Source organism: Rhinoraja longicauda, chromosome 28 (assembly GCF_053455715.1).
Source record: "Rhinoraja longicauda isolate Sanriku21f chromosome 28, sRhiLon1.1, whole genome shotgun sequence".
NCBI lineage: Eukaryota > Metazoa > Chordata > Chondrichthyes > Rajiformes > Arhynchobatidae > Rhinoraja > Rhinoraja longicauda.
This window is the reverse complement of record NC_135980.1, coordinates 9769905-9914083: the sequence shown is the minus strand read 5'-3', so window position 1 is coordinate 9914083 and position 144179 is coordinate 9769905. Positions and strand designations below refer to the sequence as shown.

The 144179-nt window shown below is 46.0% G+C and overlaps 1 protein-coding gene and 1 long non-coding RNA gene across 4 annotated transcripts; one reads left to right on the top strand and one right to left on the bottom strand.

Annotated features, from left to right (window-relative positions):
* Nucleotides 1-62086: 62086 nt before the first annotated feature.
* On the top strand, nucleotides 62087-95059 carry midn (midnolin). 2 transcript variants are annotated; one of them, XM_078424316.1, is made up of 8 exons: nucleotides 62087-62416; nucleotides 64564-65527; nucleotides 65809-65896; nucleotides 66022-66084; nucleotides 78188-78622; nucleotides 80963-81080; nucleotides 81863-82147; nucleotides 91760-95059. In XM_078424316.1, the coding sequence occupies exons 2-8, from the start codon at nucleotides 65316-65318 to the stop codon at nucleotides 92020-92022; spliced, it is 1464 nt and encodes a 487-aa protein (XP_078280442.1). In that variant the 5' UTR covers nucleotides 62087-62416; nucleotides 64564-65315; the 3' UTR covers nucleotides 92023-95059. The 2 variants fall into 2 exon arrangements, with proteins under 2 accessions (XP_078280442.1, XP_078280443.1); XM_078424317.1 differs by lacking the exon at nucleotides 62087-62416 and adding an exon at nucleotides 64206-64221.
* On the bottom strand, nucleotides 89257-137252 carry LOC144607453 (uncharacterized). 2 transcript variants are annotated; one of them, XR_013549102.1, is made up of 4 exons: nucleotides 136965-137252; nucleotides 113107-113193; nucleotides 93162-93228; nucleotides 89257-89391 (listed from the first exon to the last, which is right to left on the bottom strand). It is a non-coding gene; the product is annotated as an uncharacterized LOC144607453 (long non-coding RNA). The 2 variants fall into 2 exon arrangements; XR_013549101.1 differs by lacking the exon at nucleotides 89257-89391 and adding an exon at nucleotides 91976-92218.
* Nucleotides 137253-144179: the final 6927 nt, after the last annotated feature.

The window sequence follows — 144179 nt, the reverse complement described above, 5'->3', positions numbered from 1 at the left end:
AGAAAATAACTGCAGATGCTGGTACAAATCGATTTATTCACAAAATGCTGGAGTAACTCAGCAGGTCAGGCAGCATCTCGGGAGAGAAGGAATGGGTGACGTTTCGGGTCGAGACCCTTCTTCTCTCCCAAGTCTTCAGACTGAAGAAGGGTCTTGACCTGAAACGTCACCCATTCCTTCTCTCCCGAGATGCTGCCTGACCTGCTGAGTTACTCCAGCATTTTGTGAATAAATAAACTAAAAAGTTGCTGTCTTACAGCGCCAAAACTCTGGGCTTGATCCTAACTATGGGTGCTGTCTGTATGGAGTTTGTACATTCTCCTTGTGACCATGTGGGTTTTCTCTGGGTACTCTGGCTTCCTCCCACATTCCAAAAGACGTCAGGTTTGTAAGTTAATTAGCTTCTGTAAATTGTCCTTAGTGTGTAGGATAGAACTACTGTACGGATGATTGCTGGTCGATGTGGACTCGTTGGGCTGAATGGTCTATTTCCATGCTATATTACTAAACTAAACTGATCTAAACTAAACTGACTCAGTGGGTCAAGCAGCATATCTGGAGGGAAAGGACAAGTACATTTGGGGTGAGGACCCTTCTTCAGACTGATGGAGTAAGGAGGTGAAAGTTTAAAAAGTGAGGTGGGGGTTGGGCAAAGTTGGTTAAGATAATAGTTAGTGTTGTGCCGTGTTCAAGACCCTGCTGGTTGCTGGGAAGACGCTATTCTTGAAGGATAACGAACGAAGAAGATAATATTCAACAACAAAAAAGAATAAGACAAAGAAAGACCTTCCTCGCTCTGCAGGGTTGCTAATTGCTTTCTGTGTTACATTTAGTTTCTACTTCCTCCTGGTGCTATTAGTTTTATGGAACTGACCTTTTTTGGAGTTCCTTTGCCAGGGCAGGGAAGTGTTAAATTAATCTCCACCCACTTTCATTGTGAAATAAATAAAGATCAAGAGAAAGGGTCAGGGTGGGGAAGTTGAGCAAACATCGACCCCAACATCCTGACCTCTCTTCAATTAAACGGAATATGAGTTTCCTGTAGTAAGTTGCTCGTGCAATTAACTTCAATTTAAAAAGGTAATGCAGTTACTCGAAGGGCTCCATCGCTGTAAACATCATGTAAAATAACAAGTATTTGTAGGAAGGAACTGCAGATGCTGGTTTAAACCGAAGATATTCACAAAAAGCTGGAGTAACTCAGCGGGTCAGACAGCATCTCTGGAGAAAAAGAATAGGTGACGTTTCAGGTCGAGACACTTCTTCAGAGCGAAGAGGACCTGAAGAAGGGTCTCGACCCGAAGCGTCACCTGTTCCTTTTCTCCAGAGATGCTGTCTGACCCGCTGAGTTATTTCAGCTTTTTGTGTCTTTCTTTGTAAAATAACAATATATTTACTTATTGGTTTCAACCTTTTTTCTGTCATTCTGTTTCTAAAAAGAATTTTTTTTTAAATCGTGTTTTCAGATTGAAGTCAGGGAGTGAATGGTTTTATTGTCTGAAATATTGAACTCATTGTTAGTGATAGAGTATCAATTTAAGGTGCGTTTATTTTCTGAATGGCTTTATCTTTTATTCCCAACACATCCTGACTGCACTGACTTGGAATAGATAAGATGGATGCTCACAGTCTTTTTCCCAGGGGAGAGGATACTAAAACTAGAGAGCAAAGGCTTATGGTCCAATCTCTCCTTATAGCGATCACTTTTGAATGTCTCAGATTTATTGTTGCAAGCCTAGGGACTCTGTGTTAACAGGGCCATCCCGTTTGTTATCTTGGTCAGATTCACCTCATTCATAATTTGGACTCAAGAATGGATTCTTCACCAACAAATGTCTTAATACCAGGCAGCATTTCATTCACAATTGCTACGTTATATGAGTGCATATATATTTCTCATTGCGACTTACAAATTAATATTGCAACTCTGCATCCAAACAGGTTAAGTGGATATGAATTTGCTCCCAATTTTTTTTGCCAGTGGGATTAGTTATTCCAAATCATCCATGTATTATCGTATGTATCTATTGTGTATAAAATCGTGAGAGGTATAGATCGGGTAGATGCACAGAGTCTCTTGCCCAGAGTCTCTTGCCCAGAGTCTCTTGCCCAGAGTAGGTGAATCGAGGACCAGAGGAAATAGGTTTAAGCTGAAGGGGAAAAGATTTAATAGGAATCTGAGGGGTAACTTTTGCACACAAAGGCTGGTGGGTGTATGGAACAAGCTGCCAGAGGAGGTAGTTGAGGCAGGGACTATCCCAAAATGTAAGAAACAGTTAGACAGGTACATGGATAGGACAGGTTTGGAGGGATATAGACCAAACGCATGCAGGTGGGACTAGTGTAGCTGGGACATGTTATCATATCATATCATATCATATATATACAGCCGGAAACACTATCCTACACCCACTAGGGACAATTTTTACATTTACCCAGCCAATTAACCTACATACCTGTACGTCTTTGGAGTGTGGGAGGAAACCGAAGATCTCGGAGAAAACCCACGCAGGTCACGGGGAGAACGTACAAACTCCTTACAGTGCAGCACCCGTAGTCAGGATCGAACCTGAGTCTCCGGCGCTGCATTCGCTGTAAAGCAGCAACTCTACCGCTGCGCTACCGTGCCGCATGGTCAAGTTGGGCCGAAGGGCCTGTTTCCACACTGTATCACTCTATGACTCTATGACTATCTCTGAACTGAAATATTAATTCAAGGCCCACTTATTAATATAAATCGCAGTCTCAGGTCCATCTGCAGTATTTGTGTCAGTGGAAATATGCATACAAAGTACTGTTCTGCTACAAGCTCAATATTAGTTAATTCATACCTGTCCATTACGATGATAATTTTTGGGGTTGTAGGAAATCTATTTGAGCACAAGGCAAAGAAATGGTTTTAGGTCGCATGCGCTGGGAAGGTTAAATATCCTCCTCGAGTATCAACGTTGCATCATAACGCAGTGGATGTGTGCCATACCTGCGCAGTTGCAAAGTTGGATCTCCCATGGTCCTGCTAACCAGTGGAGCAGGCTTGAATGACCTCATCTCATTCCTATTTCTCATTGCATTACGGTCAGAGTACTGCATTGATAGGAGTACTGAGGTGAAAAGTTGCCTTCTCTTTTATGCTTTAAATGCACACTGCAATAATGTATATTGAACCATGTTCCTGGAATTGTGTAGGCAGCATCTCTGGAGAGAAGGAATGGGTGACGTTTCGGGTCGAGACCCTTCTTCAGACTAGACAGGGGAAAGGGAAACGAGAGATTAGTTTAGTTTAGTTTAGTTTAGTTTAGTTTAGTTTAGTTTAGTTTAGTTTAGAGATACAGCGTGGAAACATGCCCTTCGGCTCACCGGGTCCGCACCGACCAGCGATCCCGTGACCATTGGAGTTTCTCCCAGTCGCTCTGGTTTCCTCCCATACACCAAAATAAGTGCAGGTTTGTAGGTTAATAGGCCTCTGCAAATTGTTCCTCATGTGTAGGGAGTGGATGCGAAAGTGGGATAACGTGGAACTAGTTGGAATGGGTGATTGATGGTTGGCGTCCACACGATGGATCAAAAGGCCTGATTCCAAGCTGTACCTTTCAATCTGTCCCTTCATCTTGCTTTGCGAGATTGGAGCTGATTTCTCCACCTCAGTGTCATTTTCCAATGCTCCCCCAGATCCTTTGATTTCATGCTTGCCCAGTCTCTGTGCTTTGGGAATGAACACGATCATTGAGGTTTCGCAATTCTCCATAATAAAGAATTTTAAAGATTCGCCATTCTCTGCATGAGCAAATCTCTCCTCATTCACGATAATATGGCCCACCTCTTATTCTCAAACTGTGCTCCCTGGTCCTCGACTGCCCCATCAGGAAAAACATCCTCCTTTCATCTTGCCTGTCAAACCGTCAAGAATTTAGTGGGAGCCCCCCCCCCCCCCCCCCGCACAATCCGCCATCTTGTAATACATGATCAAGTGCCACGAATGTTTCATTGTCATATGGATCGACTCGATTGTAATCATGTCTTGTCTTTCCGCTGTCTGGTTAGCACGCAACAAAAGCTTTTCACTGTACCACGGTACACGTGACAATAGACTAAACTGACAGAACAATGAAATTCTTACTTGCAGCAGCTTAACAAGCCTGTAATTGCAATAACACAGAGATAAATACGTAATGTTCAAGAAAACTATTGATGAATAAACCTAATACCAGGTAATCATAATAGTGCAAAAACAGAAGCCCATAGTACTCCCAAAGACAGAGTCCATAGTAGTTCATAGTTGCTGAGGGTGGTGATGTGCAGTGTTCAAGAGCCTGATGGTTAATGGGAAGAAGTTGTTCTTGAACCTTGTGGTCACAGTTTTCAGTTGCCAACTGTCCTGTATTAGCCGGGACATCCTGTATTTTGGGCTAAATTGGTTGGTCCCGCCGCCCTTGTCCTGTATTAGGCTCGGACGGCGCTGTAGGCCCGGAGGCCCGGGCACCGCCTAACGGAGGTTGCGTAGTAACCCGCCGCCCGGACACGAAATGTCACCCATTCCTTCTCTCCGGAGAAGCTGCCTGTCCCGCTGAGTTACTCCAGCTTTTTGTGTCTACCTTCAATTTAAACCGGCATCTGCAGTTTTTTTCCTGCACAGCCCGCCTCCCAGCCCGCACGGCCACCATTGGTGGAGCGGGAACACCAATGGTGTGGCTAGCTGGGTGAGGTCACATGGGGCGCGGGGCGGTGATGTCACCTTTTGTCCCTTTTGTCCCTTATTTGCGAGTGAGAAAGTTGGCAACCCTAGTTTTCAGGCTTCTGGACCTTCTTCCTAATAGTAGTAGTGAAATGAGAGTGAGGTCAGGGTAGTGTGGGTCTTTAATGATACTGGCTGCCTTTTTGCAGTAGCACCACCTGTTGATCCCTGTACACAAATGCCAGCCAGTTAAGCATATAAACAACAACTTGCATTTATTATCAGGTTTGATGTGCTCAAGTTTTCCAAGGTGCTTCACAGGAACATGACAAAAAGAAACTTGACCTCGAAGTAGATGAGGATTTATTAGGAAGATGACCAACTTTGGGTTGAAGAGATCTTAAAGTAGAGGAGGGAGGTCGAGAGGATTCAAGATGGCAGCTGAAGGCATGGCTGCCATTCATGGACCAAGAAAGGGCATCATTTAGCTTAGTTTAGTTTAGTTTAGTTTTATTGTCACGTGCACCAAGGTACAGTAAAAAGCTTATTTGTTGCGTGCTATCCAGTCAGCGGAAAGACTATACATTATTACAATCAAGCCATCCACAGTGAACAGACACAGGATAAAGGGAATAACATTTAGTGCAAGATAAAGTCTAGTAAAGTCCGGTTAAAGATAATCTGAGGGTCTCCAATGAGGTAGATGGTGGGTCAGGACCGTTCTCCAATTGGTGATAGGATACGTTCAAAAGTTCTATGAGCAGAATTAGGCCATTCGGCCCATGAAGTCCACTCTGCCATTCAGTCATGGCTGATCTATCTTTCCCTCTTGACCCTACTCTCCTGCCTTCTCCCCATAAACCCCTGACACCCTTCAGATTGTCAGGGGTCCAGTTGCCCGATATGTGCATCATGTTCATCACTGTGCTGCAGCTGACTTTCACTTTGCGAGTGTCAGTGATCGGGAGGGCAAATCCATATCATTCCCATCCCTTCCCTGTCCTGGCAGCGCCGAGAACAATTACAGAACCACCTTATCGTTAGTCACCGAGTGAACCATCGGGAAATATAATGAGAGATCTATGAATGCGTCAGTTGTTAAATATTTGACACAAGCCATTGTGTGTGTCTGGTTGCTAAGCGGATAAGGGAAGCTATTGGTCACTTCATACAGGATCCCTAAATCCCTTGATGAGTCACTAAATGGTTGTCAAATTGAAAGGCTATAATTAAGTGCACATAATCGGCCGGCAGATTCCTGCCCGAATGTAAGCAGGTATTTAATGTTGAAACGGAATGACAGGAGCCCATTCCTGGATTAAGTTTTTGGAAAAGTCAACACCAAATAAACCACTTGCAGACAGACTCCTTAGTCTGCATCTCCACCCTTTGTTTATACTGCTATAAACAAAAAACTGTGGGTCCAAGTCATAAATTGTACACTTGGTAGGTAAGGGCTGAATGCTTTGTAGTATCTGCCACTCCTTGTTGACTTGGCAGCAGGCAGGTTGGGCCTCACACACACACACTCAAGAACCACCCATCCCTCCTGATAACAGGGTCCGTTCCCAGTAACACATTCCAGATGCGGTGGCTGTCTCCATATCTGCTGCGTCTCCTGTTTCTCCCACTGCCTAATAACATCGTGAGACCTGATCCTGCAGCTAAGATAATAGAACGGAGCAAGATGGACCACTCCTGCGAAATCACGTACACTGAAGTGTAGTGCTCAAAGGAGCGGAACGGCCGCCATTTTAGGAAGCAAAACCCGCCGTCCGTTATGCCTCTCGCAGGGTAATCAGTGTTGTGGGGGAACAGTATGTGTGATGATACCATAAACATGCAGAATATATCTCATCTATCCATTCACAGATCTTTGTTATTCTTCTTTTTTCCCCCTTGCTTAATCTCTCTGATTTTATTCTTTCTTACTGTTTCTGCCCACTCCCCTCCCATCCTTCCTCCCCAGACCCCTCTTTTATGCAGTTTCCCTTCTATTGTTCTAACACAAACTATGCACAAATTATTATATATATATATATATATACTAAAACTCTTGTTTGTTTGTTCCTGAACTACAGTCAAAACGGTACACGATAGCGCAACAATTTTAGGCCCACCTTACTGACCATCGTCCCTTTGGTGCTAATGGAAGAAATTTCATTGAAATTGGTGTTATATTTTTTAAGTTATTCACATTTTAAAGTTTTAATCTATCTCCTAGGGAGGGAGGGAGAGGGGAGGGAGGGGGGAGGGAGGGGGGGAGGGAGGAGGGGGGGAGGGAGGGGGGAGGGGGGGAGGGAGGGAGGGAGGGAGGGAGGAGGGGAGGGAGGGAGGTAGGGGGGAAGGGGGGGAGGAGGGGGCAGGAGGGGATAAGGGGGGTTGAGGGGGATGGAGTGGGGGAGGAAGGGGGCGAGGGGAAGGGGAGGGGAAAGGAGGGGAGGGGGGAAGGGAGGGGGTGGAGGGGGGATAAGGGGGGTTGAGGAGGATGGAGTGTGGGGAGGGGGAGGGGGAGCGGGGAGGGAGGGGAGGGGAAGAGGGAGGGGGGTGGATGGAGGGGGTGGAGGGAGGGGGAGGGGGAGCGGGGAGGGGAGGGGGAAGGGAGGAGGGAGCAGGAGAGGAGGGAGGGGGAGGGAAGGAGGGGAGAGGGGAGGGGGAGAGGGGAATGGGGAGTGGGGGAGGAGAGGGTGCTGCACCAATACAGGAGAGGTTTGGGCCCAATGGGTCCACTTGGTGTAGTATATATATAAACGTGTGTGTGTGTGTGCCTGTGTGTGAAAGGCAAGATAGAGATAAATAGATCTCAAAGTTCGTTCTCATGGGCCTACCCATACACATTTGCATCCAGTGACATCAAACCTATTTCCAGAAACCTTAATATTGTGAATAAAATAACTATGAACACATGCCATGATATTTTTTCATTCTTTTCATTCTATATTATTGTGATAATATGTGATGCATACAGAAGTACTAGCTTTAGACATGAATAATGTACATTGCTACCATAATTTAGTTTTGAGTTTAAGATATAATTGAGGGGGTCGGTGCGATATAGTGCTAACTCTCACTTTTGTGAAAAATGCGTTACATGCATTAACACGATCCTTACCCTCTACCCTACAACCTGTAAAAATGTCATATTTAAATTCAACCGATAAGTTGGTCAAATAACATAGGCACCTTCTTGTTTATTTTTGTGATTTATGAATTTTTCAAATGTGAATATCTCATAACGACACATTTGTGGGCTAGCAGTATATTGCACCAACCCACTTCAATTTTAAATCATTCAAAATTGAACTTCATGAACAAGGATAACACTTTTTATTCCTGTCATTCATGGTAAGATTTACATCATTTTGTGTGTGAGATATATAGGGTCACACTGTTTTGCATTTCAGCTAACCAATGAAAAGATCAGGTCCTGATTTATACCAGCTCTTCACCTCCCCCCCCCCCCCTTGTCTGAAGAAGGGTCCCAACCCGAAACATCACCCATCCTTTTTCTCCAGAGATGCTGCCTGTCCCGGTGATTTACTCCACCACTGTGTCTATTTGAATTGGATTCATGCTTCTGTACCATGTCACGCAGCATTGGTCATTTTAGTGGCTGTCAAGGGTTTTTAATTAATCAATTCACCATTTCAAATTTTCTTGGCTCTAAGTATAAAGTTAAATGTCTTTTCAATTATATTGTGGATACAGTAGAGTTCCATTGTTTGCAAATGCCTAATCTCTGCTTCCATGACTTTTTGAAATGTAGGACAAACAAAAATGGATACAGCTCGTGGAGGTGAAATTAAAATTAACAGAGAAAGCAAAGAAGAACAAACAGTTCATTAAATATGATCAATTGGCCTGATACAGACAGAGTGGATCTCTCGTGCAAATATTCAATCAGTAACATCCAAAGTTTAAAGATCACGAAGCAGCAATTTTCAAGAAATAGTTGTTAATGTCAACTGTCTACTTATCCAAGACGTTGAACAAAAATAATTGTTTGCAAACATTTTAAATGCGAAGAAATTGCAGAGTTGTGAACACTGCCCAGTCAGAATCTGCTTACCAAAATGGCGCTGAGATTTACCCATGACCTACTAGTGGTTTATCTTGCTCTGCTCTATTATCTTTGTCTTGCAGATTGACAACGCGCGCATGGGGTCTCCCATTTTTCCACTCTTACGACTGCCCCCTGGCACTTTTGCAGGGACACAGCCGAGAGCATCGGGCCAAGGGGTCGGTAGCTTCCTGCAAGCCCAACGCTGTTCTCTGCAGATCGGTGGAGTGTACAGGATGCGGTTGGCTGGGTGTGGGCAGTCAGTATTACATAAGGAGTTTCACAACATCCTGTGCAGGTGAATGGTGACTCCTAGCTTGCCTGCACTGATCTAACACAACAAATGCCAGGCCTCCCTCCGTGTGATCGGAAACCCTTGCAGTTAAAAGCCCAGCCCCAGAGGTTTTACCTCACCCTTCCCCCACCAGCTTCCAAAACACCTGACAAGATGTAATCTTTAATTAAAACGATACAATTGCAGCAAACAGCTTCTTATAGTGGAGTCCCAAAAGACTGCACATGCTGCATGCAACCTTGAACAAAAAGCAAATGGTTGGAGGAACTCAATGGGTGATGCAAACAGGACTGGTATTTCACTATCTGCCCTTTTCGCTCCACAGATGCTGCCTGACCCACTGAGTTCCTCCAGCACTTTGCTCTTTTGCTCGTCATTCCAGCATCTGCACGTTCAGAGACAGTTTCTTCCCAGCTGTTATCAGGCAACTGAACCTCATCAACTAGAGAGGGGTCCTGACCTGCTTTCTGCCTCACTGGAGACCCTTGGACTATCTTTAATCAGACTTTACTGGACTTTATCTCGCATTAAACGTTATTCCCTTTATTCTGTATCTGTACAATGTGGACAGCTTGATTGTAATCATGTGTAATCTTTCTGTTAACTGGGGAGCACGCAACAGAAAATGGGTTTTGCTGTACTTCGGTGCACGTGACAATATCTAAACTAAACTAAACTAAGCTAAATTAAACTAAGCTAAACTATATAAACCAAACTAAACTAAACCAAAGTAAACCAAACTCTTATGATTCCATTTTACTGCAAAATCTCCCCAAAGAAGATCCCCTCCTAGACTGAAGAAAGGTGTAACTTAAAACACCGTCTGTCCATTTCTTTCCTCAGGTGCTGCCTAAGCTGTTGAGTTCCTCCTGCAGTTAGCTGCTTTTATTCATAAGATCATAAGTGACAGGAGCAGAATTAGCTCATTCGGCCCATCAAGTCTACTCCGCCATTCAATCATGGCTGATCTATCTCTCTCTCCTAACCCCATTCTCCTGCCTTCTCCACATAACCTCTGACGCCCAAACTAATCAAGAATCTATCTATCTCTGCCTTAAATATACCCACTGACCTGGCCTCCACAGCCTTGTGTGGCAGAGAATTCCACAGATTCACCACCCTCTGACTAAAGAAATTCCTCCTCATCTCCTTCCTAAAAGAAGATCCTCTAATTCTGAGGCTATGACCTCAAGTCCTGGACCCCCCCCCCCCCCCACCCGCCAGTGGAATCATCCTCTCCACAATCACTCTATCCAAGTCTTTCACTATTCTGTATGTTATTAATCAGCTTACTGGTACATCTGTGACACATTCGATGAGCCATGGATTGAAATATAATAATAATAATAATAATGCATTACATTTATATAGCGCTTTTCAAACACTCAAAGACGCTTTACAGGGATTACTAGAACATAGAGAAGCTAATCCATTTGGCATAGAGAAATATGCCAGTCATAGCCCCTCTGGGCATCCATGCATACCTACTGGAGCCAAAAAACCTTCCTTAGAAATCTCTGATCTAACAATAATCTCAGGGGCTGATCCTGTGCCTAGGCACGCCCAGAGAGGAGTCACCCTTCAGGGCGGGATAGTTCATGGACCTTAGGCCTCACAGTCTGTGATTTACCACCCATTCATTTCAAAAGTCTGAAATCAAGGAGTTAGTTACAAGCCCTTGGCTTCAGAAGCACCATTCATTACTGGGTGGACCAGTCACTGAATCCGTCCCAGCTTGTACATCTTAAACCAACCCATCTGATTCCAAAATTAACCCACACAACAAAGGGAAAGAATTGCAGCATTTGCACCTGGGTCTGATGAAAAGAATATAACCATCAATTAAAAGTGCTTATTTATCAAGGTGTACATGTCAATCTTATAAACAGACCATGTATGCACACGGTAAAGATATCTTTGCGTACTTCTCTTTCATTATAAATGGTTGCAAACAAAATATCAACATCCACCGAAGATAGAAACACAATGCTGGAGTAACTCAGTGGGTCAGGCAGCAGCTCCGGAAAAAAAGGAAGAGGTGACATTTCGGGTCAGAACCCTTCTACGGACTCCTTCATCACCACAAATCTTCTAACCCCCCTCTCTAACTCCAGGTCCCTCAGATCGGCCGACTTGGGGCTATTCACTATCCCGCGGTCTAGGCTTAAACTCAGGGGTGACCGCGCTTTTGCGGTTGCAGCTCTTAGACTGTGGAACAGCATCCCTCTCCCCATCAGAACTGCCCCCTCCATCGACTCCTTTAAGTCCAGGCTCAAAACCTATTTCTACTCCCTAGCGTTTGAGGCTCATTGAGGAGGCGCTGTGAACTGTTTGCGTGCTACTGTATGTTTTCATTTTTTTTCTATTGGAACCTAATCAAATGTACAGCACTTTGGTCAACGTGGGTTGTTTTTAAATGTGCTATACAAATAAAATTGACTTGACTTGACTTGACACAGAGTCATACAGCACAGACACAGGCCCAACATTACTGCCAACAAAGATGTCCATCCAAGCTGAGTCTGAAGAAGGGTCTCGGCCCGAGACGTCACCCATTCCTTCTCTCCTGAGATGCTGCCTGACCTGCTGAGTTACTCCAGCATTTTGTGAAATAAATACCTTCGATTTGTACCAGCATCTGCAGTTATTTTCTTACACTGTCCATCCAAGCTAATCCATTTGGCCCATATCGCTGTCCTATCCATTTACCTGCCCAATTTTATTTTTAATGTTGTTGTACCTACCTCAACCTCTTTCCTGGCTGCTTGTTCCATACACCCACCACCCTTTGTGCGAAAATGTTGCCCCTCAGGTTCCTATTAAATCTTTCCCCTCTTTCCTTAAACCTATGCCCTCCAGCTCTTGATTCCCCTACCCTGGGAAAGCTATGTGCATTCACCCTGTAGGACTAAGTTCCAAAGTTTGAGTTATCTTTGCCATTTTGCAGTAGCTGATTATGTTGAACTGGAAACAGAAACCAGACAACAATTTCAATGATTCAATGTTTCAATGATACTTCCAGAGGAACAGTGACGTTAAGGCAGGGAGGAATCTCAGGGGTGCAATAATAATAATAATAACATTGGCACGCAATTGCAGAAGGGGAGATTGTGACAGTTTGAAAACACGGTCAAAAAGGGTACACTTTAAAGGGAACTTTAAAGGTGGCTGGACAGATGGTGACAGTGACGGGTTTAGAGAGGCAACTGTAGCCCGATAGACCAAGGTGAACGCAAGGTCACAGAAAGTGGAAGTGGATGATGTTTATTACAAAGACCCCGTGGAATTGGAGGCTTATGTCAGGTTCAGCTGACAGAGACTCTTGTTCATTCTGAAACACTCATCGAGGAACCGGAGCAAAGTTGGTGGCCGGCACAATATCGATCGGCAAAGAACTTGTTTTCAAAAACTGTGAAAGGCTTTTAACCAGCAGAAGGGGTGTGCAGTGGGCTCCAACTCTCCCTCTGCTCTCTCGGTGTTTCTTGCTTCATGAACATTCAATGTACCAATTTTCACTACAACTCGGTTGGCTTTGGGGTATGCTTTTGATTGACAAAGCCATCTTCCATTACAATAACCGTTCCCCTCTCTGCACATACGAGTGTTTTGCACCAGAATTCCAATGATATTGTTTGGCCAACTTTTTCGACTTACAATGTTTTGCCAAACAAGAGGTCTTCCAGGAACTAATTTGCTTCTGAATCCAAGGTTGTCCGTGCTTGCATGTGCCCTCAGGAACCTGGGCTGTATCCCGCCCTGAGATGCGTCAACCTTGGGTCTACGTGTCTGTACCTGAATGCATTCCCACGTCTGTGCACAAGAAATTGGGTCAGTGTATGTGTACCACCTCAACCCAGGTGTTTTGCTGTACAGGTGATCTCAGCTGCACATGCCAACTCTGGCCTGCACAAAGGCACCTGAATGAGGTTTCGCATTTGCATCTGACTCCATGGATCCTGTGGCGTGGTTCCCAGAGCAGACTGCCTAGCTTGTCTGGCAAAATGCCTCATCGCCATGACTCACCAACAAGCACCAAGACCTGGCTTGGCTGGCGGTGAGGGGAGCCCTCCCAGTCAGATCCTTTCTGCACCGCCGGAACCTCACTACCAGCGCATGCTGCCCTCGGGACGGCTGCTATGGAGAGGAGACGGTGGCCCACCCCTTCACAGAGTGTGGATTTGCCAAGAGAGTCTGGAGAGGTTTGCAGGGGTCCCTGTCATGATTTATTCCGAGCAGCTCCGTCACAAAGGACTCTGTGATCTACGGACTGTTCCCAGGGACGCATTCGGAGACTGACATCGAGTGCTGCTGGAAGGTCATCAACTCGGTGAAAGACGCTCTTTGGTCTGCCCGATCCTTGTTGACGTCCCAGAAGAGCGAACTGTCCGTCGGGGAATGTTGCTGACTGGCCCGCTGCAGACTGCAGGAGTACGTGCTGAGGGACGCACTGAAGCTCGGTGCAGCCAACACCAAGGCCCTGTGGGGGAGGACCACAGTCTAGGGTCCTTCCGCTGCTGGACATGGGGGGGGGGGGGGCAGGGTGTGGTGGAGACGGCCCTCCAAATAAGGGATACTGTGTAAATTTCAATGTAAATTTGGAAATGAATACCTGTATTGAACGTGTAACCTCCGGAAATGTCGGATGGGGTTGTCAAAAAGAAAATGTTTTGTAAATATTGAATAAAGTATTTTTTGATATAAAAAATCTGAACCTAGGACCTGGCCTGTGTATGTGCACCTGAGCCCAGGCCTATGTTCTGGGCAGCATTTGGGTCAACATGTGCAAACCTGAGCTTGGAGTTACATGTTCACAAGGGCCATTTAGTGCCCAATGTCGGGGTCTGAAAGAATGTGAATTGCATCAGACTGGAATGTCCCAGGACAGATATACCTGAATCATTACTCAGAGGGCCAGGCAGCATCTCTGGAGAACATGGATAGGTGACGTTTCGGGTTGGGAACTTTCTTCAGCCAGGGGAAGTGTCCCGACCTGAAACGTCACCTATCCATGTTGTCCAGAGATCCTACCTGACCTGCTGAGTTGCACCAGTATTTTGTGTATTTCCTTGGTAAATCAGCATCTGCAGTTCCTTGTTTCTATATATATATCTGAATCGTTCCCAGGCTTTGAACTGTGATCATGCAATATTTGATAGAACACAGAACGGTACCACACAGAAACAGGCCCTTCGGCCCACAATGTCTGTGCACAACATGATGCCAAATTAAACTAATCTCCTCTGCCTACAGATGATCCATATCCCTCTATTCCCTGCATATCCATGTGCCTGTACGAAAGCTTCTTAAGTTCACTATCTTATCAGCTTTCACCACCACCCCTGGCAGCCCGCTCCAGGTGCCTAACGCGTTGTGCAAAAAAAAATTGCTTTGCACATCTCCTTCAAACTTTCTCCCTCTCATCTTAAAGCTATGCCCTCTAACCTTTAACATTTCAACTGTGGGAATAAAAGGTTCTGCCTCTACCCTATCTATGCCTTTCCTAACATTATAAGCTCCTCTCGGGTCTCTGCTCAGCCTCCGATGTTCCAGAGAAAACACTCCGCATTTGTCCACATTCCCCCTGTTGTTAGTACCCTCTCATCTAGGCAGATAGAGCTCTTAAGGATAGCGGAGTCAGGGGGTATGGGGAGAAGGCAGGAACGGGGTACTGATTGAGAATGATCAGCCATGATCACATTGAATGGCGGTGCTGGCTCGAAGGGCTGAATGGCCTCCTCCTGCACCTATTGTCTATTGTCTATTCTAGTAACCCCTTCTGCACCCCAGCCAAGCCTCCACGTCGTTGCTGAAATGGGGAAAATAGAACTTCACACAATACTCCACATGCAGACTAACCAAAGTTTTATTAAAATATGACTTCCTGCCTCTTATACTCAGGGCCCCAACCAACAAAGGCAAGCATACTGTATGCCTACTTTACCACTCTATCCACTTGTGCTGCCGCTTTCAGAGAGCAAAAGACTTGGTCCCCAAGATCCCTCTGAACCTCAGTGCTGTTAAGGATATTTGTGGTATCCCTGCAAAAGACCTGGGCACCTTACATAATCTGTGGATATCCAAAAGCAACATGTCAACGGATTACTTTGGAAAGACTTACCCTGTTCCCTTGGCAAAATGCAGCAGTAAATTTGAGTGCTTCACGTTCCCACTAAGAACTGAGGTGGATGATGAGTTATTTTTGTAAGTGGCTTTAATTGAGTGATGAATGTGGGCAAGAATCCTAAGATAATTGCACCTCTTTAAATTGTACCATGGGACTGATGGGATCTCAGTACAATGGCACATCTTTAAAAAAAAAAGAATGCCCTTGCCAATGCAATGATCTTGCAGTTTAGTTTTAATGCATGTACTCTTAACTCATAGGTTAACTTGCTGAGTCAAGGCAACACAAACTTAACGGTGACTAATTGAAGGCATGCAGCTTCACACTGAGTCCAGGTTCAGAACCCTTCCTGAGTCAGCGGAATTTGAGTTGTTTGTGATGACACGGTCAACTTTAAAATTTAAGAGTGAGTAATTGTTAAAATGGACCAGGAAAGGAAGAAATAAAGTTCTTACTTCCTATAGCGTTACATAATGAAACAACAAATAAATAAACAATAATCAATAATATACTATCAGCAGTAATACTTGGTAATCAGACCATAATAAGCAGAGGAGTACCTTCAGCAACAGACTTGGCCAAGGCTCACGTTGTCGACCTCCCCATGGTGAGCCCTGTCAACTGACCTCAGTCAGGCGAACGACAACAAACAGAGACAGCAGAAGCAGAAGCAGCTTCATAACTTCTGCTGCCTCAAACGCAAGAAGAAGAAGAAGTAGCAACAGATTGGTTCCACCAAGATGCAGGACAGAATGCCACAGGAGATCCTTCTTCCCTGTGGCTATCAGACTGTGCAAGTCCTCCCCCTTCTGTCGTGAGGTAGGCTGATCCCCCCCCCCCCCCCCCCCCCTTCCCCAATCTTTGCACATCCCCAATCCTTTCCACTCGTCACTTTAATTTCATGTTTCATGTATTTTGTGTTGGCAGATCAATTTCCCTGCTGGGATAAAAAAGTTCTATCGTATTGTATCGTATCGTATTGTAATAGTGAATCATAATGATGCACAATTGGTGTTATAGATCCATTTTTTGCAATATGTCCTCTCGTTCCTTTTTAGTTTGGTTTCGAGATACAGCATGGAAACAGTCCGTGCCGCCCAGCGATCCCCCGTGTACCTCATTCTCTCTCGCGCAGTAGGGACAATTTACAGAAGCATCCTCATCAAAGGATCTCTTGGAAGCCCTGCCTGAAAAAGGCAGCCTGTATCATCAATGACCCACACCACCCTGGCCAGACTCTTATTTCACTCCCACAGGACATACAGGATGAAGGTACAAGAGTCTGAAAACCATGACCATCGGGTTCAAGGATAGTTTCTTCCCAACAACTCAGACTGCACAATACTTCCTCAGCCATGAACTATGGTCTGTCTTTAGTTGCACTCAGGATTTCAGGTCTTTTCGCATTCATATCGGGGTTATTAATTCATTGATTTTTGGAATGTTGGCTTCAGGATAATGTTAGTGTGCTGGTCAACACGGACTTGGTGTGCTGAAGGGCCCGCATCTCTAAACTAAACTATGCATTATCTGTGTGCATTATGTTAACAGGCCTTTTACACCCCTGCAAGTTAGAATTTCATTGTTCTCATTGTCGTCACACATGGCAAATAAACTCCTGACCCTCTCTTGAAGCATCATTCACTCTCCGCCATTCCAGCAAATGACTGTCACACTTGGAATAATGCAGAAACATCACAAAAAACTGGGGTAAAACAGTGCAGTGATACCTGGTTTAGATATATGGGCTAAATATCACTTTGATTCAATCTGATGGAAGTCTCCTATTTGAGGTAGCCATACTGTTAGATGTGGCTGGATCTATTTCTGCATATTAAATTCATCTGCCTGAAAAATGATTTAATAATGAGTGTAATAGTATTTATCAGGAAATATTTTGACTCGGAGAATCTGGAGCAACTAAAATGTAAAATCAAAGTACATTATGTAATAAGTAATTGATGCAGATATGAACTGTCTTGTTGAATTATAATAATCCCAAATGATCAAAGTTTTTAACTGCCGTAAGTCGAATTATAACTAAAGTACATTTACATTTAGGCAGACAGTCTTTCATTCATTTGAAAAGCTTCATTTTTCTCTATGCAGTTTATCAATGGAAAACATTAGGACTTTTAAGGATATTCTTGCTCTTGAGGGCGTGCAGCGTAGGTTTACTAGGTTAATTCCCGGAATGGCTGGACTTTCATATGTTGAAAGACTGGAGCGACTAGGCTTGTATACACTGCAATTTAGAAGGATGAGAGGAGATCTTATCGAAACGTATAAGATTGTTAAGGGGTTGGACACGTTAGAGGCAGGAAACATGTTCCCAATGTTGGGGGAGTCCAGAACAAGGGGCCACAGTTTAAGAATAAGGGGTAGGCCATTTAGAACAGAGATGAGGAAAAACTTTTTCAGTCAGAGAGTTGTGAATCTGTGGAATTCTCTGCCTCAGAAGGCAGTGGAGGCCAATTCTCTGAATGCATTCAAGAGAGAGCTGGATAGAGCTCTTAAGGATAGCGGAGTCAGGGGGTATGGGGAGAAGGCAGGAACGGGGTACTGATTGAGAATGATCAGCCATGACCACATTGAATGGCGGTGCTGGCTCGAAGGGCCGAATGGCCTCCTCCTACACCTATTGCCTATTGTCTATGTAACCCAGACTTATTTGTTTATTCCAGCCATTGTGAGCGTGTGTATGTGCATGGGTGTGTGTTTGTGCACGTGTGCGTGCATGTGTGTTTGTATGTGTGTGCATGTGTGTGTGTGTGTGTGTGTGCATGTGAATGTGTGTGCCCATGTGTGTGCATATGTGTGTGTGTGCGTGTGTCTATGTTTGTGTGCATGTATATACATGTGACCGGCATGTGAATATTGCAGTAGATGCCCATGTACATTCATTCACATGTGTGCATTGTGCCTGTAGATGTGTATACATGAGATCAATAATGCTTGTGCAAATGCACACATTTATGGTTATGTGCACATCAGCACACTTATGCATGTGGTGTCAGTGTCTGCATGAATGTGGATTATGTCTATCACGGCAAAATAGCCCTAATTTTTTGTAGGGTTTGCACAGAAATAAAAAGAGAATACAATGTAATTAATATCACATTCTGAGACGAGAAACAGTCACAATGCAAGACTTCAAAATCCGAAGTTTCCAAACAAATGATGTAAGGTATTAGCAAACAAAGGTCAACACACTAATCCGATACTCTGCTGTTCAGCGGTTGAATCATTGCATTAATTGTTCAAAAAAGAACTAACCTGCACATATGGTTAGATCATTTTTAATGTTTATTCATTGCTGTAACCTTAAGGCCCAAGGGTTGTACGTGCAACAGCACATGGTTTTGGTACTAATGGATTAGGACGTGTTCATGGGTCCATCTGTGATCTTTGAGGCTTTAAGCCAAGGCATTGTTGCTATCCCTGTGTGCTGAGGTAGGGTGAGAATAGAGCAGGTTCCATCTGGACTCAAGAGTGGTGCAATTGCAAGACTGAACTATTGTTCCTTCATCATCTGGGTGAAAAACTGTGCATGACTTTGTGGGAGTAAAGCAACAGAACACACAGAGCGGGCGACACAGTGGCTCAGCTGATGGAGCCGCTGCCTCACAGCACCGGGGACACAGGTTCGATTCCGACCTCGGTATGCTGTCTGGATGGAGTTTGCACATTTTCCCTGTGACCGCATGGGTTTCCTCCGGGTGCACCGGTTTCCTCCCACATTCCAAAGGTTGTAGGTTAATTGGCCTCTGTAGATTGCTGCCTGGTGCGTAGGGAGTGGACAAGAAAGTTGGATAACATGAGGACTATCATATGTTGAAAGACTGGAGCGACTAGGCTTGTATACACTGGAATTTAGAAGGATGAGAGGAGATCTTATCGAAACGTATAAGATTATTAAGGGGTTGGACACGTTAGAGGCAGGAAACATGTTCCCAATGTTGGGGGAGTCCAGAACAAGGGGCCACAGTTTACGAATAAGGGGTCGGCCATTTAAAACTGAGATGAGGAAAAACTTTTTCAGTCAGAGAGTTGTGAATCTGTGGAATTCTCTGCCTCAGAAGGCAGTGGAGGCCAATTCTCTGAATGCATTCAAGAGAGAGCTAGATCGAGCTCTTAAGGATAGCGGAGTCAGGGGGTATGGAGAGAAGGCAGGAACGGGGTACTGATTGAGAATGATCAGCCATGATCACATTGAATGGCGGTGCTGGCTCGAAGGGCCGAATGGCCTCCTCCTGCACCTATTGTCTATTGTCTATAACATGGAACTAATGTGAATGGGTGATCGATGGTCGGCGTAGATTAGTGAGCCGAAGGACCCGTTACCATGCTGTGCCTCTGAACTGAAACCATCTGAATTCTCAAACTAATTTTAGCCGTGATCAGCTGCTTTTGCTCCAGAACTTGAATAAGGCAGCACCACTTGAATTGTACGAGCATGACAGGAAGATTCTCGTTGAGTTTAAATCATGGCCGCAGTTGTTGAGCAGATGTTGGGCGGTCCTCTGCATTTTGGTGGGGTTCCAGACCGCGCTCTGGTAGGTGGGGAACAGGAACGTTAATTATGGCAATGGCTTCACACAGTTCTGCAGGCAAGTAAATTCTGAGACTGGGCGGAAGCCAAAACACCCAAATTGCAAACACAGACTTGGTGTTTTCCATTATTAGATGTACTTAGAAGCTCTTTGGCTGGGAGGAAAATTGAATGAAGAAAGGTTTCACGAGTGGTAAATATAGAATCCAAAAGCAGGGCGGTCCTTGACAGCTTAGACACTTGGCCTAATTTTCATTCTCGTCTGGTGTTCCGGCTGACGCGAGAGGGTGATATTTTAGTTCAGCACAAAAGCGTTTGCTTTTGGCTGTTGTCCGGACTTTCCAGGGCTGGTTCATACCAAAATAACACTGGCAACAGCAAAACGCTCTTTAAAGATCACCTTTTATTTCCTGGCTCCTCGGCACCACAGCGACTCACTGTTTGGGCTGCACCGACAGTCCCGTGACTGAAGCCAGACGCAACTCTGCTGTGCACAGCGGGTCCGCAAGGTTTGGCCAGAGTCCATGGCTGAGGATGGTGATGTAGCAATGCTTGGAAAGTCTGCTTAACAGGAAGTAATCAAAGGCCGTTGCCATAGAAATAAGTTCCCATGTAAAAGCCAGCTCATGCATGACAGTCTCTGAGACGTGCCATTAACAGGAAATCTCTCCACTCCTCCCATTTGGACAGACTTGAATGTCCAGGAGGGTTTGATTTATTCGTTGCTTCACACGTGCAATAGTCTTTGCATCATAGCGTCTGACAGCGCAGAAATGGGCCATTCAGCCCACATTGCCTGTGCTGGCTCTTCGAAAGAGGCTTCACCACTATACATTGCATGGAGTCAGAGAGCTGGACAGCATGCAAACAGGCCGTTCGGCCCTTCTTGTCCGTGCTAATCAAGTTGGCATATTGGGCTAGTCCCACTTGGTTACATTTGGCCGGCAGCCTTCCAACCCGTCCCTGGTCATATATCAGTCCAAATGCCTCTTAAAAGCCGTAGTTGCAACTGATTCTACAGCTTCCTCTGGCAGCTCATTCCCCTCTGTAAACCAGTTGCCACTGAGATCCCTATTACATCTCTCCCCTCTCACCTTAAACCTGTGCCCTTTAAGTTTACAATCCTCTACCCTGGGGGAAGAAAAAAAAATCTGTTCAAAATCACGAGAGGACTAGATCCTGCTGAGCCGGATGGTCACATCGCACAGTGAACTGGCACAGATCTACTTGCACTTTATTCTGTTTTAAAACTGTTCCAATTTGTTTCATTGGGTTGTTTAAATTAATACTGACTAGCTAATTAATTTATTGCATCGTATGGGAGGCGCATTCCCAATCTCGTTGTACCCCTGTACAATGACAATAAAGATATATTGTATTGTATTGTATTGTAGATGCACAGAGTCTCTTGCCCAGAGTAGGGGAATTGAGAACCCGAGGACATAGCTTTAAGGTGAGCGGAGGAATGATTTAATAGGAACCTGAGGGGTACGTTTTTCACAAAGAGGGTGGCAGGTGTATGGAACGAGCTGCCGCAGTTGAGACAGATGGCATTGCAATGTTTAAGAAACATTTGGACGGGTACATGGATAGGACATGTTTAGAGGGATATGGGCCAAACGCAGGCAGGTGGGACTAGTGTAGATAGGGCATGTTGGTCGGTGTGGGCAAGTTGGGCCCAAGGGCCTGTTTCCACACTGTATGACTCTATGGCGCAATGACTCAGTAATGTCCCAGTCTATCCAACCTCTCCCTATAAATCAAGCCCGCAGGTTCAGGTAACAGGCAACACCCTGGTGATTCTGTTCTGCATCCTTTTCAACTCAAACAATGCTCTTTAATTACATGTCCCATTGTCTTTTGGAAATTGCAATGGTTTTTGCTTCCTCCTCCATTAAAGGTAGAGTAGACTAAATCACAACAAAATTAATCTGAGCATTATCCTTCAGGTTCTTTTCACCAATTATTTCAAGCCCGTGACCTCTGGCTCCCAAACCACCTGCTGAGGGGTTCATTTTTGCCAAAACTTCCATGACAAAACGTATCATTTTGAACAACAAAAAAAACCAAGTGCTGGAGGAACTCAACGGGTCAAGCAGCATCTGTGGAAGGGAACGAACAGTCGATGTATTTGGTGGGGCCTCTTCATGCGGACTTTAAAGGTAGAGGGGAGATAGCCGGTATGAAGAGGTGAGGGGAAGGGGTAGGGGAAGACGTGGCGACCTTCCCCCCCCCCCTTGACAAACTGTACACTGCAAGGGCCAGGAAGTGAGCGGGCAAGATCATCTCTGACCCCTCTCACCCTGGCCACAAACTCTTTGAAGCACTTCCCTCTGGAATTCTCTGCCTCAGAGGGCAGTGGAGGCCAATTCTCTGAATGCATTCAAGAGAGAGCTGGATAGAGCTCTTAATGATAGCGGAGTCAGGGGGTATGGGGAGAAGGCAGGAACGGGGTACTGATTGAGAATGATCAGCCATGATCACATTGAATGGCGGTGCTGACTCAAAGGGCCGAATGGCCCCCTCCTGCACCTATTGTCTATTGTCTATTGTGACTCCGGACTGTCAAAGCAGCCACAGCCAGACATAAAGCAGCTTTTTTTCCGCGAGTAGTTGCTCTACTCAATAACCAAAAGTCTGTAGTCTCTTTTTGCTCCGGTTTATTTCACTCACATGTTTAGACCGTAATGTTGCATTCTTAATGTTTTAATGTTTTATGCTTTATTCTTAATTGTTTACTGTATGTTCCTGTTGTTACTTGCGAGCGGAGCACCAAGGCACATTCCTTGTATGTGTACGTACTTGGCCAATAAACTTATTCATTCATCTTCATTCATCATAGGTGGATCCTGGTGAGGAGGTGTTCATTGGCAGATGGAGTCAGTGGGGGGGGGGGGGGGGGTGGGGGGGGGGGGTGGGGGGGGGGGGAGGGTGGAGATTGACAGAGGCTGGGAGGGGTTTAGTGGAGCTAATAAAGGGCTGCAGGTGACAGAATCTGATAGGAAAGTGTAACATAGAACTAAATATGGGAAAGTAGGCAGCGTGATGGCACAGCGGTAGAGTTGCTGCCCTACAGCGCCAGATGCCCACGTTTGATCCTGACTATGGGTGCAGTCTGCATGGAGTTTGTACGTTTTCCTTGTGACTACGTAGGTTTTCTCCGGGTGCTCCGGTTTCCTCCCACACTCCAAAGATGTACAGGTTTGTATGTTAATTGGCTTCTGTAAAAATTATCCCTAGTGTGTAGGATAGAACTAGTATCTGGGTGATCGTTGGTCAGCACCTACTCCGTGGGCCGAAGGATCTGTTTCCATGCTGCACCTCTAAGCCAACCTAACCTAACCTAACCTAACCTAACCTAACCTAACCTAACCTAACCTAACCTAACCTAACCTAACCTAACCTAACCTAACCTAACCTAAACTAAACTAAACTAAACGGGGTGGGCATATGGTATGAGTGGACGGGAGGGGATTCAGTGGGTGGTGGATGGTTAGAGTGGGTAGGAGATAACAAAACTGGATGACAGGGGACATTGCAGAAGGGGGGGGGGGGTCTAGAGGTTATTTTATTCTCTATGTCCTGAACTCCAAAGGCAAGCATACCATATGCATTTCTCACCACCCTATCTACCTACGGTGCTATTTCCTGGGAACTCTTTGTTAAAGTTTATGAAGTAAATTGTTTTAAAAAAGTAACAAAAGTTGGTGTAGTCGGTTGGCGGGGGAATGGTGAGTAGGGTGGGCCTAAAATGGTCGCGCTATCGTGTACCGTTCTTTTCTGGATGAAAGCCGCCCAGAAAATACGGGACAAACATACGGGAGATGGGGGACAAACAAGATGAGAGTTTTAGAGAGTTTGAGAGAGAGTTTGAGAGAGAGTTTGAGAGAGAGAGAGAGAGAGTTTGAGAGAGAGTTTGAGAGAGAGTTTGAGAGAGAGTTTGAGAGAGAGAGTTTGAGAGAGAGTTTGAGAGAGAGTTTGAGAGAGAGAGTTTGAGAGAGAGTTTGAGAGAGTTTGAGAGAGAGTTTGAGAGAGAGTTTGAGAGATTTTGAGAGAGAGAGAGAGAGAGAGTTTGAGAGAGTTTGAGAGAGAGAGTTTGAGAGAGAGAGAGAGAGAGTTTGAGAGAGAGAGTTTGAGAGAGAGAGAGAGAGAGAGAGAGACAGAGAGAGAGAGAGAGAGAGAGAGAGAGAGAGAGAGAGAGAGAGAGAGAGAGAGAGAGAGAGAGAGAGAGAGAGAGAGAGAGAGAGGTCGTGTTTTTCTCTGCTCCGGCGACTGAGAAGTTTTGAAGCAACCTTTCAAGGTTCTTGTCGAAGGAGGAGGAACAGTTGCAGTGAGATTTCATAGTTCGACCGAACGTCGGACTGTGGAAACTTTCCTTTGTTTAAGGATTTCTCCATTTCGTGTGGAATTCCTGAGTTCCTCTGCACCGCGGTGGGAGCAGCCGTGGCTGGCGGATTGCCAAGAGTGCCTGGAGATCGTGGGTAGGAATGATTTCGGTGTCTTTGACATTTATAGCACCGACTCTCTGCCCCAATACCGTTTTGCACAGTGCTGTTGCCTGGGCTTAACGTGAAGAGGGTATCTTTTGCTTCTGTCAGGGCTTTGAAGAGCCTTCCAAAAGCTGCTCTGGACTGTGGAGGTGAGCTTGGGGACTTTCCTTTCTTTGGCTGGAGGAAACTGCTTCTGCTGCTTATTCAGACTGTGACTGTCTCTGAGGATCGCTTTTGAGCTGAGGTGCTGCTGTCCCTGGAGCTGAGGTGTGCCACTGTCATGAAGGCGGGGGCTCGGCCTAAGGTTCAGAGCTACGCAGTGGCGGCTTCGACGGCGGCCTCGAGGCCACTCGTGGATGAGCCTCATGTTGACTTGGACTGGGATATTTACGGGATCTCGGTTCAAACCGGGTTCACGTGGAGCAGGGCTGCAATTGCAAAGGGCTTGCATGATCATTGCCTCTTCCGAGAGTGCAGGAGGGAAGGTTCAGTTGATACTGAAGTCCCGGAAGGATGTGGCCCAAGTGTTGGAGAAGGGGCTCACGGTGGAGGGGGTCCATCTACAGGTGGAACCGTGGGTGTCCAATGTAAAATCGGTTCTCCTACGGAATTGTCCCAAGTTTCTCCGGGATGCAAAAATCCTTCCACACTTGATGAAGATTGGGGAGGTGCGGTCTAAGCTTACTAGGCTCATGCACCCCGGGAATGACCCGTATGAGAAAGGGGTGCTGAGCTTCAAGAGGCGCGTGTTTATGAAGGTGGAAGTGGGGTTGGGTGCCGAGGGGAGCTTCGCTGTGGAGCATAAGGGTCTCTCCAATCGCGTGTATTGGAGCTGGGGAGAGGCACAGTGTCATGCGTGCAAGGAGTTTGGACATCTCCGTAGAGAGTGTCCCAGGAGCCGGGCCACTGCGAGAAATTCTAACGCAGGAGCCCAGGAATGCAGTGCTGGCCCAACCGGGGCGGCCCTCCATGCCTCGGTGGCCCGGGGTGGAACTGCTGACTCGGCTGGGGCTGCTGGCTCCGTCTCGGTAACCCGGGACGGCACTGCCAACCCATCAGAGGCTGCAAGTACTACCTTGGTGACCCGGAGCAGTGAGGGCCCCCCCCCCCCCCCATGCCCTGAACCTGTGGAGGTGGTAGATGGCAAGGCGCAGGGGAAGGGTGAAGGGGGGGAGGGAGGTTGGGAGACACAGAAGGGGAAGATTAAGAATAAGGATAAGAAGAAGAATAAGCCCCTCCAAGGGAATCAATCAACAGCAGATGGGCTCCTGCCCAGTGGGCCCAGTGAAGTCCAGGGCGCACCTGGTTTGGCTCAGCAAGGAGCTGAGGTGAACCGGAAGGGGGCAGGTGGGAGCAAACATGGGAGTAGAAAGGGGGCAGCGGGTGGTGCGGAGGCGGAGGACCCTTCCTCTATGGAGGTCACCGCACCTCCCATAGTCACCGGGACAAAAAGAAGGCTGTCGGAAAGCGAGGAAGAGCATGAGCGTGGGCCCAAATTAAGGGGGACGGATATTTCGAGACCTTCCACCCCTGTCGAGAGCGGTGACCACGGACTGGTGACTTGTGGGCCGGAGGATGAGCCTCTGGTTCAGGGACCTTCTGCAGGTGTTACCAGATCAGTTACTGGGATCGCCTCCCCTGAAACCGTGTCCTCTGGGTTGGTGGCGGCCCCCTCGTCTCTGGGGCCTTCCGAGGAAGTCATCTCATCGGGTAGCGGGGTTGATGCACCTGGGAGTGTGTCCCCTGGGTCGGAGGAGGTCCCCTCGTTTCAGGGGCCTTCTGAGGGTGATGGCACGCCGGTTGATGGGTTTGACTCCCCTGGAAATGTGCCCCCTGGGATGGGGGATGAGCAGAGTCAGCCTGAGCGGGGAGGAGCGGGAGATCAAACGTTCCACTCTGTGCTCTGTATTAGAACCAGTGGAGGTGATGAGGGGTGTGATGCCTCATCGGTTGAGGTAGTAAGGGAGACTCCAAGAACACCTGGGACCCCGGGGGTGCCTGCTGTTTTTTCTTCCCCAGACCCAGATGTGGGGTGTGATGGGAGAGTGCAGGAGCCTAGCCTTTTACCGGACAGCTTGTTGCTGTCAGAGGCATCGGGACCCTCCCTCGGCATTGATCCTGGGGGTGGTGTCATGCCGGAGGAGGGGGAGAGCGATGGGCTCGGCCTGTGCAGTGGGGTGTGTGAGCTTTCAGCAAGCTGTAGTCCCACGGACTCTGACACTGGCCTTGAGCGATGTGCAGAGGAGGCTGCTGCTCCAGGTGTGAGTGGGTTGGCGGAGCGCCCAGACTTCAGGGCCGTGTTTAACGCAACCCTTATCCGTGAGATTCAGGACTTTCTCAAAACATCTAAAAGTCACAAGACTAAAGTTGAAGCAGCGCGGAGGCGGTGGGGAGAGCTGCCAGGATTTATTGAGGATCTTGAAAGCATCCTTGGCAGCAAGGATAGTGATATTTCTGCGTCTGTGAGGCATCAGCTTGGGGATTTCTCAAGGTTCCTCAAGGAGGATGGTTCTGTGACCAAGAGCAATGTGAGGAAATAATTCCAACGTGTTTGCAAATTCACAGTAGTTACATTGAATTTAAATGGCAGTAGAGCGAGCTTTCGCAGATTTCAGCATTTACAAGTCCTGAGAGAGGGGAAATACGCGGTGTGTTTTCTGCAAGAGACGCACACTGTTGTCGGTGACGAACCCACCTGGCGACTGGAGTGGGAAGGGGGGGTTTACATGAGCCACCTCAGCACAAACTCGAGCGGGGTGGCTTTTCTGTTGGCCCCGACTTTTCAGCCAGAGATCCTGAAGGTGCAGGAAGTGGTGCCAGGTCGTTTGCTCTATCTGGCTGTGAGTCTGGATGGCATGCCGTTGCATTTTATTAACGTGTATGCCCCCAGCAGTGGCACGATGCAGGCCTGCCTACTTCAGGAGGTGACTGCTCTGTTGAGCACTATTGAAAGAGGAGAGTGTGTCTTTCTGGGGGGAGATTTCAACTGCACACTTGAGGTGCGAGATCGTTCTGGTACTCAGTGTGCCCCTGCTGTAGCAAAGAAACTGAGAGGCTTGCTTGATTCCTTTGAGCTAGTGGATGCATGGCGGAACCTCCACCCTGACTCAAACGCATTCTCGCGGAGGTCTGAGGGGGGCGGTTCCCGCATTGATCGAATGTATATCTCCGGTGCGTTTGTCTCCCGTGTCTCAGCGGCCTCAATGCGGCTGGTGCCGTGCTCGGACCACTGTCTGGTGCGCGTGGACTTCAATCCGGGGCGCACGCGGGCTGGGTCTGCTTACTGGCATTTCAATAACAAGCTGCTGGAGGATCGGTGTTTCCGGGAGTCATTCAGACGGAGTTGGGTGAAGTGGAGAGAGAGGCAGGGGAGCTTTTCTTCACTTAGGCAGTGGTGGGATGTGGGGAAAGCTCACATCCGCCTCTTTTGTAAGGAATATACGTGGGGGTCGACCGGAAGGCGGGACTCAGCGGTTGAGAGGCTCGAGAGGGAGCTATCGGGGGCAGAGTCTCGCCTGGGTCGGATTGGTGAGGACTCCTGTGAATGGGGAGAGTTTCAGGGGAAGAAGGAAGCCTTGAGGAACCTGCTGCTTGAGCGGTCCCGAGGAGCTTACGTGAGGTCGCGGGTCCAAATGCTGCACGATTTGGACCGAGCGTAACCTTTCTTTTTCTCTCTGGAGAAGGGGCGGGGAGCCCGCAAACAGCTCGTAGAGCTGCTCGCGGATGATGGCTCCTCTGTCACAGATCCAGAGAGGATCAGTGCTTTAGTCCGGTCCTTTTATGGGACCCTGTTCTCCGCAGATGGTTGCAGCGGGGAGGCTCAGCGGGTCCTGTGGGAGGGTCTACCGACTGTAGATAGGGAAGTGTCCGATCTTCTGGATGACTCCTTATCACTGGAGGAGTTGACACGTGCCCTGCACCAGCTCAGGAGGGGCAAGTCCCCTGGGCTGGATGGGTTGACGGTAGAATTTGTTAGAGCTTTCTGGGATGTCCTGGGGGATGATTATATGAAGGTTCTGGGGGAGAGCCTGGCGACCGGGGAGATGCCCCTCTCGTGGCGCAGAGCAGTCGTTGTCCTGCTGCCCAAGAAGGGTGAACTCCGCCTGTTGAAGAACTGGCGCCCGGTCTCTCTCCTCTGTACAGAGTACAAAATCTTTGCACGGGCGATGGCAAATCGCCTAGGCTCTGTGCTGTCTCAACTGATTCACCCTGACCAGTCCTATACAGTCCCTGGTCGGTCCATTCAGGATAACATCCACCTGGTTAGGGACCTGATTTATCTATCTCAGGGCACTGGTCAGTCAGTAGCCTTCCTGTCTCTTGATCAGGAGAAGGCTTTTGACAGGGTAGACCACGACTACCTACTCGGGACGCTGCAAGCGTTCGGATTTGGACCGCATTTTGTAGCCAGGGTCCGGCTCTTGTACGCTGCAGCGGAGTGTCTTGTGAAGGTTAATGGGGTGTTGTTGGCTCCCATTCATTTTGGGAGGGGGGTTCGTCAGGGGTGCCCCATGTCCGGTCAGTTGTACTCGGTCTGTGTAGAGCCATTCCTGTGTCTTCTTCGGAGGAAGCTGACAGGCCTGGCTCTACCAGGTCCGGGGGTGGAAGTGGTTCTTTCAGCCTATGCCGATGATGTGCTCCTTACGTTCACTGACCCTGGTGACCTGCGGAGGATGCGTGACTGCCAGAGGACTTTCTCGGCTGCATCATCCGCCAGGATTAATTGGAGTAAATGCTCTGGACTATTAGTGGGTCAGTGGCAGGTAGACTCCCTGCCGGAGGAGATGGCGATGTATGCGTGGAGCACCACGCACCTCCTCTATCTGGGGGTGTACCTGAGTCCCACTGAGGATGCCTGGCCGGCGAACTGGCAGGAGCTGGAGATGAAAATCGTCGCCCGGCTGGGACGCTGGTCAGGCCTGCTTGGAGTCCTTTCCTTTCAGGGGAGGGTGCTGGTCATAAACCAGCTGGTGGCCTCCATGTTGTGGTACCGGCTGGCTACTCTTGTCCCGCCCTCCATCTTTGCAACTACTTTACAGAAGAAGCTGGTGGACTTCTTCTGGGGAAATAGGAAGCATTGGGTTACCGCAGCAGTCCTGAGTCTCCCGTTGGAGGAGGGCGGCCAGTCCTTGGTATGCGTGCGTACCCAGGTGGCGGCTCTCCGTCTCAAGACTCTGCGGAGGTATATGTACACGGAGAACCCCCCCCAGGTGGCACGCTCTGGCCACGTATTTTTTTCGTCGGGGTTGTTGCCTACGGGGGGTTTCGCGGCTGCCGGTGGCGGGCATCAGTCGACCCGCCTTACGGGGTCTGCCTAGTTTCTATCGGGACGTGCTTAGAGTGAGGAATTTGGTTGTTTTCAGCCGACGTGTTGCTCCACAAAGGGAGGGGGACGTCGTGGCTGCGGGAGCAGCTGGTCCTCACCCTGTCATGGCGGGTGTCGAGGAGAGGCGTGTGCCTAGAGTAGTTCTGACTGAGCTTACCCCCGCTCCGTCAGATTTGCTCATCGGGCCTAGGCTCCGGGATCTCTCCCGGGCGCCGGCTCCGCACAACTTGAGCCGCCTTTCCGAGATGCCCAGCGTGCTGTTTCGTGATGCGAAGAGACGCACACTGTACAGAATGCTCCTGCACATTCTACACCTCCTTGTTTTCGTACACCGCCCTGATACATCTTGGCGGTCTGTGTTACCACCTGAAGACGGGGACGCTCCTCAGTGGGGGGCTCTCTATAAGGGAGTTGTTCCCCTTTACATCGGGGACCTGGGGTGGAGAGTGCTGCACAGAGCGGTGTTGTGTAATAAACTGTTGAGCCGGTTCACGGGCTCGTCGACCGCCTGTATTTTCTGTGGTGACGAAGAGACCGTGTTCCACGTCTATATGGAGCGTGAGAGGTTACTGCCCCTGTACCAATATCTGAAGGGGTTGTTCCTCAAGTTCTGGTTACACTTTAGTCCTGCGATTCTAGTGTTTGGACACAAGGCAGGGGGAGGGGAGGGTCTTTCGGGGGGGTGGGACCTCCCTGTCGGTTTGCTCTTGGGCCTGGCCAAGTTGGCCATTCGCGGGTCCAGGCAGCGGGCGGTCGATGGTCTTGCCAGAGTCGGCTGCCTTCCCCTCTTCCGGGCCTACGTCCGTGCGCGCGTGACCCTAGAGAGGGAACACGCGGAGACCACAGGGACTCTGGAGGCCTTCCGTGGGCGCTGGTCACCGCGGGGGGTTGAGAGCATTGTAAATAATGAAGGCAACATTGTATTATAATGATTATTTGATGACTTGTAACCCCTGAATGTGGTTTTGATGTGATGTATCATGTGAATGTGCTGAATAAAGTCTTTGAAAATGAAAAAAAAAAAGAAGAAAAAAAAAAAGAGAGAGAGATTAATTAAGATTAATTATTTTTTTATCTTGTTGCATTTAATGTGCCAGTAAAGATACAGCAAACAAAATTTTCATTGTTCCGTTCTCGGTGCATTTGACAATTCAACACTCTTGACTTTTGCTGGAGGAACAGCACAGTGGCGGCATAATGTTGCTGGAGACATGGCTAGACTGTCTCAAGGCGCTAGAGACATAGGTTCGATCCCGACCCCGTGCTGTCTGTGCGGAGTTTGTATGTTCTCCTTGTGACTGCATCGGTCTTCTCGGGATCCTCTGGTGTCCTCCCACATTCCAAATACGTTTCGAAGGTCAATTGGCTTCTTTTCATTACACCTAGTGTGTAGGATGCAAAAGCGGAATAACATAGAACTAATGTACGGGCGATCGATGGTTGATGTGGACTCAGTGGGACGAAGTGCCTGTTTCCATGCTGTATCCCTAAACTCTAAACCAAACCAGTATAGTGTATGGGTGATCGATGGTCAGCATGGACTTGGTGGGCCAAAGGGTCTGTTTACACATTGTATCTATATATCTGTACCATGAATAATGCCGATGGGACAGAACACCCCAGTGATAAATCAGTGCCGTTTAGTCTTTTAGATTGTAGAGATACAGTGCGTAAACAGGGCCTTTGGCCCACTAAGTCCACGCCGACTAGCGATCAGCCCGTATATTAACACTATCCTGCATACTGGGGACAATTTTACAACTTGCCGAAGCCAATTAACCTACAAACCTGCTGTTCTTCAAAACAGTGCCTTGGGACTTTTACACAGAGCAGAGAAGCCATGGGTTAACATCTCATCTGAATGACCATCTCCCCTCACTCCAGGAGTAAGCCGTGTGCGATAGCAAGTTGTTGTTAGTCGTGAGCACGTGTCCCACCCACTGCTTCCCCTCTCACATCCCCTTCCCCTCACTCACATCAACCAGGGTGGCAGCACAATTTTTTATTTTTAGATTTTAGAGATACAGCGCAGAAACAAGTCCTTCGGCCCACCGGGTCCACGCCGCCCAGCGATCGCCGCACATTAACACTATCCTACACCCACTAGGGACAATCTTTTATTTTTTTTACATTTGCCCAGCCAACCTGTACGTATTTGGAGTGTGGGAGGAAACCGAAGATCTCGGAGAAAACCCACGCAGGTCACTGGGAGAACGTACAAACTCCGTACAGTACAGCACCCGTAGTCAGGATCGAACCTGAGTCTCCGGCGCTGCATTCGCTGTAAGGCAGCAACTCTACCGCTGCGTCACCGTGCCACAATGAGTGGTTTGCCTTTTAAACATAGCTTTGGCAGTGGCTCCAGGATATTTGTTATGTGAGCAAATGCTTATTAAATACCTTCGGTGGGAATTTTCATCAGATGCTCTACATTGCTCTGGGTTTACCTTTGCTCCACTTCTCTCTACGTTTCCTCCTTTTATATAACCACTCTTTTTCTCAGGGTGGAAGATACACCTGAGGCAAAGGTGAGGCAACTTTCTCACTCAGAGTTGGTCCATATCTGATATGAGCAACTAGAGGGGTGGATACCATTACCACTTTTAAAAGACATTTGGTCAGAAACATGGATAGGGAGTGTTTGGAGGGCTATGGGCCAAATGCAGGCAAATAGGACTAGACCTGTTTGGTCGGCATGGGCAAGCTGGACCAAATGTTTCCGCACTCTACAGATCCATGACTCTATGATTCATTGAAATTAATTCCACAGAAGGATATTTGGCCCATCTTGTCAATGCCGTCCATAAATAGATTCAAGGCTTGTCAAAGTGGTGAACCAGATATTTTTAAAGTGTCGTGTGAGTTCCTACTTACACCACCCTTTATGTAAGAACATAATAAATAGACGCGGGTCACCACACATCGGCGAAACCAAGCGCAGGCTCGGCGATCGCTTCACTGAACACCTGCGCTCGATCAATCAAACTGATTGATCAACCGCATTAATCAAACTGATCTCCCGGTGGCTGAGCACTTCAACTCCCCCTTCCATTCCCAGTCTGACCTTTCTGTCATGGGCCTCCTCCAGTGCCATAGTGAGGCCCACCGGAAATTGGAGGAACAGCACCTTATATTTCGCCTGGGCAGCTTGCAGCCCAGTGGTATGAACATCGACTTCTCCAACTTCAGATAGCTCCTCTGTCCCTCCCGTCCCCTCCTCCTTCCCAGATCTCCCTCTATCTTCCTGTCTCTGCCTATATCCTTCCTTTGTCCCGCCCCCCTGACATCAGTCTGAAGAAGGGTCTCACCCATTCCTTCTCTCCCGAGATGCTGCCCGACCTGCTGAGTTACTCCAGCATTTTGTGAATAAAAACCACACTATAGAAAGGATATGGTTACGACGGAGAGAATGCGGAGGGGATTCAACAGGATGTGGCCTGGATTGGTGGGATTTGGGAATGGGGAGGCCTTTGCTTTTTCTGGAGTGAAGGAGGCTGAGAGGGGTGACCTGATAGAGTTGAACGTTTTCCTTTTCCCGTGACAGGGATATCAAATACAGAGGAGCATTTGGGTCAATGCGAGAGGGTGCTGTGTGTATGAAGTTTGCACATTTTCCCTGTGACCGCACGGGTTTGCTCCGGATGTTCCGGTTTCCTCCCAATCCCAACCACGTGCGGGTTTGTAGGTCAATTGGCCTCCGTAAAATTGCCCCTCGTGTGCAGGGAGGGAATGGGAAAGTGGGATAGCATGGAACCTGTACGAACGGGTAATCAATGGTCGGCGTGGACTCAGTGGGCCGAAGGGCCAGTTTCCGTGCTGTTCCTCTCAATCAATGAACGTATCAATCTCCCTCAACAGTGTACCCTGTTGGCCTATTGTGCCCTCGGGCATTGCAGGTAGTTCGATACCAAAATAGCTTTCAAATAATCTCCTTCACCTGATATATGCACTAACAGAACCATTGCCTTACAAGGTCAGGAGAAGAGGGGGAATATTCAGCCCTGATACTCGTTACCTGTGTGTCAAATCAAATATTGGTACTTTATTCTTCCACTTTCAACCCTGGTGACTCAGGCTGATAGGGGAACTTCTGTAGTCTAAATCTGTTGAATTAACTGTAGGAAGCCTGTCTGCTTCCTAAAATTAGCCTTGAAAGGACGTAAGAAGATTATCCCTCCAAAGAACAGATTGCTGATTACAAAATCACAAGTTAGTCACTGTGCTTGTGGAATGTAACTTGCCCCCAATCCAATCTGGGCAGAATGACCCTAAATTCCCCCTTCGGAGTCCACACTTTTCTCTGCTGTGGTCTTGTTCAAAACCCCGAGGAGCCAGAAGTCACAGGCTAAAACTTTCCCCACTCGCCGTTGAAGATATATTTGGTTCTATGATGCAATTCAGGAGTGGAGGATAAATCCATGATGTGATGACGTGGAGTGGGGGGGGGGGGGGGGGGGGGGACCAGGCAAGTCCCAGGTTCAATCATGGCCTGGGGTTTAAAAAAAGAACTGCTGACAACACAAGTCCTCATTGAGACAAATCTGCCGTAAACTCATTCATTTTCATACAATGAGTGTCGTACAAAACGTGGTCATTCCCTGCATTGTGCCTCAAGTCCGTTCATTCTCATTTGTTTGTAACGGTGAAAATGAGTAAAATATCAACATTTCTGAGCTAAATTGTGCACTCATAAGTTGTAGGAGCAGAATTGGGCCATTCGGCCCATCAAGTCTATCCCGCCATTCAATCATGGCTGATCTATCTCTCCCTCAAAACCCCATTCTCCTGCCTTCTCCCCATAACCCCTGGCACCCGTACTAATCAAGAACCTGTCAAACTCCACCTTAAAAAATCTATTGACGGCCGGCCGTCATTATGATCTGTTCCCAAGGGAGACATTTGTATGAAGAAATCAGCGTCTCAAACCATGGTCAAAGTAAAACTATTTACGTTGAATGAAACAGTTTTTTCCAATAAATTGGTAAAACCTAAAACTCAGGGTTGGCCATATTTTTACATTTTTACTTTGTAGGCATTTGTCTTCAGGGGGAGATCAATTGTGCAATTCTTTCCTGGAAAGATAGAACAATGAATGCTCCATTGAACTCTTGCAGATGAAATGTGTAGGAAGGAACTGCAGATGCCACAAAGATAGACACAAAATGCTGGAGTAACTCAGCGGCGACAGGCAGCATCTCTGGAGAGAAGGAATGGGTGACGTTTCGGGTCGAGACCCTTCTTCGTCCATTCCTTCTCTCCAGGGATGCTGCCTGTCCCACTGAGTTACTCCAGCATTTTGGGTCGAACATCTGCAGATTTAGTTTAGTTTCCTTTATTGTCAAGTGTGAAAAGCTTTTTGTTGCATGTGGAAAGACCATACATGATTCTAATTGAGCTGTCCACAGTGTACAGATACATGATAAAGGGAATAGTAAAAAATGCTGCTGTTGGAGTGGAGGTTTAAAAGAGTGGAGCGATTGTAATGAGTGACTGCAGATCCACTTCTGGGACCAGCACGCGGAGAGCTTACTGACGTTTGCTTCTCCATCTGGTTCGACAGCTCATATGAAGGAGGCTGCAGAACATGGTAGACATTGCCCAGCCCATTACAGGCACTGAACTCCCTGCCATGGAAGGGTTTTTTGGAGACCCTGCCTCAAAAAGGCAGCCAACATCACTAAAGACTCACCAACACCACCCTGGCCACACTCTCACTGTGCTGTTACGGTGGCGCAGCGGTAGAGTTGCTGCCTTACAGCGAATGCAGCGCCGGAGACTCGGGTTCGATCCTGGCTACGGGTGCCGTCGGTACGGAGTTTGTACGTTCTCCCCGTGACCTGCGTGGGTTTTCTCCGAGATCTTCGGTTTCCTCCCACACTCCAAAGGCGTTCAGGTATGTAGGTTAATTGACTGGGTAAATGTAAAAAATGTCCCTAGTGTGTGTAGGATAGTGTTAGTGTGCGGGGATCGCTGGGCGGCGCGGACTCGGTGGGCCGAAGGGCCTGTTTCCGCGCTGTATCCCAAAATCTAAATCTAAATATCTGAAATCCGTGACTACCAAGTTCAAGAACAGCTTCTTTCCAGCTCTTGAACACTACATGACATTAACCTCAGTAAACATGAACGTCTATAGACTATATCATTGGATGTGCCAGGGATTTTGGTTTTGCACTATTATGGTCGCCTAGTATTACAGTTATTAATTCACTGTATTTTTTACTTTTATGTATTATTTGCATGCTATTGGCAAATGGGGCTGGCCAGGATGGGACATCTTAATCGGCAATTAAATTTGGGCCGATGAACCTGGTTACATGCTGTACGACTCATAACTCTATGAAAATCAGAGGAGTGTACATTTTTGTCATCGAGGTAGGTTTTTTTTTATGGCATCTTGGAGCAAGGGGAGAGCAATCCGGAAAAATAATTCAAGTGTTTCGACTTGGGGCAGGCGGCTTGTTCGATCTGCTTCTGTTGATAATGCCCATATGTGGTACTGTGAATCAAGAATCTATCCTCTGATGAGGCAGTTGGATGTAAACAAAACGCTTGTTTCACATCAACGGATGCAGAAAATCCAAATAAGGTCAACCGGCTATTGAAAGATTTGACTATTGCTTGACTATTGGTAGCAAGATCTAACTTGCCACGATTTGGAATCCATCCATACTACCGGTGAAAATGGGACTCAAGTTAATTGCAGGGGAATTTTGCAGCATAATTGGTGCAAGCAGAGATTATTTTCAACATCTATAAAAAAACTATTGAGGATGAGTCAGGATATGTGTAGGAAGGAACTGCAGATGCTGGTTTAAACCGAAGATGGACACAAAAGCTGCAGTAACTCAGCAGGACGGGCAGCATCTCTGAGAGAGAGTGAGAAGGAATGGGTGACATTTCGGGTCGAGACCCTTCTGCAGACCCGAACATCTTCAGATCTGAAGAAGGGTCTCGACCCGAAACATCACCCATTCCTTCTCTCTCTCTCTCTCTCTCAGAGATGCTGCCCGTCCTGCTGAGTTACTGCAGCTTTCCTCTCCCTCTCCCCATCACCATCCCTCTCCCCATCAGAACTGCCCCCTCCATCGACTCCTTTAAGTCCAGGCTCAAAACCTATTTCCACTCCCTAGCGTTTGAGGCCCATTGAGGAGGCGCTGTGAACTGTTTTGTATGTGCTGATATGTTTGTGTGCTACTGTATGTTTCATTTTTTCCTTAGTAACTAAACAGATGTACAGCACTTTGGTCAACGTGGGTTGTTTTTAAATGTGCAATACAAATAAAATTGACTTGACTTGACTTGACTTCTGTGTGTATCATGAGTCAGGGTTTTCTTCGAAATCATTTGATTTTAGAACATTTGTAGAACATTGAACAGTGAGGTCACACGCACACTGGAGAAGCAGCTCCTCATATACCGTTTGGCTAGCTTACCACCAAATGGTATGAACATTGAATTTTCCCATTTCATAGTAATAACAACCCCCCCCCCTCACTTCCCCTGGCCACTCAAATGCACATCCATCCCATCACTCCCCCATCTTCCACCATCCCAATCACCTTGCTCCTTTTCCCTCCCCAATAACTCCTCTCCTATCCCCGAGTCCCAAATGTATTTTTTTACCCTCCTTCCCCAACGCCCTCCCTACTGCCCCTACTGCCCTTATCCCTCCCTCTGGCTTTACATTTCACTCCTCCTCTTCGTTCCTTCTCTGGCACCCTTCTGTCTCCTGTTCACCTCTCACCTTTGTCACTGGGGCAGCACGGTGGCGCAGCGGTAGAGTCGCTGCCTTACATTGCTTGCAGCGCCGGAGACCCGGGTTCGATCCCGACTACGGGTGCTGTCTGTACGGAATTTGTACAATCCCCCCGTGACCATGTGGGGTTTTCTCCGAGATCTTCGGTTTCCTCCCACATTCCAAAGTCGTACAGGTTTGTAGGTTAATTGGCTTGATATAAAATGTAAATTGTCCCTAGTGTGTATTGGGTAGCGTTAATGTGCGGGGATCATTGGTCGGTGCGGACTCGATGGGCGAAAGGGCCTGTTTCTGTACTGTATCTCTAAACTAAACTAAACTATCTCGACCCATCTGCTGATCACCCCCCTCCACCCTTTCTGATCACCTGTAACCTGCCTATCACTTGGCCCAAACCGCACCTTTCCTTTACCCCCTTACTAAAGTAGGGTCCTGATCCATCACCTGTCATTTCCCTCCACAATGCTGTCTGACCTTCTGAGTTCCTCCAGCACTTTGCTTTCTTTTTGCTCAGGATTCCAATGTCTACACTTGTCTGAGCAAGGTATGGTCTCGACCTGAAACGTCACCCATTCCTTCTCTCCAGAGATGCTGCCTGTCCCACTGAGTTACTCCAGCTTTTTGTGTCTATCTTTGGTTTAAACCAGCATCTGCAGTTCCTTCTAACACAAGGTATGTTGCATGTCAGTGTAGGAAGGAACTGCAGATCTGAAGAAGGGTTCCGTCCCGAAACGTCTCCTATTGCTTTTCTCCAGAGATGCTGTCTGACCCGCTGAGTTAGTCCAGCACTTTGTGTCTATGTCCAATGTTGATGTTATACTTTCCAAAGGTTTTAGACACAAGTCAGCTTATTAGTTCTGAAGTTAATTGAAGGCAGTGTGACTTAACACCCGTGGAGCATTCATTCAGCGATGCTGAGGCTAGTCAAAACAAAGTTTACTAGTTTAATTCCCGGAATGGCAGGACTGTCATATGTTGAAAGACTGGAGCGACTAGGCTTGTATACACTGGAATTTAGAAGGATGAGAGGAGATCTTATCGAAACGTATAAGATTATTAAGGGGTTGGACACGTTCGAGGCAGGAAAAATGTTCCCAATGTTGGGGGAGTCCAGAACAAGGGGCCACAGTTTAAGAATAAGGGGTAGGCCATTTGGAACTGAGATGAGGAAAAACTTTTTCAGTCAGAGAGTTGTGAATCTGTGGAATTCTCTGCCTCAGAAGGTAGTGGAGGCCAATTCTCTGAATGCATTCAAGAGAGAGCTGGATAGAGCTCTTAAGGATAGCGGAGTCAGGGGGTATGGGGAGAAGGCAGGAACGGGGTGCTGATTGAGAATGATCAGCCATGATCACATTGAATGGCGGTGCTGGCTCGATGGGCCAAATGGCCTCCTCCTGCACCTATTGTCTATTGTCTGTCTAAGGAACTTTTTCACCCAGAGAGTTGTGAATTTGTGGAATTCTCTGCCACAGAGGGCAGTGGAGGCCAGTTCAATGGATGAATTTAAAAGACAGTTAGATAGAGCTCTAGGGGCTAGTGGAATCAAGGAATATGGGGAGAAGGCAGGCACGGCTTACTGATTGTAGATGATCAGCCATGATCACAATGAATGGCGGTGCTGGCTTGAAAGGCCAAATGGCCTCCTCCTGCACCTATTTTCTATGTTTCTATGCAGACACAAGGTACTAGAGTAACTCAGGGGGTCAGGCAGCATCCCTGGAGTACATGTATAAGTGACCTATTGGGTCAAGATTCTTCTGTGGCGAGTAATTGTTTGGTGTTAATGCTTGGTTTGGGCTCAGTTTAAATGTGTCATTCCTACAAGAGCTATTTTTAAATGTATTGATGTATTATATATGGCATCTTAAAGCACTTTTGAAATGTGACCGCAACGCTGTGCAAAAAAACGTTCAAATCATGTCACATATTTTGCTAAATATACAGTCTGAAGGAGGGTCTTGACCCGAAACGTCACCTGTCCATGTTCTCCAGAGATGCTGCCTGACCCGTTGAGTTACTCCAGTACTTTGTGTCCATATTTGTGGACATATTTTTGCTCCATTTATAACTAATCGTATTGTTCTTTCATTGAAAGCATCGCCCCCCCCAGATACTAGCCTGACCCATTAACAGAAATCCTTCTGGCAAAAACAGGAATTTGTGATTAGCTGATCATTCTCTGCAGAGTATAGCCCCAATCTCCAGCACGCTATCATGCAGTTTGCCTGTAATTAATCACCTAAACCTCCAAACAAAACCCTCCGTGTGGTGTTAATTGGTGAACCTGAAAAGGTGAGATTAAGGCGTGCCAAGTGTAGAAGTGGACAGATGGTTTCAGAGTTTCACAATGTGATGTCTGCGAGCTATCAAATTAAATTGGCTTTGTTTATATCTGTTAAATAGATTCGGCCATATTTCTTGGCATTCCTTGGAGCTGAATTATAAGCCATCTGCATCATCCTTATACATAATTGCCCCTAACAATGGTGTATCACCCAGACGTAAACAGCAACACAAGCTGGGGTCACAGTTACTCCTGCACTGCTGAAGTTGGGTGTCGGTTTGCGACGGTTGGCAGCGTCGTTATAACGTTGAGAGTGTCCAGAGGGAGATGGGTTATGGGCTACAGTTTATGTAGGAAGGAACTGCAGATGTTGGTTTACCCAGAAGATAGGCACAGAGGTTAGTGGACCTAGGTTCACCAGGTTAATTCCCGGAATGGCGGGACTGTCGTATGTTGAAAGACTGGAGCGACTGGGCTTGTATACACTGGAATTTAGAAGGATGAGAGGGGATCTTACTAAAACATATAAGATTATTAAGGGATTGGACACGCTAGATGCAGGAAACATGTTCCCAACGTTGGGGGGGGGGGGGGGGGGGGTCCAGAACAAGGGGTCACAGTTTAAGAATAAGGGTTAGGCCATTTAGAACGGAGATGAGGAAAAACGTTTTCACTCAGAGAGTTGTAAATCTGTGGAATTCTCTGCCTCAGTGGAGGCCAATTCTCTGGATGCTTTCAAGAGAGAGTTAGATAGAGCTCTTAATGATAGTGGAGTCAGTGGGTATGGGGAGAAGGCAGGAACGGGGTACTGATTATGAATGATCAGCCATGATCACATTGAATGGCGGTTCTGGTTCGAAGGGCCAAATGGCCTATTCCTGCATCTATTGTCTATTGTCTAAAATGCTGCAATAACTCAGTGGGCCAGGCAGCATATCATATCATATCATATCATATATATACAGCCGGAAACAGGCCTTTTCGGCCCACCAAGTCCGTGCCGCCCAGTGATCCCCGCACATTAACACTATCCTACACCCACTAGGGACAATTTTTACATTTACCCAGCCAATTAACCTACATACCTGCACGTCTTTGGAGTGTGGGCATCTTTAGTTTAGTTTTGTCATGCGTGCGGGGTACAGTGAAAAGCTTTTTGTTGTGTGCTACCCAGTCGGCTTTCTGCTTTCTTTTGGACAATGCGTATATGACACCCTCAATGTTGAGAGCAAAGAACCATTGGGAGAAAGAAAAACAACTACCACAGCGATGGCAATTAGTTTAGTTTAGTTTATTATTGTCACTTGTACCAAGGTACGATGAAAGCTTTTGTTGTTGCATGTTATCCAATCAGCGAAAACATTATACATGATTACAATGAAGCTGTCCACAGTATACAAATACAGGATGAAGGGTGTAATGTTCAGAGCAAGGTAAACGTCTGTTTAATTATAATTCAAAAGTCTCCATTGAGGTAGATGGGAGATAGACACAAAATGCTCGAGTAACTCAATGGAACAGGCAGCATCTCTGGAGAGAAGGAATGAGTGACGTTTCGGGTTGAAACCCTTCTTCAGACTGATTAAGTTTTTTCTTTGTTTATATTAGACGGGAGGTCAGGACTGCTCTCTAGCCGGTGAGAGGTCGGTCCAGTTGCCTGGTAACAGCTGGAGCAGCGTGGGCAACACGGTGGCACAGTGGTAGAATTGCTGCCTCACAGCGCCAGAGACTCGGGTTTGATCCTGACTGCGGGTGCCGTCTGTACGGAGTTTGTACGTTTTCCCCTGACTTGTGTGGGCTTTCTCCGGGATCTTTGGTTTCCTCCCACACTCCAAAGACGTACAGGTTTGTAGGTTAATTGGCTTGGTTTCATTGTAAATTGTCCCTAGTGTGTGTAGGGTAGTGTCAGTGTGCGGGGATCGCTGGCTGGTGTGAACTCGGTGGGCCGAAGGGCCTGTTTCCGTGCTGTATCTCTAAACTAAACTAAACTAAGAAACTGTCCCCGACAAAAGGAAGATAGCCCTTCATGACAAAGTGCGTTACGACCAGTGAAGCCATGTGATACAGGCCTGTCGGCTCATTGAATCTCCATCCAACATCTGAAACGTTCGCTGTTTAGTTTAGTTTGTTTATTGTCTTTTGATTCAGTAAAAAGCTCGTTCTGCATGTTATTCAGTCAAATCATGAGTGCAATACATCCTCTTCTGGAATAGCACGCGGAGAGACGCCACTTTCCAGTGCCACCTTGCAACTGACAGGCCTCTGAAAGTTATGGCCTTTCACCGAAAGACATACACAATTTCTTATTTTGGCACTTGAAGGCTCGGTGTCCTGGAGACACAGTTGTGAAGAATGGGGTAACAGGTTTTTAAATTGCAAGATCCTGCAAACAGCAACTAAATCAATGGCCAGATCATCTGTTTTTAAGTATCTGTTGATGTTTAAATGATGGACCAGCAATGACTCACGACAATGCAATAGGTGACTTATAAAGACACAAAGTGCTGGAGTGGCTCAGTAGGTCAATAGACAATAGGTGCAAGAGGAGGCCATTCGGCCCTTCGAGCCAGCACCGCCATTCAATGTGATCATGGCTGATCATTCTCAATCAGTACCCCGTTCCTGCCTTCTCCCCATACCCCCTGACTCCACTATCCTTAAGAGCTCTATCCAGCTCTCTCTTGAATGCATTCAGAGAATTGGCCTCCACTGCCTTCTGAGGCAGAGAATTCCACAGATTCACAACTCTCCGACTGAAAACATTTTTCCTCATCTCAGTTTTAAATGGCCTACCCCTTATTCTTAAACTGTGGCCCCTTGTTCTGGACTCCCCCAACATTGGGAACATGTTTCCTGCCTCTAACGTGTCCAACCCCTTAATAATCTTATACGTTTCGATAAGATCTCTTCTCATCCTTCTAAATTCCAGTGTATACAAGCCTAGTCGCTCCAGTCTTTCAACATATGACAGTCCCGCCATTCCGGGAATTAACCTAGTAAACCTACGCTGCACGCCCTCAATAGCAAGAATATCCTTCCTCAAATTTGGAGACCAAAACTGCACACAGTACTCCAGGTGCGGTCTCACTAGGGCCCTGCACAACTGCAGAAGGTCAGGCAACATCCGTGGGGAAAGTGGATAGGTGAGGTTTCGGGTCGGGACCCTTCGTCCCGACGTGAAACGCCACCTACCCATGTTCTCCAAGGATGTTTCCCGACACGCTGAGTTACTCTAGCACTTTTTTTTGTAAACCAGCATCTGTAGTTCCTTGTTTCTACAATAAGTTAGTTATGTTCACCTCAGCATGAAGATGATGTAAACAACCTGTTTCGGGTCTTATGATTAATATACCAGGTTACCATTCAGTCTGGTGTAAACAATGGTTGCTTTATTCTTTAGCGCCACACCCTAGATAGGAAGCAGGCTCAGAACCGGACTGAAAGGGCGAATATATTCAGTGTCATTAAAAGTGAAATGTAGCAACACGGCATAGCAATAGCATCACAACACCGAAAGAGGTGAATCTGCAACTAACTGAGAAGCTGAGGAAATGATGGAGGCACGAGGAAATGCAGAAGTGCCCCCACTCTCTCCAGAGATGCTGCCTGACGTGTTGAGTTACTCCAGCTCTTTGCGTTTTATCCACTGCTGATTACACAATGTTCAAAACCATTCACCACAAATGAAGCAGCCCATGTCCACATTCAGTAAGGCCTGAACAATATTCAGGCTTGGGCGATGAATGACAAGTTCCATTTGTATAGAAACAGGTGTGTGCCTTTCCAAATCATGTCCAATCAATTTAATTTACCACTGGTGGACTCCAATCAAGTTGTAGAAACATCTCAAGGATAATCAATGGAAACAGGATGAACATAAGCTCAATTTTGAGTGTCATAGAAAAGGGTCTGAATACTGATGTAAATGTGATATTTCAGTTATTTCTTTTTAATTACTTTGCAAAAATTTCTAAACACCTGTTTTTCGCGTCTTCAATCTGGGGTATTGTTTGTTGAGTGATGATAAAAAAATGAATTTAATCCATTTTAAAATGCTGTCACATAGCAAAATGTGGAAAAGTGAAGGGGTCTGAATACTTTCTGAATGCACTGCAATCCAATTTATTCTCTCCAAATTCCCATCAACTCTCCACCCCCCCCCCAGATCCTACTGTTCATCTACACATCAGGGGCAATTTACAGTGCCAATTAACTTACTTTCTGCATATTTGGGGGGCAAGAGGGGAAACTGGGCCACTCTTGGGAAACCCATCACTCCACATTGTATGCAAACTCCGTACAGACAGCATGGCGAGTAGGATGCGATCTGGGTCATTGAGCGGAGGCAGCTGATTTATTAGCCATGGCCAGCAACTGGAAACTCAAGGACACCTTTGCACACAGACCGGAGGAGCTCGGCACCCAATCTCTTCAATGTAGAGAATGCTGGAGCACTGGACTGTTTCACTTGGAAGGGCTATTTTGGATTACTGGATGGTGGGAAAGGCAAGGTCAAAGCATCATACCTTCTGCAGCTTCACGGGAACGTGCTCTCAGAAAAGGTGGGCTTGCAGTGAAGATGGAGGAGAGAACAAGGGAACCGTGGAGGATGCTGAGACAGCAGGGGTGGCTTCTTGCTGAAGGTGTCACAGATTGCTATTGAGGGCGTGCAGCGTAGGTTAATTCCCGGAATGGCGGGACTATCATATGTTGAAAGACTGGAGCGACTAGGCTTGTATACACTGGAATTTAGAAGGATGAGAGGAGATCTTATCGAAACGTATAAGATTATTAAGGGGTTGGACACGTTAGAGGCAGGAAACATGTTCCCAATGTTGGGGGAGTCCAGAACAGGGGGCCACAGTTTAAGAATAAGGGGTAGGCCATTTAGAACTGAGATGAGGAAAATCTTTTTCAGTCAGAGAGTTGTGAATCTGTGGAATTCTCTGCCTCAGAAGGCAGTGGAGGCCAATTCTCTGAATGCATTCAAGAGAGAGCTGGATAGAGCTCTTAAGGATAGCGGAGTCAGGGGGTATCGGGAGAAGGCAGGAATGGGGTACTGATTGAGAATGATCAGCCACGATCACATTGAATGGCGGTGCTGGCTCGAAGAGCCGAATGGCCTCCTCCTGCACCTATTGTCTATTGTCTATTGTCTATTGACCAACGATGATTCGATAAACGTGGAAGCAAGTGGGATGGAAAGAGAAGGAAATCCTATCCTTGCTCTGGGCACGAACAGAGTGGGTGAGACCGGAAGAGTGGAAGATGGAGCAAATATGTCTGAAGACCCTGTCAGTCACAGAGGAGCAGAAACCATCCCAGAAGCACTGCTTGTGAATTTTTCATTTTCTGAGAATGCAGCTCAAGTGTAATAAAGCACACATAAATATCTAAATAATCAAAAATACAGCCGATTAATAACTTTCATACTCGCTGATTGCTCAAAGTCCATAGTGTATTCAAAGTCACGGTTCATAGAAGGTCGCAGTTGCTAAGGTTAGTGTTGTGCAATGTTCAAGTGCCTGATGGTTGCCGGACGGAACAAGGCTGTTAATGAACCTAGTGGTCATGGTTTTCAGGCTCCTGTACCTTCATGAATGAATGCATTGATGCTCAGCTAATTGGCTGATAATTATGATATCCGGGTTAATGAATTGCCAATGGGAAACCTTGTGTTTCCTGGTGGATGTGATTGTGGAGATTATAAAACAACATCACAACAATGCCAGCAAAAGAGGAACTTCCTTCAACTCACTTCCACATCGAAACTCTGAATACACTTTCACATACATGAAGAAGGCACTTTGGCTGAGATATTGGGCCAATACTATTATTGATAGAGCTGAACTTCAATCTCTGCTTTGGTTAAAATGTTATGTTAGAGAAGGAACCAAAACTGTTGCTATGGGATACTCAACGGCCGTCACATCATATTTTGCAAACCATTTACGTAGTCTGATGCCACTTTATTAATGATGGGATTATGAGAATAAATTATTGAACTGTGCATAATAACTTTTATTTATTCTCTTTTAAAAAAATCATAGAACATTGAACAGTACAACACGGGAATAGGCTTTTTGACCCATTGTGTCCATGCCGAACATATAAAACCAACCGTGTGTAGGAAGGAACTGCAGATGCTGGTTTACACCGAAGATAGACACAAAATGCTGGAGTAACTCAGCGGGTCAGGCAGCATCTCCGGAGAAAAGGAATAGGTGACGTTTCGGGTCGAGACCCTTCTTCAGACCCCTCTGCCAAAATTCTTTCAAAGTTTAGTTCGTTTTAGTTAATTAATTGGGTTTTCATAAAACAAATGTATCCCTCCATTCTCTACATATCCATGTGCCTTTTAAAAGTTTCTGTATCTTCCTCCATCACCTCCTCTGGCAGCTGTTCCAGCCACCCACCACGCTCTGTGTAACAAACTAGGTTAGCACGCCTCTTGTTTAAAAAAGTGCTGGAGTACCTTAGGCAGCCCCCCCCCCCCCCCCCCGGGGAACATGGATTGGTGGTTTTTGGATCGGAACCTTTCCTCTGACTGATTGTAGTGGGGGGAGAAGGGGGGGAAGCTGGAAGAGAAATGGAGGCAGGGCAAAGCCTGGCAGGTGATAGTAAATACAGGTGATGGTGGGTTGGCCAGATGGTTGGACAAACCAGAGGTGAAAAGACAAAAAATGTGAAGATAAGGATGGAAGAGTCTAGAAATGTGAGAGGAGTGAAAGCCCCTCTCTGTTCTCTGTGCCCCAGCTGGATTTACATCCATTTCTCCCCTTCCTCCTTCCTCTTCCACCTATATTCCTTCCTCTGGCTTCACAATTTGCACCTTCACAATTCACACCAGCCCCCCCCCCCCCCTCCCATTATCACAATCAGACTGAAGAAGTGTCCTGACCCAAAGTGGCCTGTCATCTATTCGTGTTCTCCATAAATGCTGCCTGGCAGCATTTGAGTTACACCAGAGCTTTGTGTCTTTTTTTGTTTGTTAACCAGCATCTGCAGTTTCTTGTGTCTCCCCATCTCTTTTAAACTTTGCCCCTCTGACCTTAAAGCTATGCCTTCTAGTCTTTGACGTTTCCACATGGGGGCAAAAGGTTCTGACTCTCTACCCTGTCAATGCCTCTTATGACTTCATATACTTCCATCAGCCCCCCCCCCCCCCCACCTCTGATATAATTCCAATGGATTTAGTTTAGAAGTAAGGTCAACTGCCATTATCTTACGCAAAATGTCCTCGTCGACCCAGCTTAACCTTGTACTTTGTCCAGTGGGTAGGATTCCTTATTTAGTGAGAACTCCCATCCTCAAATTTCACAAATGGAATATCAGCATTGAAAATTTAGTGCAAGTGGGTACAGTTGACCCACAGTTGGGTACAGTTGACCCACAGTTGGTTTACTGGATTTGTATCCAAATATTGAGAGAAGTTCGGTTTTTAATGGACATTCAACTAAATAAACCTGGAGCAAACGTTCATCAGCAACAATGGTGAGAATGGGAATTTAGTAAACGTGCAACTGGTTCAGTCGTGTCCTTTAGGGAGGGCAGTCTGTCTGTCATCCTTACTTGGTCTGTCCTGTATATGACCAAGAACCCTGGCAGTATGTAGATGACCCTGAAGTGCCCTCTCAAACGATTTAGCGAGTTACGCCCCGTGAGTAAATCAAAAAAGATACCAGTTCCTTGCGTGCCACCGCAACAGAGACCATGAGCTGTTTAGATCAGGAGGTTTATGTGACTCATTTTCCAATGATTATCAAATCCCCGAATATCTAGAATTTCTCTTCCCTGAAAATTCAGGTGAATAGTGAGTGGGTAGCTATATTTTCCTAGAATTTTCTAGATTGGCTTGTGTGCTAGAATAGGCCAAGTCAGAGTCACAGGACTGGAATGTCAGGATAATAATCTGCAGATTATTAGGGCTGCACAGTGCAGCAGCAGTAGAGTTGCTGCCTTACAGCTCAAAAGACCTGGCTTCCATCCTGACTGTGGCTGCTGTCAGTACTGAGTTTGTACGTTCTCCCCGTGACTGCGTGGGTTTTCTCCGGGAGCTCTGTTTTCCTCCTGCACTCTGAAGACGTACAGGTTTGTAGGTTAATTGGCTTCGGTCACATTGTAAATTGACCCTAGTGTGGAGGATAGTGCCAGCGTATGGGGTGACGCTGGTCGGCGCGGACACAGTGGGCCGAAGGATCTGTTTCTACACTGTATCTTTAAAGTCCACATATAACAGGAATTACCCCAACTGTGTCACAAGGATTACAATACAGCACTTCAAAGCGTTAACAGTTTTGTGTAGGAATTGAAATAATTAAATGTACTGTCAATTATTAAATAGAATATAAACCAATCCACATGTGGAACTTCCTAGAAGAAATGACGCAAGACTCATATTGCCAGTGGGATCATTTTGATAATAGGCTGTTCTCTAAACTATTTCCTTCCTGCATTGAACCTGATTCATCAGTAACAGACCAAACAACGAGTTTCTAATCTAATTTGATCGAAGGACAAAGCATTGGATTGTATGGCACTGTTTTATGAGTGTATAAATTGATTTGAGATGAAGGGAATCAGGTCGATGAGTGTGTCTGGGTCAATGCATGCTGATCATGACATCTGCCGTTTCAGTACTTGGGGCAGCACAGTGGCGCAGCAGTAGAGTTGCTGCCTCACAACGGCAGAGTCCCAGGTTCGATCCTGACGATGGGTGCTGTCTGCACTTAGTCTGCAGGTTCTCACTGGGACCCTGTGGGTTTCCTCCGGGTGCTCCACACACACTAAAGGCACACACGTTTGTAGGTCACATTGCAAATTGTCCCTAGTGCGTAGGATAGTGCAAGAGTACGGGGTGATTGCTGGTCAGCACGGACTTGGTGGACCATAGGGACCTGTTTCTGCGCTGTATCTCTAAAGTAAAATCTAAAGTACTGTTGTGGGAACTTGAGCCAGGTAATCCTCAAACGCCCATCACTAGACATATCCAGTTAAACTCACAGAGCCGATCTGCAGGGTTTAGATGGGGAGCTTGCTGCCATGTGTTGTTTTTTGTGTACGCATGGGAAGAAGTCAAGTCAAGTTCATTGTCATACTCAACAGCATGCTTTCTGTGGTGCATCTGCAGAAGTTTGGAAGAGTCGTTGGAGACACACTGAGTTTCTTCATAGTTTGAATTGGGAGAGGCTCTGCCCCAGAGAGCAAGAAACTGCATAGAGTTGTGGATGTAGCCCAGTGCATCGCACAGACCAAACCCTCCCACCATTGATTTAATCTACGCAGCCTCAGAAAAGCTGCCAACAAAATCAAAGATGGACACAAAATGCTGGAGTAACTCAGCGGGACAGGCAGCATCTCTGGAGAGAAGGAATGGGTGACTTTTCGGGTCGAGACCTCTTCTTCAGACTGAAGGGTCTCGACCTGAAACGTCACCCATTTCTTCTCTCCAGAGATGTTGCCTGTCCCTCTGAGTTACTCCAGCATTTTGTGTCTATCTTCGATTTAAATCAGCATCTGCGGTTCTTTCCTAAACAAAATCAAAGAGTTGTGCCACCTGGGTCAGTCCATCTTCTCCCTGCTGCTGTCAGGAGGAAGATACAGAAGTTTGAAAGCACGAACCACCAGACTCAGGAACAGATTCGTCCCCTTTGTTATCAGGCTTCTGAATGGCCCTTCCATAAGCTAGGATACTGTCCAATTCATTTATTCACAAAATGCTGGAGTAACTCAGCAGGTCAGGCAGCATCTCGGGAGAGAAGGAATGGGTGACGTTTCGGGTCGAGACCCTTCTTCAGACTGATGTCAGGGGGGTGGGATGTCAGGGAGGCGGGACAAACTGTTCCTTTGTCCCGCCCCGTGACATCAGTTTGAAGAAGGGTCTCGACCCGAAACGTCACCCATTCCTTCTCTCCCGAGATGCCTGACCTGCTGAGTTACTCCAGCATTTTGTGAATAAATCGATTTGTACCAGCATCTGCAGTTATTTTCTTATACTGTCCGATTCATCTGTAGCCTGTTGCACACACTGGACTTGGTCTCTGGAACTGGTGCATAACAACGTTGAGAACTATATTCTGGACTCTGTACCTTTCCCTTTGCTCCACCTATTGTTTGGGTTGATTGTATTTATGTATCGTATTATCTGGTGTGTTTGGAGAGCTTGCAAAACAAACTATTTTGCTGTACCTCGGAACATGTGACAATAATAATAAACCTAAACCTAAAGAATGATGGGGTACAGGTGCAATCACAATCTTGCTTGTTGAGACATCACAGGCATATAAACTCAGACAATACATTAAAAACATGAATTAAACATAAATTACACACATTTCTAAAGTAAAGAAGACTGTGCAGAACAAAATGTGAACCCTTATAACATTTGCACCCTTCCCCCTCAACCCATCCCCTTTAGTGCCACCTGAATCTTCACCTATCCATGTTCTCCAGAGATGCTGCCTGACCCGCTGAGTTACTCCAGCACTTTGTATCTTTTTTTGGTTCAGGAACCTGATTTACAGTATGTTTGTAGAAGTCGGCTCTTTGTTCCAGCCTGCAATCGCATTTAGGCGCATATAGTTTAGTTTAAACTAGTCCGTGCCGAACAGCACTCCCTGTACACTAGCACTATCCTACACATTCGGGACAGTTTACAATCTTTACCAAAGCCAATGAACCTACAAACTTGTATGTCTTTGTAGTGTAGGAAAAAACCAGAGCGCTCAGAGAAAACCCAGAGTCATGGGGAGAACGTACAAACTCCGTACAGACAGCACCCGTAGTCAGCATTGAACCCGGGTCTCTGGCATTGTAAGGCAGCAACTCTACCGCTGCGCCACCGTGCCACCCTTGGGCTTTACATATTGATTACTCACCTGTAAGAATGGTTATGACAAGATTGCTAGGCAATTATGTCGTAACTTTAGTATATCTTAGGTCCATGTCTGTATTAGGGCATGAACAGTGGTGACGTATGTATTTGGGTCAAAGATGATAAATATTACTTTGTACCTCCTCAGTTCTCCTGCAGGTGCCCAGTAAATTTTATTGTACTCATCAGTCGAACCTTCTTCGTGGACTTTTGTGTCATGCTCCAAAATATTACGCTTAAAATCCCATTCGCGTCTGTGTGCCAAAATGAGGAAACTGTTATTTTTGTTAGAAATAACACTTCCTCCTTTTGAGTTTCATGAGGTTGGGAAATATTGTAGTGTACAAAGTGTCCAAGGTGTTGGAGTTTGGCTTAATTTCATTCTTGTTACGTAAAATAGCTATATTCTGACCCAGTTGTAATCATTTATGTGTGACACGTGAAATTCCTGAGGGTGTTATTTTTAACAAGCAAGGTATCATGTTTAGATTTTTTAGATTTTAGTTTTAGAGATACAGCGCAGAAACAGGCCCTTCGGCCCACCGGGTCCGCGCCGCCCAGCGATCCCCGCACATTAACACTATCCTACACCCACTAGGGCCAATTTTTACATTTGCCCAGCCAATTAACCTACAAACCTGTACGTCATTGGAGCGTGTGATGAAACCGAAGATCTCGGAGAAAACCCACGCAGGTCACGGGGAGAACGTACAAACTCCGTACAGTACAGCACCCGTAGTCAGGATCGAACCTGAGTCTCCGGCGCTGCATTCGCTGTAAGGCAGCAACTCTACCGCTGCGCCACCGTGCCGCACTTATGTTTGCACCTTATGTTTGCACCATTCAAGTGAAATTATTTTATGCTGGGATCTTGAGCATAAAACAAACTGCTGGAGGAACTCAGCAGACCAGGCAGCATCTGTGGCGGGAAATGGACAGAGAGCGTTTCGGGTCGGGACCCTTCATACTCAAGTTTGAAGTAAGAAAAGTATAGCAGTACTGATCAACAGATCCCGACCCAAAACGTTGAGTCTGAAGAAGGTTCCCGATGTGAAACATCACCTATCCATATCCTCCAGGGATGCTGTCTCACCCGCTGACTTACCCCGGTACTTTCTGTCTTTTTTTGTAAACCAGCACCTGCAGCTCCTTGTGTCTCCAGTTCAATACATTCGCAAGCTTGAAGTGAGAAAAGAATAGTGGACCCATCAGCTTTAAGCTGTACTTCCTAAAGATATAAATAATGCCTTTGGCGACGAAAGGTACCATCCCTATTAAAAAATAGTTTTAATGCAATATCAAATATAACCGGCACTAACCGGTTTAGTTAAAATTAATGAGGTGAAAAGCAATAAAGTGTCGGAACATAGGACGTGCACCAACTCATGCCAGCGGGGCCTAGTCATCTGTCAGTGACTGGAGTACTCAATAAAAGCAGCGCACAAGACTGTAGCTCATTGACAGGCAGAGCCTGCCTCTTGCCTTAGTATTCCCCAAAATGAGGAAAAAGCCTCCCTTTTTTTAGTCTGGATATAGCCCAAGTGTCCAGTAAAACTAATACTGCCAATAGTTTTCTGCCTTGTCTTTTGCCCAGCTGCACAGAACTGGCCATGGCTGTACAACAAACAGCATCAATGGTGTAGTAGTTCGCTTCTCGTAATACTTGCTGGCTCAACCAAAGAAGGATTACTCAAGATCGCCCCCACCCCCTCCCATTGCAAGTTGTACCCCTGACTCATATTGGGCATGGTTCCCAGAATGGACTGAGTTTTGGGAGGTGGGATAAGGATGAGGAAGTTTGCACTGTACTGTACAGTAATCAACACATTTGTCAGCTCTTTAATACATTAGCTGGACTGTAAAGGCATGTGTCCACTTAAATACAGGAGTGGGCAAGTTGGAGCCTTTCCAAATGTAGCCAGCACTTCACAATCTGTATAATCTTGGCAGACATGAAATTTGGTTTTCTGCCATGCTTATCAAAGAACTTTGAAATGTTCTGCTGTGCATTCGATGCAAGGCAAATCTAAGCACTTCTCTTTCAAAGGTCAAACCACATCTGTAGACAATAGGTGCAGGAGTAGGCCATTCAGCCCTTTGAGCCAGCACCACCTTTCAATGAGATTATGGCTGATCATTCTCAATCAGTACCCCGTTCCTGCCTTCTCCCCATACCCCCTGACTCCTCTATCCTTAAGAGCTCTATCTGGTTCTCTCTTGAATGCATTCAGAGAATTGGCCTCCACTGCCTTCTGAGGCAGAGAATTCCACAGATTTACAACTCTCTGACTGAAAAGGTTTTTCCTCATCTCCGTTCTAAATGGCCTACCCCTTATTAACATATATAACATATAACATATAACAACTACAGCATGGAAACAGGCCTGTCCGGCCCTACCAGTCCACGCCGACCATTCTCCCTGACCTAGTCTCATCTACCTGCACTCAGACCATAACCCTCCAATCCCCTCCTATCCATATTCCTATCCAATTTACTCTTAAATAATAAAATCGAGCCAGCCTCCACCACTTCCACCGGAAGCCCATTCCATACAGCCACAACCCTCTGAGTAAAGAAGTTCCCCCTCATGTTACCCCTAAACCTTTGTCCCTCAATTCTGAAGCTATGTCCCCTTGTTGGAATCTTCCCCACTCTCAAAGGGAAAAGCCTACCCACGTCAACTCTGTCCGTCCCTCTCAAAATTTTAAAAACCTCTATCAAGTCCCCCCTCAACCTTCTACGCTCCAAAGAATAAAGACCCAACCTGTTCAACCTCTCTCTGTAGCCTAAGTGCTGAAACCCAGGCAACATTCTAGTAAATCTCCTCTGTACCCTCTCCATTTTGTCGACATCCTTCCTATACTTTGGCGACCAGAACTGCACACCATACTCCAGATTCGGCCTCACCAATGCCCTGTACAATTTCAACATTACATCCCAACTTCTATACTCGATGCTCTGATTTATAAAGGCAAGCATACCAAACGCCTTCTTCACCACCCTATCCACATGAGATTCCACCTTTAGGGAACAATGCACAGTTATTCCCAGATCCCTCTGTTCCACTGCATTCCTCAATTCCCTACCATTTACCCTGTACGTCCTATTTTGATTTGTCCTACCAAAATGCAGCACCTCACACTTATCAGCATTAAACTCCATCTGCCATCTTTCAGCCCACCCTTCCAAAAGGCCCAAGTCTCTCTGTAGACTTTGAAAATCTACCTCACTATCAACTACTCCACCTATCTTAGTATCATCTGCATATTTACTAATCCAATTTGCCACACCATCATCCAGATCATTAATGTAAATGACAAACAACAGTGGACCCAACACAGATCCTTGGGGCACTCCACTAGACACTGGCCTCCAACCTGACATACAATTGTCAACCGTTACCCTCTGGTATCTCCCATTCAGCCATTGTTGAATCCATCTTGCAACCTCACTATTAATACCCAACGATTTAACCTTCTTAATCAACCTTCCATGTGGAACCTTGTCAAATGCCTTACTGAAGTCCATATAGACAACATCCACAGCCTTGCCCTTATCAATTTCCCTGGTAACCTCTTCAAAAAATTCAAGAAGATTAGTCAAACATGACCTTCCAGGCACAAATCCATGTTGACTGTTTCTAATCAGGCCTTGATTATCCAAATAATTATATATATTGTCCCTAAGTATCTTTTCCATTAATTTTCCCACCACAGACGTCAAACTAATAGGTCTATAATTGCTAGGTTTACTTTTAGAACCTTTTTTAAACAAAGGCACAACATGCGCAATGCGCCAATCTTCCGGCACCATCCCTGTTTCTAATGACGTTTGAAATATTTCCGTCATAGCCCCTGCTATTTCTGCACTAACTTCCCTCAATGTCCTAGGGAATATCCTATCAGGACCTGGAGACTTATCCACTTTTATATTCTTCAAAAGTGTCCGTACCTCCTCTTCTTTAATCCTCCTAATTTCCATCACTACTCTACTTGTTTTGCTTACCTCACATAATTCAATATCCTTCTCCTCGGTAAATACCGAAGAAAAGAAATTGTTTAAACTGTTTAAACAATTTTGTTTAAATTGTTTAAATTGTCTTAAACTGTGGCCCCTGGTTCTGGACTTCCTCAACATTGGGAACATGTTTCCTGCCTCTAACGTGTCCAACCCCTTAATAATCTTATATGTTTCGATAAGATCCCCTCTCATCCTTCTAAATTCCAGTGTGTACAAGTCTAGTCGTTCCAGTCTTTCAACATATGACAGACTGTAAAGATAGGCTGGTGTAAAGATTGCATTAACTTCCCTTTTCTCTTTACCTGTCCAATGTAAATTTGCTCCACTTAGTATTTCTGTACTTTGGTAAAACTGACGGTAGCTTTTTTGACTTTTTAACCTTCCTTTGAAAAATTGAATGGAGTCTGAGACTCACACAGCACAATAACAGGCCCTTTGGCCCAACCCATCCATGCCGACCAAAATGTCTTTCCAACCTAGCCCTATTTGCCTGCATTTGACCCATATCCTTCAAAATCTTTCCTACCCATGAATGTGTCCAAATGTATTTGAAACATTATCATGTGGGGTGGCACAATGGTACAGCAGAAGAGTTGCTGCCTTACAGTGCCAAAGACCCTGGTTCAATCCTGACTACGGATGCTGACTGCACGACGTTTGTACGTTCTCCCTGTGACCATGAGGGTTTTCTCCAGGTGCCCTGGTTTCCTCCCAAACTCCAAGATTGTGCAGGTTTGTAGATTGGCTGGCTTCTGTAAATTGTAGCTTGTGTACTTGCTAGTGCGTGGGGTGATCGTTTATCAGCACGGATTCGGTGGGACGAAGGGGCATGTTTCTGCACTGTATCTCTAAAGTCTAAAGTATAAATTGTATTTGGCTCAACCAATACTTCTGGTAGCTCCTTCCATCTACTCACCACCCTCTGTGTGAAAATGTTGCCCCTCACATCCCTTTTTTCTTCTTCATCCCCTTTTTAATTGTTAAAATGTCTGCCCACCATGCAAGGCCATTGCCCCCCTCTCCCCCCACCCCCCCACCACACACACACACAATCAGTGTGAAGAAGGGTCCCGGCCCGCAAAATCACCTATCCATGTTCTCCAGAGATGCTGCCTGACCCACTGAGTTACTCTAGCACTTTGTGTCTTTTTTTCCTCAACCAGCATCTGCAGTTCCTTGATCCTCTATGACATTCTACGGACTGTGCCTTTGGCTGCACTATGGGCTTCAGTGGTGCACTGTCGTGATTACCTCGATTTACCACTATTAATTTATTATATTGTTGATTATTACATCTTTATCAGTGTGTTATAAGGTCATTAGATCATAAGTGATAGGAGTAGAATTAGGCCATTCGCCCCATCAAGTCGACTCCACCATTCAATCATGGCTGATCTATCTCCCCCTCCTAACCCCATTCTCCGGCCTTCTCCCCTTAACCTCTGACACCCGTACCAATCAAAAATCTAACTATCTCTGCCTTAAAAATATCCACTGACTTGGCATCTACAGCCTTCTGTGGCAAAGAATTCCACAGATTCACCACTCTCTAACTAAAGAAATTTCTCCTCATCTCCTTCCTGAAAGAACGTCCTTTAATTCTGAGGCTATGACCTCTAGTCCTCGACTCTCCCACTAGTGGAAACATCCTCTCTGCATCGACTCCATCAAAGCCTTTCACTATTCTGTATGTTTCAATGAGGTGTCCCCCCCCCCCCCCCCCATCTTATCGTGTCTACAGGCCTGTTAAGCGAGCAAGTCATTGTTCTGTTGCCGGTACATATGATGGTTGCTCTAAATATGTACTCGGCTGATTGAAAATGGTGATATATCATATCATATCATATATATACAGCCGGAAACAGGCCTTTTCGGCCCTCCATGTCCGTGCCGCCCAGTGATCCCCGTACATTAACACTATCCTACACCCACTAGGGACAATTTTTACATTTACCCAGCCAATTTAACCTACATACCTGTACGTCTTTGGAGTGTGGGAGGAAACCGAAGATCTCGGAGAAAACCCACGCAGGTCACGGGGAGAACGTACAAACTCCTTACAGTGCAGCACCCGTAGTCAGGATCGAACCTGAGTCTCAGGCGCTGCATTCGCTGTAAAGCAGCAACTCTACCGCTGCGCTACCGTGCTGCACAACCTGAAGATTGCTGTGGTGTCACACAATGCTCCACAGTGCGATCAGTTGTTACTTCCCCAAGCATTTGCTTACAGGTTCCAAATCTGTAACTCAGCAGTTTACGGACGAAAGTGCCACCATTACATTGCAACAACCATGTTGAAGTGGCCATTGACCGAGCTGCAAGGTGATAATAAAGCAACTAACGTGTGATAACTATCCGAACACATTTCCACCAGCGGCAGAGCCTTATTTCATTTACAGTTGAAACATTTGACTTGGGACGGCACAGTGGTGCAGCTGGTAGAGCTGTTGCCTCACAGCGCCGGGGGCCCAGGTTCGATCCTGGCCTCGGGTGCTGTCTGTGTGGAGTTTGCACAAATTCTGTAAACTTTGCATGCATGTTCCATGTTAATCCAAAGGAAATTCTTTGGCAAGAGAACATTGCTTCTGCTACAGGTTTATCCAGTTTCTAGAACTAGGGCGGCACGGTGGCGCAGCAGTAGAGTTGCTGCCTTACAGCGAACGCAGCGCCAGAGACTCGGGTTTGATCCTGACTACGGGTGCTGTACTGTACGGAGTTTGTACGTTCTCTCCGTGACCTGCGTGGGTTTTCTCCGAGATCTTCCGTTTCCTCCCACACTCCAAAGACGTACAGGTTTGTTGGTTAATTGGCTGGGCAAATGTAAAAATTGTCCCTAGTGGGTGTAGGATAGTGTTAGTGTGCGGGGAACGCTGGGCGGCGCGGACCCATTGGGCCGAAGGGCCTGTTTCTGCGCTGTATCTCTAAATCTAAAAAAATCTAAACTAAGGTGCCATTGCTCATTTATTCCACAAGACAGCATTAATTTTCAAAAGATGATTGTTTTATATTGTAGTCCTGATCTTTTGGACTTAAGAACGCCACTCTTCTATGTATATTGTAGTGCAATTATTAAACTGACAATAAAGTCCACTGCTGTGTATGGACAGAATATGTGCGGCACAGTGGCGCAGCGGTAGAATTGCTGCCTTACAGCGCCAGGGACTCGGCTTAGATCCTGACTACGGGCGCTGTCTGTATGGAGTTTGTACATTCTTCTCCCTGTGACCATGTGAGTTTTCTCTGGGTGCTACGATTTCCTTTCACACTTCAAAGATGTACAGGTTTGTGGGTTAATTGGCTTTGGTCAAAATTACCTCTGGTGTGTAGGATAGTGCTAGCGTGCGAGGATCGCTGGTCAGCACGGACTGCAGGAATTAAAGAGACTGAGCCTGCAGAGTTGCAGGGAACCAAGGTTTCCAGCGGCAGGACAGAAAACCGACCTGGAACTGTCGGCTAACCTCAGTGCCAGTAAAGTACCAGACATCAGCCAACCGTAAAGAGGCAGCCATGCCCTGCTACCACCATTCTGCAGACAAACACCGGCAAGCCTAGCGGAAGCAACAGGCCGAGAGGAGAAGTCTGGTTCAATGGCTTGTACACTCGATAACCACAGGATTAACAGCAAAGAGGATCCTGTGCAGGCTGTCAAGATTGGAAGAATTAACGGTAGGATATGCGGAAGAATGGCTACTGAAAGGGGAAGTTGTGAGACCACATGGTCGGCTGGTGGTGGAGAGCATTAGTAGCTTCAAAATCTGTTAACATCCAACCCATAGATGTAATCACAAAGCAGACAAGCCCTCATCTCTACTTTTTCCTATTTGTTTTATAAGGGGATTAAGGGCATTTGGAGTTTTTTCTTTTGCAAATAGTGCCAAAATATGGTGATGGGTGCAAGAATTTCACTGTGCAGGGCATAGGTGACAAGAAAGAACCATTGAAATTTGGGAGGCATTGGAGATGGCCATGCAGTAAGATGGAGAAGCTGTTCCTGCAATAGTGCTGGTTACGTTGGGACGGATGGGGGTATCAATGGAGAGAGAGCAGGGACTTTTTAAATAGCAAAGTAAGAAACGGTGAATTCAATGTAGGTTTGGCAGCGGCAGTCAAGGTGGAAACAATTAACAGTAAGATATATGGAAGAATTACTTCAGAAAGGGGAAGAGGGGAGACCACGTACCGGTTTTTATTTGGTAGGTCGGTGGTGGAGAGAATTAGCAGCTAGAAAGTCCAGTATCGGTGGACTTGCCTAGTCCATAGATGTAATCATGAAGGAGGCACACGGTGTCTTTATTTTTTATATAAGTTTAAAGAGATTCAGCCTGAACCCAAATACTCTTAACAAACCTCCACTGATGCACTGTAGAAACTATCCTGACTGGTTTTATCACGGCCTGGTGCTGCACCAGAGGTACTGGGGCAGGAAGATTTGGCTGTGATAGTGGAGAGATTATTCTTTCCTTGACACAGGTAGATGGGGTGGTCGAAAAGGCTTTTGGCACATTGGCCATCATCTGTCAGAGTATTGAGTTTTCAGAGCTGAAACATCACCCATTCCTTCTCTCTCCAGAGATGCTGCCTGTCCCGCTGAGTTTCTCCAGCTTTATGTGTCTATATTGAGTATAGTAGTAGGGAGGTCATGTTGCAGTTATGTAAGACATTGGTGAGGCCGCATTTAGAGTGTTGTGTTCAGTTCTGGACACAGAAAATATGTCGTTAAGCTGCAGAGAAGTTTTATGAGGATGTTGCTAGGACTCTGGGGCCTGAGCTAAAGGGAGAGGTTGAGCAGGCTAGGACTATGTTCTTTGGAGCGCAGGAGGATGAGGAATGATCTTGTAGAAGCATACAAAATCATGAGAGGAATAGATCGGGTAGACACACGGAGTCTCTTGCCCAGAGTAGAGGAATTGAGAACCAGAGGACATAGATTTAGGATGGGGGGGGGGGGGGGGGGGAAGGGAGGTTTAATAGGAACCTGAGGGGTAACTTTTCCACACAAAGGGTGGTGGGTGTATGGAATGAGCTGCCGGGGGGTGGGGGAGCACGTACTATTGCAATGTTTAAGAAACATTTAGATAGGTACATGGATGAGATAGGTTTAGAGGGATATGGGTGAAACACAGGCAGGTGGGATTAGGGTAGATGTGGTATATTGGTCGGTGTGGGATAGTTGGGCTGATGGGCCCATTTCCATGCTGTATGACTCTCATTAAGAAATGCTAAGTTAGGTACCAGAGTCATCATCAAATAGGATGGAAAAATGCCCCCAACAATTTAAATAATGGACATCAGGACGTCTGACCACTGAAAAGTGACTTCAAAATATTTGCACTTTGACCAAGCCCTCCTTTTTAAATGCCCCCCAAAACAGATCTTGCTTGAGAAATGGGCGGCACGGTGGCGCAGCGGTAGAGTTGCTGCCTTACAGCGAATGCAGCGCCGGAGACTCAGATTCGATCCTGACTACGGGCGCCGTCTGTACGGAGTTTGTACGTTCTCCCCGTGACCTGCGTGGGTTTTCGCCGAGATCTTCGGTTTCCTCCCACACTCCAAAGACGTACAGGCATGTAGGTTAATTGGCTGGGCAAATGTGTAAAACAAATGTCCCTAGTGTGTGTAGGATAGTGTTAATGTGCGGGGATCGCTGGGCGGCGCGGACCCGGTGGGCTGAAGGGCCTGTTTCCGCGCTGTATCTCTAAAGAAAAAAAGAAAAATACATTCCTGCAGATACTGGAAATCCGAAACAAAAACAGAGACTGCAGGAAACACTCGGCAAGTCAGGCAGCATCTGTGGAAGGAGAGACTGAGTTCAGACTCTGAGGAAACGTCTCAAACCTTAATCATCAACTCTTGGTTCCATCTGCACCGCTGCTGTCCGACCTGCTGAGTGTTTCCAGCTGTTTTGTTTTTTTTTGCTTGGTATTGTTTTGTTGAAGAGCCGCCCTAACAAGGGGTGTTCCTTGGTGAATTAGTGGGGAGCGGGGACATCTACCTGCCGGTTTGTCACCGCCTGTTGTTCGCTGAAGTCTGCAGCAGGCAGCTGGCAGTGAGTGACTCAGCCTTCAGTTTTGTCAGTTTGTGAGGCATTGACACACCGTGTGCTCGGCGCTCAAACTGCATGGGTTGTTTTTTTACTGACAGACGTTTACTACAACCGTTCTTATTACTCACGGGCTTGACCAAGCACTTGATCATGGATTGTGCGACCCTTTCTTTACTCATCACACAACCAACAGTAACATTCTAACCAAGTGAACAAATCCTCCCATAGAAACTCCCAGGAATTAATTATACACTGGAATTTAGAAGGATGAGAGGAGATCTTATCGAAACGTATAAGATTATTAAGGGGTTGGACACGTTAGAGGCAGGAAACATGTTCGCAATGTTGGGGGAGTCCAGAACAAGGGGGCCACAGTTTAAGAATAAGGGGTAGGCCATTTAGTTTGGAGATGAGGAAAAACATTTTCAGTCAGAGAGTTGTGAATCTGTGGAATTCTCTGCCTCAGAAGGCAGTGGAGGCCAAGTCTCTGAATGCATTCAAGAGAGAGCTAGATAGAGCTCTTAAGGATAGCGGAGTCAGGGGGTATCGGGAGAAGGCAGGAACGGGGTACTGATTGAGAATGATCAGCCATGATCACATTGAATGGTGGTGCTGGCTCGAAGGGCCGAATGGCCTCCTCTTGCACCTATTGTCTATCTCTTGGACCACCCTCCGCTGAGTTTTGCCTCCCACCCAATGTTTCTACATTTAGTTCAAACATTGAAAGCCAGGCAACCCGCAAACCGGATGGCAGTGGGAGGGCGCCATTTCTGCCTTGGGTAGAGACTCTGCACTGAAATGTTTTTGTGTGTGTGTGTGTGTGTGTGTTGTTGGCGGGCGGGCGTGTACTTCACGCACTGTGCAGATTTTTTTTAATGGACGAGTCCTTGTTTCAGAAGTTTGCACACTGTGTACATCGGCAGCGGGCGAATGCAAAGTGAACAATGTGAAAAATGCGCTCGAGTCAGTCAGTCATCAATGAATGCCAGGAACAGTAACGCCTTTCCTCACTTAAACTTCCCCCCACAGTGCTGACTTCAACATGACAGTAACTCTGAGTCACCGAGGACGCTGTTTAAACTAATCATTAACGACTAAGCGTGCAAACATTATTATCCCCCCTCCCCGACCCCCCCCCCCCCCCACTGTTTAAACGTATAGAGAAATAATCTGACAATATTTGTTGGCGCAATTGCCAAACTCCAAAGTTAAGCATTGCTGATCATTTTTGACCATATTAGGAGTGCAGACGTAAAAAGACCTGGGAATCAGAATTCCGGGAGAGAACATATTTATACAAAAATCCATAATTAATCTGGCACGAGTTATTTTGGCTTTTGGAAGTGTGTAATGTGTGACGTTCCTGGCGAGGACACACAGAGTACAAGGAGTGCGTCGGTAATCTCCAAGGTGTGTGTGGTGTTCGTGCAGTTTGTTGTGACATCAACCCCCACCACGTAACTATGCCCTTTTCCCGAGAGACGGCGAAGCTCTTGTACACAACGACCAGCACGACGCTAGCCTCCCCTGCTCCGATTAGACAGGAGCTAAATAAGGCACCGGCTTCTGCTAGGCGGTGCAGGGACCGCGATTTCAGGGAATAGAAAAACAACTTTGCTAGGCGGCGGATTATAAAACTGTGATTCATTGATGGTTGCCCTTGCCGGTGATGTCAGCGGGGCGTTTATTCTATCGAATAAGTCCCTGCATTTCAAACTCCCACCACACCCGCCCGCCGGCGTCACTTCTACTCCTTAAATACCAAGTCCGCTCTTCAGTCGAAGGCTTAAAGCAGCAACTGCAGAACGATATCCATCTGCCCGACCTTAAAGGAATTTACAATTTGTACCTCTGACTAAAGGAACTTTATTTTTTGAAGTGAAGACATTGCTAAGAATAAAAGCGATTTGATTATACCCGGTAAGCGATTTCACAGCTGGGATTAAATTGAGCCGTTTTGTGGAACAGTCATTAATCAGGTTAATAATGTGGATAAGACTTCTTACAAGGGTGGAGAGTAAAGTTGTACACTCCAAGAATAGTCAAAATGTTATTGAGACTACAAGTACAGTATTCAGATTAGCAATCTTGCTTATTTAATGTACGTGAGGGTGTTAATGTATGTTATAATCGCTGATTTTTAATATGCAGCTGGATTGAGAAGATCTAGTTTCTGTGACTGTTGTATAACTATTTTCTGAATGGACTCCCAGCTTTACTCTGTTACCAGATTTAACTCGGTGCATTTTCTCTTGTTAGGGTCAGCAGACGCGAAATGTTGGAAATTTTGTAGAGAATTAAATATATATGTATATATATGGTCAATCGTCGTTAGCTTGGATGTGCAGTGCCGCGATTTATCAGAAGGTAGCGCTGTTGATCGTGTGGAGAGAGGGATTTCTGTTAGGACGCCTGCAAACAGATTTGGCTTTCTTTATGCAGCAGTTAATGGCCAGGATACACAGAGAATAAATATTAGAATGATTATAACGCTGGTTTAATACAAACTGTAATAATTGCAATGCGATCACTAATAGTTGGAGAATTGGCTGGGAGGATTCGGGTTTTTAAAAAAAATGCTTAACAACAGTGAGTGAGATTGCATTTTCAATAAAACACTTCCAAACTAAGTCAGCTGAGTTAAAGCTGCAGCATGCGGTGCAAAGGCATTGTTTCTTCGCCAAATGTTGCCATCATCGGATGTGAGTTTTTAAAGCATTCGCGAAACCTCACGGCTAATAACCGAAGAGCGAAAATAGTGTTTAACTTGCATCTGCAAACATTGCCAATTATTATTATTTTTTTAAAGAGAAAGTTTTTGCTTTTTTTTGTCGAAGTATTTCGGTCATAAACCTGCCTGCTCACTTCCTTCTGGGACTGGTGCAGACACGTTTGATTAATTCGCCGGCACGATGCGGGGGCTATTCTTATTTGGGGGGGGGGGGGTTAAAAATTTAATTGAAAATCGAGCTTTTCAGCAATCGGTTCTGGATTCCAGCCCGTCGCTTGCGGGTAGGGGGGTGGAGGAGTATGTGAATAGTGCTATGGTAAGGAACTGTGCAGATACTGGTTTACACCGAAGATAGACACAATATGCTGGAGTAACTCAGCGGATCCGACAGTATCTCTGGGGAGAAGGAATGGGTGACGTTTCGGATCGAGACCCTCCTTCAGTTTGAGGTCCTGATTAATTTTACTGTGTCACCTTCCCCATGCCATGGCTAACAATTAACCACTCTACATTTCCTTGATCATCATCTGCTCATTTGACGTGGAGAGTGCTGGCTCTTTAATGACATACTTTTGCAGAGTTGCCAGAATTATTATTTTTTTAACAATGGTTTGGCCCTGGCGGAACACCAGCTTGACCCTTTGTTTGTCCCGGACTGGTTGCGTCTTTCAGTCCAGGTACACGCAGTGTATGCGCGCTTGGAGCTTGGGGCTTGGAGCTTGGAGGGATGGTCTCTTTAATGAAACACTTTTGCGGAGTTGCCAAAAGAAAAAAACGATTTTAACAATCGTCTGGCCCTTGCGGGAACATCAGGCCGTATGAAGAAGGGGTCTGGACCCGAAACGCCACCCACTCCTCTCCAGAGACGCCACCAGAGTTACTCCAGCACTTTGTGTCTTCTCTTCGGTGTAAACCGGCATCTGCAGTTCCTTCCTGCACATCAGGTTGACCCTTAGTTTTGTTTCTTCTCGACTCATTGCGTCTTTCAGTTCAGGTACAGGGTGTGTGTATATGTAATATATATATATATGTGTGTGTGTGTACATGTTATATATATATATATATGTGAGTGTGTGCTTGGAGAGAGGGGGAAGGAAGGAAGGAACGAGTGAGGGAAGGAACGAGGGAGAGAGGGAGGGAAGGCAGGAACTCCCGGGCGGGCGTTGCAGACTTTTCTGAATGGTTGAAACTGACGAGCGGCGGCCCCGCCCCGGCGCCGACGTCACAATGGACCGGCGGCTGATTGGCTGGTGCCTGGGAACAGGTGGATACTTTTTGGAATGTCGAGGCGTCGCGGGGGCGCTGATTGGCTGACGCGGTGTTTTCTTTGTTGCAGACGTTCTATGAGTAGTATTCTCCCGGGGACGCGGCGGAGCCGGAGTCACAACCGGAGCGGGAGCCGGAGCTAGAGGCAAACAAGAGCCGGAGCTAGAGGAGTCAAAGCCAGCGCCGGAGTGAGAGCTGGAGCCAGAGGAGTCAAAGCCAGCGCCGGAGTGAGAGCCGGAGCTAGAGTCAAAGCCAGCGCCAGAGTGAGAGCCATAGCCGGAGTGAGAGCCGGAGCTAGAGGCAAAGCAAGAGCCGGAGCTAGAGTCCAAGCAAGCGCCGGAGTGAGAGCCAGAGTCAAAGCCAGAGTCAGAGCAGAGTCAAAGCCGGAGCTAGAGGCAAAGCAAGAGCGAGAGCCAGAGCCGGAGCCAGAAGAGTCAAAGCCGGAGTGAGAGCCGGAGCCAGAGTCAAAGCCAGAGCCAGCGTTCACCTCGCAACCAGTCGGCAGGGCTGAGAGAAAACAGCACGGCGTTTAGACCGACCTCTCCGGCCAAACCACTTGTGCGTGTGGTGGTGTTTTTTTCCCTTAACCCACCACCTACCCCTCTATCTTTCGAAGACAAAAGAAAGAAAAAATCCCACCCTCGCACGGACAAATCCAAATACGTACACCGCACACAAATCGCCGATTTAACTATTTCAGCAGGAAAACGCCGGGATCTTTTTTCGTTTCCACAACGCTTAGGGCTCCACAATATTGCATGATTCCTTTAAGAGTCTAAGGGACTTTCTTTCGTGACTCGAAGACCGATCAGAGGTAATCTAATGGACCATACAAGCACCAGGAGCTGTTCCAGAACCCCGACTTGTGAGGCCCATCCAAACGAGCCTTCAATGCGTGTAGTCATCCATACTACGACCGGAGCCCAGTATGATCTTTCTGTTCCAGTAGACGAAACGGTGGAAGGACTCAAACGGAGGTTGTCACAACGCTTAAAGGTTGCCAAGGAGCGTCTCGTCCTCTTGCACAAAGAAACGTACGTACATCTCTTTGTTCTGAGCGAAGCCACGGAACCCCAATCGGAGTTTCTGTGACCGGCTTCTCCGTCGAACTGTAGCCTTTCAGAACTCCGTTTTACTTTGATCGTTTGTTAGCGAGTAAGCCTTGTAAACTTTATATTCCGATGTACTTTTGAACTCATTCGCGAAGCTTGTGCTTTTAACTCTTATAGATGGTTAAATGACCGTTTACATTGAAAGTGGGTTCCTGCTTTATTAAAAATATAATGCGTGTTTTTTAAAAAATAATTTGTTTTAGGCGGTTAAATTCTGGAAAACTGCAGGATCACGGTATAATAGAAGGAAGCAAATTAACCCTTGTCCCCACTGTGGAGGCTGGACTAATGGTAAGATCGACGTCTGACCCGGTTTATACATCAATACATTTTGTGTCTGGTGACACGTCTGAGAGGAAACGTTTGCATTCGTTAATTTTTTTTTCTCTCGCTCTCTTTCTCTTTCTCCCTTCAAGTCTCAAGCTTCGCGGCCGGAACAATCAGTGATGCAGGCTTTGGAAAGCTTAACGGAAACTCAGGTAAAAAATAATTTTGACAGCTTTGAGCACAGTATTGTGTAGCTCGCTGAGTGGTACGCGTGGCCGCTTCATTGATATTTTATTGATATAATTCTGAGTACAACACATTACAAAAAACAACAATTAAGCTTCCAATCGTGCCGGTGTGGTTTTTATATGGATTGCGGAGAGTGAGTTTATGCATTATAGTCGGTTATAACATTAAAATGTATATATTCATTAATTAAAAATCCAATGGGCTCGTTATGATATTGCATAGTTGTTTATGTTTTACACTTACATTGCAGTCACGCTCAATTAGATTTGGGTAGTTCATGTCTAGTTTAAATGTGAGATCCGGCATAGTTGGCCTAAATGTATTGCAAATCGAGTTCCCCAAACCTCCGAAGGGCCAGACATTGTCCTCTTTGTATTATTCGCGGCTGTGCATGTTTCATGTAACACTTGGGACTTCCTTGGCGACAGGCTGGGTGTTTAAGCTACACAGAGAATATTGTTCAGAGCTGACGACTCCTCCTCTTCTCTTCCCCCCCCCCCCTTCCTCGGTGACGCCAGTAAGACCTCCTACCGAAGCATAACCCAGATCGTGAAAAGCCTCTTCCTTTGAACGCGATTTCGTGAACCGTGCAATTCACCTTTCACCTCTTAAATTCCCGGCCCCTGTACATTTTCATCCTAATTGCACCCATTGTTCTCCCTGATCTTTTTTTTTGTGAAGTTGCAACCAGCCTTGGCTGGAATAACTCGCCCGGCCCTGCCCTGGTAACCATTGTGGTGTGTGACATTGTCTTTCTGTGCTTCTGCCGACTCTCAATGGCTAACTTGTGCAGAGCCTTTCCATTCAGAGCGTGACGGAGTCTCTTAAACCTGATGCTCTGGGGCAGAGGCGAACAAAATGCCCCCACTGAAACTTTCAACTCGTAGCAGGACTCCCTGCTTCGCCCGATACACTGTCTTTTGAAGTCGTGCACGGTCTAACCGGACACAGCGGGTAGGGAGGGGCATCTGTGACTGGTTACCAAGTCACAGAAAGCGTCTCAAACGCTTCTGCCCGCTTGTTTCGCCCGCCCTCTTGTTTCACCTCGTCCACCAGAGAGGGTACATGGGCGCTTGTGTGTGTTCCCGATCAGTGGCAATAATTTAGGCTGAAGTTTCGCAGAGGAGCCAACAAATGAAATCGTTTTTAAGAGCTAAGTCGGCTGCAGAACTCATTCTAATGTTGGTTGGGGGCATCGGGAAGTAAGAGAGAGATTTCTCGGTCTCTACATATAATTAGAGGGCGAGAAATTGACAAGACTCCAACCTCAATTGACAGACTCCTCCGTTTCAGGAAGTAGCCCTTGCTTAATGAGGTACCAGGAAGCCTCCCCCAGCTGCATATTCTGGTTCTGTTAAGCAATAGTCTCGTGTTGAGGTTTCTAGAATGGACATTTTAGGGAGTTTGCTGTAGATTTCTAGACTGTTAAAGCACTCGTTAAATTCACAGCCTATCCGGTCAGGCCAAGACACCCACAGAATTTCTAGCACCTTTTTAAAAATTATTAGTAATGTTTTATTTATGTGTTTAATTAGGATTTCAAGGGCTAACTGATTAACAGTGGAACAGGATGAATGGGTGAATGCAAATGCAATTGAATACAGCCAGGCCCCTTTAATCATATGTAAATTAATGTGATGCATCTGGGATGTATTTACATTGTTTGAAGGACACATAATTTATCATTCTGAGCTTGGCAGTATTCACTTGAAAAGTACTATTTATATTAATAGCTTCATTGATCAGGCAGTTGCTGAATCAGTTCCACCCTGCAGCTCTTGTGCTCAGATTGACCAGGCATTGGAGACAAGCATGTTTCCTGGATTTCCTGGGGAGTATATTTTTAAAACCGGAAATCCTATCTTCTCTGCAGTTGATCTGTTGGAGAACGGTACAGGAAGTATGTTTCAGAGGGTTAAAAGCAACTGCAACTCCTGCTCTCAAGGACTCTGTGGATGACGCCATGAGTCTTGTTGATGGGCTTGTATAAGTCATATTATTCCACACTGCTCAAGATGATCATTTCCTGAAATTCTTAGTAGCTACATTACAGTAGCTACATTACAGCCAGCCAATCGAATTCCCCCCCCCCCCCCTTCCACAGCCGGCTTGTTCTTACATTTGATGGATCAGAGGCAAAAGAAGATTACATTCCAGTTGAAGTTCTGTTATCAAACAAGCCGCCAATTATTCCCCCTCCTCCTCCTCCTCTCCCTTGGGAATGGCAGACGCTGTGGAAATTCATAATCCGGAATAGCAGAGGCATCATAGTGACGTAGACTGAAGCTGCATCACACTTGACGAATGAGAAACGCACACTGTGTTGTCAAACATATTTGTGGTAGAAGGCAGCAAGTGCCTTCAGACTGAATGGGACATCGACTCTCAAAGCAGTGATGTGCTAGTTACAGAACATGCCAATTGATGTGTTTTTTAAGTTTAAAAAAAAAAAAATCCCCCAGATTTAAATGGAGTAAAACATATTTATTTTAATATTGCTTGTATTTGCATTGTTGGCTCCAGGCTGTCGAATGGCCAGAGCGTTTCCTCGAAATGTCAGTGTTATGGCATGAGTTGTTTTTGCTGTGACGTCTGAATCCCCAGGAAGGAGCCAGTGTGTCCTTAATCAAGACTCAACATCCAGCTCAGTTACATATGTGATCAAGCTAGCTGAGTCAAAACGTGGCGTAATAGGGGATACAGGTCCAGTCACATTCCAATGCGTATGAATAGTGGGTGCAAGGTTTTAAAGGATCTATTTATGACTGAGTGTAAATGGCTTGGCGTACAAATGTACAGATAAGCACCCAATTAAACATAATCTTGTTCATCTAAATTTGTCAGTGAAGTGGGCGAGTTCATTAAACCAGTCCTTGGAATTTAGCACATGGCTGGTCTGGAGAGCTTTATAGTTTGAAAAAAAAAAACCCAATCCTACAAAACTTGTCTTGTGAGCAGTTCTGTTGCCCCAGCTTAACAGAATTCCTTCCGGCCCCGATTGCTGTCATTGAGTTTGTTTTACTCTTTTATTTATTTCTGTTCCTGTAAGAAAGCAGCCTTCCCTCTTGACCGGAAAATGCCAAGAGATGGGGTTTTTTGAAAGCCGGTCAAACAGGTCCAATAGTTGCCCAGGAGTACCCTCTGGCACAGAGAGTCCAGCATGTTAAGGAACAACAGATTGTGTTTGTTTAAGGTTATGGGGAAGAGGTTTACTTTGTGTTTAAACAAAAAAAAAAGGAAGGGAAACTCACCCAGACAAATACACAAACAGGCAGAGCGATGGTGGCCAGTAAGTCCGATCAGTGCTTGCCGTTAAGCTACCAATTTAAAAAAGAAACTCTGTTTAAGGCCAGACTAAGAATAGAAATTAATCAAGTGAAATACTAAATCCATTGGAAGCTTTATTCTGCACACTGCATTCACGGAATTAGACTGAAGGGTATGATTTCGTAACCACCCAGTGGCCATGCAAAATAACATGTTTTTTTTGTCCTTGCACCTCCTGTGTCCATGGTGAGGAACTATTTTTAGCAGCCAGAGTATGAATGAAAAATGAGTCCGTGCCTTTCAATGAAAACCGATTGATTGTTTTTCCAAAAACTTGAAGCATTGGAAAGTTTTTTTTCTTCCAAACACAACATTTTCAGGTTTTTCTTAATGTACTGCAGATTTTACATAAGACTGGAATGGATCCTTCAGCCCTTCTAGATTGCACTATCGTTTGGTTAATTGGATCAGTCCTGGTCTCTATTTTAATTCCACTCACTTTAATATTGTGAATGTATGTTACTTAAACCACTGTCCCATTTGTTTCAAAATGCAAGTAAATAACAACGCTGTCTCTTGAGTGTGGTATTCCGATCTTTGTAACTTTGATAGACAATAGACAATAAGTGCAGGAGTAGGCCATTCAGCCCTTCGAGCCAGCACCGCCATTCAATGCGATCATGGCTGATCACTCTCAATCAGTACCCCGTTCCTGCCTTCTCCCCATACCCCCTCACTCCGCTATCCTTAAGAGCTCTATCCAGCTCTCTCTTGAAAGCATCCAACGAACTGGCCTCCACTGCCTTCTGAGGCAGAGAATTCTACACCTTCACCACTCTCTGACTGAAAAAGTTCTTCCTCATCTCCGTTTTAAATGGCCTACCCCTTATTCTTAAACTGTGGCCCCTTGTTCTGGACTCCCCCAACATTGGGAACATGTTTCCTGCCTCTAATGTGTCCAATCCCCTAATTATCTTATATGTTTCAATAAGATCCCCCCTCATCCTTCTAAATTCCAGTGTGATGTGGTTGACTTCACCATCTTTGTCCAAACCAGTCTTACTTTGGTCATTCGGTGGAATCCATCCTATCTCCTTCACTCCTTCCCTCCAAGATAGTTGGATTTCACCAACTCCATTCCACCACTGATGCCTGTTCTTTAAGTACCAGGGCACCAGCCACACAAATTCTCTCCCTAAATTTCTGCTCTTCTATCTTTCCCTTCCATGTGAGATGTAGCTTAAAGCCCACTTGTCCGAACATTTCTTTAAATGACTGGATGTCAAAGTTACAATCAATGATGTTGATGTGAAGTGCGTTAGATCATTTTACAATATTAAAAATACTGTATTAATGTGTGTGCAGTAGATCTGGTTTAATGTGTGTCGCAGTTAGTCGTTTGACCAGATGAAGATTATTGTTGAAGATGACGCCCTCTTTAAACAGGAGTTGAGTTTAAGACACTAAGTTTAGAACTTAATTCTTAAATCCAGAGGAAGTTTTCATTCTGCACAGAATTTGACCGAAGGATGTGATTTCATATCCATTCTTTGGGCTTTTGAAAATAACATGGGATTTTTTTGTCTCCACTCTTCTGTGTCCATGGTGAAGGAACTATTTTTAGCAGCCAGTATATGAATGAAAAATGCGCATGTGCTTTTTTTGTTTGTATATACGTGGGCTGCTGTCTTTTTCTTCTCTTGATGATGGCCAGGGAGTGGAAAACACGAACTAAATCGTGGCATTTAAAAATAGAGGCTGCAATTTATATTGCCCACTGAAATGCAGTTAGATGCACAGACAGGATGCAAGTGAGCCACACACACACACACACACACACACACACACACACACACACACACGTACACACACACACACACCTTTCATGTATCTGAGCTGGTGAATTGTTGAGGAATCAGCAACAACAGCTGAAGAGCGCATTGATATTTCTTTGCTAAATACAAAGCTGATCTTAAACCTGATACTGAAGTCCTGACCTGGTTTAAAAGAGTGTCAAACTGAACAGCAGACATGAGGACCCACTGTCACACACTGTTAGATCTCCATGCCCCGGCCCTTTATTTTGCTCCATCTTCCAGTTCAGAGTAAGCCTTTGGAACAGCCACCTTTGTCTCATTTGCTAATTAGTGTGTATTATACAGAACAGAGCTCCGTTTTGAGTGTCCTTTTATTCTTTTCATGTCCACTCCATCGTGCACTCTCTGTAAACTGTTTTAATACACGGTGGGTGCTATACATTTTAACTGAATTAACATCCCCCCCCCCCCACCACTAAGACAAGCCCATTCACCACTCCACGGCTCTTGCAGGGGCCATTGAAACGGCATTGTGTCCTTGCAGCTGAGGGGCCTTTGTGGCGAGGCATTTTTAGACTTTAGAAAGGTATCTACGTACGGTGGTGAGAGAGGTGCATGTGAAGCTCTTTTGTTTTTTTAATTGTGCGTGGGCGAGTGTAACGCCTGATGTCTTTGCATCTGAGGCGGATGGAGGATCTGCAGTCGTGATGCCTGGGACTCTGACACCTCACCTCTTTTATGAGTGAAGTGGATTTTTGGTCGTGACTGAGTAGATTGCAGGGGACCACCTCCGAGATCCAATTAACACTGGCTGTTGCTGCGGTTTTGTGTTTTTTTTTTGTTGCACAAATGCAGCTGGAAAGAATGAGTGGGCATGGTGATAAGGGTTCCAAGAAATTGATCAAGAAATGAGAACAGCAACCTGCCCCTTTGAGGTTATAAGAGCTTTGGAACGTGTGTTGCCATTTTAGTTATTTTCTAAATCTTTGAAATGCGCCAGGGTAGGCTGGTTCTTTATTATGGTTTCGGGTTACAAAGTGCGTGTGACGCCCAACTCTTTCATGGTTCGTGTTTCGCGAGCTGGGAAGGAAAACTAATATGATTTGTAAATTGATAGTGTGCCGAAGGTAGATAGACTTTAGCACTTGGAGCTGCGTTGGTCTGAGGCGTGCTGCGCAGTTGCATACAGATGAATATTGCAATACATGGCTGCAAATGAGTTTCTGTGAACTGTGGGGACCTCTAAATGGATCTGTCAGCATTGCATTTTCAACGTCTGGACTTGAGCGGGCCTGTCGTGTGGTGACGACAAGGAAACGCCTCTCAGCTTTTTTCAATTTGATCACCTTTTGAAGCAATTTGCAGTTAAAGGGAGATGGGGAATCTAGGCTGCAGCTAACAAATAAAAAATAAATTGACTAAGGCAGAAAAATCTCTCTCTTAAATGTGCAGCTCCTGCATTCACACCTATTGTGATAAAGTGCATTTTGCTTCTTTTAGTAAAGAATGTGCCATTTGTTCATTCAGTTCTAGAGTTGGGGTGGTTATGGATAGAATATTGATATATGTGGCTACTTGCATATTATGCTATAATATATATGCTATAATGTGCCTACTTGCATATTGTAGTATGGAGCTAGAATGACCCTAACACGAAAGATCCACAAAAGTAATTATTTATTTATTTTCAAGTGCTTTAGAATTTTTTTTAATTTCCGATTATATGCTTGAAATAAGGAAAATATTCTTTAGTATGGACCTGCTACCAATTAGAAATTGATTGTTGTCTTTACCAAATAGTTAGCTGCTGCTTGTCGTTGCTTATGATGGATTTGTGTGTCTGTGTGCATGCGTTACTGCACGGCTTCTAAAAAAGGAAAGGTGCTGGAGGGTGAAAGTCTGTATCTTCAGCTTCAAAGAGACTCCACTTAGTCTTTGGCAGCTGGTAGGTTGAAAAGGGGAGGATGACTTTCAAAGATGTGCGTGGGGAGGGGATGGGGCCGGGTCCTGTTCCTTGTCGGCTGGGATTTGTATTTCGTATAGCTCTGGTACTTAATCAATACATCCTAGGGTACTTAAGATTTGCAGTATGCTTAGAATTCTAAGAAGGCTTCCTCCTGCCCCTGCTGGGCGATGAAGGGGGAGGGTGGAATAAGGAAGGGGAAAGGAAAGAAAGAGCGAGCCGCGAATCACTTGGGACTTTTACATTGAGCAGATGAGATGCGGATTTTGATTTAGCTGCAGAGACTGAATGACTGAGTTTAGTCAAGGTCGGGTCACTTGGGCTCAGCAGCCCTTTGCGAACGTGGAATTAAAATGAAATATTTTGAGTAAAGGCACTTGCAATTCAATCGGTGCCTGTTTTGGTGGTGCCAGCTCCACCAAATGTTACTGTTCCTGAAGTAGGTGGGAAAGTTGAACTCTAAAGGCAGGGTTAGTGTTCTTCATTGATCAAGATACCTGCATATTCTTTTTTCCTCGGCTATTTTCTAGACGGTTTATACCGACTTGAGAGAGCTAAGAAAATAAAAGGTATTTGCCCTTAAAAGAGTGAGCACCTTTTTGTGTTCCAGCACTGCCCACTAGATGCCCATTTGCATTGTTGCACTAGGTTTCACAAACCTTTTTAAGTTCTGCATGCAGAGTGCAGCGATCAGTGGAACACCCCATTCAGTCTGGCTCACTCGATTTGTTCCTGATAATCCACAGCGATTGTGTCACTGCACAAGGACATCAGTAGGTCCATAACCCCTTTCAATAACTTTGTCCCTTTTCCTTATTCTCTTGCTTATTAGATATCTGTTTAAATATGATTGTATAATATGTCATGGCTTGTCACTTTGTTTGTTGGTGAAAGATTATGAAAGTGTTTTCCGATCTTATGTGTCCTCGCTCAACCACCGTGCGACGTCACTGATGATATTATTGTTTAATCATTGTGGATGGAGGAGTTTGACTTGTGTCAGGTGGAGGCAAAGATGTACTTCACCACCTTAAATGGAGTAAAAGCAAAATACGCTTTTTATTCATTACCAGAATTATGTCCAAAAATAGCCAGATGCTCACTCACCTTTTAATGAAGAGGAACCGTTTCAAAGCAGAAGTTAAAATGACTATTTATTTATTGGGCTTGTACTAATCATGTTTTGGGGAACTCTTTCTCCAATGCTGGAAGTACAATGTTGGGTTAGAACAGAAAGTTACATGCACTCTTTGGTTGGATGTTAATTGTGCACACAATTCAAGATGCAGTGAGTTCACTACTAAAGGCCTTGGTGGAGAGAAAAGACTGGCTTCCCATATTGGGCTTGTCGGAAGAGAATTTGTGGAAGAAAACCTATTTGTTGCTCTTTCTGGAACTGCATAACTTTGAGAGCTAGTTGTGAATAAAATCTGCCCAGTTGGTTGAATAGCATGATGATGAAGTTTAATTTAACGTTGGCGTGTTTGCTAAGAGATGGGAAGACTATTTTCTCTTCTGCCCCAATGCTAGTGTTTCTGGAAAGTGGTTATATGAATAATCTGAGAGGGAATGTCAGGGTCTTATGAATTTTTCCTCCAAAACACAAATATAGAAGAGAATGCAGACTGAGACTTTGCTGGCTTTACCTTGCACTAAACGTTATTCCCTTATGCATCTATACACTGTAAATGGCTCGATTAGTAATCATGTATTGTCTTTCCACTGACTGGTTAGCACGCAACAAAAGCTTCTCACTGTACCTCGGTCGGTACGCATGACAATAAACTCAACTGAATATCGGCAAACCAGGATCTGAGCATTAAGGCTTTAAAAAAAAAAAATAATACTGAACGAAGATTAATCACTAGTATCATTCCTTCCAGCTTCGCCCCTTCCTATAAACTTGGTATTTTCAGAATGTCTTTTTGGAAGTAGTCCAGGCTCTTGCAGAGATCATTGTTTTACTTCCAAATGTTGAATCCAGCCCTTGAATTCACTCGGCCCTCCTCCACAAAGGGAGAAAGGAATGTGCTTTGAAGCCGTGCCTCTCCTCTGGTGAAGGTCTTGGATGTACACCTGCATTGGGCCTCATCATCTTTGGATGCCTGACAAAACGCTGAGAGTTTGCTCTGGCAGAGCAGATTATGTATCTGATTTTTCGGCCATCTGCTTCCCCCCCCCCCACCTAACAATCAGGTGACCGGGCTTGCAAGATGGAGATGAATTGCCATCAGACGGTGGAAATTCTTTAGATTCCCTGCCAGCTCAGCCGTTATCATTGGAGCTTAAACCAGGGGCCATACCGGACGGAGTGCAGCTGTTGTGTGCGCACACACGCACTGAATGCAGGGCAGTCGTAGAAGTGGTGTGGAGAGGGGGGGTTAAGGACTCTTAGAAAGGCAGTCGCAGTGGAAAAGAACCCTTTTGTATACGCACAGAGCCATTTGGCATTATCTCTTGAGACCGGTGGTCGGTCCTCATTGAAAGCTCCTTGTGTGCAGACTGTACCGACGTGGGCACAAACCAGACCATTCAATCTGTTGCAGAATGCACCCCTCCCCCAGCCACTTCGACCCCCATTTATATCCTGCAGTTCTCCTCGGCACGTGACTACAATTCCAAATTAGACATGTAAATATGCACAACTAGTGTAAATAAGTGGCGACGCGACTGGGTCTATCAGCTAAATGAGCTCATCGTCATCCCCGACCTGTCGGTGGTCAGTGTAGCTTCGGCACTGAGCTGCTGCAAGCTAGCTGCAGCCAGGCATTGGGTAATTTAAATAGACACGAAGCGCAGATGTATAAAACAGCTATGCCCGCCTTTTAACTCCCCTGAGTATGGGCCGTATATGCTAGGCGGCAGCACGCAAGCGATTTTGACATTAAAGTATAGAGATTTAATTACCGTCATGAATATTAGGCAGAGCTGAAGAACAGAAAGCCACAGAAGGATGCAAATCCGCGTGGCTGTTTCCCTGAAGCAGAAAATTAAATGAGGATTAAAAGGCACCCTTTGTTACCACTTGATGTCGGGATAGATTTGCTCTCATCAGTCCCAATCTTGTAAGACGCATTACTTGGCTAATCTGGGTTTTTTTTTTAAAAGAAAGAAAATAAATTGCTTCCAATGTTAGGTCTTGGGTTAACTGGTCCAGTGGATGAGAGACGTTACTGTGGTGTGAGGGGAGGGAAAGGTTAGTTCTTGGTTACTGTTCGCTGATCTTTAAGGGAAGCTTTTCTCCATCCGAGCATGAGGAAAGGAAATGGGTCACTTTGCCCCTCGAGCCAGGTCTGCCATTGAATTAAGATCCTTGCTGATCTGACTGGCCTCTTACTCCATTTTCATGCCTGTGACCCATGACCTCCCTCCAGATAAAAGATCACCCTATCTTGGCCTTGAATAATCAATGACTCGGTGCAGAGATTTCTGGATATCTGTGGTCGCCTAAGAAATTCCTCCTCCTCCTCCTCCGCTGTCTTAAACAAAAACAGCCCCTTATCCCGAGACAATGTCCCATGGTTTTAGATTCCCCAAGGGAGAAATATCCTCTGAGCGTTCTGGATGTCACTCGAAGACCGGGCGTAGTTCGTTTGGCTTCCCTTTGTTCTGTGGCTGAGTGTTCTGTCTGAGCGGCTAATGGCACGGCATAGAAACCACTGCCCTTTGCCACTACACTCTTAACGTGAAGTGGCTCCCTTCAGGAGAGCTGCCAAAGGTTTGTGAAAGTCAAAGGTACCCCCCCCCCCCCCCCCACATAACCTTAATTTTTTTTAATTTTTAAATCAGCGGTCCTAATTTGAACTTTTCTGAGGTAGAGATTTCTCTGCGTTCATTCAATAGTGCCAAGGACAGAAATGTAGCTGATTCTGCAGCCAGTCAGTGGGGGGACTTGAAGCACTTTTGGATTTGTACATCAAGGACTGGGGCAGCTCCTTGAATATTAAATGTGTGCGCAATTTGGAGCTTTAGGAGCGAGTGAGGGTGGAAAAGGTGCGGCGCGCACATTTTAAGGTTTAACGTGTCATCTTCGTCAATTATCTTCGAAACCGATGCAAGAATAATTTGTTTATTGCCATGAACCTTGAGCTTCATTGATTTGCTTCACCAGCTCAGTAAAGGATTGCCACTTTAGTGTAGCCTTTAGACTCCTTGCAGTGGGACTCCTTTGTGAAGCTGGCAGTTAGATTATTGCCGCCTTGATGTATTATTACCGGAAGTGCGGCTGTACTTTGTGCTGTATTCTGCACTTTAAAAAAATATTTGTGTACCGTCTTGCAAGAGTTTTGTATACTATTTTAACAGAGTTAGGAAATGCTTTTATGACTCGTAAAATACCATCTCGTGAAGCAATTCATTTAAAAGCTTAAGTCCACAAGACCAATTGAGCTCGTTCAAATCTGGTCTTGCAATAAAAGTTATCTGCAAACTTCTCCCTATGAACACGTGGGTTTTCCAGGTGCTCACGTTTCTTCACACATTCCAAGGGCATGCAGGTTTGTAGGTTAATTGGCATCTCTAAATTGTCCCTCGTGCGTAGGATAGAGCTGGGTGAGTGGTTGGGTGATTGTTGGTCGGTGTGGGCTGAAGGGCCTGTTTCCACGCTTTACCACTAAACTGAACACTTGGATTTAGAGATACAGCGCGGAAACAGGCCCTTCGGCCCACCGAGTCCGCGCCGCCCAGCGATCCCCGCACATTAACACTATCCTCCACCCACTAGGGACAATTTTTACATTTACCCAGTCAATTAACCTACAAACCTGCACGTCTTTGGAGCGTGGGAGGAAACCGGAGATCTCGGAGAAAACCCACGCAGGTCACGGGGAGAACGTACAGACGGCGCCCGTAGTCAGGATCGAACCTGAGTCTCCGGCACTGCATTCGCTGTAAGGCAGCAACTCCACCGTGCCAACACTTGGGTCGAACTCCATTGTATTTTCGAGACTTTTTGTTTTGTAAGCGCACAAGAGAAGGTTACGGAGCTTTAAATGTGCCTGCTCTTTCTCTCCCTTCCAGGTCAATGACTTTCTGTCGGGACGGTCGCCTCTGACCCTTGCCCTGCGGGTTGGCGACCACATGATGTTTGTTCAGCTGCAGTTGGCAGCGCAGCAGGCGGGCAGCCAGCTCCAGCACCGGCACGTCATTGCCAGCCGGGAGAGCAGCAGCAGCGGAGGGGCAGCGGGAGCCCCAGCGGCAGCCCCAGCGGCAGCGCCCGGCTTTGCCAACACTCAAGGACTTCACAGGCAAACGGTGGGAGCCTCGAACTGTAACCACCTAGCGGCCTGCCAGCCAGCGATGGCCACTCCGGCCCCCAAACCCCCTCCCCCCGCCACCACCGCCACCTGCTTCAGCCCCGCTCGCCCGCCATCGGTCACCGCCGGATCCTTCCGCTCACACGGGGCCAACGCGTCGACGGGCAGCCACAACATCGCTGCCTCCTCTTGTACTGAGGTACAGTAATCCTGCACCGAGGCTCAATGCTTGCGTTTCCCACTGTGCACTTGTTGAGTTTAGATAGACACTAAAAGCTGCAGTAACTCAGCGGGACAGGCAGCAGCTCTGGAGAGAAGGAATGGGTGACGTTTTTCGGGTCGAGGCCTTTCCTCAGACTGAGAGTCAGGGGAAGGGGAAACGAGAGATATAGACAGTGACAAATCACAGAAAGATGTGGAAAAAAATTCACCATAATAAAGGAAACAGGCCATTGTTAGCTGTTTAGTAGGTGAGACCGAGTTTGGTTTAGTTTAGAGAACTGTGGAAACTGCCCCTTCGGCCCATCGAGTTTGTGCCGACCAGCAATCCCCGCACACTTACACTGTCCTAGACACACTAGGGACGATCTACTGTTATGCCAAGCCTATTAACCTACAAACCTGTACGTCTTTGGAGTGTGGCAGGAAACCTGAAATCCTGGAGAAAACCCACTTGGGTCTCGGGGAGAACGTACAAACTCCATACAGGCAGCACCCGTAGCCGGGATCAAAACTGTGTCTCTGGCGCTGTGAGGCAGCGACCACTGGGCTGCCCGGCACATTTATAGGGTCATACAGCACGGAAATGGGCTCTGAGGCCCAATTCATCCGTGTCAACCAAGATCCCCCATCTAACCTAGGCTCATTTGGCCCATATCCAACCAAGTCCTATGGAAGATTCGCGTGTGTAGACACCGTACATTGACGATGGAGCATTAACCTGAACTGTGCCAGTCCTTCAGTCAGTTGTCCACAAAAATGCAGGCATCAAGAATGGTCGACATTCTTGTGGGGGCCAACAGAGGCATCTCCTCGTCTCTTCTGAGAGGTGTTGGTTGATGCAGAGGTTGGAGGGTTGGGAGAATAGGCTACCCTTATTAATAGAGAATCTGGTACTCCAATAGAAAATCAGAGGGGAAATTCAGCAACATTGTTAACTGTAAATCAAAATTCATGTCTGCACACTGCCTTAGCTTTTCATTTCAAATGTGTAGCTATGTATTAACATTATGCGTCAAATAACTGGCTGATATTAATGCATTGGACCTGAGTGTTTGATAACTGTTCACCTTTTAATGCATTGATCTTAAAAGGAAATATAAGCAAAAGTCCTGCTACGGCTACGTTTACCCCCTCTTCAGAATGCAAGCGGAGAGGCAAAATGTTTTTTAATTGATGCTTTTTGCTGATAGCCAGCTTCTTGGCTGTGGTGTCCTTCGGGATTTGTCAGCTACCTTTAAGCTTTGCCTGCCAAAAGCATTAACTGAGTTGAAATTAAGATAATTTATTATGGAGCTGAGTTGTCTCCGATTAGCTATAATGACCAGCTCCAATGGGTCTATGAGAGAATGGAATTGCTTCAACTGGTGATGTATAGTTTGCATTAGCGTAGGCCTGCCCTGTTAATCGGTCCAATTAACCATTGTGTACTTGAGACGGTCCGAAACTATCAGGAGGCAAAGGTGCCGGCCGCTGGGTTAGGTAGAGCAGTACAATCGTCCACATTGTAGCCGGGACAGGAAATGCTCCCTTCAGCAAGACGAAAGGACACATACCATCGGTCAGCTTATCTGTGGGTCTTGTGTTCTCCAGGCTTCCTGTCTTGCATTCCATTAGAGGCACGGTATCAGTAACCGTGCAGGCCACAGAACAAGAAAGTTTGCAGAGCGAGGGATCACAAACGCGAATTCCCCGTTGGATGTTGGCTCCATCAATACATTAATTTAGAGATGCAGCGTGGAAGCAGGCCCTTCGGCCCGCCGAGTCCATGCCGACCAGCGATTTCAGCAAATCGCCGACCAGCAACGTGGAAATGTTTCATTTCCTTTCAGCTCATCATTCTGTAAATAGTCGTTCAGCATGGAAACAGGCCCTTCAGCCCAACTTGCACATGCTGACCAAGATGCTCCATAACATTAATGCTTCCTGCCCTTGTTTGGCCCATATCGTTCCCCTCTCCATTTACCTATTGAAGTGTCTTTTAAATGTTGTAGTAGTACCTGCCTCTCGACTATCTCCTCTGGCAACTTGTTCCCTATATTCTCCCCCCATTTGTGTGTGTGGGAGGGGAGGGGGGAGAATATAGTTTCCCCTCTGTTTCCTATTTAATCTTTCCACTCCCACCTTAAACATATGTCCCCTGGTTCTTGATTTCTCTAGTCTGGGCAAAAGACTCTGCATGATATGGGAAGTTACTTTGTGGAATTATGAAACAATGCAGGGAGGAACAATAGATGGTGCACTGCCTGCGTTCATGCTGAGTGTGTGTTATTAGTTCTCTTATCTGGACAATGTTGACATTGAATACCTCCTTTCTCAGGGTGACTGCAGTACAAGAAACACTAGTCCCACTGCTTCGGGCAAGTCTCGGAAACCAGGTGCCATCATCGAGAGCTTTGTCAACCACGCCCCGGGGGTTTTCTCTGGAACCTTCTCAGGTAATTCAAAGCACACTGCTTTTGTTCAAATCCTTTTCAGTGGCGAAAGTGCATTAAAGTTGTCAAATGGAGAGGCGGGTCGGCAACAGAAAGGGTTCGAAAACCTTTTTTTTTTTTTCCTCTCCCCTCTGCGCTGCAATTTTGTTGCTTGTCTGTTCCCGCTCTTGGACATCTCCCCAGATCTTGCAAGCCTGGTGTCTCTGGCCATTGGAATTCAGCAAGTCCCTCAGAGCAGTGGCAGGAAGGAGCTCTGGTTTAGCCTCCTTTGGGGCGGCACAGTGGTGCAGCAGTAGTGTTGCTGCCTTATAGCTCCAGAGACCCAGGTTCGATCCTGACCACGGCTGCTGTCTGTACGGACTTTGTACGTTCTCCCGGTGAAGACATGTGGGTTTTCTCCGGGTGCTCCGATTACCTCCCGCACTCCAAAGAAGTACAGGTTTGTAGGTTAATTGGCCTTGGTAAAATTGTCCCCAGTGTGCAGGATAGGCTGGTGGGTACGGGACGATCGCTGTTTGGCGCGGACTCAATGGGCCGAAGGACCTGTTTCCGCGCTGTGTCGTCTAAAGTAAAAAGAGAGCATTTTTGGGGCCTTCTGCCAATTTCCTCAGTATGCTAACCTTGATTGGTAATGGCATCAAAGGTCATGGGGAGAAGGCAGACGAATGGGGGTCAGAGGGGGAAATGTCTGTGCGGGGGTCGGTGCAGACTCGGTGGGCCGAAGGGCCTGTTTCCGCGCTGTATCTCTATAAACTAAACTAAACGTAATCCCCTCTTTATATCAGGCACTTTGCACCCAAACTGCCAGGACAGCACCGGAAGGCCCCGCCGTGACATCACCACCATCCTGCAGATCCTGAACGACCTGCTGAGCGCCACCCGTCACTACCAGGGGATGCCGCAGTCCCTGGCCCAGCTGCGCTGCCAGACGCAGTGCGCCCCCAGTCCCCCCTCGCCTTCGCCTTCTCCACCGTCCCCGGCCTGCTCCAACAAAACTACCTCCGAAGACACGGCCCAGCAGCCACTGCACTCCCTCGTCCAGAGCCAGATCAGGATGTGCAGATCAAGTGGTAAGTCGCCCGCTGGGTGGGCTGTGGGGGGGTGGCTCGGGGGGGGGGAGGCACAGAAACATTACAGTGACTCCAGGTCACGCAGCGTCTCTGGAGAAAAGGAACGGGTGACGTTTAGGGTCGAGGCCCTTCTTTCAAACTCGGAACAAACTAAAACTCAAACAAGACAAAAAAGATGCTTCCTCCAAACCTGGCGTCCTGTGCACCAAATCGTCCTGCACGCTGCCTTGGTCAATTCACTTGCTTGCAGCAAAGCTGGTGAAACTATTGTGTTTGTATAGTGACTTTCATGAGTTTGACCTCACAGAGCACCAGCTAAGTATTTGAGGGATGTACTCACTTTGCAATGGAGAACGCACATAACTGGAATATGCAAATTTAATATTTCCCTTTTTCTTCAATGCTGATTATCTTTTGTTAGTCCCCACTTCCCACTGTTCTTCAACGTAGAGACCTGAGCTTTTCCGTTGTGTTTTCCTACTGTTTGTACACGTGACCATTATTCAGTGTGCGTGGTTCAATGGTTTATTGTCGCATGTACTGAGCTACAGTGAATTTTTTTTGCATATAGTTCAGTAAAGTATCGTGCATAAGTGCAAGTTTAGATTAAGTACAAAGTGTATAGAAATAGTCCGCTGAGACAAAATGCAAGAGGTCACCAGGTTTTGACGCTATTTTCGAAGTCCAAATTGCTTTAGGTGTGTGGGTAATGGTAAACTCTTAATGTTAAACTCCCCGGTCTCTCCCCCTACCCCCCTGTTTGGCTGTACGATTCATCCAGGAGTAGTAGCCTTTCCTTTGGCCATTGAACCATATAGGATCGCTGAAGGAAAATAAAGACGCAAAGTGCTGGGGTAACTCAGCGGGTGAGACAGCAGTTGAGTTACTCCAGCACATTGGGTTTTTTTTTCCCTCCATTTGTAAACCAGCATCTGCGGTTCCACTTTTCTGCACGTACCATTGCATTTTGAAAGCCCCTTTTGGTCGAGAGTTGATGTGCAAAAGTGTTTCCAGCAGGAATCGAGGAATTGATCATTATTGGAAAAGCACGGGACCTCTTTCCATCTTTCCTGATCTTGAGTCGGCGACGAATTACTCATTCCCCGGAAGGCAAAGGCTTTCTTTTCCCACCATCCTAAATCCAGCGCTGGTTTGAGAATTCCTACTCCTTCATTTGAGGACATTTTAAGATTGGAAAGTTTGATGTTCATGGTCATCGTATAAACAGATTTCACCGTCAGAGAAGTGGGGAAGAGCAGACAAGCAGAATGTAAATTCTATCCAAACAAAAAGGAAGCTTTTCCCCAGTCCTTGCTGTATGATTTTTCATCGAGCAAGTAGGACTGGCTGTAAATGGCTTCCCCATTAGGCATTGAGCCAAATTGAGAGAAGCTTGAGGTTTGGTCTGTGTTCAGCACCTGGTTCAGTAATCTTTCCCCTCTCTTGCATACTGACAATGAATCTTGGCCAGTGCATGCACTACTGATAGTTACTGCGGCAACTATGTGTCCAAGGGGGACACAGAACGGGGGGGAAATATAATCGGCCCCAGCAGTGTTAATAGCTGCTGATATTTATTCTGAAGATGGAGTGAAGAGAAGGTTACAGGCTGAGGTAGTGGAGAAGGACCTCATCTATGTCATGTGGCTAAAGGACTGAGGGGGGACTGGGTTTAGTAGCGATGGTCGTGGGATTGTTGGCACTGAATATAGACAGTCACTTTAAATGTTAAAGTGGCTCGACGGGGGCATAATGCATTTGAGAGCAGGATGTTTTTAGACGTTAGAGATACAGTGTGGAAACAGGCCCTTCGGCCCACCGAGTCAGTGCTGGCCAGCGATTAGCACGATCCTCTACCCTCGGGACAATTTACAATTTCACCCAAGCCAATTAACCTACCAACCTGTACGTCTTTAGAGCACGGGAGCAAACTAGAGCACCTGGGGGGAAAAAACCAAGAGGTCACGCGGAGAACGTACAAAATCCCTGCACTGGCAGCGCCCACAGTCAGGATCCAACCCGGGTCTCTGGCGCTGTAAGGCCGCAACCTCACCGCTGTGCCGCCCAGTGCACAACGGTGTCCATGCTAATGTTCTTTGCTTGATGGTTTTCATTTTGGAGCATTCTTACCATGAAGCAGAGAGCGCTAGCCAATAATGGGTTTCTTGTGCTGCAACAGCTGTTGATAAAGTCAGACCGAATAGAACAGTCGTCACCTGGGGGCGGCAGGACTTAGCTGGGATGGGCACCTTGGGAACGCAGTAGCATTACTTTGGCTGTAAATTGGATCTGTCTGTACCTGGGCTGTTTTTATTTTTATTCAAAGGCTTATAAGCAGCTTGCGAAGGCTTCTCTGCTCTACAACTGTAATTATCAGCTTTTCGAAACATCTGTCACATAAAGTGAGAAAGAGGGCCTCTTAATGTGTTTCGCTGACTTCATGCTTCATTCAGTGCAAACCGTGGAGAATAAATACGGAAATTTATGAAAGAGAATTTGTTGGATTTCCTCCCCCCTCCCCCCCCCACCCTCTTCTATGAGGAGCCTTTTGTTTTGTTTTTTCTCTCTCTCTTGCTATTTAAAGACCCAAACAAAGCGTGCACTATTCAGACAAACGTTGAGATAGCTGACATTGTAGTAGTTGAGGTCAGCTGCTTGGAAGGGAATGAGGAAATTGCAGCAGAGGCCATTGACTGTGGCACACATGGCCATGAATAATTTAAATCCCCTTGAAATAGTTTACAATGATGCTTTTGCAGTCAAAGCAGGAGTGTAGTCACAGCCATGCACTGTTTTCCCCTCTTTATTTATAGAAAGAATTCTGAGCCTAATTATTTCTTGGTATCAAAGCGCATTCATTGGATTTTCTCCACTTTGTGGCTCGAATCTCAAGTCAGTTCATGCTCCGACCACCGTCTCAGCTCTCTTTTGGTGCCGGCTCTCGAGTGTTGTACTTGTCGGCGTTGTTTGTATATGGCGGGCAAGAAGGCACTTCCATGGAAGCCGCTCTGTAACTTTTGATTGCTCCCCACTTCCTACGTAGCTTCCAGTGTTGCCGGCTTCTCCATCTCTCCTGATCCGGAATGAAGATCCATTTACATCAATATTAAAACTGGGTCCAAAAAACAAATCTCCACCCGGTAGCTTGTCTCGTGCTCAACAGTCCATTGCTCACCAGAATGCTCAAAATTGTGCAAGAACTGAATGGTGTTGATGCATTTGAAGAAGATTCTGTTGATTCCTCTCCTAGTCTTGAATTAAATACAAAGAATCCGGTTGTCTTTCAGGATGATCTTTCTCTCTATCTCTATCTCTCGCTCTCTCTCTCTCGCCATCTCTCCTCCCTCTCTCCTCTCTCTCCCTCCCTTGTTCTCCTCTCATTTTTCCTCCTCCCCTTGCCCTCTCTCTCTCTTGCCATCTCTCTTCCCCCTCTCACCCTTGCCATCTCTCCTCCCCCTCTCACCCTTGCCATCTCTCCTCCCCCTCTCACCCTTGCCATCTCTCCTCCCCCTCTCTCCCTTGCCATCTCTCCTCCCCCTCTCACCCCCCCCTCTCACCCTTGCCATCTCTCCTCCCCCTCTCTCTCTCTCTTGCCATCTCTCCTCCCCCTCTCTCCCCCCTTGCTATCTCTCCTCTCTCTCGACCTGCTCTGATCCTTGCATCTTTTCAGCTTTCTATCCTGCCTTCTAACTATGTTTAATTTAAACCAAATCCACCATTTTCCTTGAATCCATTTTTTTGTGATCTCGAGCCGCTGGAGCGTTCTGCCAACTTCTTCCTTCTTGCACAACCTTTTTGTGTATTTAAAAGAAACAAGTGCCTGTGTGTGACCTTGACACCACTTCCTCTATTTAACGAGTATTGTCTGCTCCAGGTGCAATGAACAGTGGCTTCCCTTTCTGCCCTTGCTCCACAACCAGACAAAAGATTGATTTGGTGTTTATTTACGTCTTAACAATTGGAGAGCGATGTACCACTGGAAATAGATTAATAATTATTGAAAAAGCTTGTAATGGTCCCAGATGCCACACCCTAAGAATACACACACCAATCTGCCTCAATAAAGTGGGATATATATCTCGCTTTGCTGCAATTGGCAGCAAAGGTGGAGTTGATACCTTATGGCACCAGAGACCCGGGTTCAATCCTGACTACGGGTGCTGTCTGTATGGAGTTTGTACGTTCTCCCCATGACCTGCATAGGTTTTCTCCGGGAGCTCTGCTCTCCTCCCACACCCCAAAGACGTACAGGTTTGTAGGTTAATTGGCCTCTGTAAATTGTCCTTAGTGTGGGTAGGATTTGAGAGCTGTGGGTTTCGGGTTGAGACCTCTCTTCAGACTGGTTAGGGTTAAGGGAAACGAGAGATATAGACGGTGACGTGGAGAGATAAAGAACAGTGAATGAAAGATGTGCAAAAAAGTAATGAAGGTAAAGGAAACGGGCCATTGGAAGCTGTTTGTAGGGTGATTTTTGTCTGAAGAAGGGTCTCGGCCCGAAACGTCACCCATTCCTTCTCTCCAGAGATGCTGCCTGTCCCGCTGAGTTACTCCAGCTTTTTTGTGTCCATCGTGGGCACTGGACTGGTCGAGAGATACAAAATGCTGGAGTAACTCAGCGGGTCAGGCAGCATCTCTGGAGAAAAGGAAGGTGTCTCGAGTCTGAAGAAGGGTTCTGACCCGCAAAATCACCCATACTTTTTTCTACAGACCCACTGAGTTCTACTGACCCGCTGAGTTACTCCAGCATTTTGTGCCTCTTCGGTGTAAACCAGCATCTGGCAGTCCCTCCCTGCACTGTACTGGTCTGTTTGGAAGCTGCAGGCACCTTGCTCAAACTTGAAGGACTGTAATAATAGAATAAGGAAGAGAAAGTAGCCCCTTTTGCAAGAAAAGGAATCGGGTTATTTGCATGAAATTCGTCCAGTAGAAAGATTATTACCTGCACTTTAAAATGCAATTAATTTAGTCTCTAGTTTGCATTTCTCGTGCCAGCGGTTTTTATTTGTGTGCACGTAAAGTCGTGCATGGTGGGATGGTGGGAAACAATGAAGCACTATTCATTGGATTGTTAATGCCGGATGTGGAGAGCCTGCAGGGGATGGGCTCATTGGTATTGCATTCATTCCGCCCACGCAGGCGGGCGGAGGCGTTGGGGAAGGTAGCGCGCAGGGTGGGGTGCGGGGGTGGAGGAGGTTGTAGGTGGCTGTGGCAGGAAGTGCACAGCCTCTGCCTTCCGCTCAGCCCTGCACTCCCTTGTGGTTTCCCCCTCGTAGCTTCAGTCCAGGTACAGCCACCATCTAACACCTGTTGACTTCAACCGGTTTTTGGTGTAACTTGTAACTACGCAGAACCCCCCTTGGATATTTTGTGCGTTTTTAGCAAGAGATGTACTTGGTAGAGGACAAAAATGTAACAAAGGCCTAATTACCACCGATAACTTCCTTCCCATTTCACCCTCGCCAGCATTCATATATTCATGGGCAGGCATATTGGGTCTTGTACTAATTGAGAAGACCTTCCCCCCCCCCCATGCCTTCTGATGTTTAAAAAAAAACCATTGTTGGGGATTTATTTGGCCACTGCTTGTGATTGGGAAATGTCCAGAGTACCATGTGGATCGCTGACAGACTCTAGGATCCTGTTGTCAGGTGTTGGATTCAGTTGTGCACTGGCAGGTATTTATAAACCTGCGGTGGCCCGAAAGGAAGTTTCCTTTTTAACAATACTTCAATAGACATTTTCTTCTCTGGAGGAAATGGTGGCTGCGCATAATTTAGCGTTCATGCACTCTGTGGCCCGGGATGGGAGGTTCGGAGCCTGGAGCACTACTTTGAGGTTTCTCTGGTGAACTTGGCTGAACATTTTGTTCATCCAGTTTTCCTGGCAAACCTTGGGATGCTGCCCCACAGTCACCCTGTATGGCGTACGTAAATGAAGGTCATATCTTCAGCTGGATGCAAGAGATCATGTGACACATGAGGTGACACAATTTTCTTAACTAAAACTACAGTTAATTTTTTTTTGTTTAGCCAAAACTCAAAAATGCGCAACTTGGATGCTGATTGGCTCTTGATACCCATTAATTGGTTGCGGCATTTGCAAAATGGCAGCAAATCAAAACTACTCTGTTTCAGTCTCAAAGTACAGTTTCATTTATGGAAAGAAAAGTAGGCCCTATGTCTATTCAATGACTCTTTTGTCAGAACGGGGTTCTGCACCTGAAACGTTAGCTGTTTCCTCAAGGTTTTATCTCGGTATTTCTCTTTGAGGTGACGCATCTGCATGTTTTTGATCGTCAAAGATTGTAATGTGGTGTGGGATGTAGAGCAGATAGAAACATAGAAAAAAGGTGCAGGAGTAGGTCATTTGGCCCTTTGAGCCAGGACTGCCATTCAAATGGCTGATCATCCAAAATCAGTACCCCGTTCCTGCTTTCCCCCCATGTCCCTTGATTCCGTTAACCCCAAGAGCTATATCTAACTCTCTCTTGAAAACACCCAGAATTGACCTCCACTGCTTTCTATGGCAGAGAATTCCACAGATTCACAACTCTCTGGGTGAAAAAGATTCTCCTCATCTCAGTCCTAAATGGCCTACCCCTGCGACCCCTGGTTCTGGACTCCCCCAACATCGGGACCATTTTTCCTGCATCTAGCCTGTCTGATCCCTTAACAATTTTATCTGCTTCTATAAGATCCACTCTCATCCTAAATTTCAGTGAATATAAGCCCAGACGATCCATTCTTTCATCATATGTTTTGTTTTACTATATAAAGGCATGGTTCTGATAGTCTAGTAACATCGGCTTGTGGATGGGTGGCCATTTTGTGAGGTGGTTTTGTCATTATGCAAACAACCAAATATTACACAATGAGTTGGTAGCTTCAGGGGATGGTCTGGTCTGCTTCATTTCTTTCAAATAAACTTCAAGGCTCTCCCGGAATGACAATGTGAGTGAGGTGCAGCCCTGAATGAGAATAATAATGTCCTGTTGACTGCACGGACGTTGACAAAGGGGAATGGATGTTTTTTCATAAGCTACTGAAATTTAATCATCTCAATCTTTCTCTGTCCATCTGCCATTCATGGCTAAATTGCGAAAAGCCGGTTTAAAATGGTGCAGCTTGTGACATTTTACAGATCGAGATGAGGACTGAGCGCGAGACGTCAATTTAAAATCTTACATTTGTAAATTATACCAGACGAACGGCAGGCCCACCCCTCCAGGTCTTGTATCAGCTCGCCTGGAGGAACAAAAATGAAATATTAGATTACACTTTGCTGTTGGTTGTTCTGTTTAATTGTGGGGGAGCAGCAACCACTGGTGTTTGATTCCAGTGAGGCATGGTTCCCATGTGGCGATCCCGTTCATATCTTGTTCCCCCATTTTGGACATGTGCTTGGCGCTCCACTGTAATAGCCATTGGCAGGTCTCGTGGCTGGGGTTGTGTGGCTGTTGCAAACGCTGCTTCTTAGAGTGGAATAGACACAGAAAGCTGGAGTAACTTAGCGGGACTGGCGGCATCTCTGGAGAGAAGGAAAGGGTGACTTTCGGGTCGAGACCCTTGTTAGGAACAAGGGATATAGATGATGGTGAAGAGCAATAAAGAACAATGAATGAAAGATATGGAAAGAAAGTAGCAATGATAAAGGAAACGGGCCATTGTCCGCTGTCTGTTAGGTGAAAACGAGAAGCTAGTGCGACTTGGGTGGGGAATGAAATTGTGGATCCTGCTCTCGAATAGAACAATTGGTTGGTCTTCACCTGCATGGGCATCGTTGGTCTCGACCCCGATTGGCTAACTCAAGACCTTTGGTTGGACCTCTGAGGTTTAGCAGATGTACCAGCTGAATCATTGCAGAAGACCAGGGTTGGTTGATCAGTAATTAGACCGGAATAATTCAACAAAGAAACTTCGCAATGTTTTGTAAAAGCTTCCCGAAATTAGTTTTTTAATGACTTTTTTCTCAAAGTCAATAGAAAACGAATGCAATGTTTATATAATGTCACTTCTCGCTGCTAAAACTTGCAACCATTTAGAAATGGGTATTATGATCTGACGTCCTGCTAACCAACTAAAAGCATAACTAAACATCGAGAAGCATCAAGGTGCTGTGGGCTCTTTGAATTTCCATTAACTTATGAAAGAAAGATCTATAGGAGCCACAGGGATAACCTTTAGCTCTCTGTTCCCATGGTAATGAATGAATGCACTCGCACTGATGTTTAATCAATACAATTCCCATGAGTTTCTAATGTTGGATTGATCGTGTCTAATGTACTGGCATTATTTAATTCCATTCAGTGGGGTGTAGCAAGATCTTTTGAAAAGACTTGGTTTTTCAATGACTAATTCGCCCTCATTTACAGCCGGCTTTTAACCCTTTTTGAGTTAGTTGGGTCCAATATATTCCACTGAGATTAAAGGTCAATACTGAAAAGCAGCCCGATCGTTAGCAGCAAGTCAGCAAAATCGAGACCATCCGAAGGTTCTGGGCTGTGAACTAAGAAACAAAACTCTGCACTCTGTTTCTTCCCCTTTTGCTCGAACTTTGAGTTTGACTCGTGTGCTATTATCTGGTCTGTTTGGGTAGTACCCCAAAATAGGGCTTTCACTGTTCCTCAGTACATGCAACAATGATAAATCTATACCTAAAAACAACAGTTTGTGTTTTATTATGTTTATATGAAAACCACATTTACTGGCCCCTTTGAATTGCCCTTGAAAAGGTAGTGATGGGTGGCTGCCTTGAGTCTTTGTTGTCCTCTGGTGAAGGTTCTCCCATGGTGCTATTGGAGTGGGGGGGGGGGGGAGGGGTCAGGATTTCTACCCAGTGGCAGTGAAGGGGCAGCAATACAAGTCGGGATGGGGTGCATTTTATTCAGCAGCTGCTGAATATTGTAGTTCCTTGCCCTTCCCGGCTATGGAGGCCGTGTGTTTAGCAACAGCCATCGAAGTAGCAGTGGCCGGTAAATGCAATGCTTTTTAGTCCATATTACAGCCAAGTCCAAAGCATACTGATAGTGTAATAATGATTTTAACAAAAACTGTAGTATAGTGATTTTGTCCTGTGAATTGCAATTCTGACGAGCCGGTGTTTTGTAAGAGACCTGGTTAATTCCAAGGTATCACAAAATGCTGGAGTAACTCAGCAGGTCAGGCAGCATCTAGGAGAGAGGGAATGGGTGACGTTTAGGGTCGACACCCTTCAGACTAAAGATGCTGCCTGACCTGCTGAGTTACTCCAGCATTTTGAGATACCTTCGATTTGTACCAGCATCTGCAGTTATTTTCCTACATAGCTGGCTAATTCCAATAATAAGTGGATAGGACGGGTTTGGAGGGATATGGGCCAAACGCAGGCAGGCGGGACTGGTGCAGCTGGGACATGTTGGCCGGTGTTGGGCCGAAGGGCCTGTTTCCTCGCTGTATCACTCTCCGACTCTGCAAGTGGTCATTAGATTTATATGAAGGTCACCTTGTTTCTGAATTCAAGGCTAAGCAACGGAGATATTTGAACGTAATGTAACCCGCGGGTGTGAGAAGTTGTGAGAAGTGTTTGTTTGCGCACTCGACGGTTGATTTGACGAGCGACTTTCTTTCGTTGCAGGCGACCGACTGCGACAGACGGAGAACCGTGCGACTCGTTGCAAGGTGGAGCGCCTGCAGCTGCTGATGCAACAGAAGAGGATGCGCAGGAAGGCTCGGAGGGACGCCAGGGCACCCTACCAGTGGCTGCCAAAGCGCAAGTCCAGCCGGACAAACAGCAACAGCAGCGTGTCGAGCGATGGCAGCCTAGACTTGGACTTTGAGGACGCTGTGTGGAAGCCTGAAGTCAAAGCTGATATCAAGTCTGAATTTGTCGTGGCATAGACCTACCTTGGCAAGGGGCGTAAAGAGCAGGACTGTTTTCGATTTCGGCGACCAAAATGTACTCTGAGCAAACTTCTAGTGGTTGCAAGTGGAATATACAGAAGATGGGGAGAGAGAGAGAGAGAGAGTGAGAAAGAAAAGAAAAGAAAAGAAAAGAGAGTTTAAAGTGTGGTCTCCTGAAATCAGGACTGTACATCTGAAAAAAAACAAACATTTAGTTACCACAAAACACGAACGCTGTCTGCTGTTTAAGTTGGGGGAAAGTAAAGTCACATGATTAAGTGGATCTAACAAACAGTGGTTGGCGTGTCTGCAGTAACAACAAATGGCTGCCTTACAAAATGGCCAATCATGATGGAGATTGGCGAAGACTCGGCATGTCCGAACATGAGAATGCCTTTCCTCTTGATGATAAAAGCTGTGCCGTAAAGCTGCTTGTTGCCATGGTTGCACTGTTTTTTTTTCCGCGCAAAGGTAGCTATAGCTTTAAAAAAAAAAAAGCCTCCCTTGCCCCTCTGAAAAAGGAGGGCGGTCAATACTTTTATCAGAAAGGAAAGAAATGAAGTCTTTAAAAAAACTAAAAAAAACAAAACCCATAATACTGTATGTAGCATTGTTCACCAACACTCTGGAAGCATTTAGTTTTTGACATTTTGCACAACTATTGACAGCGTGACAACAGGTAGCTTTCGTTCGAGCAGGTTTGTCCAGTGTTGACTGCACACACCCCCCCCCCCTCCCCTCCCCCCGGCTGTGACGTGTCTGTTGACCCTGTGGAAACGGTTGACTTTGGAGACAAAGGCAGTGGGTGTTGTTTGTCCTGCAGCCTCTTTCCCGATGCCTGGTTTCAGACTGGAAAGGGTTTAAGTTGCAGATGTGGGCGGGGAAGGTGCCGGTAACTTGGGTCACCTTCGCCCCGCTGTTTTGGGAAGGGAGGGGCGTGGAATCTACACAGTGAGGCAAAATATAAACACCCTCTTTTTGTTTTATTGGTAATTATTTTTTTCAGACAGAACTGAGCCAGATCATTTTAGAGGTACGTTCGCTGGTGGTACAGTACTAACTGACGTAGACTGTAGATAAACTGCAAGATCCAATATCTCTCTCATTGCTTTCTGCAAACCACATCTCGGACTTACCAGTAGATGGAAGCTTTTTTCTGACTTCAGTACAGTGCAGTCCAGGTGGATGGCCATTGACTTAGTCCTGGGGAAAAAAGATGATTAGTGTACTGCAGGCCTTGGCATTGTCAGAAGAATTCCCACTCTGCTTAACCCAATGCAAGTGTTATTGCTTTAGCCCAATGGTACAAGTTTTAATTTTCCAAAAAAAAAAACCCCTTGGAATTCCGTACCAATTTATTTTTGTTAGGTAACAAATTTGCATTTTGGGGTGCGCGCGTGTGTGTGTGTGAAAAAAACAGACAACAGCATGTATTAGGAGGGTTGGTGGGATGGGGAGGGGGTATGTGTTTTTTGGATAAGATTTGTTGAGTAAGCCTCTTGCATGTCCTCTTTAAAAGGCGGCACCTGGAGCGAGGGTCTGTTTCGGCAAGCACCCCCGCGATGTCAAACTGCAAAGGTTAGTTTTGAGCTCTGCAGTGGGGCTTGGTTTGAAATGAAGTTTAAATGTGCGGCGGCTGTTGGCCGGCCGCGGTGAGAACTGCAGAGTGCGTGAGGTGTGTTCCTACAATGTTTTCAAAACAATCGGCCCTGCTCTCGTTTAGCAATGTCTCCCAAGACGACAAATTTTAAGATTTGAAGAACCCACTGACCTACCATTGCAATACTGTGATGTCTCAACCCAATCTCTTCCTCACCAGTGTCAGGAACACAAGTGCCTTTTTTGATCGTGAAGTCTGCTTCTGTGTCCTTGGCCCTCGGCTGGGAGAACTTCCCTCCCACCGCCCCAGTCCCACACGTGCTCTTACTTACAGTCTATGGAAAGACCAGTGCTGGCTGCATCTCCTTCCCCCCCACCTGCCCACCCCACACTTCTTTTTGTTGTCTTCCTGTAGTCTGCGTGCTTTTCTCCGTCTTTGTCATTTGAATCGAGACTTGTTTCTGCTCGCTGCTGTGCAAAGAGAAATGCTATGACACTCTACTCCACGCTGAATAGGCCGTGCCTCCATTATCTGTGCGACAAGACCCAGCAAGGCCATTGTAGTGTATCAGTGTGCCACCTGGGCCCGTAGTGTCCCGTGACTTGGGCACAAGTTATGACGTTCCACTTCTGTTTGTGACCTTCCTGCTCGTATTTACTGTAGGTTTTTTATATATAAACACATATATATATTTAACTGACTTTGTACTGTGTGCTTTCCATTGTGCCCCTATCCTGGTTTTAAACAAAAAACGTAAAGAAGCATTAATTCACCAGTTTGTTGGTGGAGATTAAATGTATGAACACCTCATTTAAATATTCTGTATTCTTGTAGCCAATTTAAAAAAAAAAAGATACAATGTTCTAGCTAGCCTGGTGTAGCACAAATGTGACTGTATTAATTTATAAACCAAAATGGTGACTGTGAACTAGGTATTTATTTGTGCTTTTGAAAGTCTTTTGAGAGGGGGAGGGGTTAAGCGACGTCACAGTTTGAACGTGGCCAGGGTTGATGCAATCTCCTCCATGGATTCTGCACCAGTTTCCATTAATTCTAAGCAATACATTTCATTGTGACTTGGAATGGGCCTTTTGTTGTTCACTTGGGTTGGGGGGGTTGGTTCAATGGAACCCAAATATTATTGTCACTTGGGATTTTGCATTTACCTCTGCCTTATACACTTGGCAAGACATGAGGGTTGGCAGATTGTCAACCGAAGCATTGGAATGAAGCAGAAAACAGTAAATTATGTATTGGTATGTAGATAAACTTACATGCATGTATCATTAGGACTTGACAATGGTTTGTGGGACATACAGTAATTGGTTGTTATGTGGTAATCTGAACATGTACAAACTTGTATTAGGTTTTTGTATAGCATTGGAGAAAAAAAAGCAACTCCACAGGTATAAATAATAATAAAAGACCAAATGTTGGTGATAAACATATTTTTCATGTTTGTGTTGCTTTATTATCACAAACTCTTTATTCTTCAGGTCTTTGATGTCCTCTGCCTGAAATTACTTTGCAAGCAGACCTTTATCTGTTAAGTCGATACTGTAGAGGTCATTGTATCCTCTCTAGATATTAGATATTTTTCCTGCATTGGCTACGAATGGATAATCAAAGGCAAAAGTAACAGCTTAATTTCCCACTGGAGGATACATATGCCATAAAATGTCTCGTCACCCAGGTTTTCTTTTTAGAAGCAACTATTCATAGTGATATAAAACACCACATGCTGGGAAATTCGTTAAACCATGCGGGATCTGTGGAAAGAGAAGCAGCCAGTGTTTTGGGTCTACAACCCATTGTTGGCACCAAAATGTTCTCGCTCCACAGATAGACACAAAATGTTGGAGTAACTCATCGGGACAGGCAGCATCTCTGGACAGAAGGAATGGGTAACGTTTCGAGTCGAGCCACTTCTTCAGACCGAAGGTATTTATTCACAAAATGCTGGAGTATCTCAGCATCTCAGGAGAGAAGGAATGGGTGACGTTTTGGGTCGAGACTCTTCTTCAGACTGATGAAGGGTCTCGACCCGAAACGTCACCCATTCCTTCTCTCCTGAGATGCTGCCTGACCTGCTGAGTTACTCCAGCATGTTGTGAATAAATACCTTCGATTTGTACCAGCATCTGCAGTTATTTTCTTGTACCACTTCTTCAGACGAGTCAGGGGAAAGGGAAGCGAGTGATATGGACAGTGATGTAGAGAGATATAGACCAAATTAATGAAATATACGTGAAAAAGTAACGATAATAAAGGAAACCGGCCATTGTTAGCTGTTTGCTAGGTGAGAACGGGAAGCTGGTGCGACTTGGGTGGGGGAGGGATGGCGGGAGAGGGAGTGAAGGGGTTACTTGAAGTTGGAGGAGCCAATATTCATACCACTGGGCTGTAAGCTGCCCAAGTGAAATATGAGATGCTGTTCCTCCAATTTGTGATTGGCTTCACACTGACAATGGATGAGGACTAGGACTGAAAGGTCAGCATGGGAAGGGGAATTAAACTTTAGCAATCTCTGCAGATTCTGCCTGACCTGCTAAGGTTTCCATGCATTGCACCAGGTTTCAGGTTTTCAGAAGCTGCTGGGTTTTCTTATAATTGTAGTGATCCCCCAGACATGAGTCACATCACAAAAGTCATCAAAAAGAAAAACAACATTGACTATACCTACAAGTCTGAGCACTTTTTTTCCATGGAATATTCTGACATTTATGTTTTGGTTCACCTTGATCCAGTTTCTTTAATGGTTTGATTGAACACTTTAATCTCGAGTGGTATCAGACTAATCTTTAATTCACCAAACCTTTGCCCTTAGATACAATCCAACCACACCCCTCTGCCTTAATTAGGAGTACAACTCTTACCTTTTTGGTAGGAAGGATCTGAGGATCAGAAAATGTCGAACCGAATGGTTTGGAGATTGGTCCAAACATGTCCTGAATGGCAGGACTTTGCCTTGTGGCAAACTTTCATTTTTCTTTGGAATGCCTTGAACTGGATCCCTATGCCTTATAAATAATCGCATCTGCCGTCTCGCTGATGTTAGTTTGGTTTAGAGATACAGTGCAGAAACAGGCCCTGCAGATCCGTGTACAATCCGTGCCCACCAGCGGTTTCTGCAGAACACTATCCTACACACACTAGAGACAAATTACACTGATACCGAGCCAATTAACCTACAGACCTGTACATCTTTGGAGTGTGGGAGGAAACTGAAGATCTCGGAGAAAACCCACACAGGTCACTGGGAGAACGTACAAACCCCATACAGACAGCCCCCGTAGTCTGGATCGAACCCGGGTGTCCGGCGCTGTAAGGCAGCAACTCTACCGCTGTGCCACCACACCCCATTTATTTTAGAGAAATCCACAATACCCTCAGTTTGTTTCAAGGTGGGGGGTTCATTTGTCAACTTCCGTGACCGTATTTAAAATCCCCGATTTTCTAGAATCGGGAAAGCAATGACTGAGTTCTTCAGAACGTAATAACTGAAAGCTCATTATCGGGGACCAGAGGACATAGGTTCAAGGTGAAGGGGAAAATAATTCATAGGAATCTGAGGGGTAACGGTGTATGGAACAAGCTGCCAGAGGAGGTAGTTGAGGCTGGGACTATCCCAATATTTAAGAAACAGACAGGTACATGGATTGGACAGGTTTGGAGGGATATGGACCAAATGCAGGCAGGTGGGACTAGTGTAGCTGGGGCATGTTGGTCAGTGTGGGCAAGTTGTGCCGAAGGGCCTGTTTCCACACTATCACTCTATGACTATCTTCCTAAAGATAGAATATCTAAATAAAGGTCCGTTGCTTTAATGTGCAATGAGCGCAATAGGTGAAGGGGTAATACCTAAGCAGCCATTTTCTGTAGCTGCAATTGGTTTTGTATTGCAGAGATAAAGAGGAATGGGTAGGAAGGAACTGCAGTTGCCAGATAGCCAAAAAGTGCTGGAGTAACTCAGGGGGTCAGGCAGCATCTTGGAGAGAAAGGATGGATGACGTTTCACCTCGGAACCTTTCTTCAGACAAAGAAGAATGGGTGTTGTTTATCTAGATGTTGGAAGACGCTGGGGTATATCATATCATATATATACAGCCGGAAACAGGCCTTTTCGGCCCACCAAGTCCGTGCCGCCCAGCGATCCCCGTACATTAACACTATCCTACACCCACTAGGGACAATTTTTACATTTACCCAGCCAATTAACCTACATACCTGTACGTCTTTGGAGTGTGGGAGGAAACCGAAGCACCTGGAGAAACCCCACGCAGGTCACGGGGAGAACGTCACAGTTTGAACGTGGCCAGGGTTGATGCAATCTCCTCCATGGATTCTGCACCAGTTTCCATTAATTCTAAGCAATACATTTCATTGTGACTTGGAATGGGCCTTTTGTTGTTCACTTGGGTTGGGGGGGTTGGTTCAATGGAACCCAAATATTATTGTCACTTGGGATTTTGCATTTACCTCTGCCTTATACACTTGACAAGACATGAGGGTTGGCAGATTGTCAACCGAAGCATTGGAATGAAGCAGAAAACAGTAAATTATGTATTGGTATGTAGATAAACTTACATGCATGTATCATTAGGACTTGACAATGGTTTGTGGGACATACAGTAATTGGTTGTTATGTGGTAATCTGAACATGTACAAACTTGTATTAGGTTTTTGTATAGCATTGGAGAAAAAAAAGCAACTCCACAGGTATAAATAATAATAAAAGACCAAATGTTGGTGATAAACATATTTTTCATGTTTGTGTTGCTTTATTATCACAAACTCTTTATTCTTCAGGTCTTTGATGTCCTCTGCCTGAAATTACTTTGCAAGCAGACCTTTATCTGTTAAGTCGATACTGTAGAGGTTATTGTATCCTCTCTAGATATTAGATATTTTTCCTGCATTGGCTACGAATGGATAATCAAAGGCAAAAGTGGCAGCTTAATTTCCCACTGGAGGATACATATGCCATAAAATGTCTCGTCACCCAGGTTTTCTTTTTAGAAGCAACTATTCATAGTGATATAAAACACCACATGCTGGGAAATTCGTTAAACCATGCGGGATCTGTGGAAAGAGAAGCAGCCAGTGTTTTGGGTCTACAACCCATTGTTGGCACCAAAATGTTCTCGCTCCACAGATAGACACAAAATGTTGGAGTAACTCATCGGGACAGGCAGCATCTCTGGACAGAAGGAATGGGTAACGTTTCGAGTCGAGCCACTTCTTCAGACTGAAGGTATTTATTCACAAAATGCTGGAGTATCTCAGCATCTCAGGAGAGAAGGAATGGGTGACGTTTTGGGTCGAGACCCTTCTTCAGACTGATGAAGGGTCTCGACCCGAAACGTCACCCATTCCTTCTCTCCTGAGATGCTGCCTGACCTGCTGAGTTACTCCAGCATGTTGTGAATAAATACCTTCGATTTGTACCAGCATCTGCAGTTATTTTCTTATACCACATCTTCAGACTAGTCAGGGGAAAGGGAAGCGAGTGATATGGACAGTGATGTAGAGAGATATAGACCAAATTAATGAAATATACGTGAAAAAGTAACGATAATAAAGGAAACCGGCCATTGTTAGCTGTTTGCTAGGTGAGAACGGGAAGCTGGTGCGACTTGGGTGGGGGAGGGATGGCGGGAGAGGGAGTGAAGGGGTTACTTGAAGTTGGAGGAGTCAATATTCATACCACTGGGCTGTAAGCTGCCCAAGTGAAATATGAGATGCTGTTCCTCCAATTTGTGATTGGCTTCACACTGACAATGGATGAGGACTAGGACAGAAAGGTCTGCATGGGAAGGGGAATTAAACTTTAGCAATCTCTGCAGATTCTGCCTGACCTGCTAAGGTTTCCATGCATTGCACCAGGTTTCAGGTTTTCAGAAGCTGCTGGGTTTTCTTATAATTGTAGTGATCCCCCAGACATGAGTCACATCACAAAAGTCATCAAAAAGAAAAACAACATTGACTATACCTACAAGTCTGAGCACTTTTTTTCCATGGAATATTCTGACAATTATGTTTTGGTTCACCTTGATCCAGTTTCTTTAATGGTTTGATTGAACACTTTAATCTCGAGTGGTATCAGACTAATCTTTAATTCACCAAACCTTTGCCCTTAGATACAATCCAACCACACCCCTCTGCCTTAATTAGGAGTACAACTCTTACCTTTTTGGTAGGAAGGATCTGAGGATCAGAAAATGTCGAACCGAATGGTTTGGAGATTGGTCCAAACATGTCCTGAATGGCAGGACTTTGCCTTGTGGCAAACTTTCATTTTTCTTTGGAATGCCTTGAACTGGATCCCTATGCCTTATAAATAATCGCATCTGCCGTCTCGCTGATGTTAGTTTGGTTTAGAGATACAGTGCAGAAACAGGCCCTGCAGATCCGTGTACAATCCGTGCCCACCTGCGGTTTCTGCAGAACACTATCCTACACACACTAGAGACAAATTACACTGATACCGAGCCAATTAACCTACAGACCTGTACATCTTTGGAGTGTGGGAGGAAACTGAAGATCTCGGAGAAAACCCACACAGGTCACTGGGAGAACGTACAAACCCCATACAGACAGCCCCCGTAGTCTGGATCGAACCCGGGTGTCCGGCGCTGTAAGGCAGCAACTCTACCGCTGCGCCACCACACCCCATTTATTTTAGAGAAATCCACAATACCCTCAGTTTGGTTCAAGGTGGGGGGTTCATTTGTCAACTTCCGTGACCGTATTTAAAATCCCCGATTTTCTAGAATCGGGAAAGCAATGACTGAGTTCTTCAGAACGTAATAACTGAAAGCTCATTATCGGGGACCAGAGGACATAGGTTCAAGGTGAAGGGGAAAAGAATTCATAGGAATCTGAGGGGTAACTGGGTGTATGGAACAAGCTGCCAGAGGAGGTAGTTGAGGCTGGGACTATCCCAATATTTAAGAAACAGTTAGACAGGTACATGGATTGGACAGGTTTGGAGGGATATGGACCAAATGCAGGCAGGTGGGACTAGTGTAGCTGGGGCATGTTGGCCAGTGTGGGCAAGTTGTGCCAAAGGGCCTGTTTCCACACTATCACTCTATGACTATCTTCCTAAAGATAGAATATCTAAATAAAGGTCCGTTGCTTTAATGTGCAATGAGCGCAATAGGTGAAGGGGTAATACCTAAGCAGCCATTTTCTGTAGCTGCAATTGGTTTTGTATTGCAGAGATGAAGAGGAATGGGTAGGAAGGAACTGCAGTTGCCGGATAGCCAAAAAGTGCTGGAGTAACTCAGGGGGGTCAGGCAGCATCTTGGAGAGAAAGGATGGGTGACGTTTCACCTTGGAACCTTTCTTCAGACAAAGAAGAATGGGTGTTGTTTATCTAGATGTTGGAAGACGCTGGGGTATATCATATCATATATATACAGCCGGAAACAGGCCTTTTCGGCCCACCAAGTCCGTGCCGCCCAGCGATCCCCGTACATTAACACTATCCTACACCCACTAGGGACAATTTTTACATTTACCCAGCCAATTAACCTACATACCTGTACGTCTTTGGAGTGTGGGAGGAAACCGAAGATCTCGGAGAAAACCCACGCAGGTCACGGGGAGAACGTACAAACTCCTTACAGTGCAGCACCCGTAGTTAGGATCGAACCTGAGTCTCTGGCGCTGCACTCGCTGTAAAGCAGCAACTCTACCGCTGCGCTACCGTCTAACTGACAGTGACATAGCGGGACTTTAATGAATTCTAATAGTTAGTGCTTGGGTTAGAAACTTAGGCCATTGAACTTCTCCCCAGGTGAGAGGGGGAAAATATTAATAGAAGCTATATCCACACAGGGAGGTGGGTACATGGAATGAGCAGCCAGAGGAGGTAATTGAGGTAGGAACTATGACAAGATCTAAACAGTGGCGCAGTGGTAGATTTGCTGCCTTACAGAGCTTGCAGCACCTGAGACCCGGGTTCAATCCCGACTCTGGGTACCGTCTGTACGGAGTTTGTACGCTCTCCCCGTGATCGCATGGGTTTTCTCTGAGATCTTCGGTTTCCTCCCACACTCCAAAGACATACAGGCAGGTTAATTGGCTTGGTATAAGTGCAAATTGTCCCTTGTGTGGGTAGGATAGCGTTAATGTGCGGGGATCGCTGGTCGGTGCGGACACGGTAGGCCGAAGGGCCTGTTTCAGCGCTGTATCTCTAAACTAAACTAGTAGGAAAAGCACAAGTGGATCGGCACTGATCCCATCCTTTGGCAAGGACACCAAAGATACATCTATGGCTCTCTTCATCCAGATAGTGCCTCTGGTTCCTTTACATCCAGTTGAGAGAGCAAACAGGACTGGTTTATCAGCTCATCCAACTGCATCCCTTCAGCACAAAGCTGAAGTGTCAGCCTGGATTGTTGTGCTGAAGTCGCTGGAGTGAGACTTGAACACTCGACCTTCAGTATCAGAGGTGAAGGCGCCGGCATCACGGGTGGTGGAGCCATTACAACAACCAGGGGCAAAGCTAAAAAATATCCACTTTGGATGGAATCCTTTTGATGCCGATTAAAAATGTACATTCACGTCCACAATGACAGTCTCCTTATTCCTAGTAGCCAGGAACAGGTGGTGCAGCGGTAGAGCTACTGCCTTATAGCGCCAGAGACCCGGGTTCAATCCTGACTGTGGTGCTTATCTGTATGGAGTTTGTACATTCTCCCCGCGACCTGCATGGGTTTTCTCTGAGATCTTCGGTTTCCTCCCACTCTTCAAAGACATACAGGTTTGTAGGTTAATTGGCCTGGTATAAATGTAAAATGCCTCTAGTGTGTGTAGGGTAGTGCTGGTCGGCACGGACTCGGTGGGCTGATGAGCCTGTTTCCATGCTGTATCTCTAAACTAACCTGAACAGAAACTGCTAGTAATTTGTAGTCACAATGAACTGCAGAGGCCAGTTCACAAAAAAAGACACAAAGTGACTGAGCAGGCAGTATCTCAGGAGAACTTAGATAGCCAACGTTTTGTGTCAGCGCAGTGTAACAGGCAGAGATGAAAATGACCGTGGGTCAGAATGCGACTGCACAATTTAAAGCAACGAGCCCCCAATTTGTCAACACATTATAACATCATTGAACACTCATCTGGTATCGGCGAAACCAAACGCAGGCTCGGCGATCGCTTCGCGCAACACCTTCGCTCAGTCCGCCTTAATCAACCTGATCTCCCGGTGGCTGAGCACTTCAACTCCCCCTCCCACTCCCAGTCTGACCTTTCTGTCATGGGCCTCCTCCAGTGCCATAGTGAGGCCCACCGGAAATTGGAGGAACAGCACCTCATATTTCGCTTGAGCAGCTTTCAGCCCAGTGGTATGAACATTGTCTTCTCCAACTTTTGATAGTTCCTCTGTCCCTCTCTTCCCCTCCCCCTTCCCAGATCTCCCACTATCTTCCTGTCTCCACCTATATCCTTCCTTTGTCCCACCCCCCTGACATCAGTCTGAAGAAGGGTCTCGACCCGAAACATCACCCATTCCTTCTCTCCTGAGATGCTGCCTGACCTGCTGAGTTACTCCAGCATTTTGTGAATAAATACCTTCGATTTGTACCAGCATCTGCAGTTATTTTCTTACACTATTGGTATGGGTGGATAGAAGTTTCAGTGTTATACTTAAGTCAGAAACTGCGGGCACGCTACATAAGCAGTCCATGAAACAAAAACAGAAGATGCTCTGAGCACTCAGCAAGTCGTGCCAAATCTCTCAAAAGAGCAAATAAGTTGTCACCCTATTGTCAACTCATTGTCAAGGCTCAAAACAGGCAGATTTTAATGTGCAGTGCAAACTGATCTGTAACCTGCTGAAAACCTATCGCAGCAACTGAAAATAGGATTAGTTTAGTTCTCAAACTGAACCTTAGTTGAGTTTCGATCAGAGATGCAGCATGGATGCAGGGCCATCAGTCCACCAGATTCAGCTCCACAGCAACAGAAGGTCTCCAGACTGCGATCCTTTCCCACAGAGCCTTTGCATAGTCTGCACTGAGCTTCAGTCACTTGGTCATTACAATAGACAATAGACAATACGTTTCTGGAGGTTCCAGTTGAAACTTCCTCCATTGACTTCTTGAACTCAAGAAGCAAAATAACAGCATTGGGACACCTTGCTTCAGAATATAGACCTAAGCTCCTTCCCACCTTACCATGCATCAATAGACAATAGACAATAGACAATAGGTGCAGGAGGAGGCCATTCGGCCCTTCGAGCCAGCACCACCATTCAATGTGATCATGGCTGATCATTCTCAATCAGTACCCCATTCCTGCCTTCTCCCCATACCCCCTGACCCCGCTATCCTTAAGAGCTCTATCTAGCTCTCTCTTGAATGCATTCAGAGAATTGGCCTCTACTGCCTTCTGAGGCAGAGAGTTCCACAGATTACCACTCAGCAACTTTGGTTTCCTCGCCCTTTGGTGTCGGGAGCTCTTGGAGGAATCAACACATTCTCTTAGTAATACTTAGGGCGGCACAGTGGCGCAGCGGTAGAGTTGCTGCCTAAAGGGCCTGTCCCACTTAGGCCATTTTTTTAGGCGACTGCCAGCGACTGTCAAAGTCGTAGCAGATCGCTGAAATTTTCTTTTACCCGACGACAATGACCACGACAATGCCAAGTCAGGTCGAGATTACGTCTTCGGAAACATCGTGAAATTCCCATGCTTATCAATGCTTCTCCGGCGTCCTAATTTGCGCTGAAATCACTGACAAGTCGGTAAATAATTGAGAGTTTTGAAATATAACATCTTGCCCGGGTTACTTGAAAACCAAGCTTCACGGTAACAAGGCATAAACTGGATTGACTTCCAGTTTACTAATAGCTGTATTAAGAAATTTAATTTTAAAAGTGGTTAAATGGATTTTTGTGCGGAGTGTGGGCATTCTTTGAAAATGTACGGGAGATGCATATCTGGTTTCTGGGTTGCATATCTGGGTTGGTAGCCTACTTTAAATGTAATCGCTGATGGCCATAAACATCTTGAAAATTCCCACGCTTACCTGACCGTCAAACTGTCGCCTCCAATCTACCTGTCAAATGTCATGACGGTAAATTAATTGTTAGACACAAGTATTTTATGGTATCTTCAAATGACTTTACTTAATTTAATATTATGTGCTTCTAAATGCATCTAGCAAACCTGGGGACAGCATGCGACAGCGCCCGCAATAAGCAACGATACCTGGCGACAAGCCAGATGTCGCCGAGAAATTTGATACTGGTTGGTTTCTCAGCGACACACCGAGATCCACTACGATTCTTTGGACGACTCCTCACGATCATGCCCCCGACACCCCGGTGAACTGTTGGCGACAGCCTAGTAGCCGGCAGTCACCTTAAAATCACCTAAGTGGGACAGGCTCTTTACAATGCCAAAGACCCGAGTTTGATCCTGACTACGGGTGCTGTCTGTACAGAGTTTGTATGTTCTCCCCATGATCACATGGGTTTTCCCCGGGTGCTCCAGTTTCCTCCCACACTCCAAAGACGTACAGGTTTATAAGTTAATTGGCTTTGGTAAAAATTGTAAATTGTCTCCAGTGTGTAGCATGTGCTAGTGTAAAGGGCATCCTTGGTCCACGCGGACTTCATGTTTACGCGCTGTATTTCTAAACTAAACTAAACTAAACTGCTTATATACTTTGACATACCCTGGGACTTTGACATGCCCTCTTGGTAGTATTGATACACTCCTGGTGATTCCCGACTCATAGAAACATAGAAACATAGAAAATAGGTGCAGGAGTAGGCCATTCGGCCCTTCGAGCCTGCACCGCCATTCAATATGATCATGGCTGATCATCCAACTCAGTATCCTGTACCTGCCTTCTCTCCATACCCCATGATCCCTTTAGCCACAAGGGCCACATCTAACTCCCTCTTAAATATAGCCAATGAACTGGCCTCAACTACTTTCTGTGGCAGAGAATTCCACAGATTCACCACTCTCTGTGTGAAAAAAAACGTTCTCATCTCGATCCTAAAAGACTTCCCCCTTATCCTTAAACTGTGACCCCTTGTTCTGGACTTCCCCAACATCGGGAACAATCTAGCCTGTCCAACCCCTTAAGAATTTTGTGTTTCTATAAGATCCCCCCTCAATCTTCTAAATTCCAGCGAGTACAAGCCGCTGTTTAAAAAATTGTGTTAGGTCCAAAAAACATTCTATTCCCTGCTGGATATAATTTTTATTAACACTAGCTAACCTGTTGTGCCCTGCCAAGTGAATATTCCAATGTGATGGGTGATCGGAGCTGTCGGGCTGTTTCCCCTTGATGGTAATTGTTCAAGTGCCAAAGTGATCTGTTGTAGCAAAATCCAGGCAATTGGAGCTGCTTGTAAATTGTTTTAAATCATTCCAAGTCGTACCTGCTTTTAAATTCCAGGCTCCAGATCAGAAAAGAACACAGCAGGAAACGACAGGACTATTTTCTACAGAATCTGTAATGAAATGTGATAGTCGAAGATCACAGATAGAAACGGAGAATTACATCTCCAAACTGAGAATTAGTCGAGGCATCTGTAGGTTTACCAATTTTTGAACATAGAAGATAGAGCAGTACAGGAACAGGCCCTTCAGTGGGCATTTCCATGCCGAACACGTTGCCAGGTTAAACTAATCCCCTGCACATGTTCCAGGCTTGTCTGGCTATATCCTGTCCCTGCCTCTTTTCCAGCTTTCTCGCTCCTTCTACAATCAGTCTGAAGAAGGGTCCCAACTGGTAATGTCGCCTAGACAAGTCGTCATATCATCATCATATATATACAGCCGGAAACAGGCCTTTTTTCGGCCCTCCAAGTCCGTGCCGCCCAGCGATCCCCGTACATTAACACTATCCTACACCCACTAGGGACAATTTTTACATTTACCCAGCCAATTAACCTACATACCTGTACGTCTTTGGAGTGTGGGAGGAAACCGAAGATCTCGGAGAAAACCCACGCAGGTCACAGGGAGAACGTACAAACTCCTTACAGTGCAGCACCCGTAGTCAGGGTCGAACCTGAGTCTCCGGCGCTGCATTCGCTGTAAAGCAGCAACTCTACCGCTGCGCTACCGTGCCGCCCGAACACGATGCCAGACAAGTCAAGTCTATTTGTCACATACACATACAAGATGTGCAGTGAAATGAAAGGTCTTCCAGACACATCTTCCAGAGATGCCGCCCAACCCCGCTGAGTTACTCCGGCACTTTAAGTCTTGCTCAAGATTCCAGCATCTGCAGCTACTTCTTTCTCCAATACCTGCACCAAATTCATGTTGAGGGAGGATGAGACAGTGTGGTTCATCGTTTGATCCAGGTTATCACAGTCGAAAGTAGAAGAGTTTCGATTTATCCACTGTTGGTCGTAGGTGGCCGCATTGTCCACGTCCATTAAGTTTGACGGAGAGGAGGTGAAATTGTTTCTCTCAGAGGATCACTCGGCTTTGAAACGCGTTCCCCCCTCAAAGGGCTGTGGGCCTGTGGAATATTTTTAAGCCGGGTTTGGATAGATTTGTGTTAAGCTCGTGGAGATGTAAGGTTACCTCGCTGTGGGTAGACAGGAAGGTGGAGTTAGTGTCACAATCAGATTAGCCATGATTTGTAGCCCTACTCCTGCTTCCTATTTGGTAAGTGTGTATGTTGGTATAGAACATGGACCATAGAAAGGTACAGCAAAGGAACAGGCCACAATGTCCGCGCTGAACGAGATGTCAAGGTAAACTAATCTCATCCGCCCATATCTCCTGAATACTTATTTACCTGTCTAAAAGCCTCTTAAACACTACCACTTTATCTTCCTCCACCGTCATCCCTGACACCATGATCCAACCACTCACCATAAGTTCATAGGTCCATGTGTTCCAGGGAAAGCATAAGGCCATTTGGCCCATCAAGTCTACTCCACCATTCAGTCATGGCTGACCTATCTTTCCCTCTCAACCTATTCTCATGCCTTTGCCCCGTAACCCCTGACAGCCAGCCGTACTAATCAAGAACCTGTGCATCTCACCACTCTCTGTGTAAACAACCTGCCCCCGCACATCTCCTTAAAACTTTGCCCCTTAAAGCTATGCCCTCTAGTTTTTGACATTTCCGCCCTGGGGCAAAAGGTTCAGACTGTCTGCCTTATCTATGCCTCTCATAATTTTATCTTGTGGCGATACCTCGTCAGGCTATGCTGGTGGGATGCAACTTGTAGGAGCCATGAAACTGCCATTACACAACTTATCTTCCATTCCTTCGCATTACGTCGGAAATAGGGTGTGCTCTCCGAGCTTTCTGTGTTTTTATCTCCAGTTCTTTCTAAGAAAATAACGATGGGCAGTTATCACCGGCTGACTGGTTGATAATGTCTGATTGGGAGAGCCAATTTTGGAAAGACGAGGTCATAAAATAGATCTTGTCTGGTTTATCGCAGAAACATCTGGTCACCATCTTCGAACGAAATGAAGTGTGAATGAAGCTAATCTCAACACTGTCTATCACACTGCAGTAAGACATTAAACAGAAGACCCTGAGGAGTCCTCGACAGACACAAAAAGCTGGAGTAACTGGGCGCATGGTAGAGTTGCTGCCTTACAGCGCTTGCAGCGCCAGAGACCTGAGTTCGATCCCGACTACGGGTGCTGTCTGTACGGAGTTTGTACGTTTTCCCCGTGACTGTGTGGGTTTTCTCCAAGATCTTCGGTTTCCTCTCACACTCCAAAGATGTTTGTAGGTTAAATGGCTTGGTATCGGTGTAAATTGTCCCTAGTGTGTCCCTATTGTGTTAATGTGCGGGGATCGTTGAACAGCACGGACTCGGTGGGCCGAAGGGCCTGTTTCCATGCTGTATCTCGAAACTAAACTAAGCTCAGTGGGTCAGACTGTATCTCTGGTCAAAAGGAGTAGGTGATGTTTCGGGTCGAGACCCTTCTTCAGACCCCTCTGCATTGCAGTCTGAAGAATGGTCCCCAGCTTTTTGTGTCCATCTTCTGTTTATACCAGCTTCTACAGGTCTTTCCTGCACCTAAGTAGTCCTCCATGGACAGGACTGGATGGAAGCTCTCACCACATGAATTCACACTGCCTAATGGGAGAGGGGAGAAGAGGGAGTGACCGGGGTGAGACTGGTTCTTATTTACCAATATTTAAACAAAAGTAAGAGGCATAACTCAACTATACCAGAACATTTCCTCTGGGCTCTATTCATAGGTATGAGCGGAAAGTTTAAATGATTCTTTATGGGGTTGAGAGGGAAAAACAGATCAGCCCTAATTGAATGGTGGCGCAGACTTGATGGGACAAATGACCTAATTCTGCTCCGATGTCTTATGATCTTATAATTGCGTGAGACATGAAACTGTGACCCTAAGGTCACAGGTGGCTGTGAAAAATCCCATAACTCTGAAGAGTAGGGTTGTGATGAATGACACACTAATTGTCTTCCCTTTTCCACATGCTGACTGACTAGCTACTATTTTCCAGTGGTTTGTGTCTCGGGTTCAGGAGAGGGGGTGTCCTGGCTAAATTCCTTTACCATTATTGCTATAAACGGACTGTTTGATTGTTGTCACATTTCCCGTTGAGGGAACGTGGTGTCTGCAAATTGCCACGTTTCTTAACTAACAGCAACGACTGCACTTCAAAAGTAACTTGGAATATCCTGAGGAAGTGAGTCGTTCTTTTGTTTATAACCCCGTTGTGCAAACAGAAGAAGTCGTTCATTCCACCTGCCTTTGGCAACAATACGTCTGAGACAGATCCTGTCCCCTCGATCGGACCTCTTTAGAATTGGCATTGATGATATTGGTTTATTATTGTCACATCTACTGAGAAACAGAGAAACTTTTGTTTGCTTGCCATCCACTTAAATCAAAATCACACTAGACACAAATACAATTACCACAGGTATACAAGCACAATATTGCAAAGTGAAAACACCAGAATGCAGAATATCATTTTTACAGCGTTGTAACGTTACAGGTGGGGCAGCGGTGGAATTGCCGCCTCACAGCGCCAGAGACCCGGGTTCGATCCAGACTGCGGGTGTTCTCTGTACGGAGTTTACACGTTCTCCCGTGCCCTGCGTGGGATTTCCTCCGGTGCTCTGGTTTCCTCCCACACTCCAAAGATATACATGTTTGTAGGTTAATTGGCTTGGTATGATTGTAAATTGTCCCTAGTGTGTGTAGGATAGTGTTAGCATGCGGGGATCGCTGGTCAGCACGGACTCCGTGGGCCAGAGGGCCTGTCTCTGCACTGTATCTCTAAACTAAACTAAACTAAACTAATAGTATAAGAAGATAACTACAGATGCTGGTACAAATCAAAGGTTTTCATTCACAAAATGCTGGAGTAACTCAGCAGGTCAGGCAGCATCTCGGGAGAGAAGGAATGGGTGATGTTTCAGGTCGAGAAGAAGGGTCTTGACCCGAAACGTCACCCATTCCTTCTCTCCCGAGATGCTGCCTGACCTGCTGAGTTACTCCAGAATTTTGTAAACTAAACTAATCTAAGTCACAGAGACAAAGTGCAATGCCCACATTGAGATAGGTTGGGAGGTTGGGCCCATAGCCCAGTTTATTGAAGGGCAGTTCACTAGTCTGATAACAGCAGGGTAGAAGCTGTTCCTCAATCTGATGGTATGTTCTTTCAAGCTTTGTATCTTCTGCCCAACAGGAGAGGAGATAAGTGGGAATGGCCAGGGTTAAAAAGGGCTGAGATTGTGTTGGTTGCATTCGCGCGGCAGCGTGAAGTGTAGAAGGATGTGTGAAGTGTTGATGGCGGGGAGACTGGTCTGTGTGATGGACTGGACTACATCTGGAACTCTCTAGAATCGTTTTGCAGTCTTGAGCAGAGCTGTTCCAAAACCAATTTGTGATACGACCCCATCGTATAGTAAAAGAATGACACACTCATTATACTATACTCATCATATACTATACTCATCGTACAGTAATATATGGATATTAATAATCACTGGACAGTATTATAGAATGGGAAATAAAATTAAGTCCACCAAAATTGGGAACTGGACCTTTGAATTTATGTCATGGATGCATATAACATTTATTTTTTGGGCGGTTAAGACAATGATTCACCACTACCTCCACCACACCTCAATGAGGAGTGATCTCATAGAGGTGTACAAAATCATGAGAGGAATAGATCAGGTCTCTTGCCCGAAGTAGGGGAATCGAGAACCAGAGGACAAAAGTTTAAGGTGAGGGGGAAAGATTTAATAGGAACCTGAGGGGTAATGCTTTCACACTAAGAGTGGTGGGTGAATGGAACGAGCTGCCAGAGGAGATAGTTGAGCAGATACCACTGCGACGTTTCAGAAACATTTAGATAGGTACATGGATAGGACAGGTTTAGAGGGATATAGGCCAAATGTAGGCAGGTGGGACTAGTGCAGATGGGGCATGTTGGCCAGTGTGGGCAAGTTGGGCCAAAGAGCCTGTTTCCACATTGTGACTCTATGACACTTCAAATCTTCTCCTGCATACGATGCTGATATCTGGCAATGTTACTGTCTTTGGTCTGCTGGGGATATTTCACCAGAGAATGAACTAAAGATTGTTTTAAATCCCGAGCTTCAGGTGATGGCCATGAACTTATCGAGTTCATGTGAGTTCATGAAGTTGTGAGTTTATAATTTCATACAGGGCCGTGATCCTGGCCCTCCTTGTCTCGTTACTCCTCTCTAAAATACTGGAAAACAGATTGTAATTCAAATTAACTATGAGGGTACGAGGGCACTTTACAATTACAATGAATGTTTGCATGTAAAAAAACCCCACCATAATTAACTGTTTCACTTTTAGGCAGATTGTAATGTGGTTGTTTAGTAACATTTTTTTCCGTTTAGTTTAGAGATACTGCGTGGAAACAGGCCCTTTGGCCCACCGAGTCCACGCTGACCAGCGATCCCCGCACATTAACACTAACCTACACACTAGGGACAATTTACATTTATGCCAAGCCAATTAACCTACAAACCTGTACGTCTTTGGAGTGTGGGAGGAAACCGAAGATTTCAGAGAAAACCCACGCAGATCACGGGGAGAACGTACAAACACCGTACAGGCAAGCACCCGTAGTCAGGATTGAACACGGGTCTCTGGTGCTGTAAGGCAGTAGCTCTACTGCTGCACCACCGTGCTGCCCTGATACGTTCTTCATCATTTCATCAAAGGGCATTATATAAGATACCATTCTCTCCTCTTTGGGCATAAGTTAAAACAGGAACAGGAGTTGTCCATTCGGCCCCTCACACCTGCCCCACCAATCAGTATGATCATGGCTGATCAACCCCAGGCATTGTGTCCCATTCTGTAAAGCACAAAGTGCTGGAGTAACTCAGTGGATCAGGCAGCCTCTCTGGAGGATATGGATAGGCAATATTTTCGGTCGGGGCCTTTTTCAAACTATGAAGAAGGGTCATGACCCAAAACGTCGCCCATCCATGTCCTCCAGAGATATTACCTGACCCGTTGAGTTACTCTAGCATTTTGTGTTAAGATTGCCCTTTTTTTTTCCTAAACAGCACAAACTTAGAATGTATTTCTTTAGCCACTTGTGAGAGGACAATCCTCTTGTCTCACCCATGTGCCCAATGATTCATTTTGGACAGCCTCCCAAGGAAATATATCCTTTCCTAAAAGAGAGAACCAAAACTGTACACAGTTCTCCAGGTAGGGCCTGGCCAGTATTCTGAAGTATCATTTCCTTTTTCCTGTTCTCCAATCTTCTTGCAATAAAGGCCAATATGCCATTGGGCTTCCGAATCACTAAGTACAGTGACCTGCTAAATATTTGTGATTCATGCTCGAGAACACTTATATCTCTGTATTCTGTTCATTTGCAATTTTCTCCATTTAGATAATAATTTTCCTTCAAGTTTATCTTCCTGAACTGTATAACCTGACACTTCCCCAGATCCCTTCCCCTTCCTAATTCTCCGACCAGTCTGACTGTTCCCCTGATTAAACTTTACCTCTGTTTGCTATGTTGTCACCTTCTCCTCGCTAACAATGATCTATTCTACATTTTCCTTGATTACATCTCTTTTGATGTCTCGTTTCCACACCTTTCCCTTCCTTACCTCTGTGTGTCTCTCTCCCCAGTCTCTCAGTCTTAAGAAGGGTCTCGACCCGAAACATCACCCTCTCCTATCCAGAGATGCTGCCTGTCCCGCTGAGTTACTCCAACATTTTGCGTCTATCTTCGGTGTAAACCAATATCTGCAGTTCCTTCCTACACACTTCCCCGGATTAAATTCCTTTGGAGTGCAGGAGGAAACCAGAGCAGCCGGCGACAACCCAGCGGTTACAGGGAGAAAGTTGAAACTCCGTACAGACAGAACCTGTAGTCAGGATCGAACCTGGGTCTCTGGTGCTGTAAGGCAGCAACTCTACGGCTTGTTGTAGCTCAATGAACAGCCACGTGACCCCTCTACTGCGCGGGCACTAACCTGACATACTGCGTTCCAATTCAGATACAGGGTCTATATTTTATAACTTCATTAACCAGCACTCCTGATGGCATCTCTTCACAGATCCTGGAAAATAGACAACGATTCAAATTAACTGCAAAAGTCACTTACTGTACAAATAACCTGGAAAATAGACAACGATTCAAATTAACCACAAAAGTCGCTTACTGTACAAATAGCCTGCTTATCATGAGGGCCGGTATTTTTCTGTGGCTGACTTCCAGTCATTCCTGCCCAGTTCTACCCTGAAACATCTGTATTAACACGGCAATTCTTAAAGAGGTACACACCCAATGTTACATCAATCACTTATGACCTTGCTCCTTCGAGTTCAGTATCGGTGGTTGAGATCAGGATTCTGCTTTACAGAACAACCAAACCTTCTTCCCACGATTAATAACCTTTGATCTGTATTTTCCTCCAGGCCCAAGTGACTGACAAGAAAACTCCAATGATAAATACGAACCTCCAACACCCTTTAAGTCCCTGAGTTCCACACCCACAAAACCATCTGGCTGAAGGAACGTTAGGGGCGGCACAGTGGCACAGTGGCACAGTGGTAGGGTTCGATCCTGATTACTGGTGCTGTCTGTACGGACTTTGTACGTTCTTCCTGTGACCACATGGGTTTTCTCTGATTTCCATCCACACTCCAAGGACATACAGGTTCGTCGGTTAATTGGCTTCAGTAAAAAAAATTGTGAATTGTCCCCATTGTGTTAAATAGTGCTAGTGTATGGGGGTGGTTGCTGGCTGGCACGGACTTGTTGGGCCGATGGGTCTGTTTCCATGCTGTGTGTCTAAAATCTAAAGTAAAGTCAAGGGATATGGGGAGAAAGCAGGAACGGGCTACTGATTCTGGATGATCAGCCATGATCATATTGAATGGCGGTTCGAATTGGCTCGAAGGGCCAAATGGCCTACTCCTGCACCTATTTTCTATGTTTCTATGTTTCTACGTCTTTAGTTTTTCACTCAACAGTTTTTCTCATGGGCATTAAGATTTCACTGAAGATGAACAACCTTGCGTGTAAGAAGGAACTGCAGATGCTGGTTTAAACAGAAGGTAGACACAAACAGCTGGAGTTACTCAGCGGGACAGGCAGCATCTCTGAAGAGAGGGAATGGGTGACGTTTCGGGTCGAGACCCTTCTTCAGATTCATCCAGGACCAGGAGGTTCAGAACAACCTTACTGCCTCTTCAATGTTGGGGATCTTCCCTGATCAATTTTCATTAATGTCTCCAAATTCTAGAGTCAAAAGCCAAGGGTATTTTATTGTGATAGGCACCAGCAAAGGGCAATTAAATTCTTACTTGCTACAGCTTAATAGGCCCTTAAATGAAGTAACACACTAATAAACACTTAATAATCAATAATACAATAAATTGACAACAGTATGGAGGAGAAGACTGATAAAAGAGGAGGTGTATAAAATCACAAGGGGAGTAGAGTGGACATACATAGGTTTTTTTGCAGAATCAGGAAATGGAAGGCATAGATTTAAGGTGAGAGAAAAAACATTTACTAGGAACCCGAGAGGCAACTTTTTCACACAGAGGATGGTTGGTGTAGGGATCGAGCTGCCAGAGGAAGCAGTTTATTGTAAAGTTAAAATAACATTTAAATGACATTTGGTCAGGTACAGAAAGACTGGATAGACTGGGCTTATACTCGCTGGAATTTAGAAGACTGAGGGGGGATCTTATTGAAACATATAAAATTCTTAAGGGGTTGGAGAGGCTAGTTGCGGGAAGATTGTTCCCGATGTTGGGGAAGTCCAGAACCAGGGGTCACAGCTTAAGGATAAGGGGGAAGTCTTTTAGGACCGAGATGAGAAAACATTTCTTCACACAGAGAGTGGTGAGTCTGTGGAATTCTCTGCCGCAGAAGGTAGTTGAGGCCAATTCATTGGCCATATTTAAGAGGGAGTTAGATGTGGCCCTTATGGCTAAAGGGATCAGGGGGTATGGAGAGAAGGCAGGTACAGGTTAATGAGCTGGATGATCAGCCATGATCATATTGAATGGCGGTGCAGGCTCGAAGGGCCGAATGGCCTACTCCTGCACCTATTTTCCATGTTTCTATGTTTCTATGTTTCTATGATAGAAAAGATATGGATATCTGGGGTAACTGGGATGAGCTTAGATGAAGCATCTTGGTTGGCATGTTCGAGTTGGGTCTATTCCTTTGCTACTTGACTCGATACCTCTACGACTCCAGAATCACCGACATGGTTGTTGTTTGACTTTCAAATGGAACGGTCGATAAATGGCAGCTTATCTTGGTATGGATATGTATTTGTAAGGGTGGCACAGTGGTGCAGCGGTAGAGCTGCTGCCTTACAGCACCAGAAAACCTGGGTTCAATCCTGACTACGGGTGCTGTCTGTACGGAGTTGTACGTTCTCCCAGTGACCATGTGGGTTTTCTTCGGGTGCTCCGGTTTCCTCCCACACTCCAAAGACGTAGAGGTTTGTAGATTAATTGGCTTCAGTGAAAAAAAATTGTAAAATGTCCCTTGTGTGCAGGATAATGCTGGTGTGTGGGGTGATCACTGGTCGGCGTGAGCTCGCTGGGCCGAAGGACCTGTTTCCGCCCAGTATCTCTTAAGTATGAAGTCTAATTATGTACAATACAATACAATACAATACAATACAATACAATATATCTTTATTGTCATTGTACCCAGGGGTACAACGAGATTGGGAATGCGCCTCCCATACGATGCACTAATTTAGGTAATTTAGACAGCAGCAACCCAACGAAACGAACAGTTGTAACAGTTTTGGACAGGGTAAAGTGCAAGTTGATCTATGCGTTGTGGCCATCCGGCTCAGCAGGACCGGTTCATAGCAGCTATGGCCCTGGGGATGAAGCTGTTCCTGAGTCTGGAGGTGCGGGCATAGAAGGCCTTGTATCGTCTGCCCGATGGAAGGAGTTCGAACAGACTGTTGCAGGGGTGTGAAGAGTCTTTGTGGATGCTGGTGGCTTTTCTGAGGCATCGTGTGTTGTAGATGCCCTCCAAGTCTGGTAGCTGTGTTCCGATGGCCCTCTGAGCTCTATGGACTACCCGCTGTAGAGCTTTCCTTTCTGCCTCCGTGCAGCTGAGGTACCACACAGGGATTCCATGCGTTAGGATGCTCTCTATGGTGCAGCGGTAGAAGGTCGTCAGCAGCTGTTGGGGTAGACCAGACTTTTTCAGTGTTCTTAAGTAGAACAGTCTTTGTTGTGCCTTCTTGACCAGCGCAGCAGTGTTATTGGACCATGTTAGGTCCTCCGAAATGTGAGTGCCCAGAAACTTGAAGCTGGACACTCTCTCCACACTGACCCCATTGATAGAGATCGGGGCATATTCCCCGTTATGTGACCTACGGAAGTTGATGATCAGCTCCTTGGTCTTGGTGGTATTTAGGGACAGGTTGTTATCCGAGCACCAGTCCGCCAGGTTCCGCACCTCCGCTCTATAGTTTGTTTCATCCCCGTTGGTGATCAGCCCGATCACCGTTGTGTCATCTGCAAACTTGACAATGGTGTTGGTGTCGAATGCAGGAACACAGTCGTGTGTGAAGAGGGAGTAGAGCATGGGGCTCAGAACACAGCCCTGTGGTGTGCCGGTACTCAGGGTGATAGTGGAGGACAGGTGCGGGCCCATTCTCACTGCCTGCGGTCGTTCCAGCAGGAAGTCCAGGATCCAGTCACATAATGACGAGCTAAGGCCTAGCTGGTGGAGTTTGGTGATGAGCTTGGTGGGGATGACCGTGTTGAAGGCGGAGCTATAGTCTATGAATAGCATCCTCACGTACGTGCCCTGTCTCTCTAGGTGAGTCAGGACAGTGTGAAGAGCCAGAGAGATGGCGTCCTCTGTAGATCTATTTGCCCTGTATGCAAATTGATGTGGGTCCAGTGAGTCAGGGATGCTGGATTTGATGTGTGAGAGGACTAGCCTCTCAAAGCACTTCATGACAATCGGCGTTAGGGCAACATTAATTAATCGGTATTGAGCATCTGAAAACGGTTGATTCTCATTCCATTTGGTGTGCCATATTAACAGGTTCACAGGTAATGCCAGGCTGCATGTGGTGGCACGGTGGCGCAGCGGTAGAGTTGCTGCCTTACAGCGAATGCAGCGCCGGAGACTCAGGTTCGATCCTGACTACGGGCGCCGTCTGTACGGAGTTTGTACGTTCTCCCCGTGACCTGCGTGGGTTTTCTCCGAGATCTCTTCGGTTTCCTCCCACACTCCAAAGACGTACAGGTATGTAGGTTAATTGGCTGGACAAATGTAAAAATGATCCCTAGTGGGTGTAGGATAGTGTTAATGTGCGGGGATCGCTGGGCGGCGCAGACCCGGTGGGGCCGAAGGGCCTGTTTCTGCGCTGTATCTCTAAATCTAAATCTAAGTGTGTGGGTCACCGTTTGGCCTTTTTAAACAAAAACTCGTATCATATCATATCATATATATACAGCCGGAAACAGGCCTTTTCGGCCCACCAAGTCCGTGCCGCCCAGCGATCCCCGTACATTAACACTATCCTACACCCACTAGGGATCATTTTTACATTTGTCCAGCCAATTAACCTACATACCTGTACGTCTTTGGAGTGTGGGAGTATGTCTCCCTTAATTTTGTGAATTACTATTATTCTGTCCCTTCTTTAATAAGCAGTTTACTCCAGAACTCCCAAGTAAATGAAGGTTGCAATACTGGTTGATAAACAGTCTCAGTTGAAGCATATTCCAAAATGAGCCGTTTCCTTCAGTAAAGAGAAGAGGTCTAGAAAGATGTCTCCACCCATTGTCATTCAGTCTACTGCACATCATTTGTGGTACTTAATCACTGTACTTATGCGATGCTGAGCAGCGTTCTAACGCTGTTCTAATATCCCTTGTTAACTCATCCCTTCGCACCCAAACCACCCCCTCCCCAGGTACTTTCCCCTGCAGCTGCAGGAGATGCAACACCTGTCCCTATACCTCCTCCCTCGACTCCGTCCAAGGACCGTGACGGTCCTTTCAGGCGAGGCAGAGGTTCACCTGCACCTCCTCCAACCTCATTCACTGTATCCGCTCTTCCAGGTGTATATATCGGTGAGACCAAGCTCGGCGATCGCTTTGCTGAACACTTCCGCTCGGTCCATCTAAGCCTACATGATCTTCGGTTGCTAAATACTTTAACTCCCCCTCCCATTCCCACACTGACCTTTCTGTCCTGGGCCTCCCTCCACTGTCGGAGTGAGTCCCAAGGCAAATTGGAGGAACAGCACCTCATATTTCGCTTGGGCAGCTTACACAACAGCGGCATGAAGATTGACTTCTCTAACTTCAAGTAACCCTTGCTTTCCCTCTCTCTCCATCCCTCCCCATCCTAGTTCCCTGACCAGTCTGACTCTCCTCCTGATTAAAGTTTATCTGTGCATGCTTCGTTGTCACCTTCCTCCAGCTAACAATGATCTATTCTACATCTTCCCTGGACCTCCATCCCCTTTGATGTCTTGTTTTCACACCTCGCCCTTCCATGTCTCCGTGTCTCCCTCTCCCCTGACTCTCAGTCTAAAGAAGGGTCTCAACCCGAAACGTCACCCATTCCTTCTCTCCAGAGATGTTGCCTGCCTGCTGAGTTACTCAGGCATTTTGTGTCTATCCTCTTCTAATGCTGCCGGCCGTGTCCTGCACCCTATTCTACAGGGGAATTGAAAAAGGTTCATATGTTGAACTGACAAGTAATTGAGAGCACTTCGACTGCCATTGAATGACACGTGCCTATATTAAGCGATGAGCTGCGTTTTTATATAATCAATAAAATTTCATATCAGGGTTGATGAGTAAAGGATCATATAAAATGAATATGCTCCATTTAATGACGGGCAGACTTGCTCTTTCCTTGTATCAGCGAAACACACTGGACTGCGACCAGAAGTCAACAAGGAGCTGACCCTGAGGCTGGAAAAAAACAGTTTGTAATTCCAAATAAAAAGCATCTTGAAGGTTTTAGATTCACTTGAAATGTAACGCCTTTTATCTCGTTGTTAGTGGTGGGGCGGTCAGAATTTGACTGAGATTTGCAATAAGTGGATAACTGCTTGTAAACGTCAAGCCAAATGTTCAACTGAAGTAGATCTGGTATTTTGAAACAATATAATGTTAATACTTTCCACGGGGCCCTACAAACAAGCATCATGAAGCGACAATCTTTGTCCCTCTGCTTTCCATCCGGCTCTGGCTTCCAATTCAATAGCATCTTGACGTTAAAATCTTCATTCCTCCATCGTCCTCCCCATCCCTTCTGCTATAATTGGCGTCAGGGCTTTGAAGTCTGGGTGTTCCTCTAATTCATGGTCATCAAATGTTTAATTGCTCCACTGCTCAGCTGCCAATTGCCTAAGCTCAGGATTATCCCTCCTCAATCATTACTGGTCTTCTTTTCTTTCTTCTTTTAAGTATGAGAAAAGAAAAGACCTTCCTTTCTGATCATCCACCCTCGTATCACCTTACATGTTACAGTGTCCATCTTTGTTAATGTACGGGGATCACTGGGCGGCACGGACTTGGAGGGCCGAAAAGGCCTGTTTCCGGCTGTATATATGATATGATATGATATGATATGATATGATATGATATGATATGATATGATATAACAACAATCAGAGTGAGGCCAAACGCAAGTTAGAGGAACAGCACCCCATATTTCGCTTGGGCAGCTTAGTGGTATAATAATTGATTTCTCTAACTTCAAGTAACCCTTGCATCCCCTCTCTCTCCATCCCTCCCCCACCCAAGTCGTACTGGCTTCAAAGTCGTCTTGTTGAGTCTCATTATCTGTAACTTGTTTTCACCTAGGCCACAGCTAACAATTACCTATTTCCTTTATCATCGTTACTTTTTTGCATATCTTTCATTCATTTGCTCTGTATCTCTCTATATCACTGTCTATACCTCTCGTTTCCCTTTTCCCTGACTCAGTCTGAGAAAGGGTCTTGACCCGAAACATCACCTATTCCTTTTCTCCAGAGATGTTGTCTGAGCCGCTGTTACTCCAGCTTTTTGTGCCTATCTTTGGTTTAAACCAGCATCTGCAGTTCCTTCTTACACATTTTGTTTGACATTTCTATATAAGTGTCTTGAGACATTTTGCTACTTTAAGAACTATGCAAATGAAAGTTGGTGGAAGTTATAGTCCTCTTTGTTGCTCAGTTGAAGATATACCTTCCCACTCCTTAATTTTCCAAGGGCAGACAATGTTTCAGGTTGGGTCTGTGTGAAGAAGGGTCTCGACCCACAAACACCACCTGTCATTTTCCCTTCACAGATGCTGGCTGACCCGCTGAGTTTTTGCCCAAGATTCCGGCATCTGTAGTCTCTTGTGTCATCTTAATTCTTCAATTGACTACGACAATATTTAACATGGAATAGAGCTATGAAGCTGAGGAGGCAGAACATTCAATCCCTGATGCTTGCTGCTGGCTGATCATAACAAAGGGGGTTGGAAAATTGACTACAGTAGTCACTGGACTAAAGAGGAAAAGCAGTCTATTCTCCCATTTATGATCAGACGCACTCACACGCGCGCACACACACACACGTACACACACACACGTACACTCACACACGTACACTCACACACGTACACTCACACACGCACACTCATACAAACCCACACAAACACACACGTACACACACACAAACACACACGTACACACACACACAAACACACACGTACACACACACACACATGTACGCATGCGCACACTCACACACACACAAACTCACGCACACACAAACTTACCCACACACACAGACACGCACACACAAACACATCCACACACAAACACATGCATTCACAGACCACATAAACAGACACACAGACACAAACAGACATACACATACAAACAGGCACACACAGACACAAACAGACACACACACACTCCTATGAACGCACACAAACTCACGCACACAAAATCATGCACACAAACCCAACCACGCACATACACACAAACTTACACACACACATGCTGACATACACACACGCAAATTCACACACACACACACACACACACACACACACACTTATGCACACAAACAGATGCACACACAGACAAACACTCAGGCACCTACATACACACAAACACACACACAGAAACTCTCTCACACACACACGCACACACGCACACCGTCTCTGTGGCTATTGGATGGGGTGAAGACTCAGCAGGCATACAGTACGATTTTCCTCATGGTTAATTAACCTGACCATGTTCACTGCCAAGGTTTGTAAATGAAAATAGCCCCATCACCCAACTACACAGCCAGATCTTGAGTAAAATTATGGCAACATTAAAAAAAAAAGGATGATATAGTTGGCTGTTTGGGGAAGGACGGGAAAATTAAAATAATATATTGTATGCATGAAATAATTTATAGCACAAGTGGGCTGTATGTTAATTCTACATGAGGCGATATTCATTAAAATAGGATCAGCTTCTGTCTGAGCTGAGAGGACGAATTGATGCCTAATTCTGTGTTAACCTCAGGTCTTCCTTTTAATACCGTTCCAGTTGCGTCTGTAGATAATGCCAGCTGTGCCAAGGCAAATTACTTATTTATGCCACTGACCAGATGATAGTGGGCCCGATTAGCATAAGAAAGAGCCCTCCTCACATGCATTAGAAGAGTGCCTTCCAAAACAACAGCCTCCACTGGATCCTCTTTTCATCCATGGTTCCACTTTCTTTATCAGTCTGGGAGTTTACCCAACTATATTTCACAGGTGAATGGGGTCACGCTGACCAGATGACGGAATGAAATGGCAGTGGATCTGCCTCCTCACTTGCCAGACGCCCCCATCCGATAATACTTGCACAAAGCTTCATTAGCACAAGCGTTGCACTCAGCACACGCAGATGGCAGGAGCGCAAATTGCCTGCCTCCCCTCCCCCCTCCCCCCTCCCCCAACACCCCCCACCCCTCCCCCCACGGCCCATTTCAAACGCAGACATAAATGGGAGATATACACAAGGCAGCGCAGAAGGGGTTCAGCAACAGAGTGGCTACATGGCGTTTAAGAGGCTTTTAGATAGGCGCACGGAAATGCAAGGAGAAGGGGGGGGGGCATTATGTGCAGGAGGACGAGGTCAGTTTAACTTGGTATGATGTACGGCACAAACATCGTGGGCTGTAGGGCCCGTTCCTGTGCAATGCTGCTCCATGTTCCATGTTCAATGTTCCATGTTGCATGCCGAATAGCAAAAGGCCCGAACAGAGTGAAAGTGGAGAGGATGTTTCCACTAGTGAGAGAGTCTGGAACCAGAGGCCACAGCCTCAGAATAAAAGGGCGTACCTTTAGTACAGAGATGAGAAGGAATTTCTTTAGTCAGAGGGCGATGAACCTGTGGAATTCATTGCCACAGGAGGCTGTGGAGGCCGAGTGAATGGATATTTTTAAGGCGGGGATTGACAGATTCTTGATTAGGAAGGGTGTCAGGGGTTATGAAGTCAGGGCCGTTTTTACAGCATTATGGGCCCCCGGGCAAAGCAGTGTACTGGGGCCCCTACCGTTACTCTCCCCCACCCCCCTTTCCCTACCAGCCCCCCCCTGTCAGGCCGGCGAAAAGCACTTACCGAAAAGCACTTAGCGATGGACTTAGGGTGCTACATTGTTGCGAAAAGCACTTACAGATCACTATGAGAAGCACTTAGTGACTGAAAATGTTGCGAAAAAAGCACTTATTGAACCTACATTTTTAAAGTAGTATTTATTTATTGCAAGTCACTTAACATACACAGATCAGCATGGGGCCCCTATGCTCGTGGGGCCCCGGGCAAGTGCCCATCAGGCCCATGCGTTAAGACGGCCCTGTATGAGGTGAAGGCAAGAGAATAGGGTTGAGAGGGAAAGATAGAGCAGCCATGATTGAATGGCAGAATAGACTCGATGGGCCGAATGGCCTAATTCTGCTCCTGGAACTTATTAACAGTTAGACCAACAGTCGGGAATTCTAATCCACCCTGACAGCTGGAGAAATTAAATTTACTTAATTAAATAAATCTGGAATTTAAAAGTAAGTCTATTATCAGCAAAGATAGACACAAAATGCTGGAGTAACTCAGCGGGACAGGCAGAGTCTCTGGGTAGAAGGAATGGGTAATGTTTCGGGTCGAGACTCTTCTTCAGACTATTATCAGCAAGGGTGTCGAGCGGGCTGCTATAACTGGATCCCTGCCTTATGTGGATGAAGTGTGGCCTCAGAGCAGAGTGAATGATTGTTTTAACTATTCTCTGAAGTGGATGAGCAAGTCACACAGTTCCAGGGCAATTGTGGCTGGGCATTGAATACTGACTTTGCCAAAAATATCCGTAACCCTGAATCATTAAATAACTTCCCACTCGATTGTGCTGACCGAGATCACGGAACGCTCTTGTCCTGAATGAAGCAGTTTATTTTCTCTGATGACCAACGACAAAAGACAAAGGCAGATAGAAATCCCAGCCGAATGATAAATATCAGAAAAATGCGTTGAAAAGATTCGCCGGTCAGCAGCTCCAGTCACAAGATTGCAGGATAGATAGAGAAGGTTATTCATCCCAGTTTAGGCCATCGAGTCAGCAAGAACTCGTCATGACATCCAACTGTTGTTCCAAGCCCTTCTCACGATAGTCCAATTTCACTTCCGATTCTAGGGCAGTGAGCGGACTGGGAGGAGGTTGCCCGGTTACATCCAGCTTGCTTATTCCTGGAACAAGTATACGAGTTATCATTGCTTACCATCCCCCCTCAACCCCTATTGCCCCTCGCTTCCCTGACCCCCCCCCCCATCACCCCCCAGATCAGGGAATCAGCCTCACTTGCAACAATCTCTAAAAAGCAAAGTAGAGGCTCAGTCTGAAGAAGGGTGTCGACCCGAAACATCACCCATTCCTTCTCTCCAGAGACACTGCATGTCCCGCTGAGTTACTCCAGCATTTTGTGTCTATCTTCAGAGGCTTTTTCCGGTTTGTATCAGATCTGGCCAGTTCTGCTGTAAGCTATCCGTCTGCAATAGGAGCTCAATTCCCCTTTATGAACAGACATTGCCTGGTGTGCTGGCCATTCTTTGTATGGTTCTAGGTCTCAGCGATATAATGTCTGTGTATTTTTGTCTCTCTCTAACCTCCCTCACTAATCTAGCAACCAATTTGCTCCATAAAGGCAGAGGCGGACTCTGACTTAAAACATAGAACAGTACGGCTCAGGAACAGGCCCTTCGGCCCACAATGTCAGGGGTGAACACGATACCATGATAAACTAATTGTGTAGGAAAATAACTGCAGATGCTGGTTTAAATCGAAGGTAGACACAAAATGCTGGAGTAACCCAACGGGTCAGGCAGCATCTCAGGAGAGGAATGGGTGACGTTTCGGGTCGAGACCCTTTTTCAAGGGTCTCGACCCGAGACGTCACCCATTCCTTCCCTCCTGAGATGCTGCCTGACCCGCTGAGTTACTCCAGCATTTTGTGTCTACCCATGATAAACTAATCTCATCTGCAACTTCACGCACACCCTCCCTGTAACATACAATTCACTGTCCCAACATTGATGTCGGGTCTTTGACCTTCTGCTTCTCTCTTCACGGATGCTGCCTGCATTGCTGAGTATTATCATCATTTTCTTTTATGCTATTGAAAGAGGCTTTCTTTCCCCACGCCACAATGATCATCAGTTTTAGTTTTAGTTTTAGATAATACAGCATGGAAACAGGCCCTTCAGCCCACTGAGTGCGCGCCAACCAATGGTCACCCATACATTAGTTCTGTGTTATCCCAATGTCCACCTGGACTCTCCTCTCCACCTGGACTCCCACCTATTTCTCCCCCACCACTCCCCCTCCCCACCCACCCTCCCCCATCCTCCTTCATCCCTTCCACCAGCTTCACAAATTGCTTCAATCTGTGTCACACCTTCTGGTTTTTCCTCTGGCCTTTGAATCAACCATCTGCCCATTCACCCCTCCCCCCCCCCCTCTCTTGCCTATGTCCACCTGTTACCTGGCATGCTGTGTCCTGTCTCCCAGCTTTCTTCCCCCCTCCCCCCCCTGCCCTCCTCTACCCCACAATTAATCTGAGGAAGGGTCCGATCCAAAATGTCACCAGTCCATGTTCCCCAAAGACGCTGACTGACCCGCTGAGTCACACCAGCACTAGAGTACTTATGTGCTGGAAAAACTCAGCTGGTCAGGCAGTGTCTGTGGAGGAATGGATAGATGAAGTCTCGAAACGTCAGCTGCCCATTTCCCAGATGCTGCCTGACCCGACGAGTTCCTTCAGCATTTTGTGATTACGCTGGACATTTTGGGGAAGGTAATAACAGATGAAATCATGACTAAATTGATTAGGGTACATCTTTCAATGGCTCTGGCTACTTAGACACTGAGGCAGGAGATGTAAAGCCAACAGATGGAGAAGGAATTAATGGTATTTCAGGATATGGAGGTGGTTGGTTCTTGTGTAACACTCTACATCCAGTCTTATTGGCATTGGTTTGGTATTGTTACACGTACCGAGATATAGTGAAAAGCTTTGATATATGCCATTCATTCATATACACGACTGTACTGTACACGAGTACAATCATACTATATACAAATAAAACAGGTGACACAATGAGAAAAAACACCAGAGTGCAAAATATGGTCTTACTGTATTTTAGCATTAGTTACAGAAAAAGGGCAAATAGAAAAAAGTGCAAGGTCAGCAATGAGGTTGGTTGGAAGATCGAAATTACACCCTAGTTTATGGGAAGACCATTCGGAAATATGATAACAGGGGAGGAAGCTGCTCCTGAATCCGTTGGTATGTGCTTTCAAACTTTTGTGTCATCTGCCCAATGGAAGAGGGGAGCAGAGGGAATGACCAGAGCGTGAGCCAAAAGGTAACTTAAACAGCCTTGTAGTGTTGTGTTGCAGTTTAACTTTGTGATAGAACGTGGTTACTCCTTGCAGCCAATAAATGTTTTACGCTCTTTCACAAAATGAGGGTGACCTTGACTTTTGAACAGATATTTGTTGAGATGCAGGGCAGCAGTAAGATGAAACATGTTCCACATTGCGAGCTTTTCAGAGAAACGATGAAAAGACGATCGGGCAGTAAGTTATTTCACAAAATGCTGGAGTAACTCAGCAGGTCAGGCAGCATCTCAGGAGAGAAGGAATGGGCAGTAAGTTATAGTGCAAATCAAGAAGTCACAAGACGTCTGAGTTGCATGTAACAAGCATAACACAATGTGTGGGAAGGAACTGCAGATGCTGGTTTAAACTGAAGACGGACACAAAAAGCCGGAGTAACTCAGCGAGACAGGCAGCATCTCTGGAGGGAAGGAATGGGTGACGTTTCGGGTCGCAACCCTTCTTCAAGCATAACGCAATAGTCTTGGGGATTTTAATCAACATGCAGGCTGGGAACGTTATCAGTAGGAGAGTGGAAGATGAATTTGTAGAACGATTTGTACAAATCAATGAACTATTGAGTGTTGTGCAATAAGAAAAGGTTAATGGAGGATGCGGTCACTGTGGAATTTATGGAACAGTGATCATAATCTGACAGAATTTTATATAAAGCAATTTAATTCAACGTGAACATATGGTTTTAAATCATAAAAAGCAAAACATGGAGTCATGAGACATGAGGCAACTACGTTAAGTGGGTCCCACAATAAAAGATTTTGCAGTCAACCAGCAATGGCTGGCTAAAAAGGTAATACACAGAGAGCGGTGTCGATGGCAGAGCTGCTGTTTCACAGTGCCAGAGGCTCAGGTTCGATCCTGACCTTGGCTGCTGTTTGCGTGGAGTTTGCACGGTCTCCCTCTGACCGTGTGGGCTTCCTCAGGGTGCTCCGGTTTCCCCCCACACCCCAAAGACGGGCGGGTTTGTAGACGAATTGGCCTCTAAATCGCGAGCTTTTCTGACAAATGATGAAAAAGAAAATTGAGTATAGTGCAAATCAAGACATGAGAGGTGCATTAAACAAGCATAACACAATAGTCTTGCAAATGGTGGAAGAGAAAGTGGTATAATATAGAACTAGCGTTCTCGATGGTCGGCATGGGTGGGTCGAACGGCCAGTTTCCATGCTGTATCTCTAAACTACGTTGACAAATATAACTATAAGGCGACAAGAATAACAGGATCAGCCATTGTTGCTGAGAATTAAGGGAAACAAGGCTGCCAAAAAACAGCAGTGATCGTAAGAATTGGGTAAGTGTCAGAATTCAGCACATGAGGACCAAGGCATTGATGAGGAAAGAAGATTCAGCCCAGCAAGAAATGGTATCTTCCAATAATACATAAATGCATTATGAGCACAGTCAACATGGATTCCACACAGATCAACCCAAGAGGAATCATATTGATGAGAAAGGAAACGGCAGAGAAATAGAAGACATATTTTGTATCTGTCTTGACACAAGATTTTAAAAAACTTTCAGAAATGATGCAGGAACACATCTTCGGAGTAAATGAAGAGTTCAAAGAAATTAGAGGGACATGGGCCAAACACAGGCAAGAAACGACTAGTGTAGATGGGACATTTTGGTCGGTGTGGGCATGTTGGGCCGTAGGGCCTGTTCCTAGCCTGCATGACTCTATGATTAGGAAATAAAATGCAGATGCTGGTTAAAATCGAAGGTTGACACATAATGCTGGAGTAACTCAGCAGGTCACGCATCATGAGATGCTGCATGACCCGCTGAGTTACTCCAGCATTGTGTGTCTACCTTTGGCTCTATGACTGTATGAGTAATGATTTTAAAAAACTAGCAGTTAAGAAAACTGGGAATGTAAAGTGATAAATTCACAGGATCTGAAATATATAAAATTATGAGAGGCATAGATAGGGTGGACACAGAACCATTTTGACTGTGGTGGGAATGTCAAAGACTGGAGGGCATAGCTTTAAGGTAAAAAGAGCAATCGTTCCAAAGACACACAAAAGGACTTTGTCCACAAAGCACTGGACTAACTCATTGGAACAGGCAGCATCTCTGGAGAACATCGATAGGTGACGTTTCGGGTCGGGACCCTTCTTCAAACTGATAGTAGTGGGTGGGGGGTGGGAAGAAAGCTGGAAGAGAGGAGGATAAGGAACATTTTGGGTCGGGATCCACTGATCGTTGAGTTACTCAAGTGCTTCCTGTCCTTTTGTATAAAATCATGAGTGGCATAGATAGGGTAGTGAAATCAAGAACTAGAGGACATAGGTTTCAGGTGAGAGGAGAAAAAATTACTAGGAACCTGAGGGGCAACTTCTTCACACAGTGGATGGTGGATATATATAACGAGCTGCCAGAGAAAGTCTTTGGGATGGGTAAAACAACAAGATTTAAAAGACATTTGGACAGATTCATGGATAGGAATGGTGGGACTGTCGTATGTTGAAAGGCTGGAGCGATTGGGCTTGTATACACTGGAATTTAGAAGGATGAGGGGGGATCTTATTGAAACATATAAGATAATTAGGGGATTGGACACATTAGAGGCAGGAAACATGTTCCCAATGTTGGGGGAGTCCAGAACAAGGGGCCACAGTTTAAGAATAAGGGGTAGGCCATTTAGAACGGAGATGAGGAAGAACGTTTTCAGTCAGAGAGTGGTGAAGGTGTGGAATTCTCTGCCTCAGAAGGCAGTGGAGGCCAGTTCGTTGGATGCTTTCAAGAGAGAGCTGGATAGAGCTTTTAAGGATAGCGGAGTGAGGGGGTATGGGGAGAAGGCAGGAACGGGGTACTGATTGAGAGTGATCAGCCATGATCGCATTGAATGGCAGTGCTGGCTCGAAGGGCTGAATGGCCTACTCCTGCAACTATTGTCTATTGTCGATTGTCTATTGAATGGAGAGATATGGGGCAAGTGCAGGCAAATGGAACTCGCTGAGATGGGGCATCTTGGTTAGCAAGGAGTTGGGCCAAAGGGCCTGTTTCTCTGCTGTATGGTTCCTCAACTCTCAGTCCTGGGAACCTCTGATTGAAGTCACTCAAAATGGAGATGGAGCATTTGCAGAATGAATTGAGAACCTCAAGTTTGTGAATTGGGAGTTGAGGCCATGGTGGAAGGAATGCAGCACTTCACAAACATCCCCCATCACAACATCACCCCCCCCTCCCCTCCCCTACCCTACCCCTCCCCCCTTGCCTGACCTGCCTCAGGTATAGAAAGGTGTGGGATTCCACATTGGCCTCATCAGCCACCTGAGAAACTGGAGGGCAAGCAGCCCATCCTCAATCCCAAGGGTACGACAATGAAAACACACCTTCCGCGCACTGAAATGCTGATGCGAATATTCAACATTGTGCAGCGGGCACAATAAAACAGAGATTTGCAAATGTGCACTGCACAAAAGCATTGTGTCGTGTAATATAATTTACAGCACCAAGCATTTAGCGCAAAAGCCTCACGAGCAATCCGGCAGGCGACTTTACTGCTGATGTATTATATGTAATTATATGTTTTTTCCCCCTGCTAATTTACTTTCAAGGTTTGTGACCGAGTTGAAGTGATATTTTTGTTCCATGTTCTTTAGTATTCCACCACCTTAAAATGGAAAATAAACAACAGTGACTAACAATAGATCATCTTCCTTAATTGCTGTTAATGCCTGTAGGTTTTTTAATATCCCTTTGTTCCAAGTCTTCTGTTTGTACTTAGTTAAGACACCTGTGTTGCCATGACATTGCTGGGGATTAATGGCAAACAGTGTTCTGAAGGTTTAAAGCCCACACCCTGTTTATCAGGAGTTTTTAAAAACTGGAAGTAAGAGGCCTGAGGGCAGTAGGCCTTTTGTCATTGTGTTTGAATCCCTTGCCAACAGCGACAGAAAAGATCACGGTCACAAACAAGAGTTAAAAATGTGAACACAGCAGTCAGAGAAACAAGCAATATCAATGGATCAATGGATCAATGGATCAATGGTGCTTCATTGTCATGTGTGCAGTCGCAGAGTGAAATTATTTTCTAACATACAGTCCAGTAACGTATCGCCATGCATAAGCACAATCCCCGATTCGCAAAGTGTACAGAAATAGTCCACTGAGACCGCACACAATTCATGCCAGGTTTTGGAATTTGACGTTTACGAAGCAAACAAAGTAAAAGGAATGGAGGAGCAAGGAACTGCAGATGCTGGAATATCGAGCAAAGCACAAAGTGCTGGGGGAACTCTCAGTGTGTCAGGCAGCATCTGAGGAGGGAAATGGACAGATGATATTGCAGATCAGGACCCTTCTTCAGACTAATGGAGTGGGGGAAAGGAATACTTGCCCTGATTGAATGTTGACCACTTGGAATGAAAACGTTTTCTAGTTTCTTTGAGTATGAAGTGCAGATGCTGGTATAAACCAAAGATAGACACAGAATGCTGGAGTACTGAATGAATGAATGAATGAATGAATAAGTTTATTGGCCAAGTATGCATATACAAGGAATGTGTTTATTCACAAAATGCTGGAGTAACTCAGCAGGTCAGGCAGCATCTCAGGAGAGAAGGAATGGGTGACGTTTCGGGTCGCGACCCTTCTTCAGTCTGAAGATGGGTCTCGACCCGAAACGTCGCCCATTCCTTCTTTCCTGAGATGCTGCCTGACCTGCTGAGTTACTCCAGCATTTTGTGAATAAATACCTTCAATTTGTACCAGCATCTGCAGTTATTTTCTCATACAAGGAATGTGCCTTGGTGCTCTGCTCACAAGTGACAATACAAACATACAGTTAACAATTAAGAATAAAGCATAAACACATCAAAACAATAAGGACTGGCAGCATCTCTGGAGAGAAGGAATGGGTGATGTTTCGGGTCGAGACCCTTCTTCAAGATTCCTTTGCAACTTACTTGTGGAACAGTACTGTTCTCTCATGCAACTCTCTTTGAAGCATCGCATGGTAGAATTGTCCCAGCATTCACTGCCACTCCCGGGACAATATCACAAAAAGAGACATAAAAGACTGCAGATGTGGGAATCTTGAGCAAGAAAAGAACATGCATTGCTGGAAGAACTTAACGGGTCAGGCAACATCTGTGGAAGAAATGTGGAGGATAGAAAAATATCCTTGAAAATTATTCTCCATAATATCCTGACCAATGTAAGGAAATACTTGATCTTTGACTGCTGGTAACACAGAATAACCTTTCAGGTAGGTACTGATCATCTCAGGTCTCCGGATTGGGGCCAATGTAGAGGCTTTGTGGAAATTACACACAACAGTCATAGAGTTGTGAATCTGTGGAATTCTCTGCCTCAGAAGGCAGTGGAGGCATATTTTCTGAATGCATTCAAGAGAGAGCTGGATAGAGCTCTTAAGGATAGCGGAGTCAGGGGGTATGGGGAGAAGGCAGGAACGGGGTACAGATTGAGAATGATCAGCCATGATCACATTGAATGGCGGTGCTGGCTCGAAGGGCCGAATGGCCTACTCCTGCACCTATTGTCTATTGTTCACATCATTGACTGCTCCAAGGATGAGTTTTGCGATCATTTGCCCCCACTGATCCATAGCCTCTCAAATATAGGAAGTCATTCAGATTTTTCAGGTGAATCTTGACTGCTGGGGGGGGGGGGGGGGGGGGGGGGTTAGCAGTGCTTGGCATACACTTCGGGGAGACCTGTTTGTCCTGGATTTTCAATGGATCGAGAGTGCAGTTTCAGATGGTAATATGGCAAGGCTGACATACCACGAGCTGTGCAAATATAATGGTGTAAAATCTCCAGCTGCCCTTTCCTCAGAATATAGACTTTAACTTAATCTTATCCTTCTCTGTAAGCAGTTAGTTAGTTAGTTTAGTTTATTGTCATGTGTACCGAGTTTCAGTGAACAGCTTTTGTTGCGTGCTGACCATATATGATTACAATTGAACCATCCACTGCGTACAGATTTATGATAAAGAGAATAGCATTTAGTCCAAGATAAAGTCCAGCAAAGTCCGATTAAAGATAGTCCGAGGGTCACCGATGAAGACCTGGCTGCCCAAAGTCCCCTAAAGATTAACAAAAGATGTTCAATCTTCAGCTCTGAAAAGAGTCATTTGTGTCTCCAGAAAAATCAATTGACTCTGGGACAATCATTTGACTCTGGGATAATCAATTGGCTCTGGGATTGATTAACTGAGAACACGAAACATTTGTGGCATGCAGAAAGTCACAAAGGTCACAGGTCAAACGTCCTCTTCTTCTTCTTGCGTTTGAGGCAGCAGATGCCCTCAGCGCTGTAGCCAGTGCAATGTGCTGTTGTCGAGGGCCGTGAGGTCTACCCCTCCATCAGGGGGACGGAGGACAGCGCAGTCGAAAACGACGTGCTGCGCTGTTTGCTGGTCTGCTCCACACACGCAGGCTGCTGATGGACGCAACCCCCAACGATGCATGTTGGCGTTGAACCGGCCGACCCCTGTGCGGAGCCGGTTCAGGGCGACACACTCTTTGCGGGGCACGTCCGGGCCGGGTGGGGCTGTGGTGTTCGGTGCGACAGTGAATTGAGGAGGTGGCGAAGTCTGTTCCCAGCTGGTTCTCCATGCTCCTAGTATCTTGAAACCGGAGCCACAGAGGGTCGCTGCATGACGGGAGAAAGGGCGACGAGATGACAGGCGTTGAGGTCCCAGTTGCTGTGAATCCTGGGCGAGGTGGTGCAAAGGATGTTTGGCGTCCGATGGGGCCTTGCACACCGGCCTATCAGTGAAGAACTCTTTGCGAAGCTTGGCGGGTGCTCAGCCAATCAAGTGTGCAGTAGTGCAGTGAGGGACCGTCCATGGAAACCAGCCAAGTTTCTGGAGGTTCCAGTTGAAACTTCCTCCATTGACTTCTTGAACTCAAGAAGCAAAATAACAGCATTGGGACACCTTGCTTCAGAATATAGACCTAAGCTCCTTCCCACCTTACCATGCATCAATAGACAATAGACAATAGACAATAGGTGCAGGAGGAGGCCATTCAGCCCTTCGAGCCAGCACCACCATTCAATGTGATCATGGCTGATCATTCTTAATCAGTACCCCGTTCCTACCTTCTCCCCATACCCCCTGACTCCGCTATCCTTAAGAGCTCTATCAAGCTCTCTCTTGAATGCATTCAGAGAATTGGCCTCCACTGCCTTCTGAGGCAGAGAATTCCACAGATTTACAACTCTCTGATTGAAAAAGTTTTTCCTCATCTCTGTTCTAAATGGCCTACCCCTTACTCTTAAACAGTGGCCCCTGGTTCTGGACTCCCCCAACATTGGGAACATGTTTCCTGCATCTAACGTGTCCAACATCAGTCTATCCTTCAACTCAATATCAGAAATTTTATTGTGCGTGATTTCAAAAAACAAAACCTCACAAATTATCTTTCTCAATATTCCTGATTTTACTCTCATTTTAGGTTTATTGTCATCATGTGTACCGTGAAAAGCTTTCTTTAGCATGCTATCCAATTAGGTCAGATACGTGTGGGCAGCACACTGGTGCAGTGGTAGAGTTGCTGCTTTACAGCGCCAGAGACCCGGGTTCGATCCTGAGTAAAGGTGCTGCCTGTACGGAATTTGTTTTCGTTTTTCCCGTGGCAGCGTGGGTTTCCTCCGGGTGCTCCGGTTTCCTTCCACTTTCCAAAGATTTTCAGCTTTGTAGGTTAATTGGCTCCTGTAAATTTTTTCTGGTGTGATGGATAGATCTAGAGGTCTGATGATCGTTGGTCAGCATTGACTCGGCGTGCTGAAGGGCCTCCGTCCTCACTGTGTCTCTAAAACTAAATTACGATACATAAATACAATCAAGGGAAACTCAAGTACAATAGGGATCGGGCGAAGGTAAAGATAAAGAGTGCAGAGTATAGATCTCAGCATTATGGCGTGATAGTTCTGAAGACAAGGTATGGAGACTATGACGTTGAGGAGAATCAGACAGAACACAAGCCTATTGAAGGACTGCTCAGAAGATTGAGGACAGAGGGAATAAAGCTGTTTAGTTTAGCTTAGTTTATTGTGAAGTGTACCGAGGTACAGTGAAAAGCTTTTGTTGCGTGCTAACCAGTCAGCGGAAAGACAGCACATGATTACAATCGAGCCATCCAGTGTACAGATACATGATAAAGGGAACGACGTTTAGAGCAAGATAAAGTCCAGTAAAGTCCGATCAAAGATAGTCCAAAGGTCACCAATGAGGTAGATGATCGCTCAGGTCTGCTCTCTAGTTAGCAAGCGGACAGAGGAGTTTAGTTTAACCTGACATCATGTTTGGCACAGACGCAGACACAGAGGGTCTCAGTTGAAGTAGATAGTAACCTGTGTATGATAAGTCGGATTGACCTGAAAGTTCAACAGAGGGTGAAAAAATGATGTGAAATGTCACTCCTCACAAATAGGGGACCCCCCCCCCCCCCCGACCTTCACCCCATCAGTTTTGTGGAAAGCCCCGAAGCCTCAATGTTCTATTGTGCTCAGGCTTGAAGGCATAGTGTTTGCTGTGGGATAGTGTGTACAAAGCCTCGTCTTTATAACGAGAAATGTGATTGCAAAGGAAGGCAAGTTGTCGAGTGGTTTTGGGAAGGCAGGAAGTGAGGCGCTCGGTGATACAGTGTGGGAGGGGGAGAGGCTAGAGAGCGGGGAATGAGAAGGTGAAGACAATCAGTGGATGGAGGTGTTGACCCTGGTGGGACAATTGATGTCCTGGTGTCTTTGGAGACAATAATGATGGGAGTGCCAGGAAGAAGGAGGCTCAGTGAGAGATCCAGGAGAAAGAGGACATCTACTGGGAGTATGGAGTGCAGGGGAAGGGAGGGGCGTGCAGTGATCACTAACCATGAGCAGAGACCTGCCTTGAAGAAGATGGACACCAAAGACCCCCTAACAGAGGCTAGATTTTAGCTATTTTAGTTTGGAGATACTGGAGGTTTGGAAAGCAGGCCCTTCGGCCCACCGAGTCCGCACCGACCAGCGATCTCCGCACACTAACACTATCTTACACACACTAGGGACAATTTACATTTACACCAAGCCGATTACCCTACAAACCTGTACCTCTTTGGAGGTGTCCTGCCATATTTACTTCATCCCCGACCCTGTTGTGGCAGATACAAGAGGCTGCAGATGCTGGAATTGGGAGGAACTCATTTGGTCAAGTTTCACCCCTGGAGGGAAGTGGACGGTCAACCTTTCAGTTGGGCCTTTCATCTGGACAGAAAGAGTAGCGGAGAGACGGCCAGTGTAAAGAGGTGAGGGTGAGGGGCAAGAGCCAGTAAGAGCTGCGTTTGAGTGTCCTAGACTCATACCATCAACTGATGTGCAGTTGGCCTCATCAGCTCACCCAGTAGTGGCCTGGGAACGGATCTGTCCCCATTGAGGAGTGACTGGAGATGCTGACTGAGGGAGAGGGGCCGGTGGACTCTTCACTGTTGCAATATTCACAAGTTCGTAAGTAAGTTATTATCTGAATGGTGGCCGATTAGGAGAAGGGGAGATGCAACGAGACCTGGGTGTCGTGGTGCACCAGCCATTGAAAGTAGGCATGCAGGTGCAGCAGGCAGTGAAGAAAGCGAATGGTATGTTGGCATTAAAAGCGAGGGGATTTGAGTATAGGAGCAGGGAGGTTCTGCTGCAGTTGTACAGGGCATTGGTGGGACCACACCTGGAGTATTGCGTACAGTTTTGGTCTCCTAATCTGAGGAAAGACATTCTTGCCATAGAAGGAGTACAGAGAAGGTTCACCAGATTGATTCCTGGGATGGCAGGACTTTCATATGAAGAAAGACTGGATAGACTCGGCTTGTACTCGCTGGAATTTAGAAGATTGAGGGGGGATCTTATAGAAATGTACAAAATTCTTAAGGGGTTGGACAGGCTAGATGCAGGAAGATTGTTCCCGATGTTGGGGAAGTCCAGAACAAGGGGTCACAGTTTAAGGATAAGGGGGAAGTCTTTTAGGACCGAGATGAGAAAGTTTTTTTTCACACAGAGAGTGGTGAATCTGTGGAATTCTCTGCCACAGAAGGTAGTTGAGGCCAGTTCATTGGCTATATTTAAGAGGGAGTTAGATATGGCCCTTGAGGCTAAAGGGATCAGGGGGTATGGAGAGAAGGCAGGTACGGGATACTGAGTTGGATGATCAGCCATGATCATATTGAATGGCGGTGCAGGCTCGAAGGGCCGAATGGCCTACTCCTGCACCTATTTTCTATGTTTCTATATTTTCTATGTTTTCTATTTTTCTATGTAAGTGATAGGAGCAGAATTAGGCAACTCGGCCCCATCTAGTCTACTCTGTCATTCAATCACGGCTGATCTATCTTTCCCTCTTGACCCCATTCTCCTGCCTTCTGCCCATATCCCCCTGGCACCCGTACTGATCAAATTAACGAACCATTACACAGCTCACAAGCCGCGTTTAGTTTTAATTTATCATCAAAATAATTCAGGTGAAATAATATTCAACCTATAGATAGGTCAATCATGGGAAACTAAGCGATCGGTGAAAATGTTACAATAATAAACACAACTTTTCTTTAAACTCATTTCTGATGTCGCATAGCAACATAATTATTGCCCTGGTGTTGTGAACAGTTAATGTAAAATTGGTCTAATTAAAATCGCATATAATTACAGTTTATATGCTAAGATTATGCATTGGCTGACATTTAATTTTAATTCAAAATATTAAAATTAATAGTCCAGTGCGAAATGCAGACCAGTTCCTGCATGTTTTATATTCACATCTGATAATTTGAAATATCTTTGCACTTACGAGAAATGAGACACGTCCGTCATGGCTTAACCCCTGCTAAATTTTTAAAAGATATATACATATATAAAAGCTTCAGTGCCATACACTGGTTCACAGGGCTTTAAATCAACCGCCAACCTACCTGCAGATAACTGATGTTCTTTCTGGTATTTGACAGGATGCGTAGGAAGTTCTGTGCTGAAGCCTATAGTACAATTACCTCTACTTATTACATCACGCGAAAACTTCAAGTCTGCCTTCGTGTGCAGAAAAGAGCTTTTCAAAATAATTTTTAAAAATCGCATGTAAAGTAAATTTCTAGGGAGTTTTGCCGCTTCTCGTAATGCGATGTGAAAAGAAGGTTCACTTGAAACGTGCAGTGGGAGCGCGGTGTCGGAGGGGCCGCTGGTAAAGGGGGAAAGCTCCAAACGTGAGATTCAGTGGCTCTTTCCAACACAGGGGGGTAGTTGTTCAGCGCGGGGTCATTGACCGAGCGACGAGGATCAATGACCTTGCAGAAAATAGCCGGGAGAATAAAAAACATGCGGCACCAGAACAAAAACAAAAAAAAACGCAACTGGATTCATTCATTGTAGCACAGACTTGATTCATTAGAGAGGGGCGATCATCATCACCAGGACATCAGGAGGCATCTCACAGAGGCTGCATTCATGAAGTAATTGAGAACCCCAAGGTAAAGGTCAAAGATTGTAGTGCAGGAAAATGGCAGCGCTGGAAACTCATATTTTTAGTCATAGATGAAATAGAGCTGTGCAGCACGGAAACTGGCCCTTCAGCCCTTCTTGGGCTAGTCCCATTTGCCTGCATTTGCCCCCCCCCCCCCACTCAGCTCATGAAGTTTTTCCTATCTATATATCTGTCCAAACGTCATGTAAAATCTGTAACTGTATCTACTTCTATAGTTTAGGAAAATAACTGCAGATGCTGGTTCAAATTGAAAGTAGACACAAAATGCTGTGGAGTAACTCAGGTCAAATTGGAGGTAGACACAAAATGCTGGAGTAACTCAGCGGGTCGGGCAGCATCTCAGGAGAGAAGGAATGGGTGGCGTTTCGGGTCGAGACCCGTCATCAGTCTGAAGAAGGGTCTCGACTGAAATGTCGCCCATTCCTTCTCTCCTGAGATGCTGCCTGACCCGCTGAGTTACTCCAGCATTTTGTGTCTACCTTCTACTTCTATAGTTTCCTCTGGCAGCTCTTTCCAGATACGGACCATCCTCTGAGTGAAAAAGTTGCCCCTGAGGTTCCTCTTACATATCCCCCCTTCTCTTCTTCAGCCTGCGCCCTCTAGTTTTAGAATCCTCCATACTGGGGAAAAGGTTGTGAACACTCATTTTATCCTTGGTCCTCATGATCCTGACGATAGACACAAAGTCTGAAGAAGGTTCCAGACCCGAAACGTCACCCGTCCTTTTTCTCCAGAGATGCTGCCTGACCCGCTGAGTTACTCCAGCAGTTTGTGTCTATCTTCGGTATAAACCAGGCATCCGCAGTTCCTGTCGACACCCCTCATGGTCTTGTGCACCTCAATATCACCCCTCAGCTTCCCATGCTCTAAAGAAAATAGTCCCAGCCTGTCCATCCCCTCCCTGTACAGTAACTCAAGGCCGCAGGCTGAGCTTACATCCTGGTGAATCTCTTCTGTGCTCTTTCTATCTTAATGACAATCTTTCCAACAGCTGGGCGAGCAGAACTGTATCAATAGACAATAGACAATAGACAATAGGTGCAGGAGTAGGCCATTCAGCCCTTCGAGCCAGCACCGCCATTCAATGCGATCATGGCTGATCACTCTCAATCAGTACCCCGTTCCTGCCTTCTCCCCATACCCCCTCACTCCGCTATCCTTAAGAGCTCTATCCAGCTCTATCCAGTATCATAGTATGGAGCTACAGACGAGTCATTTAGTAAGTCATTTTCTTTCCTCCGTCTATTGTCAGCTATCGTTTGCTTAAAGGTGGGTTATTCTGTATAGGAAGGAACTGCAGGTGCTGGTTGTAAACCGAAGATGGACACAAAATGCTGGAGTAACTCAGCGGGACAGACGGCACCTGTGGAGAGAGGGAATGAATGGGTGACGTTTCGGCTCCAGACCCTTCTTCAGACCCAGCCCACTGCTTATTTCCGAGCCAATTAGTTAGAAAATAGTCTATACGTTTGTGATGTATCGCTGTTTGCGGGAGCCTGCTGAATGAAGACCGTGTCCGTTCACGTAACTGTGACCACGCTGGAAGAGAGCAGCTCAGCTGTAAAGCACGTTGGAGTGATGCGAGGCGGTGAAAATTGCAAGATAAAATCAAGTTGTTTTGTTTCCTTTCACTCCTTGTCCTCCTCCTCTTCAGCCAGGCAAGTGTATCGTTGCTACGGAACGGTTCCACGGCCATCAGACTTATTGTCATTGAGCACGGCAACAGGCCCTTCGGCCCAACCCATCCATGCCTTGTGCCCATGTTGCTTCATTACACACCTTTCACACTTTACCTTTGAGATGAAGGATGGACAGGTTGCTCACAAGGGTTGCTTTGGCCGGATAAAGCTGGAATTGGACCCCCAGCTCCTTCCTCTTCCAGAGCCCAGTTTTCATGACCCTGTGCACTGAATGAGCAAAGATAATTTGTCATTGATGGTCCAAGCCCATGCGTTGATGCATAAACCCACCAGGGAGAATTTTAACCTAACTCTGATTGCAATGTGGTTACATTTTTACCTTCTCACCTTAAGCCTCCGCCCTCTAGTTCATACTCAGGCCTCTAGTTCCCTCTTGTATAAGCACCAAGCTGGTTTTACAATTCTCCTGATTTTTTTTCCCAATAATGAAAGTGAGCAACAGGATCAGACTGAAGAAGGGTCTCGACCCGAAACGTCACCCATTCCTTCTCTCCTGAGATGCTGCCTGACCTGCTGAGTTACTCCAGCATTTTGTGAATAAATACCTTCAATTTGTACCAGCATCTGCAGTTATTTTCTTATAACACTTGCCGTGAAGTCGATCTGGCCTTCAATCAGAAACTGTAGCAAGATTAAACTGTCCCAATTGTATCACTGAGGAACAGTGGGATTTCTTTAGAGATCTTTTTCAAAGGTACTTCATTCATGCAACTTCCAAGGCACATTGCTTGACTATTGCTCAAGGTCACTGCTACTTGCTAATTTTTAACCAAGCAGCTGCATAATGTACAACACATAATCCTCCGAAATTTCCGCCATCTCCAACGGGATCCCACCACTAGCCACATTTTCCCATCTCCACCCCTTTCCCCCTTCCACAGAGACCGTTCCCTCCGCAATTATCCTTCCGGTTATCTCATCACTTCCCACCCAAACCAACCCCTCCCCAGGTACCTTCCCCAGCAACCGCAGAAGATGCAACACCTGTCGCGATGCCTCCTCCCTCGACTCTGTCCTGGGACCCCGACAGTCCTTTCAGGTTATGCAGAGGTTCACTTGCACCCTCATCTACTGTATCTGTTGCTCAAGATGTGGACTCTTATTCATCGGCGAGACCAAACACAGACTGGCGATCGTTTCGTGGAATACCTTCACTCAGCCCACGTGAACCAACCTGATCTCCCGGTTGCTGGACACTTTAATTCTCCTTCCCATTCCTACACAGACCTTTCTGTCCTCGGTCTCCTCCATTGTCAGAGTGAGGATAAACGTAAATTGGAGGAACAGCATCTCGTATTTCGTTTGGGCAGCTTACAGCCCAGTGGTATGAATATTGATTTCTCTCATTCAGGTAGCCCCGGCAGTCCCTCTCTCTCTCTATCCCTCCCCCACCCAAGTCACACTTGCTTCTCATTTTCACCCTGCATACAGCTTCCAATGGCCTGTGCCTTTATCATTTTAGATCTTTATCTCTCCACATCACTGTCTATATTCAAATTTCACTGTACCTTAATTGGTACATGTGACAATAAACTGACCTCGACCTTGAAACCATGTGCAGGAAAATAACTGCAGATGCTGGTTCAAATCGAAGGTAGACACAAAATGCTGGAGTAACTCAGCGGGTCAGGCAGCATCTTAGGAGAGAAGGAATGGGTGACATTTTGGGTCGAGACCCTTCTTCAGACTGATGACGTTTTGGATCAAGATCCTTCTTCAGACTGATGGACGTTTCGGGTCGAGACCTTTCTTCAGACTGAAGAAGGGTCTCGACCCGAAACGTCACCCATTCCTTCTCTCCAGAGATGCTGCCTGTCTCGTTGAGTTACTCCAGCTTTATGTGTCTATCCTCGGTTTAAACCAGCATGTGTAGTTCCTTCTTACGCATAATATGTCAGCTGCATCCAGCTCATACTTTCCCCTTTGACTAGCTCAGTCAACCAAGTACAAGTAGCTACCCAGTTAACCCAAAGAGGGAGGGTGAAAAGATTATGACACATAAATCAGGAGCAGAATTAGGCCATTTGGCCCTTCGAGTCTGATCCACCATTCAATCATGGCTGATCTATTTTACCCTCTCAACCCCATTCTCCTGCCTTCTCCTTGTAACCTTTGGCACACTTACTAATCAGGAACCAATCAATTTTCACTTTAAAAATGCCCAATGACTTAACTTCCACAGCCATATGTGACGATGAATTCCACAGACTCACCACCTTCTGGCTAAAGAGATTCCTTTTCTTCTCCATTCTAAAAGTCCATCCTTTTATCTGGAGTCTGTGCCCTCTGGCCCTAGACTCTCTCCACTACTGGAAACATTGTCTCCACATCCACTCTATCTAGCCCTTTCATTATTCGGTGGGTTTCGATGAGATACCCCCTCATCCTTCCAAACTCCAGTGGGTACAGTCCCAGAGCCTTCAGACCCTGAGCCCTGGGATACTGATAACAGGCCAGCCAAATTTGATATTGTTCTAAACCAAGGCATCAAGCTATCCTGGGTTTCTATCTGGGATTCCAGGAACTGTGACCTCTTGTCCGGTCAGCGTGATACTCTTCCCAGCTCCCAGTCCATTCCTCTGTAAGTTATGTCAGAAGAGATCTAATGAAGGTTCTTCAGGCTGACAGAGTCTTTGAGTCACTGAGTCATACAGCACCGAAAAGGGCCCTTCCGCCCATCAGGTCCATGCAGACCTATTTGCCATCTTCTCTGGTCCCATTTGCATTGGGACATTATTCTTCAACACTTTGTCTATACCAAGCCAATTAGCCTACAAACCTGTACGTCTTTGGAGTATAGGAGGAAACTGGCGATCCCAGAGAAAACCCACACAGGTCATGGGGAGAACGTACAAACTCCGTACAGACAGCAGGGTCGAACTAGGTTTCTGGTGCTGTAAGGCAGCAACTCTACCATTGCGCCACCGTGCTGCCCTATTCTAGCATCTGTAGGTTTTTTGTGCTTTTCACTGGTATTGCTGGCTGTTCTTCACGATGCCAGCTGTTTGTCTGTGTCGGTGTTATGGTCATACCTGGTGGATTGTTGTCAATAATACCTGAGCACCTTAATGTTGTGAGAAATATCCATCACACACACACACACACAGCTGTTGCAACAGTTGGGACTTCAAAGAGATTGAACCGTTTTTTGCACTCAAGGTGATGTGGAGCCAAAGAAAAGTTGGTTTGTTATAGGCAAGGCAAACCGTCAGCGCTTTCTATTGACATTAGGAAATGTTTCGAAGTGTAAGACTAACATTGCACGCTCCTCAGAGGAGAAGTTAATAAAAGCAGTAAATTGTTGAAACATTGCAGACCAGACAGAGTCTGGGGGGAGACTTTTCATCAGGACCGATGTACACTAAAGATGGAATGGGTGATAAATGGTTCTGGATTGAATTTAAAAAATGCTTTCACTTTCATTTCAGATGGCAAGATCGTTTTGATGTTCAATAATTTAAGGAGTTTATAGCTGTATGTTTAATGACAGGAGCTGAATCACCTTTTAAAAGTGAACAATATATATATCTGGAGACACAAGAAACTGCAGATGCTGGAATCTTGAGCAAAACACAAAGTGCTGGAGGGACTCGGTGGGTCAGGCAGCATTAGTGGAGGGTGCAGGAAGGAACAGCAGATGCTGGTTTAAACAGAAGACAGACACAAATTGCTGGAGTAACCCAGTGGGACCGGCAGCATCTCTGGAGAGAAGGATTGGGTGACGTTTCGGGTCGGGTCTGAAGAAGGGTCTCGACCCAAAACGTCACCCATTCCTTATCATGAGAGATGCTGCCTGTCCTGCTGAGTTACTGCAGAAATTTGTGACTATTTTCTGCATCTGTGGAGGGAGTGGACAGACAGTTGTTTAGGGTTGGGACTTTTCTTATCTACGCTGTCTGAGTCTAAGGGCTGGTGCCCTTCTTAGACCACTGCTCAGCAGCTCAGCACAAGCTTCATTCAACTGGGCGCAGTTGTGTCAAGAATCACACAGGCCCTGTTTTAACACATGCCTTTGAGTCTGAAGAAGGCTCCTGACCCGAAACACCACCCATTCCTTCTCTCCAGAGAGAGATGCTGCCTGTCCTGCTGAGTTACTCCAGCGTTTGGTACCTATCTTTGAGCTTGAACAATAGACAATAGACAATAGACAATAGGTGCAGGAGTAGGCCATTCAGCCCTTCGAGCCAGCACCGCCATTCAATGCGATCATGGCTGATCACTCTCAATCAGTACCCCGTTCCTGCCTTCTCCCCAGCTAACGTTGTTTCGAACATTATTTTGGCCAACGTTACAAGCCCAGCGGGTAGCCCGAATGAACAGAACGACAAAAAAAAGGGAAAAACTGAGGCATTAAATGTCGATTGTGATCTTTAGTTGGAAAATATTGAGGTGCCAAACAACACAAGTATATGGAGCGAGGAAAAAAAAAAAACCTTGACAAGTCTCTTCACATCATTGGACCTGAAAAAGAACCTGATGCTCCACCTGTATCCTAACCTTCTTAATCATTCTTCCTAACTCTAACTTTATTTCCTTCCTTGGACTTGGGGCAAGCTGTACGAACACACGTGGCAGGATTTGATCTTTGCATCAATGGCTCTGTGAAACATTGATGGGAACAGGGGAAACAGCTGTGTGCAAGGGATCACAACTGCAGTCACAGGCAGTCCTGGCTTATAGCAAATTTGACATTCATATCATTGTGTCCCTTTATGGGATGGCCGTGAGGCTTGGTGAGGGTCCGAGACTAAAATAAGCCAGGCTCGGCATGCAGCAACATTCAGAAGAATTGAACTGCTTCATCGGACCAATTTACCATTTTAAAAAACCTGTGCCTTGGAAGAATGTAGAGGTTTTGCTGTCAAATTGTGCATTTGTATTTGTGATATGATGTATTGTGAACACATCAGCTGCAAAGGGGTGTCCAGAGAGGGTGGGTGAGGGTTATT

Excerpts from the sequence above, each read along its gene's own strand:
- midn (XM_078424316.1), top strand. The coding sequence starts at position 65,316 with ATGGACCATACAAGCACCAGGAGCTGTTCCAGAACCCCGACTTGTGAG. Across the intron at positions 65,897-66,021 it reads CTGTGGAGGCTGGACTAATG|TCTCAAGCTTCGCGGCCGGA; the intron begins GTAAGATCGACG and ends TCTCCCTTCAAG. Across the intron at positions 82,148-91,759 it reads CAGGATGTGCAGATCAAGTG|GCGACCGACTGCGACAGACG; the intron begins GTAAGTCGCCCG and ends CTTTCGTTGCAG.